The sequence below is a fragment of the Ovis aries genome, chromosome 1 (assembly GCF_016772045.2).
Source record: "Ovis aries strain OAR_USU_Benz2616 breed Rambouillet chromosome 1, ARS-UI_Ramb_v3.0, whole genome shotgun sequence".
Taxonomy (NCBI): domain Eukaryota; kingdom Metazoa; phylum Chordata; class Mammalia; order Artiodactyla; family Bovidae; genus Ovis; species Ovis aries.
Window position 1 is genome coordinate 33,353,007 of NC_056054.1, and position 119,980 is coordinate 33,472,986.

Consider the following 119,980-nt stretch of genomic DNA (forward strand, 5'->3'; position numbering starts at 1 on the left):
TAGCCCACCAGTCTCCTCTGTTCGTGGGGTTCTCCAGGCAAGAATACTGGAGTGAATTGCCATGCCCTCCTCCAGGGGATCTTCTCGACCCAGGGATCCTGCGTCTAACATGTCTCCTGCATTGACAAGCAGGTTCTTTACCACTATTGCCATCTGGGAAGCACCCATTTTACAGTATAGGGGACCTTAATTCATCTCATCTTTATTATGTTTCTGTAGGGTCATTTATCATCATTTTATCATTGCAATCATTACAGCCAACTTTCTGACAGAGATATTACTATCCTTTCTTGTACAGATGAAGGATGAAAACTCGGGCGAAAAATTTTTTGGCATCAGCCAATAAGAGACTTGATGGAAAATACCCACTGTCAAGGAGCAACACCCAGGACTCCAGAAAATGCCTCTCACTGGGCTTTGCCCTTGGCCACAGGGGGAGGCTTCAATTCCCCCTAGTGATAACAGGGGTCAATGCCTGGTGATGTGGAGACACAAAGACCCAGCTCCCTTTGCCTTGACTTAGACAACCCTGAGGAACTGCCACAATGGCAAGTTTTCTGTAGCATCTACTGAGAGCTCAGATGCAATCACATCTTGGCTCAGCTTCTCCCCCTGCCCAATCTGGCTGTCCTCATTCCCTTATAGGTACCTTTCCTGAGAGCACGTCCCAGTCAATCTTTTGCAGGGCAACTCAGGCTTGGAGTGTGTCTCTAGGGAACTTGAACTAAGTTCTGATAACATTACTGATTTGGAATTTAGCTGCATTCATTCATTTTTTTCTCTCACTTCCCCCCCCCCACACTTTTTATGTTTTGATTTGGGTCTTCCTTGCTATGCACGGGCTTTCTCTAGTTGTGGTAAGTGGGGGTTACTCTTCACTGCAATGTTCAGGCTTCTTATTTTGGTGATGTTTCTTGTTGTGGAACATGGGCTTTAGGGAGCATGGGCTTCAGTAGTTGTGGCTCACAGGCTTAGTTGCCCTGTGGCATGCAGGATCTTCTGGGACCATGGATCAAACCCTTGTCCCGTGCATTGGCAGGCAGATTCTTAACCACTGGTCCACCAGGAAGCCCTACATCCATTCTTTAAACAGTTCTCCCTACCCATTCTCTCTTTACCTTTTTACATAGCATTTACCAATATATAATATACTATACATTTATTTATTCATTATTTGCCTTCCTCTGTCCCTAGAGCATATGCTCCGTGTAACTATAGACTTTGTTTTGCTCCCTATTGTATATCTAGCACCTAAAACAAGACCTGCCACTGTTTAATGATAAAGAATTTCTAAATTAATTCAATAAAGGCATTATTTGGGAACTGCGGAGGCAGCATAGAGAAGTGGATAAGATCATGTTCTTTGGCAGCAAACTGCTAACCTCAAATTTCTCGTCTATAAAATAAGGCAAATAGGACCTACCCGATGGAGCTTTAGAGATAATCAAATGAGGCAATACATATAAAACTCTTAGTTCAGTTCAGTTCAGTTCAATTCAGTCACTCAGTCATGTCCGACTCTTTGTGACCCCATGGACTGCAGCACACCAGGCTTCCCTGTCCATCACCAACTCCTGGAGCTTGCTCAAACTCATGTCCACCAAATTAGTGATAGCCATCCAACCATCTCATCCTCTGTCATCCCTTTCTCCCCCTGCCTTCAATCTTTCCCAGCATCAGGTTCTTTTCCAATGAGTCAGTTCTTCACATCAGGTGGCCGAAGTATTGGAATTTCAGTTTCAGCATCAGTCCTTCCAATGAATATTTAGGACTGATTTCCTTTAAGATTGACTGATTTGATCTCCTTGCAGTCCAAGGGTCTCTAGAGTCTTCTGCAACACCACAGTTCAAAAGCATCAGTTCTTTGGTGCTCAGCTTTCTTTATAGTCCAACTCTCACATTCATACATGACTACTAGAAAAACCATAGCTTTAACTAGATGGGCCTTTAGTGCCTAAACCATAGCTAGCTCTCAAACCTGTTGGAAGCTAATTATAATTCTGGACAGACCTCTCAAAAAAGACAATTATAAAAATCATGATTCTAAATTATTTTTTCTAGACCATTGGGCTAAAATACTGGGGGAACATACAATTAGGCAGTAATTATCTCTCCAACCTGCTACAGGAATATTTTGCCTAATTACAATGTAGGTTTCATTAGCTGGTTCTTCAACATTCAGTCCAGTACATCAGAAGCTCATTGGACAAATTACCACCTTGTACTCACTGGGCACAGAGCCCTTCGTTTGAACAACTGAAGCTCTCAGGGCATATCATCATCATTTGTAGCAGACTGCAATGGAAGGTGTAATTTGGGAAAACTGGGAAGTTGATGAACAGGTTTTAAAGATAGGCAGTACAGAAATAAGAATATGAAAAGGTTTGGTTTGGGGCTTTATCATTTTATCTGCTGACTATGCCATCTTGAACAGGGGACCTATTCATACACCCATCCATCCATCCATCCACCCATCTACCCAACCACTCTACTAGACCCTAGAGATGGCGGTGAGCAATTTCAGCCACCAAGGAACAAACCCTCTAGGGGAAAACAGACAAAATCACAATTCATATCCAAGTAGTAAGCACTGGAACTCAGTCAAACGTGCTATGGGTCTTAGTCCTGTGCTGGGATCAGGGAAAACAAGTGAAACTTGGTGCAGAAGATGATGCTGAATCAGCCAGGTGGAAAGAGCAGGAACAAAATTTCAGGCAGAAAGAGCAAAATAGCAACAAGGCTGGAATCTTGAGAGATGGGGCACATTAGTGAGCCATGAATAGCTGAGTAAAATTGGGATCAAGCCTGCAAGTTAGGAGAGCTGAGTTGAAAACAGGAGTCAAGATAAGCTAAAGGAATTTGGAATTTGTCCTTATAATAAATGAGACATTGAATGGTTTAAAGGAGAACAGGGATACCATTAAACTGGTGTGTATAGAGACCAATGTGTAGTCTAGAAGGGAGGAGAACTATAGCTGGGACAGGGTAGGAGTGTGATTGAGAAAACACAAGGTTGAAATAGGATCCATGCTAACAGATTAGCTCAGGAGATGTGATGAGGGCCTGACTTAACACAGCAAAAAGAGGTTTGGAGAAGAGGATCTGAGTGATACGGCATTGTAAGGAAACTATATAGACAGAAGGTATGTGGGAAGGAGGGAGAGGAGTGCAGCCTGCCATGCAAGTTTCTGCCTAGCTGATGAGGTAGGTGGTGGTGCCATGAACTAAGATGGGCAATTCTGGAGGATGAGCAGGTCCTGATTTGGAACAATGGGGAATGGGAGCTCACTAAGTTCCTTTCTGGAGACAGGAAGGCTTGAGGGTCATGTCAGATGTCTGGAACAGGGCCTAGAGTGCAGAAGAGCAGTTTGGACTGGAAAAAATTATATATGTGAAAAGGTCTAAGAAATTAATGGAGAATCTAAAGAGGGAGGTAACTTTGTCATGCATTTGACCAACAAACGGTCCCTATTTAGCCTAAGTATTCAACAACTCAAAGAATCAGTAAGAAAACCAAACAACTTCATATGAAAACAGGTCAAAGGTATGAACAAGTAATTCCTAGAGAGGAATATGCCACCACCCTCCACAAAAAGATGCTCCAGCTCACTAGTCACAAGGAAATTATCATTCAAGCAACAATGAAATGCCCTTTCCCTCCCAGTTGACCAGCAACCATGTAAAAGTCTGACAACATCTGGGTAGGTATGGAGAATTAGGAGCTCTGATGCAAGGCTGGTAGGAGTGTCAGTGGATATCACAACTTTGCAGAGAACTTGGTAATATCTCTAAACTTGGAACTTCATATATCTCTGATTTTACAGCCGCACCTCTCCAGCTGTGCATCCCAGAGACACTTGCAATTGATCATGGAGATATGTAAAAAGATATTATCAGAAGCACTGCTTGTATGGCAAAAAAATGGAAATGAACTACATATCCATAAAAAGAGGAGAATAACTAAGCTGTGGTATGTTTGTACAATAAAATGCTGTTAAGATGGATTGAAGTAAATCAACACGTATCACTATGAAAAAATCCATAAGCCATCAATAAGAGATTGTCATAGTTCAGATTCCCAGGAAAACAGATCCCAATACTCTAAGATTTGTGTGCGAGAGGTTTATTGGGAAGTGCTCTCTGGACCAGTATTTGTGAGGGGTGAGGGAGGCAGAGTTGGCTGGACACAAGAAATAGGAACAGAAACTTTAGCTTTCCCTGTGGGCATCTCTGGAGCTCATCTGGCTCTACTGCTTGTCTTAGCTGTCCAAGGGCTCTGGATATGTGCACTCTTGTATCCACCGTCTTGGATACAGGCTGCCCCCAGGCAAGTGATGCGGACTTGGGAGGGCAACTTTTCTTCGCCAAGAGCAATTCCTGTCCAAGACTCAGCTATCCTGTAGCTGAGGACTACGATGCCTCCATTCTGAAGGGAATCTGGCTATGCACCATGGTATCCACTACAGAGGGGAAGTCAGGTAATAAGTCAAGGAGAGGGGATATTATTAGTGTCTGAATATTAATAGAGACTCTTCCAGGTGGGTAGGGGGAAAAGGCACTCTTGACAGAGGACACAGCCTACACAACCCACCAAACTATGAAAAGCTTTTTGGTGACCTGCTCCAGTCAAACTTTTGAATCCTATTGTCTTATTGGAGCTCTTGATATAGTGTGGATATTAACTGATTATTTGAATTGTAAATACTTCCCCTCAAACTTTCACTTGTCTTTCTATTTTAGGTTTTTGCTTTGGTTGAATAGGTCAATCTTTTTTCTTGTGGCTTCTGAATTTTGTGCTTTGCCTGAAAGGCAAGTGTTCCAAGAACATTCTCCTGTGTTTTCTTGAATGATAATATTTATACTCATGACAGACCCAACTTCATGGTAAAGGCCAGGAGACTGAGATCCCCTCTGTTCATACCTACACACTTTCTCTATCCTCATCTGTTTTGTTTTTTAATGTAGGTGTCTTTTTTTAAATTTATTTTAATTGAAGACTAATTACTTTACAATATTGTGGTGGTTTTTGCTATATATTGACATGAATCAGCCATGGGTGTACATGTGTTCCCCATCCTGACTCTCCCTTCCAACTCCATCCCCATCCCACCTCAGGGTCATCCCAGTGCACCAGCCCTGAGCACCCTGTTTTATGCATCAAACCTGGACTGGTGATCTATTTCACATATGGTAATATACATGTTTCAATGCTATTCTCTCAAATCATCCCACGCTTGCCTTCTCCCACAGAGTCCAAAAGTCTGTTCTTTATATCTGTGTCTCTTTTGCTGTCTCGCATATAGGGTCATCATTACCATCTTTCTAAATTCCATATATATGCATTAATATACTGTATTGGGGTTTTTCTTTCTGACTTACTTCACTCTGTATAATAGGCTCCAGTTTCATCCACCTCATTAGAACTGATTCAAATGCATTCTTTTTGATGGCTGAGTAACATTCCATTGTGTATATGTACCACAGCTTTCTTATCCATCCATCTGCTGATGGACATGTAGGTTGCTTCCATGTCCTAGCTATTGTAAACAGTGCTGGAATGAACATTGGGGTACACGTGTCTCTTTCAGTTCTGGTTTCCTCGTTGTGTATGCCTAGCAGTGGGATTGCTGGGTCATATGGCAGTTCTATTTCCAGTTTTTTTAAGGAATCTCCACACTGTTCTCCATAGTGGCTGTACTAGTTTGCATTCCTACCAACAGTGTAAGAGAGTTCCCTTTTAATTTTTTTTTAAATTTTGGCCATGCTGCATGGCATATGGGATCTCAGTTCCCCAACCAGGGATCGAACCTGTGCCCGCTACAGTGGAAGTGGGGAGTCTTGACCACTGGACTGTGGCAGGACTCCCTCCTCATCTGGTTTGATGCACCAGTGCTAGGAATGGCCTCCCCCTTCAGGTGAGGCCCACTTTCTGGACAGAGGGGTGCCTTCAGCTTAGGACATTCTTCTCATTTGGCTGCCTGACTGGATGTCTCTCCCTGCATCTGTTCCTATTCCTTCTCATCGGAACAACTGGAAAACAAACAACCTCACTTCCAGATCCTTAGAGTTCCACATGCTAGTTAGGTCGTGTCATTTGGATGTTCTTTCAGGAGACCTGGCAGGTAGGCGTGAGGGGAAAGCCATCTTCCTGCGTCTTTGGCATGTTATTGCTGCAAGTGTGGAGATGAGAATTCTCTGTGCATCTGCCATCTGTCTGTCCATCAGTTGCTGACAAGGGCTCCTTCACCAGCATCCTATCCTCTGGGTGACTGACATAACCCCCCAGCACTCAGAGACAGCGGAAGCAGCAGTGGTGGGATTTCAATTCCAGCAGGGTCCAGGGGCAACCTCAGAGATTCTAGCAACCTTGACCTCTCACCTGGCAGTCATTCCTGGAGGCCTTGACTGTAGCCCACACCTTCAGCTCTTTTCCAGTAGTTTTGTAAGCATCTAATTTCCTGTGTTAAATCCCCTCTTGCATAAAACACCTACAGTGGTTTCTGTTTCCCACACTGAAACTTGAGTGATTTAAATAATAGTAATGGTGGGCTTCCCTGGTAGCTCAAATGGTAAAGCATCTGCCTGCAATGTGGGAGACCCAGGTTCAATCCCTGGATTGGGAAGATCCCCTGGAGAAGGAAATGGCAACCCATTCCAGTACTCTTGCCTGGAGAATTCCATGGATTGAGAAGCCTGGTAGGCTACCGTCCATGGGGTCACAAAGAGTCGGACACGACTGAGCGACTTCGCTTTCACAATGGTGGCACTAGTGGTAAAGAACCCACCTGCCACTGCAGGAGACATAAAAGAGGCAAGTTCGATCCCTGGATCAAGAAGATCCCCTGGAGAAGGGCATGGCAACCCACTCCAGTATTCTTGCCTGGAGAATCCCATGGACAGAGAGGCCAGGTGGGCTACAGTCCATGGGGTTGCAAAGAGACACACGTGACTGAAGTGATTTAACAAACACAGTAAAGAAATAATTGTATTTAAGTAATACCAACATCATTTATAATCATAATATGAATGATAAAATCAATAATGGTGATCACTAATATTTATGGAGCTCCTGCCTCATCCTGGGAATTGTTCTAAGTGTTTTGCATGTATTAATTCATTTCTTCCTTGCAACAACCAAATGAGCCAGGCAGTATGGGTGACTGAGATGCAGAATCATTGCCCAAGGTCACACACATAGTGAGTGATGGCGTGGATTTAAACCTGTGCACTGCCGCAAAAATGCCAATGGCCAGGAAGATGTCTTAGATATCTTGTCTATTTCTTCCACTTGATCCCAGGGCTCCCTGACCCCTCACTGGCTTTAACCATTTAAAAAGCACTTATTGTAATTACTAGTGGAGGACCAGTAAGATCCGATTACAATAGAAAATGCAATCTTATTATTATGGTTCCTGTGTAGTCTTTCCTCTGAATTTATGTTGCAAAACTGGCTGAGCAGGCTCTAGATGGGACCTTCCCGGGTCTAATCTGGGCAACAGGAAAATGTATCTATTGTCACTGGGAAGAAATCATGAAGCTTTTTTTTTTAATCTATTGAATCATTTTTTTTTTAAATTGGAATACAATTGCTTTACTCTGTTGTGTCAGTTGCTGCTGTACTACATCGTGAATCAGCTGTGTGTACCCAAGTCCCCTCCTTGAGCCTTCCTCATGCAGCCCCAGCCCCGCCTCTAGGCCATCACAGAGCACTGAGCTGAGCTTCCGTGCTGTGCAGCGGCTTCCCACCGGCCATCTACTTCACACTTGGCGGTGTATATATGTCAATGCCACTCTCTCAACTCGTCCCACCCTCTCACTCCCCCTCTGTGTCCCTAAGTCCCTTCTCTCTACGTCTGCACCTCTCTTCCTGCCCTGCAAATAGGTTCATCAATACCAGTTTTCTAGATCCCGTATGTATGCATTAATATATGATACTTGTTTTTCTCTTTCTGACTCACTTCATCTGTATAACAGGCTCTAGGTTCATCTACCTCACTAGAACTGACTCAAATTCACTCTTTCTTATGGTGGAGTAATATTCCGTTCTATGTATGTATCACAGCTGCTTCCTTCATCCATTTGTCTGTCAGTGCATGTCTAGGTTGCTTCCATGTCCTAGCTATTGTAAACAGCGCTGCAAGGAACATTGGGGATACATGTGTCTTTTTCAGTGATGGTTTTCTCAGGGTGTGTGACCAGCAGTGGGATTGCTGTGTCTTATGGTAGTTTTATTTTTAGGTTTTAAGGAACCTCCACACTGTTCTCCAGAGTTGAATCAATTTGCATTTTCACCAACAATGTAGGAGGGTTCCCTTTTCTCCACACCCTCTCTAGCACTTATTGTTTGTAGAGTTTTTAGCTGATGACCATTCTGACTGGTGTGAGGTGACACTTCCTTGTTGTTTTGATTTGTTTCTCTAATAATGAGCTTCTTTTCATCATGAAGCTTTTGAGTGCTCCAGAAAGCTCTGGAAAGACAGGCCAGGTCTGGACTTAGCCCAGGGGTTGAGATCCACTTGAGGGTAAGCCTGGAGCAGCTAACTGAAATGAGACTTGCTTCTTTCTCTTATTCCTGAGTCTTGACCTCAAGGCTCCAGGGATGAAGATGATGTTGGCTGCGTTAACTGCCTTACTGACCATGAACGTGCCTGGGTGAAGCAGCATTTGGCTCTGGATGGAGCTGGGTCGGAGGTCTTGAGAATCATCAAAGAGCGTGCCAAAGACTATTGACCGTAGGTTAACAAGGATCTAGCTACAGGGTGTGTGTTCTGGCTTTGATTTTAGGCTTTGGTAGCAGGCCCAGATCATATGGATTTGGAAATATGTTTGGGTAGGCTGGTGCTAGAACTGGGCTGTAAGCTGGGGCCTTTTCCACTGGATGGTTATTAGAGTTGAGGTATGAGTTGGAGGGGAATTTGTGGTTGGGCTTCCCGGATGCTAAACGCTCCAGAGCCCAGGATGGCCTGTATCTCACCCACCCTCACTAGAGTTAGAACTAGTTCCAGAATATGGGGAAGGGACAAGCCTGGGTTCAGGGTTATAGGGTGTCACATGGCTCCAACTTCCAAGGTCAGGGGCAGCTGGGGCATTGGGTCAGATCCTGGGACACTGCACACCCAAGTGCTCATTCTGGAAAGCTGGTCTTTCCCCATGTGTCCTGTGGTCATAGCTCAAAATTGGATCCCTCCCTGAAGAACAGAGAAGCATAACTCTGACTCATCGCATCGAACCTGCTTCTGGAGTCTGACTCCACATCTCTGCCAATGGCACCTCTGCCCTCCTGTCTCTCTGGACTCCTGCCTCACTCTCAAATCTGTTTGCAGTTTCCGAGTGCTTTCAAATTGACCTCCAAAATGTTCACCTTTCTCCTTCTGTCTTTTTTCTCAACTATAAAATTGTGTGCTAATTGAAGGGAATTTAAGAAATATGGAAAGCCATGGCTTTACCTCTGGGTTAAAGATGAAAGATTGACTGTGGACAGTTAACCTCTGATCTCTCCTGGAACATCAGAAAAACACAGCAGAGTGGTGGTGTTTGCTTTGTACTGACAGGTGTGATGTAGAAGAGAAACAGGAGAGGCCTGACTTAGCAGACCAGGGAAAGTCAGAGAAAGGCAAGAAGTAACCCATTTACCTGTAGAACTTCTCTAACCCCTCAAGGGTCAGGAATCTACAGCATTAGTGAAGCTTGAATTGGGGATGGAGCTGGGGCTAAAAGGGTGAGGGCTGGTAAGAAGAGAAGGGAGGAAGTACCAGATAAGTAAGCAGTTTAAGGGGGCTTCCCAGGTGGCTCAGTGGTAAAGAATCTGCCTGCCAATGCAGGAGATGCCGGAGACGGGGATTTGTTCCCTGGGTCAGGAAGATCCCCTGGAGGAGGAAACGGCAATCCACTCCAGCTTTAAAAAAAAAAAAACAAAAACAAAACCCAGCAACTTAAGATAAGTTGCCCCTTGATGCTTTCCTGCTCCCACCTCAGTGAGCACCTGACCCTCCCCAACCCTACTAGGTCACCGCCTGTGCGGCATCTGGAGAAAACACACTAGGAATGCAGAACTTTTCTGGATTGGGGGAAAACAGGAAAATTAAGTGAAAGTTTACTTTCTCAATTTTACAAGCCCCACTTTCCCCCCTACTTTGCTCCCCAGGGTGCTGAAAGCCAGGCTAGAAAGCTCTGGATGGAAGATGGGCAGAGACACAAAATGGTCAAAGCAGTTGTGAAGGCTACAGGCTCTCCTCCTTCTCCCACATCAGTCCTGCTTTATCTGGTTTTCGTTTGTTTTGGTTTTGAGACAAAAATCCACGTACCATACAATTCACCATTCTAAAGTAACGGTTTTAGCACATTCAGTGGTTCTTAGGAATTCACAAGGTTGTTCAACCATCATCATCCTGGTCATCACCACCACTAATTCCAGACCATTTTCATTACTCCAGAAAGAAACCCTGTATCCATTACAGCTCCTCCCCATTCCCTCCTCCCTGGAGCCCCTAGCAACCTTCAGTCTACTTTCTCTTTCTGTTATTGACCTTTTCTGGACATTTCACATGCATGAATGTGACGGGCTTCTTCCACTGAACACAATGTTCTCAAGGCTTATCTCTGTTGTACTGTCTATTGGTATCTTGTTCCTTTTGATGGCTGAATATCATTTCATTGTATGGACTGACCACATTTTGTTTATCCATTTTCCAGTTGATGGCCAATTGATTATTTCTACTTTTGAGCTGTTGTCTGTTTTACATATAATACTTGTTTCACCATTTGTCACAAGAGCTTGATTTTATGTAAGCTTTCAAATGTGCATGTGCTCACTGCCTCAGTTGTGTCCAACTTTGCAGCCCCATGGACTGTAGCCCTCCAGGCTCCTCTGTCCATGGAATTCTCCAGGCAAGAATACTGGAGTGGGTTGCTGTTTCATTCTCCAGAGGATCTTCCTGGCCTGGGAATCAAACCTGCATCTCCTGCATTGGCAGGTGGATTCTTTACCACTGAGTCACCTGAAAAGCCTTAAAATTTTAAGATCTCCACCTAAAAAAAAAAAAAAAGCCTGCACACTACTGACTTAGCAGAATCCCTTCATTTTGGGATTTGAAGATGGTGACTGTTGACAGCCTGAATCTTCTCTCACGCGGCTCACAGACACACCTCTCTCTAGGATGGCAGCTGACAACCTCAAGGCATGACCCCGTTTCCACATTTTAGGTCATGGCCCTACACACTGTGTGTACCAACTGCGTGGAACCATCACGTCACCCCACATGGCACTGTCTTCTCTTATCACCACGTCACTGCTGCCCCAGTACCTTCTGCCCAGAATGGCTTTCTCTGACTGTGCTCCGCTTTACAGAGAAATCTCATTGGAATTCCAGGGCTCCCTCCATGTGGCCCTGCCTATCTGCAAAACCAAAAAAAAAAGCCTGCTACGTGGAGCCTTGCAAGACTCACAGCTGGGTCCTGTGTCTGAGGGCCAGGAGGAAGTGCTGTTGCATACCTAAACCTTGGGGAGAGGAGTTGGGCTTGGCAGGATCCTTTTCTTCTTCTTTTAAAAAATCTTTTGGCCACACCACACAGCACATGGACTGTTAGTTGCCTGACCAGGGATTGAACCGATGCCCCCTGCAGCGGCAGCATGGAGTCTTAACCACTGGACCACCAGCAAAGTTCAGCAGGATGCTTTTCTTTTCCTTCTACAGCCATAAAAAGAGCCCTCCAGTTCCACAAAGGCCTGGTTAGTGTTTTTGTTTTTCTGGGTTTTGTTGTCACTCTTCTCTCTCCAGCAGAGAGATCAGTCCACTCTGGGTCTGCCCAGAGCACACTCCACCCTCCATTTGTTGCCAGGGCTGTGCTGAGTCCCTGGATGAGAAGATGGTGCAGTTCAAGGGCTTGCGTCAGGGCGGAGAAAGGGCGTGGATGTCAGCGGGCACTGCCCCTCCTGCTCCACTCAGACGGCCTGAGATGACGTCCTTATGGTCCCCATTTGCCCAACAGAGAAACACCAGTTGCCCCCAGAACATGGAGCCCACTTCACTGCCTGGCCTCAAGTTACTCAGGAGCTTTTGTTACCTTGAGGTGGCTGCCACCTCATCGCTTGCTCCTCCACTGCGAGTTGTTTCCTCCGTGGAGATGCTGCAGAAAAGAGCACAAAGCAACGGCTCCAAATGCTTGAGCACTATCCCACCTCCCCCACCCCACTCCAGCAGCTCTCAGTGATGAAAATACCCGGAATGTAAAATGGTTAAGTTACTGAAGGTTCATAATTACCCGAGTTCTGTTGCACTTTTGATTAGAAAATGCAATTATGTTTATAGCGTTATAATCTCACCTGTCTTTGTGTTTCTGAGGAAATTGCAGGAGGATACATCTTCTGGAGCAAGCGGCCCTCGCTAATCAGTTGATTCTTGTCTCCAGAAGCTCTCAACACCACTTAGGCTAATGAAGACATGCTGCTTCTCCCGGTCCCTCAGCTCCTCCCCCCACCCCCACCTCAACTCCATTCTGGGGCTCATTTTTCAGAACAGTCCTGCCTGTTCTTTTCCCCTCCTTATAGTGGGAAACAAAAACACCTGGTATCTGAGTGCAAGAGAACTGATTCCCCTCCACCCCCGACCAAGAGATCTGCCTTCCTTTTTTGCTTTCTGCTTTCTTTCATTCATTCACTCGTTTATTCATTCATCAGACTGCCTCTCAGTGCCTTGTTAATCCGTGTTAGGCATCATAATAGGCACTGGGATAAAATGTTTTAAAAGTTAAGGTCCATGCTATTCAGAGGCTCACAGGCCAGCGAAGGTGGCAGAAAAGTACAGAGACAAGTGAGATCCAACGTGCCTGGGTAAGAACAGGATGTCAGAGGGGCTCAGGGAATGGGATCAGCCCAGTCTGGAGGGAAGAGTAGAAGAGTGAAGAACAGGAGTCTAGGCAGGAGTGGTGTCTGAGTTTGAAGTTTTCACAGAAGTAAGACAACAGTGGGACCAGGGGCAGGTGTCCCATGCAGGGGGAGCAGCATGGACAGGCTGCAGGGGAAGCTGGCGCATGCACGGATTTATCCAGTAGTTCAGTGTGACTAGAGCAGAGAGTGCAAGTGTGTGTGTGTGTGTGTGTGTCTGTGTGTCTGTGTTTGTGTCTATGTCTGTGTGTTGGACTGGAAGGGCAGGAAGACCGGTAAGAGGTGAGATGGATAAGGGTCTTCTGAGCTGGACTTGGTGCAGAAAGCTTGGTAAGCTATTGGGGAATTTTCAGCAGAGAAAGGACATGCTTCAGATCCATGCTTCATAAAAAAGAAAATCCTTCTGGAGTGCGGATGAGGTAGGGGGACCTATTGGAGGCAGAGAGATTAATTACTTTTGAAAATGCAAGGTATTTTTATGAATTTGCTTCTTTCAGATTTGGCTATAATAGGAAAGACAGGGAACCACGCTAGAGCAAATTTCTGTCTATGAGGTCCATTTCTTTTGTCTAGGTTGTTTTTAGTTACTAAGTTATGTCTGACTCTTTTGCAACCCCATGGACTATAGCGTGCCAGGCTCCTCTGCCCACAGGATTCTCTCTAGGCAAGAATATTGGAGGGGGTTGCTTTTTCCTTCTCCAGGGGAGCTTCTCAACCCAGCGATCAAACTCGAGTCTCCTGCATTGCAGGTGGATTCTTTAGCCACCTGGGAAGCCCTATTGTCTAGGCAACAGACAGTTGTATGTATAATCCAATGACTTCATCTGCCATATTAGGGTGCAGCATGCTGCAGCGTCTGTGAGCACAGGATTTCTTTGACTGCCCTAGAGAGGGCGGGGATTCCCTTGCAATGTGATCCAGGAACCCTGACAATGGGAAGACCTTGATTTCTCAATCTGGCCTTGACTGAATCTGTGACTTGAACAAGTCACTCCTCGTCTTCGGGTATTATTTCTCTCATCTAAAAGCAAAGAACTAAATTCAGTTTTTCATTAAGAACTAAATTGTTTCTTAGGTTTCTTGCAGCTCTGAAACCAGTAACATGATAGTTTGGTGAGCTGATTTTGAACAGTTTGAATTCTGTTTTTGCTACTTCTTACTGCAAGACCTTGTGTAAGTTACTTAAACATTCTAAAGCTAAGTTTATTACTTATTTATTTTTGGCTGTGCTATGTAGCTTTTGGGATTTTAGTTCCCGGCCCAGGGATTGAACCACTGGCATGGGTGTGTGCTCAGTCATGTCTGACTCTTTGTGACCGCGTAGACTGTAGTAGCCCACCAGGCTCCTCTGTCTATGGGATTTTTCAGGCAAGAATACTGGAGTGGGTCACCATTTCCTTCTCCATCTAACCACTGGACCGCCAGAGAATTTTCTAAAGTTAAGTTTAAAATGGGATAATAAAACATCTTGCAGGGATGTTGTGGGGAACAAATGTGATATCATATGTACAGCATTTAGAAGGATGCATGCTATTACTGTAATACCTTCAAAATGAAAACTTCAAAAATGAAAATGGCTACTTGGAGCCATGAAACAAGGACACTCAACCCAAAATCACACAAGCTCAAGGTACTAGCCAAGTGAATGTTTTACAGTGTTCATAAATTTAGCCAGATGAGCAACTTTCCCTGACGTTGCAAAGCCAATGAACACTACCGGATGGAGATCGTCGAGTTCATAGACTGTGATGGAGCGCCCTCTAGTGGCTTTAGATATTAACATTTTCATTAAAATGATGGAACAAATGTAGCTTTGTGGATTATAAGCAAACAGCCAAGATTTGGTGTTCTTTAATGAAAGTGAAAGACGAGAGTGAAAAAGTTAGCTTAAAGCTCAACATTCAGAAAACGAAGATCATGGCATCTGGTCCCATCACTTCACGGGAAATAGATGGGGAAACAGTAGAAACAGTGTCAGATTTTCTGTTTTGGGGCTCCAAAATCACTGCAGATGATGACTGCAGCCATGAAATTAAAAGACGCTTACTCCTTGGAAGAAAAGTTATGACCAACCTAGATAGCATATTCAAAAGCAGAGACATTACTTTGCCAACGAAGGTCCGTCTAGTCAAGGCTATGGTTTTTCCTGTGGTCATGTATGGATATGAGTGTTGGACTGTGAAGAAGGCTGAGCACCAAAGAATTGATGCTTTTGAACTGTGGTGTTGGAGAAGACTCTTGAGAGTCCCTTGGACTGCAAGGAGATCCAACCAGTCCATTCTAAAGGAGATCAGCCCTGGGATTTCTTTGGAAGAATGATGCTGAAGCTGAAGCTCCAGTACTTTGGCCACCTCATGCGAAGAGTTGACTCACTGGAAAAGACTCTGGTGCTGGGGGGGATTGGGGGCAGGAGGAGAAGGGGACGACTGAGGATGAGATGGATAGCATCACGGACTTGATGGACATGAGTCTGAGTGAACTCCGGGAGATGGAGATGGACAGGGAGGCCTGGCGTGCTGCGATTCATGGGGTCACAAAGAGTCGGACACGACTGAGCGACTGAAATGAACTGAACTGAACTGAACTGAATCTTAAAGTTAATAAATCTAATCTTATATAAAGCCAACAAAGTGCCATTAATTTTATCACTTCTAATAGTAATTCTTTAGTCAACTTTTCCATAAAATTCACATTCTGGGCGTTTATTAGACCTTGCAGTTCTAAAAGACAAAATTATATTTTAAATTAAAACAAATTATATTTAACATTTGAATTGCACGTAAAATATTCAGAATAGTACTTTCTGCTGTGAAATTAAAAATAATTTGGAATCACTCAAAAGGATAGTGCAATAGCAAAACTGGAGTTTTTCTAGAAATAACCTTGCTACGAACTTGACCTATGTGACTGGACAGGTTGCTTCATTTCTGTGAACTTTGGTTTATTCATATTAGAAGATAGAAATCTAAGCCCAAACATTTCCAAGGTCCTTTCTAACTTTTAAGACTCTTTGATTTGAGGGGAGTAAGTCATCCATTTCTTTTCTTCCTTCCTCCTTCCCTATTTTTGGGCCATGTCACACAGCTTGTGGGATCATAGTTGCCTGACTAGGCATCAAACCCGCGGTCCCTGCAGTGGAAACCCAGAACCCTAACCATTGGACCACCAGGTAATGCCCTCTACTTTAATATTAGGGCTCTGGCACGGTAATTTAGGGCCCATTTGAAGATGGATTCATAATGTTTTAAAAAACCAACCCTAGCCACGTGCAACAGAAATGGCTAGTCACTAATGAGATTTCATGCTCTCCTTCCACAGTGTAGAATTTTGGGAAGCGGCTGCACAGTCACGACTCTACTGAGCAGCCCCTCTTAGTGTCAGGGTGGGACCATATGACTAGTTTTTATCAAAAACAGAAAGCAAAAATGATGTGGATACTCCAAGCCAAGGTAAATTATCATGTGTGATTCTCTTTCTTATCCACTTGTCCCCAGTGGAAGACACCTGGGCTACTTACAGTCACAGGACAGAGCCACATGTGAAAGAACCTGGTTACCTGAATTACCCACGGGAGGGGAGCTGCCCAGGGGAGCTGCCCAGGGGAGCCAGGCAGAGACCCTGCAGTGTGAGAAATAAACCTACTGTGTTAAGACATTGAAAATTAGGCGGGAGGGTGCTAACAACAGCTAGTTTTAATTTTCCTAACATACCCTCCAACTCTGTGGTGTTAGAATCGAATTAGATTTTGCACAAAAGGAAACTCTCTCTCAGGAAGGGTGTGTGTTTGAGGAGAGGCAGGGAAGATTAGCCCACTCATTTTTTGTGATTAGGAAGATAATTCTGCTCTGAAAACTATCTTATCAAGATTTCCTTTAAACTATTTTGTTACACAAAGGGAGCCTGGTGTGGACAATATCCTAGTTATTGATGGTTCCAAGCTCAGTCTTTGTGACCCCATGGACTGTAGCCTCTGTCCATAGAAGTCTCCAGGCAAGAGGACTAGAGTGGGCTGCCACTTCCTTCTCCAGGGGATCTTCTCAACCCAGGGATTGAACCCATCTCCCACACTGCAGGCAGATTCTTTACCATCTGAGCCACCAGGGAAGCCTATTGATAGTTAAAGATACCATAATTACTGTTGAATTCTAACAGATGTTTTGGAACACAAGAAAGTTCAGTCATCACTAATCTGGGTAAAATAATCTAAGCAGTTAACTTGCTTTCAGAACTATCCAATTCCACATTTTGAGGTTAACTTGTTAATGGAGGAGGTGGGCAAGGAATCCTTGATTATACCTGGTAACAAGTTATCAGAATTATTAACTGATAAAGCTTGTTTTTGATAGAAAAAATACAGAAGACAAAAGCAGATTTTTTAATTTAGCTATAACTCTGCAAATACTAGAAGGCAATGGCAACCCACTCCCAGTTACTCTTGCCTGGAAAATTCCATGGACAGAGGAGCCTGGTAGGCTGCAGTCCATGGGGTCGCTAGGAGCCGGACACGACTGAGTGACTTACTTTCACTTTTTGCTTTCATGCATTGGAGAAGGAAATGGCAACCCACTCCAGTGTTCTTGCCTGGAGAATCCCAGAGACAGGAGAGCCTGGTGGGCTGCCATCTATGAGGCTGCATAGTCGGACACGACTGAAGCAACTTAGCAGCAGCAGCTGCGGCAAATACTATTTTCTTTTAAGCTAGCATTCTATGGGAAGATAATTGGGAATCAGTGATGTAGAAACACATCAGCCACAGTGAGAAAAACCATTATTACAGTACAAATAGGTCTGTGGACAATCCTGGTCTGGAGCCATACACAGACTGAGTATGATGCTGGCCATCAAAATTATAGCAAATGCTTGATTAGCAGGAATCCATTAACAGCTATACACAGGAATGAATGTCCTATGAAATAAATGCCTCATGGAATTAGAACTCCTAAGATTATACTTTGCCACCTAAATTATTTTCATTTAGGAGCCTGAATTCAAATTGGTTCTGTAAACAAGATAATGAACTGTACTACTAAGAGTTCACTTGTAGAAATGGAAATTTTTCTATTACTAACAAAATATAAATCTATTTTTATTTATACCCAGATCTTCATCTAGCAGTGAAGTATCTAGGAATCTATTCAGAGTTTTAGAAGTGTGCAAACAAAAATAACTTTTCACAGAAAAATGGGAACATCTGAAATCTGAAGTTCATCAGTTCAAAGTTGATAATGGCAAACTTGTACTATAGAGTGCTATCCACTGTTTGCAAAGAATAAGTAGATGTTTATGTGCTGAATGGAAAGAAGTCCTCAATAAAAGGACAGACATTGAAGATACGTATGTACTGAATATACACAAGTCTGACCTTGTTCCGTTTTTCAAATTGATAGGTTTTGCAGAAAGTAAGAACTGAGAAGTTAAGGACTAGTTAATGAGTTAATTCCGCAGTAAGACTTTTCTCTTAAAGCCAAGACTCAGCATTCTCTAACTCTCCTTCTTTACCTCCATGTCTATGCTCCAAGGTCACTTATCTCTGAAACACCTTCTACCTGGAACATCTTCCCCAAATATCATTAAGGTTTAAAGGTGATCTCTTCCAGGCAATCAACTCACTGCTTACATTCTAAAGAATTCTCATTTACCTACACACCTCTTACCCTTGAAGTCTTACAGGCATTTATAATCAGTTCCAGTTTTTATCTTAGTGTCTTACCTACCTATGTCAGGTTCTATATGCTTGTCATTTATCAGGTGGTAAGATTAGGTAGTAGGATTCTTGTGGAAAGGAACCAAGACCTTATTCACCTTTGTGTCCCTAAAATGCTCAACAAATACTTGCTGAATTAATGGGGGCATTGTTTGTAATTAGCGTGTATACTGCTAATAATTTAGACAGAGACCAAATGATTCACCACTTTATTTTCAAAATTTTATTTATATACAATCTTTAGAATGTTTCCCTTAAATTTTTATAAGATAAAACCCCAAAGTTTAAAACCAGTTATTTTATGTCACAGTTTAAGTACAAGGAGAATTCACTTATTTTGAGGAAAAGCTTTTCATAATTGTATAAACATTAATATTTACAATATTCTTTAATACAGATATACACAACATGGCATCATATTTAATTGTACAAAATGGTTTAAATTATATTTTAGTACAGAACATTCCAAGATTCAAACTAATAAAAGAAATTCCATAAACACTGATATTAATAACATTTGGGGAAAACAACAGCAACAGGCTTATTAATAATCATGGCAAACTTGTACATAGTACACAATTTACACATCAGATCCACAAATTTAAAGATATATATGACCCATCTATTTAAATCATGCTAGAATCTAAATATTATTTTATAATTCATATGAAACAAATGTTCTGTGGTAACCTATGAAACAGGAATACAAACTATAAGATCATAGTTAACATATTTCTTAATTCCTAAGAGAGTACTCCAGGAAACCTCAAAGATGGCAGATCATGCATTTTTTTTTTTTTGGCAGAAATTAAGAGTTCTTATGAATATATTCATAAATATAGTCAAAGGAATAAAACAACCCACATATCATGAATTAATTTTACCTTCTCAAATTTAGTTTGGTATAGAGCCCCTGGCATAATCACAGCTTCTCTGGGATATTTGACTTTCTCTTGACTTAGCTGGGATAACATACTCTTTGCCTTGCTCTAGAAAGGATTTAACGAAGCTTAAAAGAAAAGATTTAGAAAATACCAGAAAGCCCAAATTACAGGTTAAATGAAAAAACAAGAGTTTGAGGGAACAGCATGCTTAAAGCCATTTAAGAAAAGGTAAGGAATTATGCTAAAGCATATTACATGATTCTCCACAGTGGTTTTCTGGAAATATTGCAAAATATGATATTAATTTGTAAGAAAGCTATTAAACTACTGTAAACTGGAAATAATCACATTTCTTTGTTAAATGCTGTAGTAACTCTGATGGAACAGATGATGACACAAATGTATGTCTTTTTATCTCTGTGCTTGTGTGAAGTAAGTCTTCCTAAATGTCATAATGTGTGACTAGACTGAGCCTCTAGCTCTGGGTAGAGAAGAGTATAGCTAACACCAGCTGGATGTCCCCTGAGATGGTAGCTACCTTTCAGGTGGTGCAGGGACGGGTCAGAGCATCAGTCCTAGGGCCTCCTGCCTGTACCCGCTTCTCCAGGTCCTCCCCGCTCAGCTCATGAGGACCCGGTAAGGTAAACAGGAAGAAGGTAAACTGGAGGTAAACAGGAGGCCCACTGAGGGTGGCATGCCGAGGCCACCGTCTCCTCGCTGCCCAAAGAATCTGCACGTCACAGCCCTTGCCCCACTCCTATGGGGTAGGAAAGTTACGGAGAGAAGGCTGGGAAAGCATTAGTCAGCTTCTGGGTAACAAGAATGCTTCTGTTCAACTCTATTCTTCACGCCTTGCTTTCAACACATGACAATGAGGGATCTCATATCTACACACCGACAGGTGCCGAGTGAGGGAGTGGGGATGAAAACAAAAGAGCTTGAGGGAAATGCAGGAAGAAAAGGTGGCAGGAGCTGTGGCTTGTATTAAGAATCAGAACAAAATATCCACCTGAAAACTAAAATTAGCCACTGCAGCCCATCTTTCTTTGGGGGATGAATGGTTCCAACTAAGTCCTGAATGTTGGTGGAGTCAGTAAAGATCAAAGTTCATGTCTATGGATTTAAAGCCACAGGAACTGCAGTGTTTGTGGTTGTGTGGCAAAGCTCCGCTAGGGTTTGTGAGGTCGGTTTATAGGGGAGGGGTAACAGAATATAGGCAGGGCCCACTGAGCTATTAGACACCAGGTCTCATGTTTATAATACATTTAGAGGCCCTCCCAAATGTTTTCTTTTAAATTTATAACACAAGAAACACTTTCAGATGGAAGGATGTATGCATATACAATATTAAATTCATTTTATACTAATGCAGTTGTAACATTAATTTTTAGTAGTTTTTTTGTGGAAGAAGAGGGTCAAAGAGGTCAAAGTGTCTAAGGCCCACGGAAGTTACAGTGCAGCACTAAGGGCCGATGGGCCAAGGCTGAAATTACCCAGGGGCAGCCTCTGGTCTTGAGGATCTTATTCCACTGATTTTTCTTTTTTTGAATATTACTTTGGGATGAGACTGTAAAAGAGAGCTAATACTAGTGAAGTAACTGTAATGTCAATTTCCAGTAGGCAAGCTGGAAAAAGAAAAAAAATAAAACAAAACTAAGCTCATTATTTTATTGTCACTGCACAAAAGTAAGGACCAAATCAGGATGAGGAGACTGATGTTTTCAAGTCCTATCTCCACTCTGTAAACATTGCTAAAGGTAGGTTTCCCTCTAAGACCCTGCCTCTCAAACTTCCACACTGCCACTCATTTCAAGACTTCCTGCGCTTCTCAAGGCTTGAGTCCTACTGCCCTCGGCAGGCCAAGGTTGGCAGTGATAGGAATGTGGGCACCGAGAGCTGCAAAAATGTTTTAAGACTATCACAAAAAAATATAAAGGAATGAATGAGGGAGGAGGGGAGGAAAATATCACAGACTGTCATCAAAATTACATGATGTTAAAAAAAAATGAAAGGTTTACACTACAATGTTAACTATGGTTTCTGTTTTTTAAAAATTATCTTCTAAAAAGATAAATGTGCTCTATCATCAGAAAAAAAGTCAGGAAGTATTACTTAAAAAAACTGTGCTCCCAAAGCACTAAACTCTGAACAGTACCATGTTTGAGTTCCTCATAGTATGGCTTAGGTTACTAAATGTAGTAACCCACAAGCACGCAGAGGACCCAGACTTAGAACAGAATTCTCAATTTTCACTATTTTCCAACCCCAATTCATCAATATAACAGGGAAATGTCAATTAAGAAAGCTAATTAATACCACTTTCTAGGGTCTGTTCCTGAGGTATAATGAAGAAAACACGTCAGAAGGAAGAGCACAGAGGAGTGAGCCACTTCCTTTCACAGAAGCACACTTTCTGCGCTTGAACTATGGGTGAGGAGCCTGCAGCACAGAAGATTATGTGACTGTCACACAACAAAGCTGCTGAGAGAACTCGGGTAAGAACTCAGGGTTCCTATTTTTGGCCTACAGTTCTAATATCCCTGGTCCCCAAAGTAACTGCTTTGTAAGTTATGTTTCACTGTTGATCCTAAATGCATATAGAAAAATGGAAAATACTACCACTTTCCTTAAAAAACATTTAAAATTAACATTGGAACTGTACCATCTCAAAATATAAGCTCCAGGTGAATAGGTCCAATGATTAGAATGAATCACAAGATTTTAGACCTCATAGGATGCAGGGAAGATGATTTAGACCTCAGTTATACGTGAATTTAGGCCCAGAGAAGGTAGACTGTATTTCCCCAATTCACAACACTGAGTCAAGACCTAGATCATCTAAAACTGGCTCACTGCTCCTTCCAACACTGACTTATTTTCCTTGGATATTCATTAAACCAAAAAAAAGGTAAAACTACAGAATCATACCCAGATTAGATGCAATAAAACTGATGAAGATGATGCAAGACCTTTCCGTGGCTCAGGCTCATGCACTTGAAAATAAATTCTAAATATCTGCAATCCTCTGGAGCAGGGTTTGGAAGACAACAGCCAGCAACCTGTCTTTTGTGAGGCTCATGAATTAAAAATGGTTTTACATTTTGAAAGAGTTGTTAAAAATATAAAGAATGACCGACAGAGATGGTATGTAGTCTGCCAGGCCTAAGTTATTAACTGCCCCTTTCCATAAAAGGCCCACTGACCCTTGTTCTGGATTCAGCAAGTATACAAAACTGGGCTGAATACATATGTCCTGGAAGGATTTTTTGTTTTTAAAATCAAATCTGATTTATTTAAGCTTTATTGTAATTTGCCTCTTTCTCCTCATAGCAGGGAGTAGGAGGAAAAATCAAAAATCTACTTTAAGGGTTATGATTACCTGTGTCCTAGTTAACTGAGTTTTATCACAAACACTAATCTAAGTGGCACCTATAGTTGAAGCTACTTATATTATGTATCTGAAAGCCTCACAAAATGTTACAGCTGATAAAATGGCATATCCTATAGCAGTGTGGTTATAAAGTAAAATGGAAGCAAATATCTGTAATTAAAAAGCTGGTAATTTGATTTTCTCCTTTAGGTCTCTTCTCTAGGCCTCCCCTGGCCTCACATAGCATGTTAGATTCATTAAACCAGCAGTTCTCAACCATGTTCATTACTTCAGTGACCACCCGTCCGTATCTCATCTGCAACCATAAACAAGCATCAAAAAACCACATGAAGAGAACGGAGCTGCTCCTAATGAGACACGAGATAGCAAAACTGGAATGACTAGTTCAGGGGAAGTACAAATTCGAGACGCAACCCATCCATCAGCCTGAGACAGCAGGGAGGCCGCCCTCCAGCTCACGCCGCTTGGCCGTGGAGGACTGAGCCTGCAGGCCGACCCCACTGCGCACAACACTGAGTACCACATGCGAAACAAGTCCACCTCTCTTTCCTGCCAGATGGTGTATGTGGCGAAGTTTGGATTTCAGGAGCTAGCAACAAAAAAATCAAAGCTGTACCACAGTTAAACAATAATTTCAAGGTTATAACTCTCAAAGTAGGATCTACTGTATCAAGATTAAAATATCTTACTTTAAGATAATTACATTAACAATTCCTTTTGCCCCACAGTATAGTTCTCTTCAGCCACTCCATTCTCTGGCTTGCTTTGGTAACTGGAAAGGAATAAATTTTCTACTTGAGTCAAGAATTCTTCAGCAATGAAGCAATTGGTCACTTTGCTCAGAGTTTTCCTCAGACACTCCAAAAGCTAGTTGAAAAGAAAAGTTTTATAGTTAAATACATAAAAGTATAAGAAGAGGGTTTGCATTACTATCATTTTATCCCTTTCCAAATCTATTTTATAGTGCTTAACTTAGAAAAATTCTAGTGCTTAAATTAGAAACACTCTCCTTAAAGAAGGTTGAAGATAAATTTGTGTTTAATAATTGTACAGCTGAAGTGTAGGAAACCATTGTTGAGGAATGCTTTAGTTCCCTCTGATTTTATATAAGGAGATAAACTTGAGACTGTATGTATCACGCTTTCTATGAACTTGTGGATTTGCTTTAAGTAGTATTATTTACAAAGCAAAGAATCCTATGGGATAAAAATCTACGTACATTAAAATACAAGACTGTACCATTTCAAATATAGGATGCTAGAGTCTAGTTCCCGGGCGGGAAGTGTGTATATTAATCTTCCAATAGAACAAAGAGAAAGTGACTACAATAGGAGAGGGCAAAAAGTATTAAAGAAGAAACTTAATAAGTTAAAATTTTCTATTTCCAAATTGTTACCAAAAGAAAAAAAGAAAGACAAATCTTGCCAATCTCTCAATACACTCATAGAAACAAAACTAGAAATAATTCAAGACTCTTATTTTCTATCAGAAGTGAAATGACCGTTTAAATTTGTTAGATTTATACTACCACTTCTAAAAATGATCAATTGTTAAAGCTAAATGGAAACATGGTGCTTTTGAATTTAATAAAATAAGAAAAATGCTCTCCATTGTGTACAATAATAATCAGCCAACACTGGCAAATTTTGTTCTAAAACAATATTATTTCTATATGCAAGCGTGGGCAACAAAACACATTACTAATTATCTCCTAGAAATTAATTTTAGAAAGGAAAAAGCAATAAAAGAAACACAGAAAATGTATCCACAAAGCATCAGGCATCATGGGAAAACACATCAAGATGAATAGCTTTAGAATCTATGAACAATGAAGCCAATTAAACTGAAGGAAGCTTACTTTCTGCAAACAAGTCAGGTCAGAATCTCGGCGAAAGATTTTATCCATGGGGACACTACTGTTGGAAGAGATACGAAAACAAACCAATGAAACAAATACTATAAACGCATTAGTTTTGTAATAAACTATCACTGATGCCATACATCACAATTTTATATTTACCTGGGTTTTCCCTAAAACAGTTTAATGAGAACAGTGCAGATGTGCAACCCTCTCAAACCACAGCACATACCTCTGGGATAGCCTGTATTTTTCTATTATCCATCTTGTCTTTTCAAACACTAACTCCCACCGAGGTTCTTCTAACATCTGTTGTACTTCAAATTTATAAGGTAAACCTAGAAAAGCATAAAGAAGCACATTTTCACCAACTATTTCTTGAATCTCCAGTCTCCTTTTAATTACTTACAATTCCCATCAATGTTTTCACAATCGCAACTTGGCAGACCAGCTAAGCAGCACTTTAAACATAGGAGGCATTCATTAATTATGCATTGCCTGGATGAACTTGCTCCATCAAGCCTATTAATGCCAAGCAATTAACAAAGAAAAGTAACAGTGCCATTTGCATGACAATTTTATGCAAAGAACTGTGACAGGTAAGATGATCATATAAATCATCATCCAAACTAAGAGGCTTCTGGAGTGAAAGCGGGCACTTAGATATACTTGCCAGAACCATAGGCTTAAACAGGGATCGACTTAGGCAAACCAAGCTATGTTCCATCCCAATGACTTTTCTTAAAACACAGGTTATCAACACAGTGCTATAAGACAGGTAGCATTATTCCTACTTAACACATAAAACTGAGGCTGAGACGTGTTGAACAAGCTGTTTCCGCTAGTAAAGCAAAGAGCTTGGATTTCACACCCAGCAGTCTTGTCTGACTTCTGAGTCTACATTCATTCCACCTCCCTCTGTGTGCTGACCTAAGACTAGGCAGGGAGGGACTGGATTTAATTCTGGAGAGGCAGTAACTACATTTGAGTCACTCTGGAGGAAACAAGTGCAAAGGGTAGATAGATATCCCTTACATAAGTTAGAAAGGCAAAAATACCAAAAGATGAGCCTACTTAGAAATTTCTCATAGATTCTTCAAAATCCCCATGTAGTTATGTTTGTGATATATTTTAAAAGCTCAGGTGATTCATTACCAAAGGCCAATACAATAATAATAATAGTAACACTAGTATAATGCTTACTATGTGCCAGGCTTTATATAAAGGTATTTTTCTTTAATTAATTTGGCTGTACCAGGTCTTAGCTATGGCATCCAGGATACAGTTCCCTGACAAGGGATTGGAACTGAGCCCCCCGCATTGGGAGCATGGAGTCCTAGCCACTGGACCACCAGAAAAGTCCCTAGAGGGGACTTTCGTATGGATTTTGTATGGATGTAAGGCCACTTACACAGCAGTGGCTACAGGACTAGAAAAGGTCAGTTTTCATTCCAATCCCAAAGAAAGGCAATGCCAAAGAATGTTTAAACAACTGTACAATTGTGCCCATTTCACATGCTAGCAAGGTTATGCTCAAAATCCTTCAAGCTAGACTTTAGCAGTACACAAGCCGAGAATTTCCAGATATATAAACGGGTTTCAAAGAGGCAGAGAACGAGAGATCAAATTGCCAACATGCACTGGATCATGGAGAAAGCAAGGGAGTTCCAGAAAAACATCTGCTTCAATGACTACACTAAAGTCTTTGACTGTGTGGATCACAACAAATTGTGGAAAATTCTTAAAGAGATGGGAGTACCAGACCACCCTACCTGCCTCCAGAGAAACTTCTATGTGGGTCAAGAAGGAACAGTTAGAACTGGACATGGAACAATGGACTGGTTCCAAACTGGAAAAGGAGTATGACAAAGCTGAATACTGTCACCCTGCTTATTTTACTTATATGCAGAGTATATCATGCGAAATGCTGGGCAGGATAAATCACAAGCTGGAATCAAGACTGCCGGGAGAAATTTCAACAACCTCAGATATGCAGATGGTACCATACTAATGGCAGAAAGTGAAGAGGAACTAAAGAGCCTCTTGATGAAGGTGAAAGAGGAGAGTGAAAAAGCTGGCTTTAAACTTGACATTCAAACAAAAATCATGGCATCTGGTCCCATTACTTCATGGCAAACAGAAGGAGTGAAAGCAGTAACAGATTTATTACTGTAATAATAATAATAATAATAATAATAATTTATTATTATTATTTGGGCTCCCAAATCACTGCAAATGGTGACTGCAGCCATGAAATCAGAAGATGCCTGCTCCTTGGAAAGAAAGCTATGACAAACCTAGACAGCATATTTAAAAACAGAGACATCACTTTGCCAACAAAGGTCTGTCCAGTCAAAGCTATGGTTTTTCCAGTAGTCATGTATGGATATGAGAGCTGGACCATAAAGAAGGTTGAGCACCACAGAACTGATGCTTTCGAATTGTGGTGCTGGAGGAGGAGTCTCAAGAGGAGACTCTTGAGAGTCCCTTGGACTGCAAGAAGATCCAACCAGTCAATCGTAAAGGAAATAGGTCCTGAATATTCACTGGAAGGACTGAGCTGAAGTTGAAGCTCCAATACTTTGGCCACCTGATGTGAAGAACTGACTCATTGGAAAAGACTCTGATGCTGGGAAGGACTGAAGACAGTAGGAGAAGGGGGTCGCAGCATATGAGAAGGTTAGATAGCATTACTGACTCAATGGACGGGAATTTGAGCAAACTCTGAGAGACAATGGAGGACAGAGGAGCCTAGTGTACTACAGTCCATAGGGTCCCAAAGAGCCAGACTTGACTCAGCGACTGAATAACAACAATAAAGGCCACTGACATGAACTAGCTTGGAGAAGGGAATGGCACCCTACTCCAGTATTCTTGTCTGGAGAATCCATGGACAGAGGAGCTACAGTCAATAGGACTGCAAAGAGTCGGACATGACTGAGCAACTAACACCAACACCACATGAACTAGCAACCAGGATTATTCCCTTTCTTTTTTTTGATGACACTGAGCCACAGAAAGCCTATATTAAATAATCTGTTCTTGGACTTATTAATACATAACTAGCAAGAGATAGAGCCAGGATTTGAAGTCAGGCAGTTGGGCTCAAGCTTATGTTCTTAACCTTTACATCATACTGCCTCTCAACTTGCATTTTTGCCATCATAAAGCTTCTCAAGTAAATAAAATTCCAGCAAATCAGAAGGTACTAGGGGAAAAAAAACAAATCATAACTATACTTCCATACAATGCAAACATAATTTGTCAATATGCTCTAAAAAGGCTTTTTCTCCCCATTTTTTTTTCAGGTGTATGGAAGGAGAGAAGGGAACAAAGAGCATGATGATAGCTGATTTTTTTCATTTCTCAATTCTCTTCCATTTTGTTTTCCGCCTCCAAGAACTTAAGAAGAGTGACACATTACAGTACATAAGCTACCACACAAACTCCTTTTGTGATAACAATCATTTACTTGATATGTTTTGATTACCGAGTAAGCACAGGCTATAACTGTAATTGTAACTACCTACTTTAGACCTATTATTTACTAAGCACTTACATGCATTACTGACAGTCTACAATGCCCCGTAAGCAAGGTAATAATTTTTTCTCATTTTACAGAGGTGGCAAAGAATGAGTGATATTAAGTAACCTGCCCTAGGTAAAATAACAAAAGCATATCAGAGCTGGGCTCCGAATCCAGGTAAGCAACTCCTATTCTTAATGGAAGTAAAAAATGAGACTAAAATAGAGGTAAACAAATGAATGCATTTTCAGTCTATGCTCATAAAAAAGAAAATACACACACACACATTATACATCTCTATTTGGTAATGAGTATTTTATAAGTTTAAAAAAGGTACTAAACCAGTAAAAATTTCCTTTTGTACTGATTACTTTTGATAGGCTTATTATTTTTTTAATTGAGGTATAATTAATTTAAAATATGCTATTTTCAAGTATACAGCAAAATAATTCAATTACATACATATGCACTGATTATTTTTATCCACAAGTCTCAGAATAAAACTAATCACTAAGTATATTTGCTGCCTATTACACGTAGAGAAATGATTAGCCATTAGACATAAATTAATGAACAAACAAATCAATATGTCAAGCACCCAGTTCAAAGTACTGTAATACAAGGTATCGCATGGCTTGTGAGAAATTTTAATCAATTCTTGAACCAGAAGGTTTCCAAGAGGAGCAAAGGACCAAGGATTAAGACCTAACAAGCAGTGTTAACAATGGGAGAGGCAGCTCTACTCCAGAGAACTTCTTGCACTCATGTTCACATGGACACTCGTGTGCTGTCTGACAGTAACTTACATGAGCCTCCAGCACTGGGCCTGCTCATCTTTGGGGGGATTCCTTCTCATTTGGGGTAGTTTCTTCACACACAGGCATTGGTCTATATCTTGCTAAATACTACATCTGAACCTTCTATACATCTCTGGAGTTTCTCCAGGTAGCATTCTGCTCTCTGGTACTCTGTCCTGCAAATTTAGTTGCCCTGGTCTCCTTGGTCTTATCTCCACCATGTCAACTCAGAATCAGCTAGATTCTGGGTGGGTTTCTCCTCATTATGCCATACCTGGAAGTTTTTTTAAGTTAATAAGCCAGGGTAACTTGGGCTCGCTTTATGCTTCCCATCTCTCAGCAATCATATCCTTCACTGCTTGATATTTTAAATACCACTGTTTTCTATCTTTTGTCCAGTTTTTTGGTTGTATCAGTCAGGTCCTTGTTATTTCATTTTGACCAGAAGTAGGATTCTAGGAACTAAATTTTAAATTTCATTTAATTCTAATTAATGTAAGCCACATATGTAGCCACAGGTGAATGTACAGACAGCACAGTAGAGGTTCACTCCCCAAATCTAGCAGTATGTGATATTAAGACATGATTTAAACTGAGAACAAAAATAAATAAGTAAACAAACTGAGAACAACTTTACTGTTGTAAATTCTTCCTTTTGTAACTTTTTGTAAAATTATACTGGAGTAAAGAATGATATATATACACACACACACGTATATATGTATGTGTGTGTGCTGTGTTAAAAATGGGCATTTTGGACAAAGTTAACGTCACTATTACTCATTCAATAAAACTACATGTAAGGCAAGTGATTAGGTGCTACAGGAGATACAAAGATGTAGTTCCCGCTCTTTGGGGCTCACAGTTTAGTGAGACAAGCTAAATAAATTATACTAAAAGATGAAAATAACCATGAAGGCAGGAAACAAGTGCTGCAGGTGCACAAAGAACAGAAACTAATGATAAATGAGATGGAGGGTAGTGGTGCTGGGGTCTTTACCAGAGACAGGGCATCTGAGTGACATCACTAAGAATGAAGAAATTAATTTGTTAAATCTACATTACACCATGCGCTGGGCTAGAAACTGAGAGTGGAAAATGAGTACAATATAGTACCTACATTCAAGCGGCTCACGAGCGAATGGGAAAGAATATAATGTAGAGTGACAGCACCCAGAGAGTACAGTCAGTCAACCAGAGCAGTGGCATCAGGACAAAAAGAAAATATCCTAGAGATGTTAACTGTCTCCTCCGATCTTTCACTTCTATCTGCATTTCCATCTTAAACATCCCTGCTTTTCTTAGTCTAATTCCCTATCCAGCCAGAGCTGACTGGAACAGCAGTGGACATAAGTCCCAAAGGAACTGAGTCATGATGGGCTAAACCAACCCAAATTCTTTCTTGAGATAGATATAAAAATAAGCACTGTTGAGCCTAAACTGGGAAGTCATGGAGAGTGTGTGGTAGGGTGGTCACTGTTCTTTTTATCTTTTTATTTATTTGATGCCATTGCAGAGAAAAACTGTATTTATCAAAAAATGTTCAAGAAAACAGAAGAGGTTTTGTCTGTTCTGCTTCCTGCAGTGTCTCCAGGACCTCATATACACACTAGCTAGCTATAAGTTATCACTGCATTGTAATGTTTTTGCCCAGTGGCCGTGGTAACCAGGGGGGCTTTACTGTAGGAGGAAATCATAAAAGGAAAGAGGGTGGCTGTACTACATGGTATGTGAACAGTGATTCCCTAGTTGAGGACACAGACTTTTCCATCAAATTGCTCTGCCTAGGTATAAATTCTGTGATTTTTAAGATTCAAAAAAAATGAAAGTACAAGTAGAACTGTTTTTGTTGAAAACTTACGATAAGAGCCATCTGGGCTAATTTCATCACTTATAACCAGGCAGGTAATCTGAGAATAAGGTAAAGGATTATTTCGATTATAAGGACTAACAATCATCCCAATGAACTTTGCACCGCCTCTGGAGAAGTAACTCTATAATTAAAAAAAAAAAAGTATAATTAGTTCAACTACATAAGCTTAAAAGTCAGTATTTATCCATACCAACATCTTATACACCTAAGAGAGGACAAGGGAATGCAAAGGTGTGTTAGAAACTTCACTTCCAAACAGCAACTAGATTAAATTTATTCCATACCCTAAAATTTTCAGGCTAAGAGTCATCCAACCCAACCTGAAAAGATCACCTGGCCTATATAATCTACATTTTCCATGAATACATATATAAATTTTATTCACTACCCTTCAGCTGTAATCTTTACCAATATGGTAATAAGTTACAATCAGTTGCCAACAGTGAAAACATCCAGATATCAAATATAAAACTGAAGAATAAAATAAAACTTTTTTCCAGAGATGCAAAATACATGATATTTCCAATTATTTCAGTTGTACCTAGTCTCTGTCCTAGTCAGCCCATCATTTTTAAAGGCTCTGGGAAGAATTACCACCGTACTGTAATGGCTCGTCTGTATTAAACAAAATACATAGATTACTCTTGTAATTACTTTGCTAGAAATGTTATTTCTAAGCATATTTAATTAATAGAAAACAATGAGAGGGGAGAGAATGTGCAATTATTTTCAGACTATATACACAAAGACCTATAAACACACCTGGTATTTGGCTTGAGTGTCAATATCTCGTAAGGAAGGATTAGGGTCAAAGGCAGGGTGAGAATGATACCATCCAATAACACTATAGCCCCTGACAGCCAAGGTTTCCGAGGCTTGTGTTTGTGAGACAGGATCCATCTCACACTGTAGTCCTGTACTCAGACTGTTACATGGTTCTGCTGCACAGACCTATAAAGGATTAATCCTTAAATGATTATACTGAAATCCTGATAATTCTATACAGAATTCATACACAGGAACAGAAACTTTTTAAAGCCAAATCTTTTACTTGTCTCTATCACAGGCACCCTTTAACTTGCAAATGAAGTACTCTCCAAAAGTGTGACTGTATGCTACGAACTCAAAATCTGTTTTTCTGCTCAGAGAAGTGAAGTGTTGGTCAGCCCATATTAATGTTTATAAAAAGTCATTCAATGACCCCTATTATTTATGGTAATTTCTAGCAAATAATGTATACCGAGTTTCTATTATAAGGTGACCTCTTAGGAGTTGAAGCTTTTACTGGTGAAGGCAATATGCAACCAAGGCCTGGCAATGTTCCCTCCTTCTCGGTAGAAATGGGAAACAGGTGCTCAATACATGGAATGTTCAGTAACCTCCAGGAACACAAAACTTTCTTCCTCCTTTAAAAAAAATATTTACTTATTTGGCTGCATCGGGTCTTAGCTGTGGCATGCAGGCTCTTTCGTGGCTGTGCATGGCACAACGCATAGGCTTAGTTGCCCCGCGCCATGCAGGATCTCAATTTCCAGGCCAGGGATCAAACCTGCATCCCCTGCATTGCAAGGCAGATTCTTAACCACTGGGTCACCAGGGAAGTCCCAGGGAACAAATAACTTTCTACATTCGCATATTCTCATTTATATCATAAAGTTTATATGTTAATTATATGCACCGAAATCTATAAAAACACTTGGTATAGCAGCAAGACTAAATAATTTTTAAGATTTTAAGAGAAAACTTACCTCAACTATTTTATCAGCTTCTGAATATCTTCCTCCTAACAGACCAATCACTTCTGCCATAGAAACATGAGCATGCTAAAAGAAATACAAGATAGACTTAGTCCAAACATACAAACCAAATCCATCTGACAAAATACCAGAACAAATCTCACTTATCATAGGAGAGTCATTTACAAGTATGATAATTATACTCTTCTAAAATGAATTAACACAGTAGAGGAACCAGATGCTAGGCTCAGCATACACAGACTTAGGATTTAAGACCTATCTTTACTGCTGGCTGAGAAACTGAACCAAACATTTAAACATTCCAAGATGCCATTTTTTACATTTACAAAATGAAGATACTGTTTTGCTCTCCCGACACAGGAAAGGTATCATAAGGATACAAAGTAAAACTACTCTGGGTCCTCCTTTAGAAAAATACCATGAACACACACACAACTATTGGAGATCTCAGTAGTTTAGTGCAAAACAAGGAGCCTCCAAATTATAACAGTTGTGCTTTGTTGCAGTTATCTAGAAGGCAGCAGACAAGGATACTAGGAAATTAAAATAGGGTTAATGATGAGAAACAGTCTGCAAAAACTCACATTAATTTATTTTCTCTAAAATATGGAAACATGCAATTGTTTGGCTTTTCTCCAAAAGAAAAGACTTATTTTTAGATTCCTTGTAAAAGAGGATAGTTAAGATCCAAAATACACGTCTTCCATACTCTCTCTTATGCCTGCAATAAAAATACACAAGAATGGAAATCAGAATAACTAAGTAAACACAATATAATATCCTTACCAAATCCATTATTAAAAGTGCTTCTGAAGCTACTTTCACCTGAAATGGCTCCTGAAATATAAAAAAAAAGGGGGGGGAGCATAAAAATAGAGATTTTATTCCTCCTAACTGGAATGTCCACCCTTTTCTCCTTTATCTATCACACCAAGTTCTCACTACCAACCAAGGCTCAGCACCAATCAGACTTTTAAAGAAATATTTGTATAATTCAAAGCCCTAGCATGGAGAAATCCTTTCTCATTTTCCATCTGTATCACTCATCTGACCCTTAGTGTACCCTGCCTTACCCAACCTTTCGTATACACATGCCTTGCACACATAGAAAAAGAATATTTCATGTCAGAGAGGAGGGCATTATTTATGGTCATTCTGTGATGAATGAATAGTACCTGCTTTTCTTCGCTGAAAAAATTACAAGGTATCAGTTGGAAGGGATCAAATGAGCTGGAAAAGGAAAAAGAAAAGAAAATCATTCCTAATATAATTTCAATAACATAATTTATTCACAAATTTGAAAATATATACCAATAATCTAAACCTAAATTCTTTCCAAGTGTAAAAATAATAAACTAGGAGAATTTATGATATAAACCTTTGGAAAGAAGCATGGTTCTTTTGGACTTGACTAAAAATTTGAGAAACAACAGGACCTTTGAGAAAGTAATTTTGTCTTAATTTCTTTTAACACCTAAAGAGAACATTATAAATGGCCAGACATGTCCTACACTGAAAGCAGGTTTCAATGGAAACCTAACTCTGACATAAGATAGGAAAGGAAGTTCAAGAAAGACAGACGTTTCTCAGAAACATTTATGTCAGTACAATGTGTTCAGGATAAAGGAAGCACTCAGTAAGTCTTTGCTGAATGAATAAATGACAAATAATTCTGTTAAAGAAATTAATGTATATACAAAGTTCTATGGTAAACTCATCTTTTAAAATGAATTATAAAAGATGGAAAGAGGGCCACCTAACCAAAGCTAGATACAAAAACATGTATAAATATGAGAGAAATATTAGAAAGGCTTTGACCAATAAAGAACTGAGGTTTCAGAAAAATAAAAACTGTTAGGCTACATCCAGAGAAAGCAAATAAACAAAGAATATGTTCATGTTAACAACTGGGAAAGAGCAGAACTATTTAGTTCCTATTCTACCAGAGACTTAGTGCTAAGAGATGAGACACTTTGTTTTGCTGAATACTGTATTCCAAATACTGAGAACAGTAGGCATTTAAAAAGCGTTTGCTGAATGAGGAAGATGTTCAAATTAGAAAGTGCTTAATCAACGCAAATAAAATGAAAAAAAAAAAAAAAAGAAAAAGTCAAGAGAGTTAAGAAAACAGAAACAAAGCAATTACATCCCAGAGCACTCTGAAGAACCATCATCGAAACCACCATCAACACTTTTTGCGGCACTGCAGAGAATGGAAAACGACGGGAGGACTAGGGATAGTCCTGTTTTCAGGCCTGTTTTCATCAAAAAAGCAGCAGAGGAAAATTCTAGAAGAGGTTATTTAACAACTGCTTTGCAAGCCTTTAGCAAGTGAAGAGGTGACTAAGAATAATGGGCTCATGAAACTATAAGTCATGATAGATACACCTAAATTTCACTTTTGATAACAATGATATGCTAGAAACTAGCAGACTCATAAAGACTCAAATATAGTTATTAAATGTAAGCAAGATATCTGCTATGATTATTCTTCTGCATAAGATGAAAAATGGGTTAATTGGGTTAACTGTGGTAATATACAGCTGATTCAACAATGATGTCTGAGGTTCACATTATTTCAGTTTAACATTTTAATCAGTGATCAATGGTGGAAAAGGCAAGCTTACTGAAATGTTGATGATTCAAAGCTATGAAGACTAATATGAAAAAAGTGAATCCGGATTCAAAAAGATCCTACTTGGAAGAATGACTTGAAAATTACAGTATGTTTCACATTTAGATTCAGGAAATCAAATGTCTGGATATGAGATGAGGAGTCCTAGTTTATGGATGACTGTAGCTTATCTATTTAATTTATTCTCACAACAATTCTAAAGTTTGATTTTAATTTTTAGAGAGGTGATATATAATGTAATGGTTAGGAGCATGGATTCTTAAGCTTTAATGCCTGGGTTAAACGACACCAGCACCATTAACAAGCATGGGCAAGTTATATAACCTCTTTGTGCCTCTCAGTCTCCTCATTTATAAAATGGGAATGATTATATTAACTACTTCATAGGGTTGTTATGAGGATTAAATGAGTTAATATATGTGATATGCTTAAAACATAGCTAATAGTGCTGTTAAAGTTATTATTTTATAAATGAGGACCTAAGGCTTATAAAGGCATTATGTAACCTACCCAGGAACATCTAACTGCTGAGCATTAGGGCTCTTTCCACTGAAAATAACCAAGAGGTGTTCCTGGATATCTTGTTTTAAAAGGGACACTTGACAAAACTACAGTCTATTTCATGGGTCATCTGCAGGAAGTGAGGGTCTAGAAAATCAAGGCATTTAATTTATACAGTGACCCCTTAATCTTACAAGCTACATATTTTATATTATTAAAAAAAAAAAAAAAAAAAAAAGAGCCTCACTAACATTCAGCACCAACCAAAAGAGGGAATTAGTCATTTCATGAGGTTACTGGTTTATAATGTCTAAGGAGTTAAATAACCACCTGTCATAAACAAGGCCTCACAACATATGTTGGATCCTATATTTATTGAACAAGAACAAATTAAAACTTTTGCTATGGTCTCCCAAATTAACAATCAGTGAAATAAAAAAAAATTTAACTTTCAGCAGTATTTTTAAACTTCATAAGTGAACAATATAATGCTGCAACATCAGATATTCCTTCCATACGTTTTCTAATCATTTATGATTATTAACAAAATCACACTTGCATAATGTCAAATTATACCTTTTTGTTGGTCTTGGTACTTTTGAAGGTTTACCAAGTTTGCATTTTTCCTCTTCTCTTCTTCTTGCCAACTCCTCAGCAGAGAGATGCTAAGAAAAAAACAACCCCACCATTTGATCAAAGTGGTTTGATCCATCAACCACTGAAGGGAGAATTAATACAGCAACATCACAGCATAAAGCTAACGTGCACAGATTCTGCAGAGACAATGCCTGGCTCTGCCTCACACTAACTGGGTGACTCTGGCCAAGTTACTGAAGCTTTCTGTGTTTGTTTTCCTCATCTTTAAAATGGGAATGATAATAATAACAACGCTATGATGTTACTGTGAAGACTAAATGAATTAATGTTTGTGAAATACTGACAGTAGTGTCTAACACAGTAAATCCTACATAAATATAAAATAAAATAACTCTCATTTCTTATCTACTACCAGTCTTATTGGGTTTCCCAGGTCGCACTAGTGGTACAGAACCCGCCCGCCAATGCAGGAGACGAGAGTCATCGGTTTGATCCCTGGGTTGGGAAGATCCCCTGGAGCAGGTCATGGCAACCCATGGACAGAGGAGCCTGGTAGGCTACAGTCCATGGGGTCGCAAAGTCAGACATGACTGAAGCGACTGAAGTGCACACACTCACGTATCAGTCTTATTCTCCAGCCCATATGAACTACATACCTTTTCCAGACTATACCTGGTATTTTCCCATATCTGGAACATGTCTGTACCTTTACTTATATGTCTCTTTCAGCCAAGAGTCCCTCATCTACATTTCCACATTGTGAGATTCTCTTGCTCATCCTTTAAGTCACAGATGAAACATCACATCTTCTTTGAAACCTACCCTGATCATACCTGTTAAGTCAATCTTTTATTTCTTGGAACCAATTTGATGGAACTCACCAAAGGTTTTATCTTTCCTACTAGAAATGTAAATTCCTTCAAGGCAGGGACCATGTGTCACTAATTGCTGTGCCTAGAATAATACTCATGTGTGAGGCTGGGGGCAGGGAATGGGGAAGAGAGAAAGAGAACTAACGCTTCTTGAACACCTGGTATATGCAAGACTTACTGAGTACCGAGTATTAGGACCTTCATACATTTTATTCAACCTTTGAGGGGATTATAAATAAAACCCTGAGATTTGATACAGTTACCCAGTGTAACAAAGCCAGTAGTACACATTCATACATTCTTCCCATTTAACTGCACTGGTTGTTCACAGATTATATAGTCATAGAAGGGGTGTGTGTGTGTGCATGCATGTACATACATAATTCACTGCCTATGTTTCTTTATAGAACCATAACTTTTGTTAGTAGAAATAATACTTCAATATTCGTAATTCAATTTATGTCTAATGCTCAGAACAACATTTTAATTGGTATATCAGAACATCATTCAGGAACTGTTTACTGAAATGAACAGGGCACACCTCCCTGGCACGCTGACAGATATTCCGGAGCTAAAGACCAGAATATTGGGACAGATCATAACGGTTTTGAAAACCAGTCACACTTCTAGTTAACTGCATCCTCAGTACTTTTTCTTTGTTGTTTATTGGTGACTTTTAGACAAATAAATTAACATGGGAAAGAGACCTATACATCTAGACATATAAAACAAGTATAATATATGTGACATTAAAGATACACAAATGTATACTGACAAAATAATTTTTACTTCTGAGTCATCTGAAGGGATCAAAGTTACCTCAAATGTTTGCCCTTCCAAATCTTTTGCATCACACCAATTTCCCCAAGGGTCTCGGACTCTGCGTCTCCTTGTGCGCTGTTAGGAAATTAAAAATAAAGCAAAAGGTAACAAGATTAGCTTGGAGAAATCATAGCACATTAACATATAAAACCAAAATGATAATTTCCTAAACATCAATTTCTCCATTAAATTACTGTAATCCCTGATCAGCAATGCCTGACTATTTTTTATTAATTTATGTTCAACAGTTAGCATTTGGCTCAAAAATAAGTAAGTAATGATTTTTGAAATTTTATTCTGATTTCTCCTTTAATTTTCATTTCCTTTCATCATATGGGAGTTACAACTGTAGGAAAATAATACTTTTTAGCGCCAAGAAGAACCACCACAAAAATAACTTCATGGTAGAAAACTAGAAACAATACATACCCAGAGGTATAATAATGAAAACTAGAAGCAAAATAATTGTATCTCAGACTTACGAATATGTACGACTAGCACCAACTCCAGCAACTGTACATGAAAACATTCTTTCTTTAAAACAAAAACAAAAACAAAAAAACTAGGGTAGACATGTTTTATAGCCTAAATACTGAGGAAAAAAACCTGCTCTTTCATCTTCTATTCTTTTCTATTTACCTTGCTGCTGCTACGTCACTTCAGTCGTATCTGACTCTGTGCGACCCCATAGACGGCAGCCCACCAGGCTCCCCCATCCCTGGGATTCTCCAGGCAAGAACACCGGAGTGGCTTGCCATTTCCTTCTCCAATGCATGAAAGTGAAAAGTGAAAGTGAAGTCGCTCAGTCATGTCCAACCCTTAGCGACCCCATGGACTGCAGCCTACCAGGCTCCTCTCTCCATGGGATTTTCCAGGCAAGAGAACTGGAGTGGGGTGTCATTGCCTTCTCCTCTATTTACCTTACCTATTACCAATTTCACCTGTTTTATTAGTAAAGCCCTGGAGAAGGAAATGGCAACCCACTCCAGGATTTCTCCCTGGGAAATCTCTAGCCTGGTGGGTTAGAGTCCATGGGGTCACAGAAGAGTCAGACACGACTTACCAACTAAACAACAGCAACAGTTAGTAAAAGTCAACAAGACCACAGCATGACTCTGCCTTTTGGGAGACTTGCTAGATCACCTATTTTTAAAATAAGATGCATGCATTGTAAGACACTGTAAAACTCGTTGCTGTTTAGTTGCTCAGTCATGTCTGACTTTTCTGCGACCTCACAGACAGCCCGCCAGGCTTCTCTGTCCGTGGGATTTCCCAGGCAAGAATGCTGGAGTGGGCTGCCATTTGCTTCTCCAGGAGATCTTCCTGACCCAGGGATTGAATCCACGGCTCCTGCAATGGCAGGTGAATTCTTTACCACTGAGCCATGTAAGACCATGGAAGCCTGTAAAACTCATTAACCTCAAGAATTAAAAAAGACTAAAATATTTCAAACAGCTCTTCCGAAAAGCTAAATCTTATGGCAAGAATTTTAAGCAAACAAAAAGAAAATGGAAACAAAAAAAGAGCTTAAATGTATGGTTTTTAAAAGATATGTTAGATATGGATATCAAAATGAAGCAGTCTAAGACCACTTTAAGCAAAACACCATGCTTCTGTGTAAAGTCTGTGAATGATTTTTAGATTTGGGAGGTTTTGTTTTTCGCCTATAAATTAACATTAAATTGAATGGAAACAGAAAAGTGAACGGCTTGGGTGAAAGAAACACCTTCTTCTACTAGATGGTCATTTGTCAAACAGGTGAAGAGAAGCAGGCACAGCCTATTCAACAGAGCCAAGAACACCCCATCATTCAGTGAGCCGCGGGGCTGCTCACCATAGACTGCAGGCGCTGGGCAAGCTGGTATGCTTCTACCGTGTCTTTTCTGTCTCTGATTCGTACTTTGTCAACTGGTTGTGGCCTGTTATATACAGCCTGTTCTATTGGAATCCAGAAAAAAAGAAAACAGCCTATTATTTTGCAGAATTATTTGTCCAATAGGAAGACACATCTACAATTCTAACCCAATTTCTAAGTTTTTAAGCCTCTGTGTCTCTAGCTTATTCCACAATGCACATCTGATGTGCCACCTGGTAGTTCTCACATGAAAGCAACGCTCTTTTCATAAGGAAATCTCCATAAAATGAAACATTTAGGAAATGGGCCACTTGTTTAATTTTTGATTAAATGAGTGCTAAGCCTACTTTGCTAATGTTGGTATTCTAATACAGTGAACATGATTTCACTTTTTTTTTGCGTGGCTAGGGAAGCTATGGCATCTTAGCTTTCCTATAAAGCCATCCCTGGTACCTTGCTTTGGGCAAGAAAAGACACTAAAATGAAGGATAGGGCCCACGGAAGACTGTAAATTCTATCTATCTCTACATGAAATGAAATAATCTCTGGTAGGAAGTTTTCAGGTTGTCTTTTCATAGACAAAGAACACAGAATATACTCCACTGGAACCATGGGTTACAACATTCTAATTAACTTATCACTTTCCAACTATTATAACTATTATCTTTCTTCAAAATTATGTATGATTAGCACCAACTCCAGCAACTTGTACATGAAAACATTCATGTACAGCAGCAGCAGCAATTCAATAAAAGGGCAGAATACATTAAAAATATGCATGACTTTACATTTGAGAAAAACTAGGGTGAAAGAAACTTTCTACCACAAAAAATATTTGGGCACTTTTATTACATTTAAGTATAAAGGCTCAAAAATTATTTTATTTAAATACTGCTAGACAATATGTTTAGCATTAATACAGTATTTCCAAATTAAATGGGCTTTGACTGGACTTTTCATAAAATTTACTTTTACTTGACAAAGAACTGCATCCTTAAATCATTTCTACTACTTAATATTTTTCCTTTAAAAGCATCAATTTTGACTGCAGGTTCAAAGGAAATATAGTTTATCAACAGAAATCTGTTTTAAAACAAAATCTCAATACATTTATTCTATAACATTAGAGCACCTTTCTGTATTCTCTATCAACACTAAATCTACTTGAATTCTGACCATCAAAGAAATTAATGGGTGCTGTAAGGATAAAAAACGTTGAGTAAAAGATGTTGTTGGGTTTTTATTTTTACCACATCCAAAATTGATTGCTCCTATCAACTCGAGGTATGTATGAATCCGTCCAATACAATTAACATCCCCACAGTTCTTCAGGCCAGGACGTACTGAGGTCTTATTTAAGTATTTCGGTTTGCATATCTCCCTAAGAGACGGAAGTACAATTATTTTGGATAAATAAAAACATAAAAGAAGACTTCTGGGGGAAACTTTTAATACTTGAAATATTTTTAAAATGTACCCCCTTCTCAATATGTAAATGTGTAGTAAATACAATGCTAATACATAATACCCAAGTGTACTTTTTTCTGAAATGAAATATTTTTCAATGATACACTCATTAACAAGTACAGTGTGACTTTTACAAGTATCATTTCTTCCCAAACATTAAACTCCATAGATTCCCAGGACTTTGAAGTTAGAAGCATATTTATCTACAGACCCAAATGCAAGCCTCAATCTTTGAATAAAAAGGGCATATTCATAATATGTTGAAAATGCTTAGTATCAGACATTCCACTTTTTAATACATTGCTTAGGTTCATCTACTTTAACTTTGCTGGACAGCATCTTTTAATTACAAGCTACATTATAAATGCTTAAAAGTTATATATTACTTTTAACCTTTATGCCAGTAACATTAAGTGCTCTCAGTGGAAAACAGATACTATATTCCATACTAAAGAATCAAGAAATACCCAAAGACTGAAAGAAAGAAGAGGTTTACAAAATAAAACAATTACTAAATACTTTGGTCACTAAACTAATATAGTCAACCTGAAGAGGTGACTTATTAGAAAAGACCCTGATGCTGGGAGGGCTTCCTTGATAGCTCAGCTGGTAAAGAATCCGCCTGCAATGCATGAGACCCTGGTTCGATTCCTGGGTTGGGAAGATCCGCTGCAGAAGGGATAGGCTACCCACTCCAGTATTCTTGGGCTTCCCTTGCGGCTCAGCTGGTAAAGAATCTGCCTGCAATGCAGGAGACCTGGGTTCGATCCCTGGGCTGGGAAGATGCCCTGGAGAAGAGAAAGGCTATCCACTCCAGTATCCTGGCCTGTATACAGTATACAGTCCATGGGGTCACAAAGAGTTGGATTCAACTGAGTGATTTTCACTTTCACTTTTCTCACTGATGCTGGGAAAGATGGAAGGCAGGAGAAGGGGACAAAGGACGAGATGGTTGGATGGCATGACCAACTCAATGGACATGAGTTTGAGCAAGCTCTGGGAGATGGTGAAGGACAGGGAAGCCTGGCATGCTGCAGTCCAAGGGGTTGCAAAGAATTAGACATGACTGAGTGACTGAACAACAACTAAATATACTTAATATACCATGCTAGATGGTATAACATGAAGTCTTAGTAATGGAACTTAGTAAGAGTAGCAAACAGTTACTGAGCACTTAGAACAGATGCCATACTACGGGTTATATACAACTCTACAAAGTAGATTTTATTATTCTTATTTTTGAGATAAAGCAACAAGAAGGTAAGAGAAATTAAAGCACTTTGTTAAGGAAGTGACAGGATTCAAACATAGACTTTATGAACTGAGTGTTCAGATATATTACATAACATAGGAATTCCTTAATCAATCTTTGTACTACAAATATATATTTTGTGTCCTACATATCAGGCACTGTTCTAGGCACAGATACAGAGATGAATCTGAAGTTCCTGAACTTCCAGACCTTACATTCTAGTAAGTCAATAAATGAATGAATAAATACTGTATTGTCAGGTAGCAATAGCGCTAGGAAGACAGAATAAGGATAAGGGGATACAGCAGGGCAGAGAGGTATAGACTATTTTAGATAGGGTGTTCAGGGAAGACCTAAGCAGAAACCAAATTTAAAATCATAAATTCTGAAGGTCAGTGAGGGTAAAAAGTATTGATAATATGGGATGTGGGACGATATCAGAAGTTCCATTAAAAAGGCGGGATTTCAGTGTGTCTTGGGTGAAGAGTACACACTCTACACAAATGAAGGCAGGACAGCTGGAACGGGCAGGGTATACCCAGCTACCAAAAACTATGCAACTATAAACTGTACTGGTCTAATTAAAATTACACAAATCAAAAGGCTTTAAACAAAGAGCTTAGTATTAGTACAGCACTGAACAAATGGTAAGGCCTCTAGAAACATCTGTTTATGATATAATGATGATTCATTCTTTCAATCTGTCTCTGTATTCCAAGCATTGTTCTAAGCAGGAGGGACAAAACAATTAACAATGAACATGGAGCCTATATTTACCATTGGGGTGGAGAGAGGGGAGACAAAACACAAATAAAAATACAGTATTTTCAGTGGTAAGAAGTTTTATAAGATATATACAATACAGGGTAAGAGAATGAGAGGCAGGAGATATGTGAGCTATTGTAGACACAGGGTAGAGAAAGAAGGCATCTAATCTCCCTTGAGCAGAACTGAAAGAGAAGAGGAAGTGAGATTCACCAAAATCCAGTGGGGAAAAGCATTCGAGGCAGTGTGAAAAGTCAGTCAAGGGCCAGAGTGGTAAGTGTGAAAATAATGGGTCAAGACTGCATTCTCTGGAATCACCTCCACCTAATGTGACCTGGAACAAGCTGTTCCCTCTCTCAACCTCATTTCTCTCATCTGTAAAATGAGGACAAGGCTGTCAAAGAGGACTAGAGATAAATACAATGTTGGGCATTTATAAGTATTCAATGATTACTGGTTACTATTTTAATAAAATAGCCCCCGAAACAGGGAGTCAACTGCATGTGCTTTTATGGAAAAGATCTTCTAGCTACAAACAAATCTAGCAGGACTTTTTTTATCTTAAAACTTGAACTCTTCATTTTTTTTTTTAACACCGCCTCCAGTCTCTAAATACTCTGTTCTATTTCTGAAGAGAATAGGTTTGAATTCCTGTTCAAAACATTTATTTTTGCTTTCATACTGTTCGGCTAAATCATCATACTGAAACAGCAATATTTAACTGGTTTCATGAACTAAGGCAATGACATTAGGAAACTATTGCCATATAATTCATGCTACCCATATAAATTACTCTGCCTGTAAATCCAAAATTCAAAGTAACAAATGAAATTTGATTAAAGTAACATTAAATTGTCTTTGATAATTTATATAGACACTTTTGATTTAGTCATTATTTTGAAGTACTTCAATTTTGGCCATTCATGCTCTTATTTCCAAAAACAAAATTAGATGCCAAGGGAGATTTAATTTTTCTGTTTTAAGTGTGAACTAGGCAATGTAGAATAATGGAAAGAGTGATTTACAGAGTCGATACTTGCGTTGAAGTCCTTCTTTTGTCAACAACCGGTCTGTATAATCCAAGGCAGCTCCCTAAGCCCCTCCTGACCTCAAGCTCATTCTTTCAAAGAGAGAAAACACCACCTGCCTAGTTTACAGGATTGTTCTGAACAATCAGATAGAGAAAAGCTCTCTGTAAACTATAAAACCCTATGTAAATATCAGGAGTGGTTCCTTATAGGTATTCTTTTACTTTGATACCACCCTCACTTAGCATTTTCCCAACCTCAATCATTTGCAGAATAACCAAGATTTAAGAGAGAGAAAAAAAAAAAATTTGTTTTTCTTTTAGAATAGGGCTTTCTTTAGATGTAAAAATGATTAATATTATGTGAGTAAAATGAAAGTTACTGATTTAACAAGCCTGGTTTTTTCCTTTGGTAATCTTCCTAGGTCAGAACAGAAGCCCTCTGTAAAGATGGCTCTACACAATTTTATAGCTCCTGAAGCAGTAACAATCATGAATGTTTGATGATGTCTTAATTAAACTATTATGAAAAATGCAAATCACTTTCACAGCATTTAAGCTAATAAAGTGGGAAGTTTTTTGGCTTGTTCCCTATCCCTCACTAAGTAATTCAAATAAAAGGTACTGACAATTTAGAGGGTAAACTGAATATATTAAAAAAATTCTTATATTCTGATAAAGGAATTATTGACACATTATGTCAGAAGTTCAAAGTCAAAAGCACTTAAGGCAGACTTTTAGAATAGTTTCTGAAATCAAGCCACATTAAATGATACTATCCTTGTCACCAAAGTTTTCTCTTTGTACTTCAAAGTACACCATAAACTAAGTAAGATAGACATTCTTCCCCTCTTCCAGTTCAGTAGTGTTTTTTATATCTTCCTAACAGTGTCCTACAAAACTGCTTTTTCAGGTAATAATTTATCCCTTTTCTTTTAGGACCACAGACTCTAATAAAATAACAGACAGATGGGTTAAGACAGCTACAGATGACAACATTTCCCAAAACTTTCAAACGGTTTCACTATGAGAAACCAAGTCTTGCCTACTGAAATGTATTAATGTTAAAGCTCTCTGGAACACTAGGACTGTAAAATACTAAATTCTGCACAGGCACATGTACATACTTTAGAGTTTCATAAGCTTTAAAATAGCATCTAAAATACAATTTTTCCTTACCACTGATCCAAAATATAATTCCTAATTTTCAAATAGCGTTCTGGTGTTTTAGCTTGGCGCCCCTCAAAAAACTCAGGAATTGCTTGTTTTTCTTCTTCTTGAATGATATTTCTATCAACTTCTATTTCTTGTTCTGGTGGCTTAAGCTCTTCTTCCTCTTGGCTCTCCTCCTCCATTTGGCAGGAGGAATGAAAAAGCAATTCATTATCACTCAAGTCTTTCTGAGCTTCACAAGGCTCTGGAGAAGGCAACTGTCTGGCATCATTTGTTATTCCATTCCCATCATGTTTATCACAGTTCTTCATCAGCTTATCACATTTCTGATCATTTAATTCAACTAATTTTTGGTCACTGGTGGTGTAATTTTCAGTCCAAAGTCTAACTCCTGAGCTTGAAAGTGTTTCCATCTCACCTTGCTTTATAGTCAGAAGGTATTCCTTGGAAGATTTGGAAATGGGATTTTCTTGGCTGTCAGAAACCAGTGCTTTACTGGTTTCAGGTCTTTCATTATTAGACATGTCTAACAAGAGAACACTGCTAAGATCCTTTTGGGGAACTGAAGAAGTCAACTCATCAGTTTCATCTGTGATGTCTACTTCTTCATCATCAGATAACTTTTCAATTTTTACAGCGTTCAAGTTGGGATCAGCACGTCCCCTTAAACCTGATGCTGTCCATGCCTTTGTCGCTTCATCTTCATTTTTCATCTGGAAGCCACTGCTATTCTTCTGATTTGGTGTTTCCTTTTCTGGACCATCTAATTTTACCTTATTAAAAATCAAGATAAAATATCCATAATGTTAACATGTTTAAAATGTAATCACTGGCACACACAAAAAAATAAGATACAAAGTTATTAAACTGAGTACATGTCAAAGGTGTATCTTTACTGTGCTTTTTCTGAAGGGGTTACAACTACATTTTAAGTGTAAAAGATCATCACTTCAAATTTCCATAAATATATTTGACTCATTCATGGTCAAATGGTGACTTTTATTAATCAAATAATTATGACCTACTATTAATACTTAGTTTTCAGTATGAAGCTTAAAATGGGAATCTGGCTCAGATCAACCATAGAAAATTAACCAAAAACCATCATACAAGGTATTTTTAAGATATTGCGAAGGCTTATTTCTCAGAATATCTGATACCTCAGCAGATCATTTTTATAATGCTAAAAACTCCTTTTAGTTAAAGGAGTCTATCTCACATATATTTACTGAGTAAATTAAAATCATCTTTCATTTAAATACAAAGACAATAGAAACAAACTGGCTTATGCAAGTTCATTTAATGTAGCTCTAATATCATAGAGCTTATAATTTAAGGCATGAAACTATCATACCTGCTGTTATAAACATAAATATGTTGTAATGCAATAAGAAAAAGAAAAAGAATGCTAACGAGTATATGTGATTTGAAATAAAATCTTTGTTATATATAATTTTGAAAAATCTTGCAAATAACTAATATACCCAAGACGTAACAGCTCCTAAAAAGAGATTATGTATAGATCCTTTATCATAACAGACTCCGAGGATACTGTATTATAGTTAACTGGCTTACTATGTAAAGGAAAAGGAAAGGCTAGCAGGAGGGAAAATGAAATTCGGACATTTAGCCTGAAATAGCCTTTAACAACCTATTTATTTGAAGTTTCTCATTTTTAGCTTAAAATTGCTGACAAAATTTTGCATTGTATTAATTATAAATTAATTTTATAAATATTAAAATGTACCCTTTCATCTCAAGCCTCTGAGTAAAACTGACACTGCAAGAAGTCCCGCACATACCAGCCAGAGAAGCATGGGTAAGAACAACTAAATTAGGCTTGTTCTGGCTCCCAATACCTTGACCTTAGTAGGCTGTCTGGAAAATGCTTTTGCTGATTAAGAGGGAGCAGACTGACTGATTTACAATGAATTCATTCCATTACTTACCTCCTATGACCAAATGACACTAAATTAGGTTAAGTCTTGTATACGGGGTAAAACCCAATACAGCTGACCCTTGAACAACAGGAGGTCAGGAGCACCATACAGTTGAAAATCTGCATATAACTTAAAGTTGGCCTCCCCTTTATGTGGCCCCTTAGCATCTGCAGTTCCACACCTGCAGTTCCACCTCAGGGGATGGTGCAGTGCTGTATTACTGACTATTGAAAAAAAATCCACATATAAGTTGATCAGCTCAGTTCAGCCTGTTTTGTTCAAGGGTCAACCCAATTTACATGAAAAGAAAGCACCAAATTTCATTTAAGACACTTTCAAATTCTATATAATTATGCTTCTAGTACTCAAGCAGAACATATTAGAAAAATTCTAAATATCAGAACTACATGGTTGAATACAGCACAAATTACTTTCGAGACTAAGGAACTAGACCGTAACTGTACATTTTTGAACACTGCAATTTATTAGAGTTTTCAGACAGTTCTTTATAATAATTGTACAAGTTTCATTGCTATTAAAAAGATTTTAGAATCATGTTAGTATTTTTGGCCCCTAAGCTCTAATAATTCTTAAAAGTTTAATGCAAATATTTAAAAAGGAAAAAGATTTTCCAGGAAGCAATGACCTCTAAGGTTTTCTCTTTGGAATACTATTTGCTTTATAGGATGTTTTTGAGCAACTAATAATTTGCCCTATTTAACTGCACGAAATTAAGTGGAGTAACATAATAATACTAATTTAACAGCAATACTCAATACATTGAAGATATGCTTTGAGATTTTTGAAGACAAACATTTATAGGGTACTTTATGGGTATAAAATATTTTCACTATAAACACTCTGAACATTAAGACTTTAATGCCAGGTGGCACCAGTGGAAAAGAACTCGCCTGCCAATGCAGGAGATGTAAGAGACATGGGTTCAACCCCTGGGTTGGGAAGATCTTCTGGAGGAACCCACTCGAATCCCCACAGACAGAGGAGCCTGGCAGACTATAGTTTATAGGGTCACAAAGAGTTAGACGTGACTGAAACGACTTAGCATGTATGCAAGCATGCCTGAGTTAAAGAACTATTTACGCTTATTAATTTTATTTATTTTAAATATGATCACTAGGATATTTATATCCTGCTTACCTTATTTTTAAAGTACTGTCTCGCATAACTCTTCACTTGTAAAACAGTGCGACTTTCAATTAGCTTTGCAATTTTGGTCCACCTTCGGCCAAATTTAGCCTATGTTATCAAAATGGAAAAGAAATTGTTTTTGATTAGCTTAATTAACATGCCAAATTACTGCCAAATTAAAAAAAAGTAAAATGATCTATTTTTGTTTTCTAAAACACACAAGTCTCATATATAGTTAAGACTCTTAAAATCAAAGCCCACAATCTCCTCTTTGAATCTTGACTTATGAAAGCAGACCAAGATGATTTAGAAATTTCTTTCTATAGCTACCTAAATGAAGATCCATCACTTCTATGTACTCCTACAGTATGTATTAGTATTATACATTATGATGTTCCAAAATTAAGGATAACTCAACAAAAAAGTGCATTGAAAGGGAGGTGGGTTGTATGTTCTATTTTCCAATTATAGAATCAACTGACTATGTTCCAACATTAATTTCAAAAAAATTTTCTTAGTCAGATTCCATATTAAAACACACATTACAAAAACTTTTACACTGTTCAGATATCACAGTAAACTGAATTAAAAGATTGAATCACAAATAAAGTGACCTCCAACCAACGCCTCCCTACATCCCTTCATTGTCAAAGGCTGTGTACCTACTAACATCGAGGCTGTGAAGGGAAAAACTGAGAACTTGAGGGAGCTCTGGTGTGTTTTCAAGTACAGACATGAATGCAGTATAATTTTAAAGCTAGACAGTATTTTTAATTATCAAGTCTATCATTTGATACATAAATCTCCTTTACATTATCTCTAACACAAGATACTCTCCATTTCCCAAAGAAGCTCAACAATCTTTTTACATTTCCTAAAACTATTTAAAGGAAAAAAAAAAAAAAACAACAACTCAGAGAAGCTGATCTCAGGGCCAGATTTACATGCCAGAGAGTCATGACTAATGGCAATAAATTATCCTGACCTAAATGATAAATCTTAACTTACATACTTATTTCTGGTATTCAATAGAAAATCTGACATATGGACAATTTCTTAAAACTGAAAGTACTTCTGAGAAAATCAGTAAGTATAAATTAATAACTTATGATAGTTCTTAACTAATACCTGAGATCAACTTTCTGAAGATTTAATTATCTGTAGTATGTGCTAAGGGCTTCCCAAGGTGGTACAGTGGTAAACAATCTGCTTGCCAATGCAGGAGGTACAAGAGAAGCCGATTTGATTCCTGGGTCAGGAAGATCTCCTGGAGTAGGAAATGGCAACCTGCTTCTGTACTGTTGCCTGAAAAATCCCATGGACAGAGAAGCCTGGCTGGCTACAGTCCATAGGGTCGCAAAGAGTCAGACACAGCCGAGTGACTGAGGACACACATTGTGTAATGAAGGCAAATATGTAATTTGGTAGCATAGAGCACTCTTTTGGAAATAGGAAAGATCTGGATAAAGTGTGACTAGTTAGGATTCTAGGGGCTTGGGCACTATGAAAATTGGAGAGGGAACACTAGCAAGAGAAGCAAAGAAAACATTCACCAATTTAAAAAGAGAGCAAAGGGACAAGAGGGAAAAAAATCTTCTTTCATCATTCAGTACCACATAATTTCCTACTCTCAAGCTGGAGAGAATTCAGATTATAAGCAAATGATACTGAGTTACACAGGCTGAGAATACAATCAATGGTTCCATGTATTTTTGTGGGAAAATATTTTAGGTTTAAAATATCTCTTTATATATACACAGATAGATATAGATATCTACATATGTACCTAAATAAAGACACTTGCTTTTATAGGGACAAATTATCTCTGGAAGGATTCACAAGAACAGGTGACAGGCAAAGAAAACTAAAGGTTGAGACAGAAGTCAGAAGGAGACTTAACACTCTACAACTTAAGGTGCCATTTGAGTTCTGAACCATGGAGCTAAGCCTCTATAACTACCACCAATGTCAACAAGAACAACCCCAAAATTCACAATCCATTTGTGTGTATATTCTGATCTTTGGTAATGGACAAAACACTAAAGTTGTCAGCAATCTTAAATATACGACTGGTTAATTAGATTATATAAATGACAATCACACGACAGACTAAAATATCAGTATAAAAAGCATCAGAAGTATAGGAGAAAAATCTCAGGAGGAGATATAACCCTCAAAATAGTTTCTGTAGTTATGTTAACCATGTTTCAATTTGCATTCATGAATCCTACATAATATTACATATTCTACATATATAATATATAAATATATATAATTTCAAAATTAATTGAGTAATATGTACCTTAAAGAAAAAAAATAATCTACTATAGACAGTTAAAAAAATTCCTGCATATTTTGTTAAGTTTCATTATATTAAGGCACTTTCTCATAATTAGAAACTTGTGTACATTTTTTTTTCCATTATGCAACTGTGAATATTTAAATAGATCTCAGTGAAACACTGATGCAAAAGGAATGTTTCTGGTCTTTAACTATATCCATTAAAGTATTTAGATTATGTGCACAAATGCCAAAATTGGAATTGAAAAAAACTGAGCTGATCACCCAGACTGTTCCAAATACAAGTTTTTCCCCAAGAGAAAAGATCAGGTAATTATAAATAAGTTTGCCTTTCAGTACAGGTGGTTGGTAAAACGTATATAGTACAATTTCTTGGGTTTTATTAGTACCAAAAAAGGGGTGAAAAACTACCTAAAATATTGAGTCAAATCTATCAATATTTTAATATTTTAGTAACTTAAGTATGAGTTAAAAGGAATTCTCTCCTACTACACTACAAACATAATCATTCTAACTACATCATTTAACTACAGAAAAACTATAAATGTGATTACTATAATTAAAATGAAATTTTCAGTCTCTATAAATTAACCTTATAATTCTATCAATATTTGCTTCTAGAATTATTTCACTATAAATTAAAAATTGCTCTATTTACCAGCCCTTGTTCAAACAGCTCTTTTTCTTCTATCGTCCACTTTACTGAGTAACTGGCTGGTTTTGTAGGAGAGTGTACCCTGAGGGGAAAAAGAGGAATTGCAAAAAAATTTCTGAAATGGAACATTCCATATTTATGCAGCTAAAGGTTATAGATAGCCATGGGCTAAACTTAATACTTTTTGAGTCTAAGAATTAAAAAGAAGAGAAGAAAAAGCAGGCTGCAGCCTCTACCTGGGGGACCAGATTTACCCTGTCTTATATATTTCTCTAGCTCAGGACAGGAGCCCCCAAAGACATAATCCTTGGGTCTGAGTGAAGATAACACTAAAAGACATCAAAGGAAATAACAAATAGGCTTCCTTAGATTGGACACAAAGCAGCAAATGTTAATACATCTCCAAAACTTGAGAGGCTTGTCGGAGATAAACCGGGCTCCAGAAATACCATCTGATTCTTCTATGTAAATCTACGTAAATATCAAGCCGGAAAAGAGGTGAAAGTACTATGACACTATCATTATTGCTGTTGAAATGCAGGACATTAAGAAATTAAAAATAAAATTGAGATGAAGCCAACTAATTTAATTGATGTGAACCATTAATCTTTTCTTTAACTTCATTTTTTAGTTGTTGTTGCTTGTTCACCAAAATGCAAAAGCCAGTCTGTTCAGTGCTCAAACTCTTGGTAATTACAAGTCTACCCTCTAAGGGATTATCAACATGCAAGCTTAGAAACACTGAATAATATCAAACCTTCTTCAATTATAGGGAAAGGATGTTTATAAAACAGTTAATACTTAACTTCTCTAGATAATTTTTAAAAACTACAAATTCAAATTAAAGTTTTATTTGAAACAAATGAAAATTAACTGACAGGGCAACAGAAATCAAGTCAATTCATAATATACTAGAGGGCAGCTTAAAAAAATTTTCCCCACAAATCCCTAGAAAACCACCTTTCCCATAGTTTAATAAAATTGCCTATGTAGGGCCATAAAGGTTCTGACAAATAAATAATACAATAAAATTATCTTGTAACATTCCAACATTTGTACAAGAAATTTTTGATTTTATAATCGTGTAAACCCAAGGTCAAGAGGATTTTTCCACAGGCCAACTATAACTTGTTTAATTTTCCCCTAATTTTAAACTAATCAAAAAATGTTAAAGTATAAAATGTAAGTACATACATGATTTTTGCTGTTTTCTGCAGACTGCACCACATGAAAAAAGAAAATAAGGAAACCCGTGAAGTTTTTAAAAATACAATTCAGACTTTTAAAAGCATTATAAATTGATTTTACCTCTTCAAGTATTTTTTATCATCTTCCTTTTGATCAAGCCAGAATTTTCCTGGAAGTGACTTATTGGATAAGTAATACCTGTGTAATTATTAAAGAAACTTTTAAAACAATAATAAAGTCCTATAATTATTATGCAATTTGTATAAAGCAGGCACTCACATATCCTGAAAATCACACTTAAATTCAAGTGAAACCAATTCTTCTCAAAAAATTTTCCAGGTGTGTAATAATTATAACAAAAATGTTTGTATCTTATAGGGTTTTTATCTGGATTAAATATTACATGTGAAGTCATACATACACAGTATCTGCACAAAATGTGTACTACCTAAATGCCAGTTTCTCTTTCTTCCCTATTAGAAGTGGCTAAGAAAAGAGATATCCTCAATGTTTTATTTAAATCTTTTTTCCTAACACATATGGAGAATTAACAGATGCTGACTGGTCGTCCAGGATAATTCAGGAGTATCTGCTTTCACATTTCTGAAGGTAACAGAGAAGACTTTAGGGTTGTTCTCTACCCTAACAAATATAACGAACGCTTGGGTCAAATCTACCTCTCAGATTGATTAAACCTAGCCTATACTGTTATATTTTTAGATTCTTCACTTAGCAAATACTGACTGTGTGTCATGTGCACGAGGCATCATGGCAGATATCAGGTGCTGAAGACAAGGATAGAAGAAAGCATTATCCTTGTTCATCCAAGAGCTCGCACAGCTTTTACTATCATTATTTTGTTCCCAAGTCTGGAAGTGAACCACTGACTTCCTAAATATTCATTAATCTAGAATGACACTGTTCAACACATTGGCTAATAGCCACATGTGTAGCTACTGAATACCTGAAATGTGGTTAGCACAAACTGAGATGTACTGTTAAGTATATAAAATGCACACTGGGTTTCAAAGAGTATAAAACAAAGAATGTAAAACATTTCAATGTTTACATATTAAATGTTGAAATATATTTTAAATATACTGGGTCAAATAAAATGTTATTATAATTGATTTCCCCTGTTTTAAACATGGCTACTAGAAAACTATAAAGGACATATGTGACTTGCACTATTTTTCTACTGAAAAGCGATGATCCAGGCTATAGCTGTAATGTTTGGGGAGGGCTGGAGAGTAAGAAAGCCTAAAAGGGGGTTACCCATGAGAATTAAAGGTACACAGACACCCTGAAAACAACACAGCAATAACTGGGAGTAAAAGGAACAGAAATTCTGGCTTAAAAAGGAGATAAAAATCCATGAAACACAGAAGAGTTGAAAACAAACCACTCACTACTTTAATTAGAGTTATATTAACAATCTTTATAAATCAGAAAATCAGAAAACTTTTTATTCAATCCTTTTATTTTACATGTAAAAAAATATATGAGTTCCCCAAAATTTAAGTTGCAAATATCACAAACAGATGAAAGAAACAGGGCAAGAAGCCAGTGGCTGAACTGTGAATAAGGACCTACAACTTCTGGGAGAAAAAAATCTTCATTCTATAGTTTTGTCTTTTTTACTTAGATTGCCCCCAGTAACACCTATAAATTAGTAGAATAAGAAGTGAGAACTTTTACATATTCTCATTCTGTGTCTTTGGACGAATTAATATCTCATACAACTGAAAATGGGAGGTCTGGACTAGAAAATCTGGACTTAAACTAAGGATTCTAGCTGATTTAAAACACTCTATAGGAAATTCCCTGCTGGTCCACGGTTAGGACTTCACACTTTCCCTAAAGAGGGAATGGGTTCAATCCCTGGCCTGGGAACTAAGATCCCACATGCCATGTGGCATGGCAAAGATAAAAAATAAAAACAAAACAACAACAACCAAAAAATCTCTATAATTTCTGTCCAATATTAAGGTAACTGAAAGAGTTGGTTGACAACAGAAACTCAAAAGTATTGGGTCAGATCTCAGACTTAGTGGTAAAACAGAATAGGTAGGTAACATTATACCCTAGCATTACATCTAGCAACTAACAGTGGTCTCTTTTGTAAGTTTTGCATTAATGAATTTTTAACCCTGAAATCTTTACTTTCCTCATAGTGAATAAAGGATACTCTTCTTCCAACAACATTTTCTCAATGACAGCTCTGTTCTCTTCACTGATGGTGCTATCCAGAGTCCAAGGCTATTAAAAAAAAGGAAGAATAATTTTTTTTATTTACTGCTTTTTGAAACCAATTACTATTTTGTTAAATGAAAATACACAATAATATGATTACAAATAATAAAGCTACCATTTACCGAGAACACAGACATATCTTTGGACTCCTACGATAATGCTGAGACAGGCATCACTACTTCAGATGCATTCATAGAAGCAGTAACTAACGTTTTAAGTGGGAAAGAAGAGACTTGAGCCTTAGATTCCTAGGCTCTGGCTCCTACTCATGATAAAGTAATAATGGTTATCCTGCATGAGGAACAATTAAGATACTACTAAGCTTTTGCTAGATACCTCACCTATTAATATTTCCAAAACTCACCACAATTCCTTTCTTCCCCTTAAGCCACAATCTCTCCATACTTCTTTTTAACTCTCAAAACGTAAACATTTTCAGCCAAGTCTCTTTTCCAAGCTCTATTTAGACGGTTATAACTAACTACCCACTCAAAATTTCCACTTGGATACCTAACAGGCTTCTTAAAACTTCACATGTTCAAAACAAAATTTACCAAAGCATAACCTTCACCAGCTTTTCTCCTGCCTTCCCAATTTTGTAAGCAGCATTACTAGTCACCAAGCTATTCCAGCCTGAAACCCAGAAATCATTCTGGATTCTTTCCTTTTCCTTCAATCCCCAAACCCAATATAACAAGCATTTCTACCACGCAAACATAATTCAAATCTGTCAACTTCTGCCACAAGCTGAGGCCAAGCCATCACCGAATCTTGCTTAGGTCCCTAGAAATGTTTCCTAACTAGTCTTTTTCATTTTCTTCCTGCCTCCTGCTAGTGTGACAGGGCCATCATTTGCCTCCCCAACCTGTCACCTCTCCCCCTTTCCTACTATATTCTAGATACTGGATTTCAACAACAGCCTTTGTGCTGCTGTTCTTTCTGCATATAGTTTTCCTCTACTCTTCACATCCCTACTTCTACTTTCAACTTAAATGTCACCTTCTCAGTTTCCCTCACCATGTCCGTCTTGATTATGGTTGTAATCCCCCAAACCTGGCCTGGTGTCTGGCACATAGTAAGTATTCAATAGTTGTTGTTCAGTTGCTAAGTTGTGTGTGACTCTTTTGTGAACCCATGGACTGTAGCCCGCCGGGCTCCTCTGTCCATGGGCTTCCCCAAGCAAGAATACTGGAGTGGGTCACCATTTCCTCCTCCAGGGGATCTTCCTGCCCAGGGATCAAACCCGCATCTCCCACAATGGCAGGGGGTCCTTTACTGAGTCACCAGGGAAGCCCAAGGACTCGATAAATAACTGTTAAATGAAGAAATGAATCATGCAACAATCCCCATATTTTAGATGAAAAAACTGTGGTTCATAAATCTGATAAGTGGTAGAGCACCAATTTGTGCCTAAATCTAGCTGGCTCCAAAGTTGTTTCCCAGAAGGCCATTTTTTCAAAGGAAAAAAGAATAAATTCCTTCTATTTTTAATTTAAGAAAAAGGTTTCACTGTCTTACCTCTGTGACCACTGAGAACTAGCACCAAGTTAAAAAAAGAGAGAGAGAGAGAGAGATACTCTGCGCACTGAGTAATAGCTTAATATACCTGATATTTCCACAAAATACTTACAATAAGACCATTCTCAGTTCTCCATGATGAATCAAGATAATGATCTTGTAAAACTGATGCTGTATTTTCATCACTTCTGCAATAATTGAGAAAATAGGTATAAAAGTGAAATTATACCAATTAATGAATATAATTTACACAGCACAGTGACTGACAGGTTTCGTACGTAAACAAATATTTAGTTCCTTTCTCCATCCTATTTCAACTGCCAAATATCAAGTTTGTTTACTTCTCTGTCTCCCAAGAATAAACAACTCCATGAGGAAAAAACTATGTCCAAACAGCAACCACACACAACATATTCTGTGGCTATGAACCAACATTTCAGATTTCTTTTGATGAATATGCACATCTATACAGGAATTCAACTTTATGACTCTCCTGGTTATATCTAAAGCATAAAAGCCACCCATTAACAGTACCACTCTCAAAATGGAAGAAAAAGCAAGACGAAATAGAAGAAACAAAAGAAAATACTTGAAGGAGGACAGTACAGTGAAGAGATCTAACAAATCTGTTGTTTTAACTCACATAACAAAAATTAACTTGAGTTATCTGGGGGCTTTTCTATGTCTATGAGGGATTCAACTTTGTTAATTCTCAGCCTTTTAACTAATTAGAACTCTCTAAAGTCACACTTAAGAGAGTCATAGTTACTTCCACCATTTAAATGGGGAAACAATGGAAACAGTTAGAGACTTAATTTCGGGGGGCTCCAAAATCACTGCAGATTGTGACTGCACCCATGAAATTAAAAGATCTTGCTCCTTGGAAGAAAAGCTATGACCAACTCAGACAGCATATTAAAACACAGAGACATTACTTTGCCAACAAAGGTTTGTCTAGTCAAAGCTATGGTTTTTCCAGTAGTCATGTATGGATGTGAGATTGGACTATAGAGAAAGCAGAGCGCCAAAGAATTGATGCTTTTGAACTGCAGTACTGGAAAAAACTCTTCAGAGTCCCTTGGACTGCAAGGAGATCCAACCAGTCCATCCTAAAGAAATCAGTCCTGAATATTCATTGGAAGGACAGATGCTGAAGCTGAAGCTCAAGCTCCAATACCTTGGCCACCTGATGCAAAGAGCTGACTTATTGGAAAAGACCCTGATGCTGGGAAAGACTGAAGTCGGGAGAAGGGGATGACAGAGGATGAGATGGTTGGATGGCATCACTGACTCGATGGACATGAGTTTGAGTAAGCTCTGGGAGTTGGTGACAGGGAATCCTGGCATGCTACAGTCCATGGGGTCACAAAGAGTCAGACTCGACTGAGCGACTGAACTGAACTGAAAGTCACATTGTTCACTTCATATGAATAGTTAAGTTTGAGGAGGCCCAATCTGTGATATAATTAAATTTAAAATTTGCTTCTATATGTTTTGAAGTTATAAAAGTTTCCTAGTTAGTGACTTTTCCCAGTCTATACTTAGAAACTGCTATACCTCTTAGAAACTGCTATAATATAAAGTTTATTCTCTGTCTCATCCAATAAGAATGTGAGTTCCATAAAAGCAAGGACTTAGTTTGGATGAGTACTATAAACCCAGAGCTAGGCATATAAATGCTAATCAATATTTGTTGAATGACTGAATGAACAGGTAGGTGGGGTATGGATCACACAGGTCTCTAGGGAGTTGGGAGTACCATCATCAGATCTGGATGTAAGAAAAGACTACTCTAACTTCAGAAAAGACTAGAAGAGGGTCAAAGAGACAAGAAGCAGTTAAGAGGGAGTGATTACATAGATACTAGAGAGAAGTGACAGTAACTTAGACCTAAAGCACAAGCAATGTGAACAGGAAGAAGTGAACACATCTGAGAGGATACTCAGAATCTACAGACTCTCTAATAGGAGAGAGGTAAGGAAGAAGGTTAAAATCTAGGTCTCTTCCCTGCATGAGTGGGTGGATGGTGCCATTTATTGAACTAGGGAACTTGAAGAGGCAGGTTGGGTAAGGAAAGTTTCTATAAAGTGAGATTGAGGAGCTTGTGGCTCACCCAAGGGCAAATAGATTCAGGAAAATGGATAAATGGATCTGAAGATCATGAGAGAGATTTGAGTTGGTGACAGATTTGGGCAATATCAGCCTGTTATTAGATGGAATTTAAGATTAAATGTCATTTGTGTGGGTCAAAATTGGTAGAACATTGGGAAAATTTCATATGGTCCAACTTAAACAGAAATTTAAGCCTTGAGAGATGGACTGTATGGTTAATAAGAAGTCTTATGACAAAAATTCCTTGGAAATACTATGATTTAAAGAACAAGTAGAAGAAACAGAGGATAAGAAAGAATGGTAGAAGGGAAACAAAACACTTCAATGCATCTTCTAACCTTGGTAACCAGCACTTAGCAAGGACTTAAAAGTGTGTTTTCAATTAACCCTCAAGATGTCATGATCAGCTATAACTGAAAAATTCAGAGGGGCATCTAAGTGTTTACTCACACCAAATTCCACATGATTAGAGTACCAACACTAGGGAACAACTGTCACTAGACTGTAATGTTCATGATGCTCTACAGAATTGTGTGAGACAATGACGATGACCATCAGGAACCAACAACCAGTTACTGGTTTCATGAGACTAATGTGACTGTAAGTGCCATCAGCAGACTTTGGGCTCAAACAGAACAATAAGAAAAGGAAAGAAAAAAGAAAAAGAGAAATAAAACACGATCATAAAAATAAAGAAAAACCCATGGAAAAAGGGGAAGAGTCAGTGCTCTCAGATAATCTTTAGTGTTTCCAAGGGCAGCTCATCTGCCTTGAACTTCAGATAAGAATCCCTCACACCTATTTCATACACTTATTGTGGAAAGTAAATCAAACCACGCATGCAAAAGCACTCGGTCAAGATTAACTTGATCTACACAAATGTGAAAGACTGTTATCAAAGGCTTTCTGTTCATTTGTAGAGACTTGTACTGTTTTGTCTAAACAGCTGAAGGAGACTTAGTTACTTCTCATTTTTATAGTGTTTTAAGTTCAGGAAAACTTTAAACGGCTCTGTTTCAGTCCCTCATGGACAGGGGTTGGTACTCTTCTTCACAATTTACAAAGGTGCTATTATTAGGCTGGATCATGTGAAATTGCTATTCTATAGGTCAAAAATGGTCTAAGCCTCACAATTTTACCTGGCTTAATGTAGAGACTTCTAATGAACTTGTTCATAGTTATAAGCAACACAGCTGGCTGAGTTGAGAACTGAGGTCTTCTGATCCTGACCAGTCTAAGCCTCTTCTATTACTAAAAGAGAATTCTGAAAGCACATCTTTAAAACCGCATGTATCAATTTCTTTCTCTGCAAGCAAGGAGTCAAACAGCTAGATATCTCAAGCTGGAGGCTGCTTTTTAAAAGTCACACTGGCCTGCTCTGCAGGAACTGGTACTAAATGGTGACCTCTCACTGGGTCCTCAAAATACTATCCGTGGTGGGAAGGTAAAGAACACAACACTTACAGAGCACCTCTCTTATACTAGAGCACATCCCCAAATCATTTCATTTGATCTTCACAGTAACCGTACGAAGCACATAACATGACAGTCAGCTTACACACGAGTTGTCTGAGGCCCAAAGTCACACTGCTAGTAACTGCTGCTGCTGCTAAGTCACTTCAGTCGTGTCCGACTCTGTGTGACCCCACAGACGGCAGTCCACCAGGCTCCCCCGTCCCTGGGATTCTCCAGGCAAGAACACTGGAGTGGGTTGCCATTTCCTTCTCCAGTGTATGAACGTGAAAAGTGAAAGGGAAGTCGCTCAGTCGTGTCCGACTCTTCGCGACCCCATGGGCTGCAGCCTACCAGGCTCCTCCGTCCCTGGGATTTTCCAGGCAAGAGTACCGGAGTGGGGTGCCATCTAGCTGGGTCAATACACAGCTGTCAAACTCTTAAGTCCCACCCCTTTCTTTTAGATCACGCTGCATGTCGGGAAGTTTTTCATAACTACCCCTACGTGGAAGAGGAAACCAGAGGCTAGTAGGGATAAAACGACACGCCCAAGGTCACACGGCCTGCAAGCGAGGGAACAAGAATTCCTAAGTTGGGTTCTGTCCAGGGACCGCCCCTGTTCTAATTATTTTTTGGGCGGTGGCAAGGAGGCGGGTTCTGGAGTGGCAGTAAGGGAAGAAGCAATCTAATTGCTTAAGAGTATGCAATGTGCTAGGCGCGGTCAGCGCCCTCACAGGATCCCGGTAAATGGGCTGTCCCACGCTAGTCTACGGTACCCGCCCTCTGAGCTCAGGAGGAGCCCACAGACGGGATGGGCGAGGCGCGCCTCTCAGGCCGGCAGGAGACCCTGGCCCAGGGGATAGTTTTCCACTCCCCCGGCCCTTGCCGGAACCGCGGCCTTTAGAGGGTACCTCCTCACTGCCGTGCCCCTCCTCGTCTCTGCAAGCCCAGTCTCAACTGCTCACCCAGACTGTGCCGCCGCTGGCACTAGGTCCCCTTCGATATCCACATCTGCCTCTTCAGCCGCCATGATGGGACCTGACCCCAGCCGTCCTCCCGAGAGATCCCGCGAGAAGTGGAGGGCCTGAAGGCGGGGCCATGTACGTCATGGGGCGGAGTCGACGGCTCTGCCAGTTCTTTCCAGGCTGGGGAAGCGGGGTTTCGGAGAAAAGATGCTAAGGAGTTCTGGGGTTCTGGGGTTTTGTTGAGGAGCAGCTCAGTGCTAAAGAATCCGGTTGCGATAGGCCAGTTCGATCCCTACATTGGATCCTCTGGAGTAGGAACTGGCAACCCACTTCGGTATTCTTGCTGAGAAATCCCGAAATAGTCATGCACATCTTAAAGACTAAGCTTCAACAAAAGCCTTGGCAAGCAGCGCAGGCTTGGGTTTTGAAGAGACTGTGCTCTTGCATAAATTCTTTGGCGCCTCACTCCTCTGATTTGTAAAATGGGGATAATAATAATAATCTGCTGCTGCTTAGTCCCTCAGTTATGTCCCACTCTTTGCGACCCCATGGACACAGCCTGGTGGGCTACAGTCCATGAGAATTCTCCAGGCAAGAATACTGGAGTGGGTTGCCCTGTCCTCCTCCAGGGGATCTTTACCGTCTGAGCCACCAGGGAAGAGCTAATATTTTTATCTAGAGTGCTGAAAATATCAGATTAGACCTGCTTTGAACTGTGAAGGTGGCAACAGTGATCCTTACCTGCTGGTTTTCTTTCGTTTCCTTTTTTTCTTTTTTAAGGAATTATTCAGTACTTATTGAAGTGCTGAACATCTGTTTTATCAAAAAAATTAAGGGTATAACTTATGATTACATATTTTACTTTGTAGAGATCTTTACAATTAATTAAAATATCATTCTCATGACCACTAATTTTCACAATTGCACAGTGAATTAATCCGGACTGATATTATCTACAGATGAGTTCTACAGATGAGGAAACAGGCTCTGAAAACTGAAATAACTAATGGAAAGGAAAGATAGCTGGTCAAAGACAGCTGGGACCAGAATCTAGGCCTCTTGACTCTTTACTGAGTGCTTACCCTCTACACATCATGTAGTTGGGAACTGTGAAAGACAAATGCCATTTCTCTCAAATAATTTATGGTTTCTCAAGAAATTAGATGTTGGCCTTATGGATTATTCTCCCTTGGATCACTGCCGTTATTGTAGCTGTTCATTCACTTGTCTGCCTCCACTGTTGGTTGATGAATTCACTAAGAATAAGCACTGTATCTGCTAGTCTTTTCACTAGTCCTTATACTATCATCATTCAGCAAAGTGTCTGACACACAGTAGGTGCTTGGTAAATATACTGATGAATGAGTCAATCGATTCATGGAATGAGTCCTCTTCCGACACTGTTGTGAGTTTTTTCCATCTCATTTTTGTTTATGCTCAAGCCATAGATGAGCTGTATTATGAATGTGATGGCAGAAGATGGAGGCAAAGTTTATCACAGAGGAAGATCCGGTGTCCAGTGCTCAGAAACTGTATAGTGCCCCATCCTTAGGTCAACCTGCAGATGCTTTGTTGTTGTTGTTGTTGTTGTTGTTCAGTCGCTCAGACATGTCCAACTCTTTGTGACCTCATGGAATTTTGCATGCCAGGCTTCCCTGTCCTTCACCACATCCTGGAGCTTGCGTGAACTCATGTCCATTGAGTTAGTGATGCCATCCAACCATCTTGTCCTCTGTTGTCCCCTTCTCCTCCTGCTTTCAATCTTTCCCGTCATCAGGGTCTTTTCTAGTGAGTTGACTCTTCACTTCAGGTGGCCAAAGTATTGGAGCTTCAGCTTCAGCATCAGTCCTTCCTATGAATATTCAGGGTTGATTTCCTTTAGAATTGACTGGTTTGATCTCCTTGCAGTCCAAGGGACTCTCAAGAGTCTTCTCCAACACCACAGTTCAAAAGCATCAATTTTTTGGCGCTCAGCCTTCTATGTTCAACTTTCACATCCATACATGACTACTGGAAAAACCACAGCTTTGACTAGATGGACCTTTGTCAGCAAAATAATGTCTCTGCTTTTTAATATGCTGTCTAGATTTGTCATGGCTTTTCTTCCAAAGAGCAAGCGTCTTTTAATTTCATGGCTGCTGTCACCATCTCCAGTGACTTTGGAGCCCAAGAAAATAAACTCTCTCACTGTTTCCATTATTTCCCCATCTATTTGCTATGAAGTGATGGAACCAGATGCCATGATCATCGTTTTTTGAATGTTGAGTTTTAGGCCAACTTTTTCCACTCTCCTCTTTCACCTTCATCAAGAGGTTCTTTAGTTCCTCTTTGCTTTCTGCCATAAGGGTGGTGTCACGTGCATGTGAGGATGCTTTACCTGTTGCCAAAGGACTTATCCAATGACCAGTTCTAGTGGTAGCTGGCTTGCTTGTAACAGAGTAGGCATTCTGAGGTATTTGTTGGATGTGATTTACAGTAAGATAGAAAGATGGGCATACCCAGATAATCAAAAGAATATAGATGCCTTTTATTGACCTTTACATAGCAGGCCAGATGGGAACCTTGGACACCCGTGATATCAAATGACACTAGACCATGACAGAGAACACCATGAGAACAGCATCTCTTGCACCAAGGAACTGAAGGCTTTCCGGCCCAGTGCCACCATCATTAGGCATTAAAATATATGTGGAAAGAAGGAAAGGAAGTCCTGCACAGAACTCAAGTATGCCCGCAAGGCCTCTAAATGTAAAGGCCTCTTAAATAGGGGGACTAGCCTGAAGCCTCCCCACACATAACCCACACTATGCTCCTGCTTTGCTGACTTATGTGAAACAGGCTCTGTGAAGTTTTAGCCCAACCCCTAAGAATCCACCTGCAATTCAGGAGCTGCAGGAGACACGAGTTTGGTCCATGTGTCCAGAAGATCCCCTGGAGAAGGGCATGGCAACCCACTCCAGTATTCTTGCCTGGAGAATCCCACTGAAAGAGGAGCCTGGTGGGCTACAGTCCATAGTGTCACAAAAAGTCAGACACAACTAAAGCAACTTAGCACTCATGCATGCACCTACAGAGATACAGCTATAACCCCATATATAACCTGAGTGGATTCCTGAAGCCCAGTCTATTATTTAAAATTCTTTGTTCTAGAGTTCTGCAAAAAAAAAAAAAAAACACTCTGCAATTTGTTTAAAGACTCATTTTCTCACCCATTTGAATCTAGAATAAAAAATTCAGAGTTCATAAATACTTATATTCCTACTGTACTCAGAGAAATGGCATTGAAAAAGATGGACTCGTTCGTTGCTCTCATAAAATCTATCAAACATGCAATTTCAAGATGATATAATAAGTTCTATTAATACATTCCCCATCCTTCTAGGATCACAGGGGGAGGCACTTATCCCAGAATGAATACTCTCTTATACCACATTTTTGAAGATATTGATTAGTTAAAATTTGAAAGTAGTGTTCTAGATTCTAGGGACTACAAAATAGAAGGCCCTGTGCTAATATGGAGAAAAAAAATGGGAAAAATTAGAAGAAATTGATATTCACACAGAGCATAAAGATAGGATCTGAAAGGATGAAACTGCTTCTGGTAAATTTAACTATACCTTCCTTCCCCCTGACAAAAAAAGCTCAAGAGTACTTATAAGAATACAAAAATAAGTAAGACAGACAAAGACAAATATCATATGATATCGCTTATACGTGGAATTTAAAAAAAGATATAAATGAACCTATTTAAAAAATAGAAAAAGACACACACAGAAAACAAACTATGGTTACCAATCAGAATGGTGGGGGAGGGATAAATTAGGAGGTTGGCATATACACACTCAGTTTAGTTCAGTTCAGTCACTCAGTCGTGTCCGACTCTTTGTGACCCCATGAATCGCAGCACGCCAGTCCTCGCTGTCCATCACCAACTCCCAGAGTTCACCCAAACCCATGTCCATCAAGTCGGTGATGCCATCCAACCATCTTATCCTCTGTTGTCCCCTTCTCCTCCTGCCCTCAATCTTTCCCAGCATCAGGGTCTTTTCAAACGAGTCAGTTCTTTGCATCAGGTGGCCAAAGTATTGGAGTTTTAGCTTCAACATCAGCCCTTCCAATGAATATTCTGGGTTGATATCCTTTAGCATGGACTGGTTGAATCTCCTTGCAGTCCAAGGGACTCTCAAGAGTCTTCTCCAACACCACAGTTCAAACGCATCAATTCGACGCTAAGCTTTCTTTATAGTCCAACTCTGACCTCCATACATGACCACTGAAAAAACCATAGCCTTGACTAGATGGACCTTTGTTGGCAAAGTAATGTCTCTGCTTTTTAATATGCTATCTAGGTTGGTCATAACTTTTCTTCCAAGGAGTAAGCGTCTTTTAATTTCATGGCTGCAATCACCATCTGCAGTGATTTTGGAGCCCAGAAAAATAAAGTCTGACACTGTTTCCACTTGACATACTCCTTTTCCTATTTGAAACCAGTCTGTTGTTCCATGTCCAGTTCTAACTGTTGCTTCCTGACCTGCATACAGGTTTCTGAAGAGGCAGGCCAAGTGGTCTGGTATTCCCATCTTTTTCAGAACTTCCCACAGTTGATTGTGATCCACACAGTCAAAGGCTTTGGCATAGTCAATAAAGCAGAAATAGATATTTTTCTGGAACTCTCTTGCTTTTTCGATGATCCAGCAGATGTTGGCAATTTGATCTCTGGGTCCTCTGCCTTTTCTCAAACCAGCTTGAACATCTGGAATTTCACAGTTCATGTATTGCTGAAGCCTGGCTTGGAGAATTTTGAGCGTTACTTTACTAGCGTGTGAGATGAGTGCAATTGTGCCGTGGTTTGTGCATTCTTTGACATTGCCTTTCTTTGGGATTGGGATGAAACTGACCTTTTCCAGTCTTCTGGCCACTGCTGAGTTTTTCAAATTTGCTGGCATAATGAGTGCAACACTTTCACAGTGTCATCTTTCAAGATTTGAAATAGCTTAACTGGTATTCTATTACCTCCACTAGCTTTGTTCATAGTGATGCTTCCTAAGGCCCACTTGACTTCACATTCCAGGATGTCTGGCTCTAGATGAGTGATCACACCACCGTGATTATCTGGGTCGTGAAGAAATTTTTTGTACAGTTCTTCTGTGTATTCTTGCCACCTCTTCTTAATATCTTCTGCTTCTGTTAGGTCCATACCATTTCTGTCCTTTATTGAGCCCATCTTTGCATGAAATGTTCCCTTGGTATCTCTAATTTTCTTGAAGAGATCTCTAGTCTTTCCCATTCTGTTATTTTCCTCTATATCTTTGCATTGATTGCTGATTTCTTTGCATTATCTCTCCTTGCTATTCTTTGGAACTCTGCATTCAGATGCTTATATCTTTCCTTTTCTCCTTTGCTTTTCGCTTCTCTTCTTTCTACAGCTATTTGTAAGGCCTCCTCAAACAGCCACTTTGCTTTTTTGCATTTCTTTTTCTTGGGGATGGTCTTGATTCCTGTCTCCTGTACAATGTCACAAACCTCTATCCGTAGTTCATCAGGCACTCTGTCTATCAGATCTAGTACCTTAAATCTATTTCTCACTTCCACTGTATAGTCATAAGGGATTTGATTTAGGTCATACCTGAATGGTCTAGTTGTTTTCTCCACTTTCTTCAACTTCAGTCTACTAGATATCAAACAGGTAACAATTAAACATTACAAAATAAAAGATTAGTGAACTTGAGCATATAATCAAAGAACTATCCAAAATGAAACATACAGAGAAATGAAAACACTTTTAAATAAGCAGAAAAGTCAATGAGCTGTAGGATAACGTCACGCTCAGTTGGGGGCTCTGAAAAATGGATGGTAGGGATCAGGAAAAGTATTTGAAGGAGAAAAGGAAAATTTTTCCAAATTTCAGGAAAACTATAAACTCACATATCCAAGAAAATCAAAGAATTCTAGGCGTTAGAAAACATAAAGAAACTATACTAAGGCCCATTGTAATCAAATTTCTCAAAACTAGTGATAGAAAAGCAAGCTTTTCAGACAATAAAGGCACATTCCCTACAAAGGAAAAAACATAAGAATGACAATAAATTTCTTGTCAGAAACAATGGAAGCAGGAAGACAGTAAGCCAACATTTTAAAATTACTGAAAGGAAAAAGGCAGCTTAGAGAACTGTATATCTAGTATAAATATCTTTCGAAAATGAAGGCAATGTTAAGCCTTTTCGAGATACAAAATCTGAAAGAACACATCATCAACCTATCTACTACAAAAAATGTTAAAGAAAGAAATTATAGAAAGAAATGAAATGATATGGCAGAAAGAAATGATAGATGTAAATCTGAATCCCTGTAAAAGAAGGCAGAGTACAGGGATGGTAATGACATGGTAAATGTAAAAGATTTGTTTTCTTAGTATCGAAACCATTAAGTGTCATTTCAGGGGTCTCTGAAGAACTCTGATACTATAGTCTTTATATCTCAGCACAGAGAAGAATTCAGTGAGAGCAAAGTGGTAGATAAAAAGTGATTTACTAGAACAGGAGGCTTGTGAGGCTTACACATGGGTGGCTAGAAATGCCACACCCTGAGAACTTACTGGGCAATAGTTTTACAATCAAAGAAAAAGTAAAGAGAGGCAGAGGACCTTCTTTGTCTTTCTTTGCTTTTTTATCTTTCTTGGGGGGGCTCCAAAATCATTGCAGATGGTGACTGTAGCCATGAAATTAAAAGACGCTTACTCCTTGGAAGAAAAGTTATGACCAACTTAGACAGCATATTAAAAAGCAGAGACATTACTTTGCCAAGAGAGGTCCATCTAGTCAAGGCTATGGTTTTTCCAGTGGTCATGTATGGAGGTGAGAGCTGGACTATAAAGAAAGCTGAGCGTCGAATTGATGCTTTTGAACTGTGGTATCGGAGAAGACTCTTGAGAGTCCCTTGGACTGCAAGGAGATTCAACCAGTCCATGCTAAAGGATATCAACCCAGAATATTCATTGGAAGGGCTGATGTTGAAGCTGAAACTCCAATACTTTGGCCACTTGATGCAAAGAACTGACTCGTTTGAAAAGACCCTGATGCAGGAAAGATTGAAGGTTGGAGGAGAAGGGGACAACAGAGGATGAGATGGTTGGATGGCATCACCAACTCAATGGACATGAGTTTGAGTAAACTTCAGGAGTTGGTAATAAACAGGGAGGCCTGGCATGCTGCAGTCCATGGGGTCGCAAAGAGTTGGACATGACTGAGCGACTGAACTGAACTGAATGTTTTCATCATCAGCTCCTCTTCCAGGTTGAAAAAGGAAGTTTTCTTGTCCCTTTGTGGTCAAGCTAGGTCCAAAAATTACTGTTTTTTAGGTGTGTGGAGAGCATGTTCTAGAAATCATTAATGTACTGAGCTCACTGGACAGTATGGGGGTCTCATGCATCCATTGTTTTATTGTTTGGGGGCATGTCCTGTGCTTCTGTTGCAAGGTTTTGTTGCTACGCAAGCCTGCTTGCTTTTGTGGTTAAGCAAATCTGCTTTCTTGAGTAATTATTAACTTACAGAGATCTCCTGTATTTTCCTACTTATAATCCCCTAGTGGGATTAACTATTTAATTGTCTCTTTTGTCCCTTCAATCTGTTCCTATCAGTATTTAAATCTCTTTAAATGAGAATTGACTGTTTAAACAAAAGTAATTACAATGTAATGTGAGATTAACAGCATATATATGAGTGAAATATATGAGAACAATAATACAAAGTCTCGAAAGGGAGGGATACAAGTGCAGGCATACCTCAAAGATACTGCATGTTCTGTACCAGACCACCACAATAAAGAGAATATTACATGAAGCAAGTACAAAAATTTTTTGGTTTTCCAGTGCACAAAAGTTATGTTTATACCATATGGTAGCCTATTAAGTGTGCAATAGCTTTATGTCTAAAAATACATCATTTAAAAAATACCAAAAAAGAACCTATTACAATAGTAACATCAAAAATCACTGATCACAGATCACCATAATAAATATATAGTACTTGAAAGTTTGAAATATTGTGAGAATTATGAAAATGTGACAGAGAGAAATGAAGTGAGCAAATGTTATTGGAAAAATGGTACAGATAGATTTGCTTGACACAGCCTTGACCCAAACCCTCAATTTGCAAAAAACACAGTGCCTGCGAAGTACAATAGAATGAAGTCTGTCTGTATATTTTTGTGAAGTTATTATATAAAGTGATATAATACCACTTGACTATTTCATCATTGTTACATATTAAGGTTGTATAGCATAAACCCTAAAATAATCACTACAATAAGAAAACAAAGTTTGAACCTTAACAATGAGAATTTATTTGTTATTTGTCTCATTTTTTTAAGCAATAAAAGGCAAAGGTGTACAGGCATTTGTTTTCTGTTGAGTAAATGGTCACACAAGGCCATGACTAATAGTACAGAACCATTACATTGAAAACATATTTAACTCTCCTCTCAGATAGCAACCTTCAGATTTTGTGAATGATCTTCGCATAGAAACAAGAGATTGGATTGATTATGCTGATGTGAGATTTATAGACGTGCAGCAGTCTATAAATTGCTCAGTGGAAGGAACGATAACCCAGACTGGTGGCCACATCAGTCTTGCAAGCCTTCCTAGTAGTGTGAGTCGGCTTCTCGGGCCTGACCACTCTGCACGTGGAGAAGGTAAGTCAGACGTTGAAGTTGGCCCAAGGAAGCCTTGACAGGTAAAACCGTCCCAAGCAACCTTCCCACTGTCACACCTCTTTGCATCACTTGTTACTAATTTCATACAAAGAACACACTCTGGGGGAATACCCTGGTGGCCCAGTGGTTAGGACTCTGCTCTTTCACTGCGGAGGGTCTAGGTTTGATCCTTGGTCAGGGAATTAATGTCCTAGAGGCCTCATAGCATGCCCCCCCCCCCCCCGCCTCAAAAAAAAGAGAGAGAGAGAAAGAGAGAGAAAACAGCACAGGATGAAATGATCAAATATAACTGAGATATCTCTACATTTTCATAGTATGTAAAAGACAAGCTTTCAAGTAATCATGTTTAGATTTCTCCCATTAAAATGAACTCATATTTATTCCTGGTCCCTTTAAAATTTAATTATTTGTTTAAAAATATGTAACATGAATATAGGAAAGAACATTTTAATTTATCACGACTCTCTGCTTTCCTATAAACTGAATGAATGTCAGAGTAATTTTAGATGGGGAAAGGGAGGAGGAAGATGAGTTGCAGACAGAGTGAGCCAAAGCTAACATGACAACCCATTAAACCCCTAAGAGTGTGTAAGGCAAGATCATTTTTAGACCTCATAGGAATCCTGCAAAATAAGTATGATCGCTTTCACTTTAGAGGTGAGGAAACCAAGATTCAGATACAGTTACATAGCTGAGTACCAGAGCTGGGATTCCAAGCCAAGTCTTTCTCACTCTACACTTACTTTGTTACATTCCCATTTACAACAGAAAGAATAGGGTATTTTGCAATATTATGTGAATTGACATTTTCCTCATTTGGTTTAAGAATAAATCACAATCAGGTTCTTCTTTTAGGTGTTTTGGCCTAGAAATAAGTAGAAAGTGTATTCTGAAGGCTGGAAACCTGTCTTGGGTTTACAAATTTTCTGCCCTCCATTAATACACTCTATTCCCTTTGTTGATCCTAAAACAGAATTAGCAGAAGGTACCATACCTGTAAATCCTCCTGAACTTTCAGTTAATGAAGTGTCTATCTCATATCTCTGCTACATTGTGTCTGAGTCCATTGGAGAGGCAGCTTATTCATTTCCTTTTCCCTCATTTCTGGTGAAAAAAGATCACTGCATTTTTTATTGAAACAGCAGAGTATAATGGCAATATTAATCCACAAAAAAAGCTGGCATGTTAATATCCATGCTAATTAGCTCAGATTTGTAAAGTGCTTTAAAAGCGGGAAGTGTCATACAACTGTTCACTAATGTTATTATTACATTATGATCCAAACTGTCAGCTGAATGATTGCCATGGATTCAAAAGAGCTCTCATTTTAAAAATAAAATGGGCAGTTAGTGGGGAGGAAAACCACTTTATCTAAATAGAGGTGAGATAATAGATGAATGCAGACATAGAATTATAGGCTACACTTGGCAAGCGTTAGATATGGCTTGAATTATTCCAGGAAAGCAGGCTGCATTTTATTTTATTTCCCCTCCCCAATTCCCTGAAATCACATAAGGTAGCTACTGAAAAAGCTGTTCCCAATATGTTGTAAGGAAAGTCTGCCAACGCACTTCTTACACTTTAATTACAGCAGTGTTACATCCATCTGACATTATTCGGAAGGAAAAGAAAAGATGCCAGCACTAATGAGCTCCTACTGTGTGCCAGGCTTTTTACATGCGTTCTTTCTTCACAGCCCTTTGAGGTAAGGAAATGGTTATTTCCATTTACAGATGTGGTAACGAAGGTTTAAAATAATGAAGCAATTTATCCAGGAAATATAGCTTATCATCTTTTCATTGTATCATGCTATCGCAAAATGTTAGTTGCTGAGTCGTGACAAACTCTTTGTGACCCCATGGACTGAAGCCCATCAGGCTCCTCTGTCCAAGGGATTTCCTGGGCAAAGATACTGGAGTGGGTGGCCTTTTCCTCCTCCAGGGGATCTTTCTGACCCAGGGATCGAACCCAGGTCTCCTGCATTGCAGGCAGATTCTTTATCATCTGGGCCACCAAGGAAGCTATCTCAGGTTCGGTACTAATAGCATCATTCAGAACTGCATCTTTTCTTCTCAACAGTCCCCTGTGGAAAAACTATGCCTTTTTCTCAGCAACTCCAGTGTGGCTGGCCAGGCTTGGGTCACATGCCATTCCAGAAGCCAGACAGACTCAGTTTCACCAGCCTCACATGGAATAGGAGAAATGGTGGCTCCCCAACCAAAATAAGGGTCCCATATCCAGAGAGAGGAGAAGTGGACGCTGGGTAGGTAAAACAGCAGATGCCCTCTGTCCGTTCCATGCTGCACTTCCCCTCTGTTTCCTCCAGCCTTTGATACAATCTGGGAACCACTACAGGCAAATGATTCAGCCTCTCCAGACTCCTGGTTCTTCTTTTGTAAAATGACCTATGAATTAATCTCTTATAGGATAAAATTCTTTGATCATGTTCTTACTCATCTCACAGACATTTATTAAACATTGTCATGGGCAGTGTTAGAGTTCATATAGGTTTACACATAGTTCACTGGACCACTGACAAAACATGACCTCCATTTTTTAAAATCTGCATCTCTTCCCCCATTCCCAGCCCATCCACATTCTCAGGGGCACTCTGCTTCTCTCCCTCCTTCCCTTGCTTCACCACTCCCTCTGAAGGGGCTGGCCCTGCCTGAACTCTGGCCTTCTGTTGCCCTTTTGAAGCTCTGGCTTGGAATTGTCAGATCTGATTTTTCTTTTAAGGCCAGCCAGAAATCAAGATTAATTTGTGAAAAGCAATTCAGGTTTTGTTTTGTTTTTGTTTTTTCAAAGAAAGAAAAAAACCCAACACTGTTGAACCAAACAAACACTTGGGTGGGCTACACCTGACCTGCAGTCTGTGATCATTGCCCTAAATCCTTCTCTCACACAACATATGAGGCTTCAGTGTTCTTTCTCTTTTCTTCACATTTGCCGGTCCTGCTATTAAAATCTTCTTAAGGGAAGGGAAAATGCTTCTGGTCTTCTTCTCCCTGACATCTAGCACAATGCCTGTACATAGCAAGCACTTAAAAATTGTTGAATGGCTGGGTGAATTAAGTGGAAAGAATAAGGCCAAAGTTTTGTTTTAATTGGAAACAAAAAACTTTGTAAACACATAATCAATGGATATTTTAAATGAGAAATACATATAGTAATTGAATTATGATCCTGACCAAAAGCACAAAACCCAATCGAGAAGGGGAAAATTATAAGCCTAAACAGATTCCCAAAGTCCCTTTTCCTTACTGAGGGAGAGATACACGAAGTTCTACAGTCTGACTATTTATTTATAGTCTATACTTTTAGGGGGAAATGAGGGGAGGCAGAAGATAAACTGAGGAAAATAGTTTACCCTGCGTTGATCCTAAAGGACTGTTGAAGATCGACATCCACACTGACTGTCATTTCTATAACTCACGTGTGGTAGAATTCCTGTGCACAAAGTCCAGTCCAATGTCCGTCCCTTAATCATCATGGTAGCTCCATTTCTATGTGAAAAGTCAGCTTTAGTGTTGTCTCCTCACTTGACATCTTCCTGACCACTCATATACAAACATCCCCTTCTCTGCAACCCTACAGCCAATGTGCATACTTGTGTCAGGGTGCCATCTCTCTGGCCTGTGATCGTCTGTGACTGTACCTGTGTCCACAGTAGCCTGGGACCTTTTTTAGGATAGGGATCATGTCTAGGTTATCCACGCCTAGCACTTAGTGAGTGTACAGTCAAAGTTTGGAGAATTTCATCAATGACTTTTTTTCTGCATGAGGAAGCATATTATCTCCAGAACTTCAAGATATTCAGTTCAAGCCAATAAAGTGTTTATTGAGCACCTATTATACGTCTGGCACTGTTCAGACTGCTTGGGATATGACAATGAGTAGCAAAGACAAAGTTCCCTATCTTGGGGGAACTCACATCCTAGCAGAGAGGGAAAGGAAATAAACAATAAACAATTAATTGTATATTTGTTAGACGTGATTGAATGCTATGAAAAAAGGAAAAATGGAGAGCAGGATAAGAGGCTCAAAAGTTCAGAGTGGCAGAGTACGGCAGGATTAGAGGGGGCTGTGGGTAGGCTTTATTAGAAAGGTGGCATTTGAGCAGAGTCTTGCAAAGCTGAGGGAGGTGCCCCCTTGATGTCAGGAGAAAGGCTTCAGGTGAAAGAAACAACCAGTGCAAAGACTCCAGGTGGGAGTGTGCCTCGTAGAGGCCAGCATGCAGGAAACTGAGCAAAAGGGAGAGTATTTGGAGAAGCCAAACTAGAAATACGACCACGTTTTGTAGAGTTTTAGGTGTCATTATAAGAACATTAGTTCTTATGCTTAGTGAGTCTGGGGGTCATGGCAGTGAGCTAATGAGATTAAAGCTAGATTTCAGCAGGATGAATTCACTGAAATTTATTAAAGATTATTTATTGAGTGGTTGAAAATGCGTTTTGTTTCTTAAGAATCACATGACACATGTCATATTTCTTCAGAAAAGAAAAATCCCATGAAATGTAACTGATACTTCTGTCAAAATGATTCCTTTTCCCAGGATCATGTGTCATCAGTTTTGCCTCTGCTGACTTTGTTTTCAGTCCACCTGACTTTTTTCCCACTACATCATAACGTCTTTTCTGAGCAGTCATGTCAACTGCTTGAGAGACCAACCACCATAACATTTCCCATTAATTTCAAATGTGTGTTTTACATCACTCATTATTGGAGAAATGCAAATCAAAACCACAATGAGCTATCATCTCACACTGGTCAGAATGGCCATCATAAAAAGTCTACAAACAATAAATGCTGGAGAGGGTGTGGAGAAAAGGGAACCCTCTTACACTGTTGGTGGGAATGCAAATTGGTACAGGCACTATGGAGAACAGTGTGGAGATTCCTTTAAAAGCTGGGAATAGAATTGCCATACAACCCAGCAATGCCATTGCTGGGCATGTTCCCTGAGGAGACCAGAACTAAAAGAGACACATATATCCCAAATTTCATTGCAGCACTGTTTTCAATAGCTAGGTCATGGAAGCAACCTAAATGTTCACTGGCTGAAGAATGGATAGGGAAGTTGTGGTACATATACATAATGGACTATTACTCACCTATAAAAAGGAATGCATGTGGGTCAGTTCTGATGAGGTGGATGAAACTGAAGCTTATTTATTATACAGAGTGAAGTAAGTCAGAAAGAGAAAGACAAATACTGTATATTAATGCATATATATGGAATTTAGAAAGATGGCACCGATGATCCTACATGCAAGGCAGCAAAGGAGACACAGACGTAAAGAACAGACTTTCGGACTCAGTGGGAGAAGGTAAGGGTGGGATGATTTAAAAGAATAGCATTGAAACATGTACATTATCATGTGTAAAATAGATGAACAATGCAAGTTCGATGCATGAAGCAGGACACCCAGAGCTGGTGCTCTGGGACAACCCAGAGGAATGGGATGGGGAGGGAGGCGGGAAGGGGGTTCAGGATGGGGGGGACACATGTATACCTGTGGCCGATTCATGTTGACGTATGGCAAAAACCACCACAATATTGTAAAGTAATTATCCTCCAATTAAAATAAGTTAACTAATTAAAAAATAAAAGAAAATGTGTGTTTTAAACTCATAGAAGAGATCAGATTCATGGTTACCAGAGGCAGGGAGGTGGTGAGGGAGTGGGGGATTTGAATAAAGATAGTGAAGGGGTATAAACTTGCAGTTGTAAGATGAATAGTACTAGGGATGTAATGGACAACATGACACGTATAAGCAACACTCCTGTGTTAATGTTCTGTTAATATATGAAAGTTAAGAGAGTAAATCCTGTGAGTTCTCATCACAAGGAAACATTTTTCATGTCTTTTTCTAATTTTGTATCTCTATGAGATGATGGTTGTTCTCTAAACTTACTCTGGTAATTTTATGATGTATGTGAGTCAGATCTTGAGTAGGAAATGACAACCTTGTCCAATATTCTTGCCTGAAAGATCACATGGACAGAGGAGCCTGGCTGGCTACAGTCTATAGGGATGCAAAGAGAGACAAGACTGAGCGACTACGTATACGAGTCAAATCATGAAGTTATACATCTTTAACAGGGTTGTATGTCAATTATATCTCAATAAAACTAGAAGATAAAATACCCAAGAGAAAAAAATTTAAGTAAAACAAATAACATGTGTGCTTTGACTCAATCAGGGGCAGAGGGCTAAGTCTGTATGGTTTATGCTGGTTAGTGTCTGTATTCATCTTGTCAGCACTGATAAGAAGTTCATACCCAATATAGAAACTGTTCATTAGAAAATAACAGAACAAATGCCACGAGACAGATGCCTGTGCCTGGTACTCTGGAAGTCTGATGGGGAAAGACATATTCTGTACATGTTGGGAAAGCAAGACCTCTTCTTCATGGCCTCATTCTCTTTGCCCACCTTTTTCTCCAGCTGTTACCAAGGTAACGAGCATCATTCAGGTATAATCTGATAGCACTACAGATTATTTAGTATCTCATTTTCTGTACCAGGACTTCTCTGATGCATGCACAGTCTGAGAAAGCAAGGATGTTAACATCCTATAAGGATGGGGAACAGGATTTGATGCCCCTCTGTTCCATCCCACAAGTAATAATTCTGAAGTATATCTTATGCAGAGTCTCAAATGATCCCTGCAGGATGGAGCCCAACTTGCCCACAGAAAGGATCAAAGCAATAACAAACTTTTCTACTATCTTTGACTTCTTCATCATTAAACTCTTTCCAGTCCTCATTTATAACCTTTGGCGCTCGGTTAAATTACCCTCTTTAAGTTCTGGTCTCATGTCTTTTTTTCCCGGAGAAGTCCAGGCTAAGACAGCACTGTTAGACCTGGGTTTTGAAAGTCGAGCATGAGTTTTCCAAGTAGAGAGACAGGAAGAGTGTATTTCAGGCAAAAGGAAAAAGCAGGAGCAAAGACAAGAAGGCACAAACAGGGCAAGGCACTTCTGGGGATTTGCAATAACCTGCTGTGGCTGAAGCCCTGGGTGTATGCAGGGCATGAGGGAGAGGAAATTACCAATTGGAAGGTTTGTTGATTGAGATATACGTATCAGATATACTCAGCTGAGAATACTGAAAACATGTCCTCCCCAGAAAAGTTTTATTTGTTGTTCATTTTTTTATCATAAGCACATACATTGCACTTCATCTCTGGGAAACCATGCTGAAAGTTGAAGACAAAACTGAATATGTGGATGGAAGACCAAATTCTGGAAAATACAACTGTTCTTAGTGTGAATATTATCTACAGGTGTGTAAAGCAATTTACACCCATCTTATTGTGACCAGAAGAGGGGATCCTGAAAAATGTCAGGGAGGTGAAGTAAATGGAAATGAATTGTGTATATACATTATTATTAATTAGTAAATAGCAGTGAGTTTTCATTGCTTTATTATTATGAACAAAAATGATTTACAAGTGCTTTTGTGTAATTATTCCTACCTTACTTATTTTTATGTACCCATTAGGACTTAAATTCCTCAACTATAAATACTCTTCTGGATGGAGGAGCCTGGAAGGCTGCAGTCCATGGGGTCACCATAGGGTTGGACACAACTGGGAGACTTCACTTTTCACTTTCATGCATTGGAGAAGGAAATGGCAACCCACTCCAGTGCTGTTGCCTGGAGAATCCCAGGGACGGGGGAACCTGGTGGGCTGCTATCTATGGGGTCGCACAGAGTCGGACACGACTGAAGTGACTTAGCAGCAGCAGGGAAGGGTGGTATATTTACATTTGAAAAGGAAGTTTAGACCTCTTTATTTTAGCATTATGTTCTGATTTATACAGTAATGACCACATTTCATCAAACCTTAACTTCATTATAACGGATAGTGAGTTATTTCCTTATTTTATGTGCTATTAAGAATGAAAAAGCATTGCCAATTACATTGTGGAGTGGAGTGGAGTCGCTTAGTCATGTCCGACTCTTTGCGACCCCATGGACTGTAGCTTACCAGGCTCCTCCGTCCATGGGATTTTCCAGGCAATAGTACTGGAGTGGGCTGCCATTTCCTTCTCCAAATTACATGTTGTCAATTGTAAGATGCAACCTGATTTCAGAGATTTGAGAAAATGGGCAACTTGAATTAGATGCCTGCCACTTCATTTCCTTTGCCTGACTGTGAGCTCTGGGGGAGGTGGGAATTTGACTTGTTCCACTTTGACATTTTGTCCCACTGGTACAATTCCTCGTGTGTGTATAGTTGATATATGTTCAACAAATGTTTTCTGAATTAATCTGAGCAGATCTCTATCTATATTTACCCTGGTTGACATAGCTTTTAATGTCCTGCCTCAGACTAGGGCATTTCTTAGGATGAGAATTTGATTATCCATCTCAGAACTCTGCATAATATAATAAAATAGACCTGCTACTAGTCAGTACCAGCAAAAATATTATGTTACCATCTTTTTATGCATACTGAGTTGAGAAGTCAAAGTGTTTGACGATTTTCCACAGTGTGTTTTGTGTATGTCTCTGTGTCACAGATCATATTCTATCCTGTTTGTAAGAAAACCAAGGTCCTCTTTTAAAAAATCAGTTATACACGATTTTTTTAAAGCTGCTCAGTCATGTCTGACTCTTTGCAACACCATGGACTGTAGCCTGCCAGGCTTCTCCATCCATGGGATTTTCCAGGCAAGAATATTGGAGTGGTTTGCCATTTCCTTCTCCAGGGGATCCTCTCGACCCAGGTGATAGTAAAAATTAATTTGAAAGTACAGATATTGTGTTAATTGTTTATATGGGAGGATGTGTTCAGAAGGCCACATGCTGTCCTTAACTATTCTAACCCTTTGAAAGGATTTACTTAGAAAAAAAACTGGACATCAAGGAGTTATTCCTATACATTTTCTGTGGTTTTCATTTGAGGCAGGAAGGGTTTTCCACGCTTTTATTTGATTTAATTTCATGCTCACCGAAGCTCATTTCCATCACAGTCACAGACACCTTGAACTTGCTGTGATTTTCCTCTGTTAAGCAGCCCAGATGATATTTAGTAAGATTCTTGGCATCTAAGCCCCATGTCTTGGAAACAGACCTCACCACATTAGTGAAGATTCTGGAGCATTCTTCTGACTGATCTGACTAAGCCTTTGAAAATAGACTATGACCACTAGGATTTTTCAGCCTTAATTTGGACCTGGCGTAAAAGGAGCTGGGGATGTTGGAAGACTCTGATGCCTGGGGTGCAATGGTTACACCTCACTAGTCCCAGAACAGGGGCTCCTTTTCCCCCTTGCCCTTGTGGTCTACACCTTCCCTCCTGGCCCAGAGAGTAGATTGCCCACGCCCTGGGAAGACAGCACTGTCATCTGAAGTGCTTCCCAGGAGAGTACAAACAGACACACACTCGCCCTCATACTCCTGCTGCAGGGATTTCATCTTTATTTTTATTTTGTCTGCTCACAGCTTGTCCTAACTTCAGAGCTTAGGTAGATTCTCTGAATGGAAAAGGTGATGTTTGCCAGAATGAACAGTGAATGAGGGAGTGAAAAGTGAACAGGAGGGAATTCTGGCTTTGCATTTACTGGTGTAGTATATTTGAAAAGTCCTTGTCCTCTCTGGGTGTCTGTTTCATCATCTGTAATGGTGGGTAAGGATCCCTACCTTGGAGGGCTACTGGAAGGATGAAATAATATGAAACAAAATGAAATAAAGATAATGGAAGAGGAAAGGCTTAGCCCAGACACATGGTAGGTACTTAACAAATGTTATGCTGCCTCAGGCAACGGTTGTTCTTGGCTATGGCTGTGCTGCAAACACACGGTGTCTGGTTTTGACCATAACATCTGCTGTAGGTCTGTGTTCAAAAGAGTTGCTCCTTCACATGGACACTAGTTTGCTTGTGAGGTGCAGCTGAGAAAGTAACCAGGGACCAGGGCTTTGGTGCCTGCCCGAGGAGGAGATCTGTGTGATTTCTGGTCATCATGGCCCTTTGCTATCAGTTGCAGCTTGAGATGACTATCACAATCTATATTATATCTGAGATCATATCGCCCTGCCCATGTCCTCCTGGCTAAATGAGTAGGACAGACAGCCTCTAAAGCTGTCTCTAAAGCTATCGAAGGCTTTAAACACAAAATCTGGGGTCTGATGATTCCCCTTCAGATTGTGCAAGCAAGAAGGCTTAAAATCACACAAGAATGACTTAAGGGAAAAAACACACTCATTCCTGTTCTTGGCAAACACAAGCAGTTAATGCTTTGCTAGTCTGGTTTTCTTAAATGATCTTTACTTACAGAAGTATCTGTTGCCCAGAGAGAGTATCTGGGTCAGGAATGCGCCAGAGGGAAAGTGACTGGCAGATGCTCTGGAGTTCAGACAGCTGGGAGCTCAAAGGCCTGCCCTGTACGCTGGCCTCAGAGAGGCTGGGCTTTTAATGTGATTTTACTGTATTGCAGTGCTCCATCCCATGACCTGGAAATGAAGAAATTCCTTTGAACATTAGTCTTCTACCCATCAGACAATATATCCCAGCAAAGAAGAGGGTCTCTGCTTAGTACCCTTTATCTTCCCTCTTTCTTTATTATCTCTCCACTTTCTTTCCTCTTTTCACCATCTTTCTCCTGCTTCCCCTCTTTGAGTAAAATCTGAAGCCAAGTGTCAGCTCAGAGGGCATAGCTCTCTGTCTTCACTTGTTATGAACTGTGTGACCTAGAGCAAATCAGTTAACAGCTTTGAATCTTTTTTAAAGTATCTTGAAATTACAGGAACTGTATTTCTCATGTATTCAACCATTTATAAATTAACTTAATCAGGTATCTACTAAATACCTTTGGATGCCAGGCCCTGAACTGAAGATACAGGGGATGTGGATACAAAGATGATTAAAATACGATCCACACTCGCTGGTGATCACACTAGAGAATGATACTCAACTCATAGTGCTATCTCAAGAATTAAATAAATTAATGCTAAGTATTTTATGAACTGAATAGTTCATGATGAAAAGTAAGATATGAACACTTGGGACTTCTTTTTAGATACTTCTAAAAGACATAATTTCTGCCATCAAAATATCTCCTTGGGTTGACCTAGACTTATTGCAGGATAAAATCACATTGGAACTTGTGGGATGAAGAACGTATGGCCATTATGTTAGGTATGATAGACATTTGACATCTCCCACAGAGACATAGAGTAAAAAGCCTTAAATACTGCAGAAGTATCTTTCTTTCTCATGTACCAAGCCATGCATTGGCAGACCATGGCTGATGCGGCCACTCCTCCGCTGTTCACTCAGTGGCTTCCTAAGATATTTCCCTTCTTGGGGTAATCCAACATGGTAGCACCCAAGGCAGCTACCAGCTTATAGTGGAATGTCAGCCAGCAAGGCAGAGGGAAGGGGCAAATTGGAGAGCGCACCTCTTCCCTTTGATAAGTTGCCCACCTCCTTCTGCTTATGTTCCATGAGCCAAAATTTAGAATTAAATGACTTTGCCTAATTTCAAGGGAGGCTGGGAAATGAAGTCTTTATCCTGGGCCTCTGTCCCACCTCATATTGGAGGTGTCCAGAATTCAGCCTCTTCTCACCATTTTCCCTACTTTTACTATGGACCAAGCCACCATCATTCTCCTTTGAATGACTGTAACAGTATCTAACCAGCTTCCTTGCTTCTATTCTTGCTCTCCTCTTTGAAATCTACACTCAACACAGACTGATTCTTTTAGAAGTAAGATTTTTAGCTTCTTTACTCAAAACTCTCCAGTGGCTGGTGAAACTCCCCAGGATGAGATTCCTGTTAGCTGTGACCTGCTCCCCTCTTCCCTAACCCACTCCAGCCTCACTTGCTCCCTTGCTGGTCCTCTAGGTAGCAGACACACTGTTGTAGGGTGCTTTTTTACTGGCCATTCCTTCAGCCTGGAGGTTCTTCTAACTCAGATATTTATGTGGTTTCTTTCCTCACTTTCTTTAAAACTATGCTCAAAAGTCACTTTCTCATAAGGGTTTGCTGTGCTTGCATGCTAAGCCGCCTCAGTCGTGTCTGACTCTTTTCGACGCTATGGACCCTAGCCTGTCAGGCTCTTCTGTCCATGGGATTCTCCAGGCAAGAATGCTGGGGTGGATTTCCATGCCCTCCTCTGGGGGAATCTTTCCTACCCAGGGATTGAACCCATGTTTTTTACATCTCCTGCATTGGCAGGCAGGTTTCTTCACCACTAGCCCCACCTGGGAAACCCAGGGATTTACCATGACTACCCTATTTAAAATTGCAAGTCCGATTTCCTTCCTCTGTACTATTACTTTGCCTTATGTATATTTTTCATATTAGCTACATTTTCTAATATTTGGTAAACTTTACTTATTTAGTATCTTTATTGTTCTTGTGTATCTTGCTTTGCTACAAAGACAGCTCCATGAACACAAGGATTTTTATAATTGATACATTCCAGCACCTAGTACAGTGCCTGGTACTTATAAGGCAATAAATATTTGTTGAATATAAGATTGAATGAAGAGATGGAATTGAACCCAGTTCTGATATTTGAGCGCTGGATCCACTGTGCCTGAAAGAAGACCAATGCTAGACTTCTATGTTACAGAGGTCAACAGACTCATTTAAAATTTTTATCTGAGAAAAACTGCTTATTTAACTGAATCAATTAGAGTTAGATTTTTTTTTTTTTGTAAAAAAATATCCTTGGCCTCCAGAGAGAGCTGATATATATTGGGAAATCATGGAAGACTTCTCTGAAAATGTGATATTTAAGCTGGCACTTGAAGGATGAATAGGAACGGGCCAAACTAGGATCAGGGAAGAGGGTGGGCAGTGCAGGGAGAACATTCTAGGTTAGTAGCTGATGGAAGCCCTGGAACTGTCAGACATGGGAAGCTGTCTGTTGAGGTTGAAATGTGATGAATAACATGGAGAATGGTGTGAGATGGAGCCAAGAGGTAGCTAGAGGCCAGATCACAGGAGGGCTGTGGAAGTGTCAGGGAAGATTTTTAATAATATTCTGAGGACAATAGAAAAACCATTTGTGGGTTTTAAGTAGGAAAGTGATATGATCTTGCATATTTTTCTAAAAGACCACTTTGGGTAATGGGTGGTTAATGGATTGTGTGTGTGTGTGTGTGTGTGTGTGTGTGTGTGTGTGTGTATTTTGGGGAGAGTATCGTGAAAGTGGGGGAGATCAGGGGTCCAGATGAGATCTAATAGTTGTTTGGACATGAGCAGTGGCAACAGAGAGAAGCAGATGAAACTGAGAATATTTTGGAAGTATAATCAACAGGATTTGGTGACAGATGGGCTGTGGGTGAGATGAAGAGGGAGGCAACAAGAATAACTCCTAAGTTTTCTGCTTGAGCAATGCAAGGGATGCAGGTGCTAGCTGCTGAGACGTGAAGATGAGCTGGAGCAGGTTGAGGAAGAAGCCCTCAGTCAGAGGCAACCTGATGCAAGATGCTTCTTGAATAAATTGGACAATCCATTTATTGCAACACCTTAAAATTCCTTTTTCATGAGGGAGAAGGAAAGATAGCACTATGCTGTGTGTGTTAAGTCACTTCAGTCTTGTCTGACTCTTTGCAACCGTATGGACTGTAGCCTGTCAGGCTCCTCTGTCCGTGGGATTCTCCAGGCAAGAATACTGGAGTGGGTTGCCTTGCCCTCCTCCAGGGGATCTTCCTAACCCAGGGATCGAACCTGGGTCTCCCACCCTGCAGGCAGATTCTTTACAGTCTGAGCCACCCGGGAAGCCCAGAATTTATGTATATCCTCCAGTATGGTTTAAATGATCTCTAAATGACTTATAATGCCTAATACAAAGAATGTAAACAATTGCAAATGCAATGTAAATGTTATGTAAATAGTTGTGAGTGCAGCAAATTCAAGTTTTGCATTTTAGAAATTTCTGAAAACTTTTTCAGTTATTTTTTATTTGAGGTTGGTTGAATCTGCATATGTGAAACACATGGATAGAGAGGGTCAACTGTGGAGGAATTTATAGTTCCTGCCTCATAAGATTGTTATAAAGACCGACTAAAATCATGGATCCTGGCATGGAGTAAATGCTCAATAAACGTTGGCCTGTGAGCACTTGGAGCTCAAATGAGTTTTTTTTAACAAAACATCCTAGAAAAGATAGAAAAATGTGAAAAAAGTATCACTTAGAATAGAGCAAACATATCTTTTCCCCATGCGTTTTCTGTTCTGTACATTTGTCTTATATAGTTACGGTTGTATTGAATTTTGTATTCTGCTGTTTTAGTCTGCTTGGGATGCTATAACAAAATACGAGAAACTGGATAGTTAAACAACAGACATTTATTTCTCACAGTTCTGGAGGCTGAGAAATCCAAGATCGAGGTGCCTAGTAAGGGTTGCTATCTGGCTTGCAGAGAGCCATTTTGTCACTGTGTCCTTACATGGCCTTTCCTCAGTGCATGCTCCTGGAGAGGGAGATGGAGCTTCTTCCTCTTCTTATAAAGGTGTGCATGTGTGCTAAGTTGCATCAGACTCTTTGCGACCTAGCCCGCGAGGCTCCTCTGTCTGTGGGATTCTCCAGACAAGAATACTGGAATGAGTTGCTATGCCCTCCTCCAGCGGATCTTCCTGAACCAGAGACCAAACCCCCATCTCCTGCATTAGCAGATGGATTCTTTACCACTAGCGCCACTTGGGAAACCCCTTTTATAAAGACACTAATCCCATGATGGCTTCCCTGATGGCTCAGAGGATAAAGAGTCTGCCCGCAATGCAGGAGACCTGGGTTTGATCCCTGGGTCGGGAAGATCCCCTGGAGAAGGAAATAGCAACCCACTCCAGTATTCTTGCCTGGAGAATCCTCATGGACAGAAGAGCCTGGTGGGCTACAGCCCACAGGTTCCTGAAGAGTTGGACATGACTGAGTGACTTCACTTTCACTTCAGTTTTCAATCCCATAATGAAGGTTCCACCCTCAGGACCCAATATAAACCTAATCACCTCCCACAGGCTCCACTCAAATGCCATCACATTGAAAGCTAGGGCTTCAGGAAGAAATGGGAAGGGAGACACTAGCATCACCTGCTTTTGTCTCAGTGTTATTAGACCATTAACATTCTTCCCGTTATTTTTTGTCATTGTTTCTCCAATAAGAGTTTTACTATATTTTAAAGATAATCTTACTGAGACATATTTTGTATACAATAAAATTCACTCTTTAAGGTGTTTTTGTCAAAGCCATAGAATGTGTAACCATCATCACTGATTTTATTTATGTATATTTAGCTTTTAAGATCCAGTAAGGATTCTTACTTTTTTATTTTTTCCACTTCATTGAGATATAATTGATAAACAATATTGGACAAGGTGTACAACTTGATGTTTTGATACATCATGGCAAAATAATTATCACCACAGTAACCCTTCTACTCCATCAAAAAGCTGCTATTTCTTTTTTTGTGGTAGGAAAAATACAATACAGTATTATTAGCTGTAATCATAGGTCCCCAGAACTTGTTAATCTTATAAATTTTTATTTTGTTGATCATTTCTTTTATTGGGCAGAGACTTTTCATTTGATATAGTCCAGCTTATCTATTTTTGCCTTTGTTATTTGCGCTTTCAGTGTCATGTCAGGAAATTGCTGCCAGGAATTTTCTCTCTGTTTTCCTCTAGGAGTTCTGCAGTTTGAGGTCTTATGCTTAACTCTTTAATCCATTTTGAGTTAATTTTTGTGAGTGGTGTAAAATAAGGGACAAATTTCATTCTTTTGCTTGTGGTTATACCACTATCTAATTTTAGGGCATTTTCTTCATCTCAAAAAGAAACCCCACATCCAGCAGCAATTACTTACCATTTGCCTCCTCTTCCCAACCCTGCGTGTGTGTGTGTGTGTGTGTGTGTGTGTGTGTGTGTGAGTGTGTGTGTGTGTGTGTGTTCTCAGCTGTGTCCAGCTCTTTGCGATCCTATGGACTGTAGCCCACAAGGCTCCTCTGTCCAAGGGATTCTCCAAGCAAGAATATTGGGAGTGGGCTGCCATTTCTTATTCTAGGGGATCTTCCTGACCCAGGGAATGAACCCACGTCTCCTGTGTCTCCTGCATTGCAGATGGATTCTTTACTCCTGCACCACCTGGGAAGCAGCCCTTGACTACCACGAACCTACTTTCTGTTTCTACACATTTGTCTATTCCTGGTATTTCATATATATGGATTCACATATATGGGATGGTGCAACATGTGGTGCTTTGTAACTGACTTCTTTCATTTAGCATAATGTTTTCTAGGTTCATTCTTGTTGTAGCATGAATCAGTACTTTCTTATTTTCTACTGTCAAATAGTATTTCATCACATGGGCTTCCTAGGTGGTGCTAGTGGTAAAGAACCCTCCTACGAATGCAAGAGACAGGAGAAGTGGGTTCGACCTCTGGGTTGGGAGGATCCCTGGAAGAGGACATGGCATTGCACTCCAGGGTTCTTGCCTAGCACACAGGCACATTCCATTGTATTCATTTGTTTACTCATTCTTCAGTTGATGGGCATTTGAATTGTTTCCATTTTTGGGGTCTTATAAAAAATGGCTCTCTCAACATTTGTGTATAGGTTTGTCTCTATTATTCAAAATTCTGTGTAAACATATTTTTGCATAACCTCAACAGACAATATAAACTAGAGTTTACCTAAAGGCTTTCATATTGTTGGACATTTTAGGTCATTTTCAAGGCTTTTTTTTCCTGCTATTCTAAATATTTAAAGTCTGAAGTCTACTTTAATGGCTATGTCCTTGTGGTTATGTTTGTATTTATGGTGCTCTCATGATTAATTTAATTGTTTCCATTTCACTTGCTTTGTCCCTGAAGCTGATAACCAAATAGCATTTAATTTTTCTTCCTTGCTATTATCTTGGTTCCTGGTGACCGGTCCTAGAGCTCCTTGTAAAAGTGATTTGCACTCTATAAATGAACTTTTTTTCTTGATCTAGCTCATCAATGACTATCCATGTCAGTTACAAGCAGAACCAATCTACATATTCCATCCTCTTGGTCAGAACAACCCAAACTGAATCAGTAGGAGTCCTTATCTGGAGCTTTTTCAAACATGCTCTTGGGAAGTAGCCCTTCAACCTCTGGCCATGGAGCTACTAGAATGTGAATGCACCACCTAGAATGCTGATCAGAAAACATGATGTCATCCCATGGGGGTGAGGGACAGAGAGAGACAGCACTGATGAGGTTTGAATCTGTGGCTGCAGTCAGTATTGTGGTCAGACTCATTCCCCTCGTTTCTGTGGTTTAGCCAATAATCCCCACCCCTAGATTTTTGGTTTAATCCGCTTCAAGTAGGATTTCTGAACAGAATCTTGATTTACAAATTAATATACAGATACAACCTCATTTCTCAGAAACATTCAGATCAAATATCAAAGGAAGATGTCCGCAATTAACAACAACATATTAAGGGTGAGTGTGATTTCTCTAGATGTTTTCCTATTGTGCAATATGGTAGTGAGAGGATGAAACTGGACTTACACAGACCTATCCTTATACCTTGTCTCTACCTCTTACCAGCTGTGTGACCTTAAGCAAATTATTTAACCTGTCAAAGTCTCAGCCTCCTCTTCTATAAAACAGAGACAATAGGCCCCTTCACAGGAAGGTGGTGGGGCTTAACTAAGATAATGTATATTGCAATTCAACACTAGCACATATTACTAGAGATTCATTTTCTAGCCTCAGCAATTCTTTTGCTTAAGATTTTATTACTAACGCAATGGAGGAATACCAAATGCAATGGCAAAATTCACCCATAAGCTAAGACATAAAGTTTTTTCAAATTTTGCGTTTGAATGTTCAATGAAGACAGTTATCAGAAAATTATGTCCTTGGAACCTCTGCTTTCCTTCCTCAGAACCCTATGTATTTCTTCTTTGGATCGCCTACAATAGCATTCCAGTTGCCTGCTCCTTTGCTCCATTGCTCAATGTACTGCTTATGAGGCAAGGGTCTGAAAGTGCTTTATTTATAGTTGTATGTCCAAGACCTAGAACAGGTCCTGATTCAGAGGCTCCCAATAAAGGCATGCTGAATGAATGACTTGAGGGATGAGGTATAAATGAGTTAAAATAATCATGGTGAAGAGGTGGGAAACACTGTATTTGTCACCTTAATAGAATGTCCTCTCCATGTCTTGAGCTGCAAGGATAACTGGAATCAACACAACAGTAACCAAAATTAAAACAACAACAACAACAAAGGCCCAACAAATGCTATAAGGCAGATACACACTGTCAGCTTCCCAGGGGTCAAGGAAATTAGAAGTCATGGTTGAGTCATATACAGGATATGATGGCATTCTCCAGGGTTTTGTTATTAGCTTGGCTTTGGCTGAAATTTGTCTTGATCTTTGAGAGAAGTAATGTAAGCAAACCATCAAATGTGTCAAGAGAAAACCAGCAACTTGCCAACAATGATTATAAGTGCTTTAGCTTGTTTCTAACTTTGAGGATATTAAATACATTATTAGCAACATGAGCAAGAATTCCATATCAGTAAAAGTATAGGGCAAGTTGGGAACCTGCTTAGTACCTATTCATTTACTCTTCTGAATGTCAGTACTGTTAAAGAGCATGGGGCCCCTCTGCAATGCCAGGCCCAACACTCCCCACTATTGGTTTTGAACCAGTTGAGTCAAAAAGAAGGCAATGAAAATATCAGATCTGGACTGGAGAAAATAGACTCAATTATTAGGTTGGCCAAAAAAGTTTGTTTGGAACCCAAACAAACTTTTTTGGCCAACCAAATAGACTCCTCTTTACTTACCAGCAAAATCACAGGTAAGATAAGCAAGGCAAGCAGCCCTCCCCACCAAGGAACAGCCACTCACCTCACAGAGGAGAAGGAGGCGAAAGCTCACAGATCACTATAAAAAGAAACAGGGCTGCCCATGTGTGAACAGCAATCTTGAATACCTTAACCTTGGCCAGTAGAGGATTGTAGACTGACTAATGAAAGCTAAACTATTGACAAACCACCAATCACTGACTGATAAGTTAGTAAAGTGCAAAAAGACCAGAAATTATACTCTAGCAGAATGTTCTGGCTATCTACTGCTGCTTAACGCACCACCCTGAAATGTAGTGGCTAAAACAATAATACAGGATTTTCTCATAGAAGCCTGCATTTGATAGCCTTAGCTGGGTGGTTCTCACACAGCCTTTCACGTGGTTATCATCAGAAATGGCGGTTGGCGTTGGGGTCATCTGAAGACCTCTTCACTCATTCTTCACTTCACCTGGGATGGGATGAGTGGTCCGGCGGGAGAATGATGGGGCATCTCTCCTCCACTGCCGCCTCTGCTTTTCTGGCTTGGGCTTCCTCACAGCATGGAGAACATAGAGCAGTCAGATACCAGCATAGCAGACGGCTTCCCTGACAGCTCAGTTGATAAAGAATCTGCCTGTAATGCAGGAGATCCCAGTTTAATTCCTGGGTTGGGAAGGTCCTCTGGAGAAGGGATAGGCTACCTATTCCAGTATTCTTGGGCTTCCCTTGTGGCTTGGCTGGTAAAGAATCCACCTGCAATGCAGGATACCTGGGTTGGGAAGATCCCCTGAACAAGGAAAAGTTTACCCACTCCAGTATTCTGGCCTGGAGAATTCCATGGACTGTATAGTCCATGGGGGTTGCGAAGAGTTGGAGATGACTGAGCGACGTTCACTTTACATAGCAGATGGCACTGAAAATTTTTTAAGAGGCCCAGGTGAAAACTGCAATATTTCTTACAACCTCGTTTTATAAGTCCTAGAACATGACTCTGCTACATTCTATAGTCAAGCAAGAAATGAGCCCAGCTCTGATTGAGGGGAGGCAAATTAAACTCCGCCTCTCATTGAGAGGAATAGTACAAAATTTGTGGCCATCTCTGAAGCTCCAATACTTTGGCCACCTGATGTGATGAGCCAACTGACTAGAAAAGACCCCGATGCTGAGAAAGACAGAAGGCAGCAGGAGAAGCGGACGATGCAGGACGAGATGGTTGGATGGCATCACTGACTCAGTGGACATGAGTCTGAGCAAGCTTCGGGAGATGGTGGACAGGGAAACCTGCATGCTGCAGTCCATGGGGTCACAAAGAGTTGAACATGACTGAGCGACTGAACTGAACTGAAATTAACTTATTCACGGAAGTTTTTTCATGGAAAAACGGGGGCGATAGACCCTAACAATTATTGAAATATTCTATGTCAGGAGCATACTGCAAATACCATTGCTGATTCTCACAAAGACCCTACATAGTTAGGATTATAATCCCCATTTTACTAGTGAGGCAGCTGAGGTCCAGAGATTAGGTAACTTGCTGGTCACTAGGTGGCAGAGTTAAAAATCAAACCCAGTTAAGCCTGATTCCAAAGCTTTTGTTCTTTCTGCTACATTTTGCTGTCATTGGAAAAGACCCTGATGCTGAGAAAGACTGAAGGCAAAAAAGAAGGGGAAGGCAGAGGATGAGATGGTTAGATAGCATAACTGACTCAATGGACATGAATTCGAGCAAACTCTGGGAAATAGTGAAGGACAGAGGAGCCTGGTGTGCTGTAGTCCATGGGGTCACAGAGAGTCAGATAAGATTTAGTGTCTGAACAACAACAATGGTGTCATTCGTCTCTCTTTTTATGAAGACCATCAAGAGCACCTTAAATGCCTGTGAACTGGCAGATTTCAAAAGAATCACTTTTATGACAGTTATAGTGGCCCGATATTTGTTCTTGTCCAATATTAAATGAGTTGATATTAAGCAAAACTCATCCTCTACCTTGTGGAATGCACTATAAGGTGGGAAGGACTGCTGTCAATCAAGAGCTTATCAAGAAGGCTTTTCCAACAGCAGAACCAAGGAGGAGAGTCTACCGTGAACCACACTGTTGAAGAACGGGATTTCACAGAAGCCCCCCCTCACCATGCTCCCAGGTTTCCCACTTAGAACCCCAACTCTCTTGCACCATCTTAGAATCAAATCCAAAATCGTTATGTTTACTAAGTTCTTTAACTAGTGTTCTTAAGTCTATGACACCCATTTTTAATAATAAATATTTAAAATCTCTTTAAAATCCCTGAAATTGAAACCATACTACCCACCCATAAAGCTCAAAAACAACCACAAAGAAAAAATAAAAGGAGGATACTTATAATAAAACAATATGTATTTTAAAAAGGAGATGCTTAAATATATCTACATTTAACTATTTAACTGTTAATAGCTCTCATTGTGATGAAGGACCAGTTTGCTTTTCAAACTTTTATCTACTATGAGCTGATACTGTCGCTGAATATAACAAAACTATAGCTGTAACGTGTAATTGCTGTAGTGGTTCCCAAAAAATTATGTTCACTTTTTGCAAGTACCTGACCAAGGACTGGTAGCAGTTGATAGAGGAGTTCTGGTCCGTGGATCCCATTTTGAGAAGAACTGTATTAGATCAATGAATGTTCTTAACAGCTCTACCAGGTTGGTATTATTCTGAGTCTCCATATTACAGAGAAGGCCCTGGGAAGAAGAAACCTGGGGAGAAGAAAACCTGAGGCCCTGGGAAGTTAAGTAACTTGTCTAGAACTTGTCTCAGAATCAGATTCAGGTTTATTGCCACATGGCCAACACAGGACTCCCAGGCCCGAATCTAAGATCAGGACCCCTGGGGTGCGCACAGTCTATTGGAAGAAACTGACAGATAAGTAATGGGTTAATTGGTTTTTTTTTTAAAGTTTTTATTATCAAGTATAAAAACTAGGGGCAAAACTCTCACCCCACTGAAATTGCCTTCAGCTTCGAAGTCCTTCTCCGGTCGGTTTCTCAGGAATTCACCCGTCTTACCTCAAAATGAATAACATAAATCTTGGAACGATCCAAATCTCTCATTCCTCATTCTGACTCTTTAACCAGCCCTCATTTTGTAAAGGACTGCGAGGTGGGGGAATGACTGTTCTCATGTCCAAGTTTGACATCTTTCTGAGCAACATTTGTGCCCCTCCTGAAGGAGTGTGGAGAGGACATGACAAGAAATTAATTGGTGCATCTGTTTTCATGTCTGCTCATGAGCAGCCTGTGATCACAAACAACTCATTTGGGGGCACGTCAATCTCTCCCCCAGAGGTACCACCCCCACACCATTTGTGGACCGCACACTCTGGCGTGTGAATCACCTCCCAGGATGAGCGACTGTTGACTCACGGCTTCAAGAGAGTTTCCTATTGAAACAGCAGTTGCCCTAAAGCCTTGGAAAGAGAGCCAAAAAACTTTTGAAGGAAATGAACACCATCCCTTTGTCAACTGTGAGGCTGTTACAGCTGGAAATGGGCCCTGCTTCCTAACAGCAACACTATCCAAGTGTCTGCAGGCTCCCAAGGCCCAGACCTACCACAGCTTGATGGGTGGCTTCTTGAGTCATTCCGGCAGTGCTACTCAAAGGGCTCTGAGACCTATCTATTTGGGAGAGGCATTAAATGAGAATTTATTATGCGCTGGGCACTATGCAAAATAATCTACAAACACTACTGCATTTATTCTCAAAAAACACTAATATAAGGCAGATGCTATTGTGATTTCCATTTTGCAATTGATTGAAACTGAGGCACAGAGTGGTTAAGAATGTATCCAAAGTTAGAGTGAGCGAAAGAGCCAAGGTAATTTGGCCCCAGGATGCTCCCAAGTGCTGAACTTTAGTGAACATTTGGCCTCAGAGGAGGGGTCTCATCATCTGTGGGAGCCTTCTTTGACACTTACGGAACATCTGCTTTGGCCTCAGTTATGCTGCAGAATGATGCAAAGAACATGGCATCACACCTGGCGAGTTCCTCAGCTTTTCACTAGCATCTATATTCTCATCTTGTGATGGGGATTCAATTTCTCCTTATAGAGTCTGGGGGTAGATCCAAGGAGATAATGTATCAAAAGTGCATTATACATGCCTGGGCTGTGGTAGGCACCCAAAACATGTTATTCACCCATCCTTCCCAAAGACATACATGAAACACTCAAAGACTCTGGTGGAAGCATGTTCAATTTTAGGATAATGCAAATTAGAATTGTGATGAGATTGTAAATCTTATGTGTCTTATCTACTTAAGCCCTAACAGTCCTGTGACTTTGGTATTATTTTACCCAGTCAGTAGGTGAGGAAATTCTATATTCATGGTACTGAGAAAGGAAACACATCCCATGAATGAAAGAGTTTTGGGAGACATAATTACAGACACTGTTGACTAAACATCTCCTGTGTGCTAGGTTTGTTACTATACTGTACTGAGGTCTCACAATGGAAATTATTACTCACAATTTACAATGAGAAAACTGAAACTAAGAGAGGTTAGGAAACTTGCCTAAGGGTGGAAATCTAGCAAGTCTCAAAGCTTATTTTGTTGTGAAGGATGATAATGATGCTAGGTTTGCAATGTGAAAGTCAAGTTGCATATTAATGGGTTTGGTATCACTTTGAAGTTTATTCCCAGCTGCCAATGATTTCCTGCCTTCTAAATACTTTTCATTTTGTTTAGGCCTCTGGATGTGTAATGACAAAAGTACAACTTAAGTACTTCAGGGTTTTTTATGGAAAACAAGCTTGAGAGTAAAGGTTACAGCTAGGCATACCTGTGAGCCCAAAAACCCAGAGGCTGACTGGTTAAAACATACCATGAGCCCTGTTTGCTGGGTCATTCAGGTGGACTCAGATGTAACGCGAAGGTGTGGATTTGGTGGAAGAAGAAAGAGTTCTACATTTTCAATTGATTCCCTATGGTCTTGTCATGAATTCTACATGGATCCCTGAATGATCACATATGAATAATGGCAGTTTTCAAGTTTTCTGAGGAGCACTGACCAGCCTCGGTCAACCCAAAGCACGCGATCCTCCAGGCGTAGTGGCACAGAAGCATCAGGAACATGTTTGACCGAAGTCAAATTGAAGATGGAGTTGAAGATCTGGTGCTTTTAGTATATGGCTGAGATTTAGTGTCATCAGATATATTTGCTATCCAGCCTATGGCCATGTTTCCACATGGGCAGAAGTTTGAGACATTCAGCAAAAGTAGACATGAGGCTTGGTACTGTTACCAGGTTGGGCTGCCTGTAGAACTATGGTTCACAGCCATGGAAACTGATGGCTGGATCTGGCAAAATGATTTTTCTTTCTCATTTTACTTATAATTTAAGAAACCAAAAGTTTATGAGAAACGATTTTTGGGACACTCTCTCACTATATATATCTTAAAGCCTGGATTTGAACCAAGGTCTGTATGACTCTAAATGTGTGTGTTCAACTTACATATCTATTCTCTTCTTTGGCAATGTGATATTTAAGCTGAGTTGTGACAAGTGAGCAAACATTTTCCAGATGGATTAAGAGGCAAAAGACATTGTAAGCAGAGGGAACAACATATATATGAACAAGGCCTTAAACTGTAGGATGAAGTGCCAAGATAACGTAAGGTACACAAATAGCATAAGGGAAGACTTGTTATAAGATGCGTGTGAATGCATTGGAACTTGTCATTTATTCATTCACTTGGTAATTCAACAGGTACTTATTGAGCACCTCCTATATGCTAGGTATGTATGGCATATTCTATATGTCAAATTAGAATTGGAAATTACTAGACACCTCTATCAAAAGATCAATTTTTCTTAGATCTAGAACTTCCTCTTCAGCTTGAAAACAAACAAGTCAACAGATTTTCGTCTCATTAGCAAACTAGCAGCAAAAGTCCTCTTTAAGTGAGGCTGACCTTTGCATGAAATAAACTATGCAAATTAATAATGGATTAAGAAGTGAGCACGAGGTAAAGAGAAGCAGGAAGAAATCCCAATACCTTTGGATTGGGAAGGACCTTGGCTGTCACATGTTTTGACCTGCTTGTAAGTTTTCTGCTGAAGTCAGAGGTGACAGTGACCTGCACAAGCTCTCTTAGGTACCTTGGCTCCAGAGCCTTATTTTGGTGTCTTATCATATTTACTTGGATTGTTACAACAGCTTCTAACATATCTCCCTTCTCCCATGCTTGCCTCCTCCCAGCCTCCACACAGCAGCACGGAGGTCATTCAAAAGCAATTGCTTTATTTTACTTTGTTCCTTAGAACCACTCAGTGATTCCATATTGCCTTGGGCTGTGCTCTCAAGCTGTGTGTGGTTAGTGACCAGGTCTGGACAGTATTCAAAACACAGGATAAATGTAGCATCACTCTAGAATGTTCCTTTTATTTGATGGTTGATAATTAAAAATGTTATTTTACATTAAAACAAATGAACATATTATAATACACATGAAAAATTGGGGTGAGTTTTAAAGATTTCAAAGAATTTTCTTACTTGTAGCAATTGCTGTCAGAATCCATGGGGGCTTATGCTTTCTGCTATTAGGGATGTTTCAGTGAGAAAAATCTATAATGTCCTAGACCATAGAATGAATTCCAAATATCCTGTCTTCAATTTCTCCATGATCTATTCATGTCTGACTTGGCACTGTCTTCTTTTTAATGGTTTCCTTGAAACTCTACTCACCAACCATCCCACCCCATTTAAAATAATAGTTACTGTAGCCTTCAAGATTCAGTCAATAAATCAAAGATCACTGTAGGCATCTCAAATAGAAATGAATTTGTATGGGAAATTAGATGCCTCTAAAGCTATTAGAAGATGTAGAGGAATAAAGGTTAGAGAAACCACTGCCAGTGTTCAAGATAGCAGTGGTGCAGAAACTGTAGGAACCTACTGCTAATGATCTGGGCTGTCTGCAGCAGAAAATGGGTGATTTTCAAGAAGATTCTTGGACTCTGCAGACATTGGAGAAATCTTATGCCAACCAAAGGCATTTGCTTCTCCAAAATGTCATTTGCTTCTCTTCTGTCTTTCAAATACTACTTGTGTTTCTAACCCACATTCTGGGTTAGAGGCTGAACTGTGAATCCCCTGCCTCCAATTCATATATTGCAGTCCTAACCCTCAGTAGAATGTGAGTGATAGCAGATAAGGTCACTAAAGAGATATTTAAGGTATGGGTGGAACTTAAACAATGTGACTGATGTCTTTTCATAGGAAAAAATTAAGACACACACTGAAGGAAGATCATGTGAAGACACGGGGAGAAGGTGGCCAACTGCAAGCCAAGGAGAGAGGGTTATCCCTTTTCTTTATTGAAGTATGGTTGATTTACAATAGGCAAATATTGTGTTAGTTTCAGATGTACAGCACTCAGTCATGTGTGTATATATATATATATATATTCTTTTTCTCAATTCTTTTCCATTATAGGTTATTATAAGATATTGAATATAGTTCCCTGTGCTATACAGCAAATCCTCATTGTTTATCTGTTTTATATATGGTGATGCGTACTTGTTAATCCTGTACTCCTAATTTATACCCCACCCCCCCCAACCCCTTCCCCTTCGGTAGTCATAAGTGTGGTTTCTATTTCTGTGAGCCTGTTTCTGGTTTGCAAATAAGTTCATTTGTACTATTTTTTAGATTCCACATGTAAGTGATATCATATATTTGTTTTTCTCTGATTTACTTCACTTGGTAAAATCATCTCTAGGTCCACCCATATTTCCACAAATGGCATTATTTCATTCTTTTTATGGCTGAGTAATATTCCATTGTGTGTGTGAATATATTTCTATGTCATAGTTTCCGTATCCATTCATCTATTTATGAACATTTGTGTTGCTGCCACGTCTTGGCTATCATAAATAGTGCTACAGTGAATATTGGGGCACTAGTATCTTTTCAAATTAGAGTCTTCATCTTTTCTGGATATATGTCCAGGAGTGGGATTCCTAGATCACATGAAAATTCTACTTTAAGTTTTTAAAAGGACCACCATAGTGTTTTCCATAGTGACTGCACCAGTTTACATTCACGCCAACAGTGTAGGAGGGGATCCCTTTTCTTCACACTCTGAGACAGGCCTCTCTTAATCTCAGGCCTCCAGCCTCCAGGACTGTGAGAAGATATACCTCTTTTTTTACGTCTGCAATTCTCTGTTATGGCAGCCCTGGCAAACTAACACACTCGGGGATCAGGTGCTCTATAAAAGCACAGTTGTCGGGCTTCCGGCCCCCATGTTATAAGGGAGAACTTACAAGGACTAGTGGCTCTGAGTCTCCAAGAGACTCTCTGGCACAACTGGCCTCTGTTGGGCAGATGCTGAGAATGAGGCATGGCACTGAGCCCTTTGCACATTATCTCATTTTATATAACCCTCGTATCTACCAGTTCATTATGATTCTTACAGCCATACTGTGAGGCTAGGAGGCGTTACCGAGGTCCCTAGCTGGTCATTAGTGTGGGACTCATCTCCAAGGAGGATGTCTTATCATTGTATGCCTGACTGCACATTCACTTCCCTCACTGGGAACAGCTACACAGGGGAACAGCTGCAGATCTTTAAGTCTATGTCACTTCCTCCATTTCTTTTGATCAGCTCTCTTACTCTCCACCCAACGCCAACCTCCTTCCTTTCCTCTGAGCATACTATTTCTTCCTTTATTCCCCCAAATCTGTGTCCTGTATGGACTTCTACCATAGTACCAGAACAGTGTCAAAAATTGGAAGTGGCCAATGATAAGAGAATGAATAGGTAAGTGATGGCATATGTATTCTGTATAATATAGACTAATAAAAATAATAGAATAATAATTACACAATTCAATATATGATTATAATGAAGAACTTATACAAATGTTAAAGAAATAGTTCTTTTGAATATTGGTAAGTGAAAAAGCAGGATTTGGTGTGATTTTATGTACCTAAAGAAAGATAGAATACTAAACAGAAGGAAAAAATAGAAGTCTTCTTAGTTGTGGTTATCTTTGGGTGATTTTTTCCCTCTTACTCTTATTGCTTACATTTTACATCATAATAAACAACAAAAATGAATTTGCCCCAGTATGGGCTTTTGAGAAACATCTTTGTCCTGCACTAAGGATTTTTGTTGCCAATTCCCTTGTGTTTGGGCTTTCCCAGTGGCTCAGTGGTAAAAAGAATCTGCCTGCGATGAAGGAAATACAGGTTTGATCCATGGGTTGGGAAGATCCCCAGGAGGAGGGAATGGCAACCCACCCCAGCGCTCTTGCCTGGAGAATCCCATGGACAGAGGAGCCTTGTAGACTGCAGTCCATGGGGTCACAAAGAATTAGACACATACCCCTTGTGCTCTGCTTAGGGACACACTTCAGAAGATTTCTCTATGACCGGGAAAGATCTAAAGCATCAGGAAGATGGAGGTTCAGGAGAGAAAGCCAAAGTCTAAGGACTCAGGGCCTTGTTTTTCTCCTCCACTATGGAGGCAGCTCCTGGGAACTTTTCCAGAACACACTGGTCAATGTTGACATCTCCATGGTATCATCCAACATGATAATGGGCTTTCCCTCTGGCTCAGCTGGTAAAGAATCCACCTGCAATGTGGGAGACCTGGGTTCAATCCCTGGGTTGGGAAGATCCCCTGGAGAAGGGAAAGGCTACCCATTCCAGCATTCTGACCTGGAAAATTCCATGGACAGTCCATGGGATCGCAAAGAGTCGGACACAACTGAGCGATGTTCATCATTTTAACATAATAATGTGCTTCAATCGTGTCTGAGTCTCTGCAACCCCATGGACTGTAGCCCTCTAGGCTCCTTTGTCAATGGGATTTTCCAGACAAGAATACTTGAATGGGTTGCCATGCCCTCCTCCAGGGGATCTTCCTGACCCAGGGATCAAACCGGCATCTCTTCTGTCTCCTGCATTGGCAGGTTGGTTCTTAATCGCTAGCACCATCTAGGAAGTCCAACATAATAATATTCCTATTCAAATGTAGAGCTCAGGAATCTACCAGACCAGTCGTTGGACATAGGAGAACAATTCACAGGAAACGTAACACCCTTCACTTAGAATATTCTGTCTTTATAATGCAAATAAAGATCTTCATAGCTGTTGACAAAGCCATTTATGTTAAAAAAAAATCTGGGCTATGTTTTTAGGGTTTGGGGCCAGTGTTATAGATCCCAGCAGCACTGTGGCCACTATTTTGGCCATACAAGACAGTACCTAGTGGGAAACGTAGTGGGAAAGTCATAGGACTAGCAGTTAAAAGATCTGGGTCTTCCCTGGTGATCCAGTGATTAAGAATCCATCTGCCACAATTCCATTTTCTACAACTGTGTAAAATAGATAGCTCTTGGGAAACTGCTATATAACACAGGGAGCCCAGCCTGGTACTCTGTAACGATTGAGAAGGGTGGGGTGGGGGGAGGGGAGAGAGGCTCAGGAGGGAGGGGATATATATATATATATATATATATATATATATATATATAAAATTATGATTGTTTTGCATTGCTGTACAGCAGAAACAACACAACATTATAAAGCAAATTTCCTCCAATTAAAAAAACTCAAAAAAAGCTTAAAAAAGACTACTTGAATTATCTTAAAAACAAAAAGAATCTGCTTGTCAGTGTCGAGGGACACAGGTTCAATCCCTGGTCTAGGAAGATCCCACCTGCCACAGAGCAACTAAGCCTGTGTGCCACAACTGCTGAGCCTAAGCTCTAGAGCCGGTGCTCCACGACAGGAGAAGCCACTACAATGAGAAGTCTGGGCACCACAACTAGAGAGGAGCCCCTGCTCACTGAAACTAGAGAAAGCCTGCAGGCAGCAATGCAGAGAAGGCAATGGCACCCCACTCCAGTACTCTTGCCTGGAAAATCCCATGGACGGAGGAGCCTGGTAGGCTGCAGTCCATGGGGTCGCTAAGAGTCAGACACGACTGAAGTGACTTAGCAGCAGCAAGACCTAGCACAGCCAAAAACAAATAAATACGTGATCTCGCCTCTGATCACTGCAGTGAGTTGCTAGCGCTGGGCACCAGGCTAACTCTGGGACAAGCACTGTGTTCAGTGCCTTGCCGTGTTTTGCATTTAATCTTTGTTGCAAATATGGATGGTATTTTTATCCATGTTTTACAAATAGGGCAATTGAAGCTTAGAGGGGCTAATCAACTAACCTAAGCTTGTTTCTATCCTTTAATTGATAAAAAAGTTTCCAGCTGGTCACTCAGAATCTCTGTGCTTCATTTTCCTTATCTATCAAATGAGGACAATAATACTGGCCTTGGAGAGTTATTGGGAGGATTTATTAAACGGCTGCGGTGAGAGTAACTATGAAAACCCATAAATTTGCAATACATTATTGTAAAGGCTCTGATTTTCCAGAACATAGTCTGGAGACCTAGACTCCAATTTCCTCTCCTTGTCTGTGCATTCCAGATTGCTGTCAGTTGATGTAACAAATGTTTTCTTCCTTTCTCTAATCCTGGACTTTTTTTTTTTTTTAATAGATTAAGAGTAATTACTCCCAAATGGATACATGAAAGCTCAATTTCTGCCTAACATACATCAAACCATCCATAAATATGCATTTAGATTTTTATTTATTATTCTTCATTAAATCTGTCTCAAGTGAAAACAAACAAATCTTTCAAGTTATTAGATGACCTCAGAGCCAAAGACGGCCTTCTGCTTTACTCTTCCAGCAGAGGGCGCTGTTTCTCTATAAAGCAGGTGGTCCTCTTTCAAACACAGTTGTCAGATTTTGGAGGGAGAACAATTTCCCAAGGGTCACAAACATAAATGCATGCCGAAGTATTAGGAATTAATAATAAGGAGGATGCCTTTTGGGTTTACTTCCTAGACAGAACTTTCAACTAGTGCAGAAATGCCAATTTTTGTGTTCTGTAATATTGGGTCAGGTCCCCTTGTTAAGAAATCACAGAACGTGACAGTCTTTCAGACTATCTAACCCTCAGGTCACAAAGAAGCAGTCTGTGGGCTAAATTCAATCCACATTCATGTTCTGTTTTCTATGCATTACTACTACTACTACTACTACTATTAGACTAACATTAGATTAAGCAGGAGATTGCACATAAATAAAGATTTCCTAGCATTTCCTGGAGAATCCCATGGATGTAGGAGCCTGATAGGCTGCAGTCCATGGGGTCGCTAAGAGGTGGACATGACTGAGCGACTTCACTTTCACTTTTCACTTCCATGCATTGGAGAAGGAAATGGCAACCCACTCCAGTATTCTTGCCTGGAGAATCCCAGGGACGGGGGAGCCTGGTGGGCTGCCGTCTATGGGGTCGCACAGAGTCGGACACGACTGAAGCGACTTAGCAGCAGTAGCAGCATTTCTTTAGTAACAAATCAGACCTCACACCTCTGAGCCTACATGCCTATGTGGTGACAACTGGCTGGAGTTCAATAAATCCTGACCCCTTCAGACAAGGCATATGCTTGCTGCTTCCCCATGGTCCCCATCAAGCCTGCCCCATGGGTGTACATCTTCTACCTAGACCCCAAAGTACTTTAGTTTTTGACCTGCAGATTCTGGTCCACCTTCTTCGTGTTACAGCAGAGAAGAAAAGGCCCTATAAGAAGTGATTTACTCAAATTCACAGTACAGTGAGGCTCTGAGACCAAGCTAGAATCCCAATTTACAGGGTTATAGGTTTCTCAAAAATGGCAATTGGTCCTGACTCCTGCCCACACTTCAGTCAGGAAGCTTCAGCTTCCTTTTCTCCTCCCTCTTGGGAGGCTGATGTTCCCCAGTAGGTGGAGGGGCTACAGAAGGGCTAAAACAGTAAGAGGCAAGGCAATGCTTTGGAGGGAGGAAGGAGAGAGGAAAGGCCCCGTTTTTATTTCTCAGACTCCTGATTATTTTGGCAGGTAGACAGAACTTGAAAGTACAAAGCCAGAGACATTTAGCTCCTGAAAATTTCTGGGCCTTTCTTTCCCCATCTGTCTAATGGAAGCACTATTACCTGGTGGGGGTTTATGCAAGTTATTCATTCTCTGAGTAGAGTATCCCATTCCACTGAGACTGCCTATTAGATGTCAGTGCTGAGGGCACAGTTATGCCTGGAACATGAAGCATCCTGCAAAGATGATGGCATGATTGAGGAAAAACAGGACATACAGGGTCTTTGCTACCTATGCCTGGAGTGGCCTCAATCCCTCCACATTCCAATAGCTCTTGTCCTAAATCAGTTGTTCTTACATTGGCTAAACATTAAAATATCCTGGAGTGCTTTTGTGAATCCTGATGCCCAGACTGCCTATTAGACTGAGTGAACAGAATTTTGAGGGGTGGGATCCAGTCATCAGTGCTGTTTAAAGTGACCTTCAGCAGTCCAACGTGCAGCGCAGGTGAAAAACCATGCTCTAGAATCTTCTCCCACCCTGCCACAGTCCTGAGCATTTTCTTTCCTCGAGATCCACCCCGTATTTGCATTTTCCTTTCTACTGCCCTACCCCTGTCCTCAAACTCTGGAGAGACTAATTAAACCCCTCTGAGCCTTGGTTTTCTATAACAGATCCTCTAATAAGTTCAGTATGATATGTGCTATTTTATGTCATTCTGACAACTGTGGGCTGGCATTACAAAGTACTCAGCCTACAGAGTTAGACCTGTTGATTTTCATTTTAGCTCCAACATTTAAGAAAAGGTTTTACACACTCTAAACCTCAGTTTTCTCATCTGGGAAGTAAGAATAATGAACTCTACACATCATGGGACTGCTGGAAGGATTAAAGAAAACAATGTATCCAAATAATCTAGTACAACATTCAGTTCAGTTCAGTTGCTCAGTCGTGTCCCACTCTTTGCGATCCCATGAACCGCAGCATGCCAGGCCTCCCTGTCCATCACCAGCTCCCGGAGTTCACTCAGACTCACGTCCATCGAGTCAGTGATGCCATCCAGCCATCTCATCCTCTATGTCCCCTTCTCCTCCTGCCTCCAATCCCTCCCAGCACCAGAGTCTTTTCCAATGAGTCAACTCTTCACATGAGGTGTCCAAAGTACTGGAGCTTCAGCTTTAGCATCATTCCTTCCAAAGAAATCCCAGGACTGATCTCCTTCAGAATGGATTGGTTGGATCTCCTTGCAGTCCAAGGGACTCTCAAGAGTCTTCTCCAACACCATAGTTCAAAAGCATCAATTCTTCGGTGCTCAGCCTTCTTCACAGTCCAACTCTCACATCCGTATATGACCACAGGAAAAACCATAGCCTTGATTAGACGGACTTTTGTTGGCAAAGTAATGTCTCTGCTTTTAAATATGCTATCTAGGTTGGTCATAACTTTTCTTCCAAGGAGTAAACGTCTTTTAATTTCATTTTAAATCAGCTCTGTAAGGCAGGCTATTATTATTGTTGTTGTATCATCATCCACTTTTTACATATGAATAAAATGAGTCACAAAGCCCAGTGATTTACCCAAGATCCCACAATATATGAGTGGTAGAGCTGAAACTGAAATCTAAGAGTTACTTCTAAGTTACCATTTGTGCTTTTCCTTTCCTCTCCTGCTTGCCATGCCCAGTTGAGAATCCCAACATTCTCCACAATGAGTCATGCGTGGGGAATTCTTCCACAAACACAGGTTTGCAAAAAAACTGACTGAAAAGGAGAAGCAAGGCCCACCTGAGGCATGGATATAACTGAGTAGCTGTGAAAGGTGAGGAAGCCTTTCAGAAGGACTTACTAGGTTTGCAAATAACAAAGGATCATAGAGTCTTAGGGTTCAAAGAATCCTTTAGAAATCGTACAACCTGACCCCAGCCAGGGCTGGACTTCCTCCTTGCCTACTTCTTGAGATAATGGGCTTCCTACCTTCCAGAGAGGGGCAGTTCTAGTTCCTAAAAGTTAAAACCACTTGTTGAGATGACATCTGCCTCCCCTGAACTTCTGCCCCTTGGTTCTAACTGTGGTCTTCAGGAAAAGAGAGAATAGCCCTCACTCTTTTGCTTCATGGCAGCCAGCCCTTTGGCAGCATAGTGATGGCAGCTCATTTCACCCGTGTCTTCCTGTTGCCTCCAAACTCCCCCTCTCCCCTCAGCTTTCTCGACTGATCCTCAAACAAGACAGTTTTCAGTTTTACCACCATCCTGACTCCTCTCTGATATGGGAAAACAGCAGTGGAGTCAACACCTCAGAAGGATTTTCTAATAATCAGAGCTATTCAGCAATGGGGCAGTGCTCGGTTTGAACTATCATTGTTTTTTATGTAGATTAGACCTTGAAAAATTGGGATGGGGAGAGGGGACTATTACAAATGTGATGGGCATCTGTTTTTGTTTGTCCAATACCCATGCCATTTCCTTTGGGTCTAGGATTATGATTCACTTTGGAGCGTGATCAAAGTCCTTTGAATACAGGCTGGCTAGGACAGTTAGCAAAGTGCCCTACTCTCCTCTAGCCACAGGCAGAAGCATGGCCTTTGCTGAGCTGACCAGGCCTTCCCTTGCTAATTGGTCACATGAGTGGTTTTGAGCTATCTGATTGTCACAGGTGTTCCTGGAAGAGCCTGTGCGTAGTTCCTGACAAACTCCCGGAACTGCTTGCTTCCTCTTCCGGTCTTTCTAAGCCTGGTTCCTCGTTTTCCTTTTGAAATGTTGAGTTCCCTCACATTCTTCCCTCCAGTGCCTTTTGGTATGTATCCATCAAATGCAGTTTCTGTTGCATATGAGTAAAGACCCCTGGCTTATCTAAACAAAGTAAACATAATAAAGGACCAAATCACACTGTGGAGTGTTAACTTCAAAAAGTCTGAAAGCATATATAAAGAGAAAAGCAAATGTAGAATTTACTCTATATTACTTTTCTTATTGCATATGAGATATGTATTCTATATGCTATATATGTATGATGAATGTTTTTATTTTAATGTTTTTTAATTAAGCCTGTATTGTAAAATGACATATGCACATTGCAAAAAATTTAGAAAATACTGAAAATCATGTATTACATATTACATATGTAAAATTATTTCTTGGCTGCTTCAAGTGTGAGTCTATGCCTCAGGGCAGAATTGATGCCATTCCACACTAGCCCAGCTTCTTGGTTACCTTTCGGTCTGTTTTTATTTCACTGGGAATGTGGGCCAGTGCTTACTTTCACAGCCAAATTAATTAATGAGAAAATCCTCAGACTTTCCATTTATCACTTCCAAACACCCACTTTTGATGAGTCAGTTGCCATTTGAACAATATAGGATAATTTTCAAATTAATTAAAACAAGACAACAATATGCTCCATTTCTTACTCGAGTATCTCTAAGGGATTCTGACTTCATTAATCTTCAGACCACCACTCTCCAACAGAGAAAGGACATTAATCATGTGTCCCCAGTGGGGGAGGGACAGGACCCAGAGAGCCAGTGGTTTATCAATTATGGAGAAGTGCTGGGGTAATTGAGACTATATTCAGCTTGAGGTCGCTCTCATTTTTATTTTTTTCTGTTTGTTTTCCCTGCTAGACAATCAATCAGCCATACTTATGCATTTAGTGGATACCTATGATGTGCTAGTTGTTTTACAAATACTTAGGTGAATGTGAGATACAAACAGCTCTGGGACCTCGCTGCCCTTCCCTTTCTGTCCAAGTGGCAAGGAAGTAAGAACAGAGATCATATTGTGATGTTCATTAAGCGTAAAGCAGCTGTTGCTTTGTTCTCTGAACACAGTATAAAATCTAATTTCTCAGCATTTGTACCTTTTTTTCTTCTTTTGCAAATATATTTAGTCTCTGCTCTGCCCAAGGCACTTTCACATATATCTCCCTTATCAATGTCACAACAACCCAGCGAAGGAGGCATGCTCATTTTCATCCCATAGATGAGAGTGGGAGGTCATCTAGCCTGTGAGCCCTCTCCTTTCTATCTCTCCATGCTCTCCAGGTTCTTCCTGTGTATGTCTGTGGCCTAATCAGCACAGTGCTCACATGGCTCTGTCTCTCCTTGGGCCCGGCCCTCTCCCTCCCCTGAACTTGAGTCACCTTGGGCTTCTCCACCTAGGTGTCCTGCAGGCACGTGAAACAGTATGTCTTAGACCAAAGCCATCTTGTTGCCTCCCCCAAACCTGTTCTGCTTTTGTTTAACCCAAGTAAACATGCCATCCACTTATACCGAGAGTCAGTCTTTATGCCTCTCTTTGCTGCATAGACTTCTCCCATTCAACCAACCATCACTTCTACTTCCTCATTTATTTCAAAACTATCCCCTTCTCTCTGTCTCCATGAGCTTGGTGTTGGTCCGGGCTGTCAGCCCTTTGTTGTTGTTGTTGCTCAGTTGTCTCTGACTCTTTGCATCCCCATGGACTGCGGCATACCAGGCTTCCCTGTCTTTCACCATCTCCCGGAGCTTGCTGAAACTCATGTCCATCGAGCCGGTGATGCCATCCAACCATCTCATCCTCTGTTACCCCCTTCTCCTCCTGCCCCAATGTCTCCCAGCATCAGGGTCTTTTCCAATGAGTCAGCTCTTCGCATCAGGAGGCCAGAGTATTGGAGCTTTAGCTTCAGCATTAGTCCTTCTGATGAATATTCAGGGTAGATTTCCTTTAGGATTGAGTGGTTTGATCTCCTTGCCATCCAAGGGACTCTCAAGAGTCTTCTCCAACAGCACAGTTCAAAAGGATCGATTCTTTGGCACTCAGCCTTCTTTATGACCCAACTCTCGCATCCATATGTGACTACTGTCTTAGTTCCCCGACCAGGGATCGAACTCATATCCTCTGCATTGGATGTCAGCTTCTTAACCGCTGGACCACCAGGGAAGTCTCTTACCTTTTATCTGCTGTTTACTGTACCAGCCTGTCTCTTGTCCAATATTTACCCTTCTGCAATCCATCTTCCATGCTACAGCCAAGGGAATTTTTAAATAAATGCAAATATGATCATGGTTTGAAATTATTCAATTGCTCTCCAATGCTCTGGGTACAAAAGTCAAACTTCTGCCCATAAAATAAAGGTCTCTCTCAGGATGTGGTTTCAGACTACCTCCCAACTTTTTACTTTTACTCTGACTATATTTTCTGACTTGAGATTTTTTTTCACTCTGCTCATCACATGCCGAATTCTCATTCACCTGTCAAGAGCCAGCTCAAGTGCTATCTCCACTACAAGAAGCCTTCCCTGACCTGTAAGACTGAAAAAAGTCTTGGGATGGAGGAGAATGAGATTAGGTGTTTATTTCCCTGACACTTTCCCTGTTCGGTCGCCTTAGTCTAGATTTGACTCTCAACTGTCAGTCACTATTCCTCTCAAGGTCATCTTCTCTACACAACTCTTTCCCTTCCAGGTCCCTGTAGTCAATTCCCTCCCTTATTCTTTTAGACCTGGGGTGGTACCAGGAGCTGGGGTGATACCAACTGCTAGCCCTGGTAGTACCTGCATAGCCCCTATGGGTCTCCTACATCCCACTCACTCCTAACTTCCTCAAATTATACTGTTCTCACCCACCAGTATTTCACACACAGAATCACGTTTCCTTCTGTTACCATTTCAAACCTATATTATCTTCATTTCTGATTGATCATTCATTGGCCTTGGTTTGTAACTCTTTCACATGAAGCTGGAGGCAAAACAGCTTCTTTACCTTATTTGTCAAGAGACAGAAAAAAAAAACTATAAAAATCCACGATTTTTATTTCCAGTATGTAGATCTTATCACTAGAATCCTAGCAATGATCATCTCTCTTTTCATTAGACTGTGAACTCCTTGAGGGCAGGAACTGGATTTTCTTTACCTTTCTTCCCTTTAAGCACAGCACTGTGCCTGGGCATAGTAGACATTCAGTAAATATTCAGTTATTGAATAAAATACTGGGAAGCACTTCATAAAAATTCAGTAGAATAAATGAATGAGGAAAGAGTTGGTTCCCCACATTTCAAAGCCTTAGAGACTATAGTTGTTAACAACTGAGACCCCCTTTTCCCCTTTGTTCCCCATGCCATTATTTTGCCAGGCTTGGGAATTTCCTGAAAGAAGTTAAAAGTATCTTTCCTACTCAAGGTACCTTTGGAACATGTACTCAAAGAAAGCACACTAACCAAGCGTTCCCCCATCTTCTTCCTCCCCCCTTATCACATCCCTTCAGGTTTGACAACTCTGTAGGAAACCAATTTGCTGTTAATCACAAGGGAGTTTTATTTACTCTGTTGAAAGAATTGAAAAGCAGTCATTTTTATTAGTGCCACAGCTGCTTCTTCCATCAGGGAAGAAATACAATTATGCGTCTTCCTTTGGCTGAATGCAGACAGCTACAGCCTCATTATTCATTCTGGTAGGAAGCAGGCCTTTATAATGAGCAGGGGAAAAAAACACACTGACCCCTTATTTGTAAAGAGAACAAATCTTCGTTTCTGGAATGACATGGCCACTGCCACTGTAGCAAAAAAGGCTTTTATTTATTTATTTATTTTTGGTTACATAATAGGGTGCAATAGCTTTAGAAGTCTCTTTTCTTATGGTGTAGGGGAAAGAGTGTGGGGTTTGCTTCAGGCTGGCCTGATTCAAACCCTGGCCCTGGTTCTTATCAGTCATGGACAGAGGGCATTTTCTTATCTGAAGTTGGAAGTAGGAATAGACAAGCTTCCCAGGGTGGTAGTAAGAATTAGAGATTAAATTCCTATACGTGGTATACAGTACCTATTGTGACGTGATCTAGCTCCTGCCTACCTCTTCAGCTACATCTTACACCCTCCCTGCCCCCAAAGCTGGTATCTCTGCCGAAGCCATACTTCACCCTTCCAAGCTTCTAGAATTTGCATCCTTCTCCCTGCATCCGTGACTGTGTATACGTGCCCCCTCAGCCTGAGTCCCAAGCCCTCACTTCCCTTGTTCATCCGGCAAACTTTTTTTTTCTTAATAGTGATGGCTTCTTTGTGAAGCCTGTCTCTTACTCCCTCCCCTGGACAAACAGAGTATTACCCCTTTCCAGCACCCTTTGCACAAAGCTTACTATAGGATGCTGCCACAGGATGAGATGGACGAGTCTACTCACGGATCCACTCTAAGTATCAGTTTGAGAGTCTTTAAGATCCTTAAAAAGCAAGAACCAGGAGCTCCCCCTTCTGTATGCCCAGTTCTGGCACAGTGCTGCGCAGAATTTATGGTTAATCAATGATTTACTGAATGAATGAATGAAGCCTTATGTAAAACACCTATCTCCCTGCATGGTTGTGGCAGACATTGGCTTGGTTAAAGGTATGCCAGTTTCAACCTTCCCCACTCGTCTGCTGCCACCACAGAGACAGCCCCAGCTATGAGGGAATTTGAAAGATTCTTATCACCCAGTTTTGGCCAATGAGAAATTGGGGGAAGTCTGATGGAGGCACTTGTGTGTCTTCTAGTTGTCCTCAGGAGTCCTAATTGGCTCTCAATACAGAACATTCAATTCTAAAGGCTGATTTCTGGCAATCCAGTGGTTAGGCCTCTGTGTTTTCAATGCCAGGAGCATGGATTCAATCAATGCCTGGTCAGGAAACTAAGACCTTGCAAGCCACACATTATGGCCAAACTGGAAAAAAAAAGAAGAAGAAGGCGGCTGATTGCCCTTTACTTAGCCTCATGTATTGACATAATGAGAAAAGTATGGCCTTGGGAGCCAGACAAAAGAGGGTTTGAGTTTAATCCCCATTTCTGTGTGTCCCATAATCAACATGGTCCAGACTACTGACCTGGAAGGCGGATGGACTGGGTTCAGTGCTTTTTAAAGTTGTTTGACTTAGGGCAAAACACCCCCTCATCTTCCAGTGTCTTAACTTATTCATCTATAAATCAGGATAGTAATAGTAACTACTTCATAGGATTAAATAGGTTAATGAATATAAAAGACTTAGAAAGGAGTGTAACACATATCTAGGACTGTATTGGTATCAGCAGTATTAAAAAAAAATATTTGTCTACTTTAGGCTGTGCTGGGTCTTCATCGCTGCAGGGCTTTTTTTTTCTAGTTGGGGAGAGCGGGGGCTATGCTCTAGCTGCGGTGCATGAGCTTCTCATTGTGGTGGCTTGTCTTGTCGCAGAGCATGGGCTCTAGGCATGCAGTCAGCCTTCAGTAGTTGTGTCTCCCGGGCTCTAGGACACAGGCTCAGTAGTTGTGGTACATGGGCTCCGTTGTTCCATGGCACGTGGGATCTTCCCAGATCAGGGATCGAACCCACGTCTCCTGCATTGGCAGGATTCTTTACCACTGAGCCACTAGGGAAGCCCCTCAGCACTGCTTTCATTAAGAATATTGGCTGTGTAACTTTAGGCAATTTCATGTGCTCTCTGAGACTTGACGTGTACATTTATACAACGGGGGTTAGAAGTGCCTACTTTGCAGATTGTGCTGAGGGCAATTCAGGCACTCAGAGCACCAGAGGTGGCATCTGGCAGGAGGCCGCAGCTGTGCAAGGGGAGAAGGAAGACTGTGCTGAACCCTGGACCGTGTGTGTCTGCGCATGTCTGGACGGAGGGTGCCTCACCTTTACTCCCTATTTCCCTCCTCCCTTCCTATTGCCACGGAAGAGAGCTCTCTCCTTGGTGGCTGCCCCTAAGCTCTGAACCTCTTCCCCTTTTTTCAGGGACCTTGTGCTATTGATTTAGCCCCTGTCCCTTCAGCCTTTTCCTCTTCACTGGCTCCCCTCTAAAAACATTTAAATGGGCTCCTGTCTCTTTCACTTGAGAAAAAAACACCACTTCATTAAAAATGAACACAGCTCTAATCCAACTCTCCCCAAGAGCCATTCATTTTCTTTCCCTCTTTCCACAGTCAAACTCTTCAGTGTATTTGTCTACACAACCTATCACTACTTCTCTATTTCCCATTCACTCCTCCAGATGGCGTAGTCTTTAAAAAATAGGTTGAATATTGGGAACCCGGAAGAAGCCAGGTAAAAGGCACAGGGTAGGCAGGGGTGATCCTGAAAGAGTGCTTAGACAGAAGGTATAGAAAGGGGAGGAGATGATAGAGACTATGGTGGCCGGGCGCCTGCTGTCCTTCACTGCAATCCAAGCTCACATGGTGGGCAAAACCGATAGTTCTCTAGGCTCATGACTCACTTGCATACAGCTCCCTCTTGCATCATGAGCCCTTTACGTGGCAGCACCTGACTTCTTTATCAGGCCATCTGGCACTTTTATCAAAGTTTTATCAAGCTTTCATCAAACTATCTGGTGCTAGCCAGACAACGCCAATCCCTCTGTGCCTTTCCAGTTCAGAGCCTTCCTTGCAACCACTGGGGTTTTGCTGAAATCCAAGCAATGCCAAGAAGAGAAGAGTGAGAAGGTAAAACTTATATGGGGATACAAATTTTTAAGGCTTTTCCTGTCTTTCCTTTCTCCAGTGTCATAATCATCCATAATCATCAGAGGCTGGGGCAGATGCTGTCAACTTGACTTTGATGTTATCCACCCGGGACATCATCTAGAAACACGTGAAAGCGTTTACCTGACAGCCCTGGAAGATTGAAGCTAGCATTTACGAAGCAAATACAGCAAAGTTCTGCTACATCCAAGAGCTCACTAGATTTCCTTAACTAATATATGAGTTAGGGGCCCTCACCAGACCCAGTTACAGACAAAGAGTCCCAGGTTCAGAGAGGATCATGGTCAGTGGCATCTACCATTTGCCGGACTTACCAAGGGCCAGGCCCCAACCTCACTAAGCACTTTGTTTTTAGTCACTAAGTTATGCCTGACTCTTTTGTGACTCCATTGACTGAAGCCCACCAGGTTCCACTGTCCATGGGACTTCCCAGGCAAGAATACTGGAGTTGGCAATATTCCTGGCAGAAATGGGCCATTTCTTCTTCCAGGGGACCTTCCTGACCCAGGGGTCAAACCCGTGTCTCCTGATTGGCAGGTGGATTCTTTCCTGCTGAGCCACCAGGCTGAGCACTCTGAAGACATTATCTCACTTGGCCTTCATAGTCACAGCTTAATATACATGTGTTATTGCCCCCTTTCAGATAAAAAGCTTAGGATTTGGTAGAAACAAGGCTGACTCTGCCTAATTAAATGGGTGATCTTCTTAAGCTTGCTGGGCTACAGTTTAAAATGTTGCGGCTAGACTGAATGGGCTAAAAGTTTCATTCCAAGTTGAACTCTCTTGAGACTAACTCCCAACTGTTAGTGTCAGCTCTGGATACTGGAGTGACAGAAAACAAGTTATTTCAGCTTTAGGAGTGGAACTAAAGTGGGTGGAGAAAGAGCTGGATGGTCTGTAAATGCCATTCTGTTCTTTTTTTCACTGGGTTGTTCTTGTGAGCCTTTTAGAACGCTTTCCAGATTCTTCTAAACCAGATTTTTAAACCTAGAAGGTTGGAATCACACAGAAGACTGAGGTCCCATATTGGTGACAGCCTTTGCTCTCTGTATGATCTTGAGAAGTACATTGACATTTCTGAGCCTCCATTCTCTCATTGTAAGACGGGGTGCTTCCAGGCTTGTGGAGAAGATTAAGCAGGAAGGAGTACGTGAATCTGCTTGACACATGGTGGGTACTAGAAAAATGGTTGTGATGATTAGTTGCTTTAAAAAATGTTTAATCTGGTGTGCAATCAACTGACACATGGAAGACGCAAGGAAAGACTTGCAGTTTCAAATTTGGGATTTGCACCCTGCACTGAATGGGTGGTTTTGAGCAGGAGGCCTGGGGAGTGACAGCAGAGGGGGAGTGATGCCAATATGATAATATGAGTTCAGGGATTAACTCCCAGCTGCCAGGTCACACAACTTGAGAACTGCTTCAGAACCAGCAACTCTTTCCTGTTGTTGCTAAGAGACTGGGTTGGGGTGAGAGAGGAAAAAAAAAAAAAAAAGATGAACTTTAGATTTTGGAAGTGATTTTATGGATTCCTGTTTACCAAAAGCTAGAGACTTTGAGGATAGTCCATGTGTTAAAGAAGTACGTGTTGAGTCCCTACCATATGCCTGGGATGGCTCTGGACCCTGGAGAGACAATAAAATGGACCAAGTCCCTAACCTCATGGAGCTTCCATTTGGTTCAGGTTTCTCCTAAACTGCTGGAGATTCTGGGAGCTGAGTGATGTGCCTCCGGCCTTGGGCCACCTCCTGGCAGAGCTGACCTTAGAATCTGGGCTTCCCAAATCCTGGATCAGGACTTATTCCATCTACTACATTTTACAAATAAGATTCATCTGAGGCAGATTTTAATGTTAACCGAGTCTTTGGCACTTCAGCTAGATAAATAAAGATCCTTGCTGGAGAGATTTCTGGAAATAAGTCCAAAAAATAATGTTTATTTAATTTCAAGTATCCCACTGAGAAATGTTAGATGTATTCAGTCCCTGTCCTGCATGATCACACCCAGTTGAATGAGGTTGGAGAGTATGAATGGAGGAGGAAGGATAAACGAGAGGAAGATTGGGGCATCTCATAACTGCTGAAACTTAGCAAGATAGGCAAGTTGAGAGGTCTGGGTCGGAACCAGATCCTGTCCCTTCCTACTTATGACTTTCACCTCTCTGGGCCTCAGTTTTCTCATCTGTGAAGTGAAAGATTGGATTAGAATGGTCTCAAAATTCTCTTGCTCTAAATTCTATAATAAATCACCCAACAATGTCATGTAAGCCCAACGGACCCATGTAATTCCAGAAGGCAGCTGTGGTCCAAGGATGGAGTCTTGAGTGTTAAACAGCCCTTCCTCTGCATCCATGTCTGCATCCAGGTCCCATGTGCCTGGTGAATGGCTGTTTCCGTGTTCACACCTGAGCATGCTTGTGTTCTTGGAGGGCAAGAATTCTGTCCCATTCACTTGCGCATCTCTCCCTAGGGCCCAGGGACATACCCAACATTGGTGGGCATTTCATGCGTGTTTGTAGACTTGCCTTTAGCTGAGAAGAGGCAGATTTGGAAAGGGACTTCAAACAAAAACTGTAGTAAAGTTGAAGTGCTTCCAAAGTTTGCTGCAACAGAGACTCGGACTTTGGTCATAGCTAGTAAGTAACAGGGCTGACGTTCAAACCCCAGGACTGCGTGCCTTCTAAGCCCGTGTATTACCCTTCCCCCGTCCTTCCCCACATTCACTTGTTTATTCATAAGCAGCTCAGTGTCTTTGGAGGCTAGGTGGACAAGCCTGGGAGTCAGGCTCTTTGGGTTTGAATCTCAACTATGCCACCAGATGCTGTGTAACTCTGAGCAGGTATTTTCACCTTTTTATACCTCTATTCCTTCATCTGTAAAGCAGGGATGATAATGGTACCTCCCTCCAAGAGCTGTTGAAGGAAAATATGTGAGATGATGCGTATAAAGCAAGTAGCATAAAGGCTGGCATTTAACATGTAATTGCATGCTGGTGGTCGTGTGTGCGTGCTAAGTCTGACTCTTTGTGATCCTAGGGACTGTAACCCTCCAGGCTTTTCTGTCCATGGAATTCTCCAGGCAAGAATACTGGAGTGGATTGCCATGGCCTCCTCCAGGGGATCTTCCCAACCCCGGGATTGAACTTGTGTTTCTTATGTCTCCTGCATTAGGAGGTGGGTTCTTTACCACGATCTCCACCCAGGGAAGCCCTAAAATGTGCTTACTGAACTCTAAATCTGTTGTTGCTGATGCTGTTGTTATTGTTATTATTATTACTATTAGTAGTAGCAGTATTTGCCATACACTGGGTCAACAGCAGCAGTAGTAACAGCAGTAGAAGTTAATAGCAGTCGTCCTTGCCATGCGCTGAACCAGTATTCCTAGTGGTGGCAGCAGCAGCAGTAGTTACAGGAGTAATAGCAGCAGTAGTATTAGTAGCAGATCTGCCGTGCATTGGGGCAGTAATAGTAGTATTACTACTACTATTAGTAGTAGTAGCAGCAGCAGCAGTAGTAGCATTTGCTACACACAAGCTAGGAGCTGGATAACAGACAGACACAGACTTTATTCCCATAGAATTCCTTGTGTATATTGCTGTAATTCCTTAAAGATCAGAGATGGGCCTTGATTCACAAATGGAAGCAATCAGAGAGGTCTTGGTGAGAGTTGCTTTGTGTGTTAACCCAGTTGGAGGAAACACAACCCAGGACTTCATGAAATTACAAAGCAGAAAAGGAGGGAGAGGTGGCAATCCTGCCCAGCTGTGAAGTGTTAGGTGCTAAAGGGGCAATCTCTTATATAATGGTAAAATCTTTAGTCATCACCACATCTATGAAGAAAATCAGAGATGATGGGGCTCTTACAACAATAATTAGATTTTTACAATAATCTAATTTCAACCTCTCAATCATAAAATAAAACCATGTCAGCGGTGCAAGAGTCCTTATGGATAAGTCCACTGTTTTACAAATGAATAACTGGAAGCCAGAGGGGCCTGGTGACCCCCTGGATGTCCCTCCCCATTCTGGTTGCTGATGGAGTCAGATCAAGATCTGGCTCCACCCTCCCTGTGGTTCCCTGTGCGTCACAGGATACCCGAGAGTGGCCGCAGGTTATTTGCAGCTGCTCAAGATCTTTCCTGATCGCTCAGTTGGTAAAGAATCCGCCTGCAATGCGGGAGACCTGGGTTCAATCCCTGGATTGGGAAGATCCCCTGGAGAAGGGAAAGGCATGGAGTAGGTCACTCCAATATTCTGGCCTGGAGAATTCCATGGACTGTATAGTCCATGGGGTTGCAAAGAGTCAGACACGACTGAGTGACTTTCACTTTCAAGGTCACACACTTGGAAAGCAAAAACGGTGGAACATCTTGTTCTCTCCCTTTCTTTTTTCCTCTCATTCAACATCTCATAAGGATGTCTGCTCCAAGCTCGGGTACTGCATACAGATGGTTGTCAATAAAAATCTATCAGAACAAAATGAGTTTTGAAGTAACTCAGAGCCCAGGAGTCTGAGAGATGGGGATTCCTGTGCCGCCAGACCACTGACTACTGGTGTGATCTTTGAAGCTCAGGCTGTGTAAAATGGAGGGGACGAAACTGCTCTCCCAGGCTGTTTCTGTGGGGTCATTTGAAGGTTTTATGACTAACCTAAATTAGAGGTAGAATGGGAGTTTAACACATCAAGTCTCCCATTGTCCTGCTTCATCTACTGTTCCGAGCAATGGATTCCTTTCCTTCCTTATCTCTGTGGAAATGCCGTGCTTGACCCAGATAACATACAGCCTTCTGTGTGCGTGGCATGCGATTGCATTCTCCACCAGATGTGTGGTATGTGTTTTCCAGCTTACTGAATAGACTGACCCATTCATCACATGAATCAGTTTGTGTCGGTTTATATTTTTGGCCTTAAGTGCTACTGCGGCCCAAGCTAAGGTTGGGTCCTTGCAGCTCTCCTTTGCTCACGATTGCTGCCTGCCAGCATCACAGAGCTTTCCTGGGGCTGGCATGAATTTCAGCCAACAGACCCTGCACAGAGACACAGGGCAATGGCTTCCGGTGGGAACTTGCTTTCAGTCACAGACACCACGATGCACTGGATGGAGAGCTGGCAGACACCACCAGCAGATGCCCCTCGGAAACTGGCTGTTTTGAAGCCTGGAAAAAAGCCAGGAGCAATGGGGTCCTGGCGGCAGCACCTCTGCTTTCCGAAAAGGAAGCTGGAGTGCCGTGGGCTCCCCCACGTGCACAGCGGCTGTTTCCAGACCTGAATGCCCCTCTCATTACTCACCGGAAGTGAGTAGAACACTTCACGCAGGAAGATGACTCGCTTCTCTGACAACATACAGAGAGCTTTTCCAAGGAAATGATTTGCAGGGTTTAAATATTCTATTTCTTAGTCTGCTTTTCTTCTGTTGAATCTGTTGCAAATTGATCCGGTGGTAGCATCCTTTGAACACCTTGGAGGAGTTTTAATTAGTACTTACGTAGGTTATAAAATTTCAAGTGTAACTCCTCCCTTGATACTTCTGCGGCATTTGCGGTGGAGAGGAATGGTTTGTCATGAGAGTGGGAAATGGCACAATGAGCATGTTGCTTCTATAGTTGGAGATGAGCGACATAATGAAAAACAACAGCTCATAGTTGTCATGGGTCTGGCTGGAGTCCAAGGCACTATGGATACCTAGCATGACTGAGTGAACAGGAGGATGAACCTGGGCGAAGGCAAGATGGGGGGATTGACCTCTCGGCCCCACTCAAGCCAGCTTAGGAGCAAGGCAACCTAGGAGACCAAACAGAGAAGCTAAGGGAGTGGGTTAGTTTGCTTCTAACCCATTTACATTCATTCTCAAAGGTGGATGTGTCTGAAGAGGGAACTCCAGTTTGCATTCTCTGGAACCAGGTAGGAATTTGCCACCTTTGGGGAAGATCTGTCCACATGCAGGAGATATCAACCAGCAAGGACAGACTCCAGAACCCAGTCCCCAGGGAAAGGAGCTGAGGAAAGTTAGGCTGGTTCCAGGCCACCAACCAACTGGCAGGGACAGCAATAGGCTCTGGGCTCAGAGAAGAGGCACTTAGATAGAAGCTAGTCTTTATAGGATTGGGGAACGCAGCATGGTGTCATGGGAGCACGTGACTTTGCACTTGGAAAATCGTCAGTTCTAGTCTCAGTATTGGTACCTACTAGCTGTGTGATCTGGAGAAGGAAATGGCAACCCACTCCAGTATTCTTGCCTGGAGAATCCCAGGGACAGAGGAGCCTGGTGGGCTGCTGTCTGTGGGCACACAGAGTTGGACACAACTGAAGTGACTTAGCAGCAGCAGCAGCAGCTGTGTGATCCTGGGTAGGTCACTTCACTTCTTGGGCTGTTGTTTAGTCACTAAGTCATGTCCAACTCTTTGCGACCGTGGGATTTCTGCCCATGGGATTTCCCAGGCAAGAATATTGGAGTGGGTGCCGTTACCACCTCCAAGGACCTTCCTGCTGCCAGGATCAAACCCGCTTCTCCTGCATTGGCAGGTGGATTCTTTACCACTGAGCCACCTGGGAAGCCCTCACTTCTTGAGACACATCAGTAAAATCATTCCAAGAGAGGCAACATGGTAACCAAGATCCTAGTTAGACAGACTTGGGTTCCAGGCTCTAGACCATTATTTATAAACCATAAATTCCTTAACTTCTGTAGTTACCTTTTGTACTCTTCAGTCTCCCCTCATCTCTCATAAATCCCCTGTGAGGATTAATGGAAACAATGCAGGTAAAATACTTAGCATTATTCTCAGAACACAGAAAGCACTCCATGAATCAGTTCAGTTGCTCAGTCATGTCCAGCTCTTTATGACCCCATGGACTACAGCATGCCAGGCTTCCCTGTCCATCACCAACTCCCAGAGTTTGCTCAAACTCATGTCCATCGAGATGGTGATGCCATCCAACCATCTCATCCTCTGTCATCCCCAAACCAGCCCCCAACTCAGCCATCACGGGACTCGCTCTGTGCTCAGTACAATAGGGGAGGTGAAAAGCATGGGCCCTCTTTCTGCCCTCCTGCAGTTTAATCACTAAGTCATGTCTGACTCTTTGCAACCCCCTGGACTGTAGCCTACTAGCCTCCTCTGTCCATGGGATGGATTCTCTGGGCAAGAATACTGGGGTGGGTTGCCATTTCCTTCTTCCGGGGATCTTCCCAGCCCAGGGATCAAACCTGTGTTTCCTGCTTGGCAGGTGTCTATTACTTGGCAGGTGAATTCTTTACCACTGAGCCACCTGGGACATGGGTGCTAATAATAACCCTGGTGATGTAAAAACAGTTACTACTATATTCAGTGCTCACTGAGGGTGCTAAGTGCTTTACATATGTGAAATAGATTTATTGTATCCATTTTATAGAGATGATGAAAGGAAGGTTTAATGAGGTTGTTCCAGGATACTCACAGCTAGAGGAAGAGCTGGGATTGTAGTCCTTTATCAGTCCTTTTTTCATTCCTCATGCCATCTCCCTTCCCTTATTGCTATGTTTTATTATGAAGTCAGTATAAGCCTAATTATATACAACAGACTATGAATCGTGCACAGTAGGAGCTGGGTATTCATTTCCTATCCCTCTGTCACTAAGCTACTGATGAAGCCCTTAGTGTTCAGATGTGACTAATGGGATTGTTCTTGTTCTGGTTTGATTTGAATTCCTACCTTGATTATTATGTAAGAACTTTAATCAACGGGGTGAACAATGGCATGAACAGTGCCCTTTTATAAATGCTGCAACTGGCATTCATTCTCACACTCTTTTCTTTCTTTTTTGAATAGTTGTTCATGTTTTTTGCCAATTTTTCACTTCAGTTAGAAGAACATTTTATCTATCAGTGCTCTAATAGATACATTATTAAATTTATCTAAAGAAAATTATTTGAAGAAAATTAGCCTTATTTACTTGTCATATGTGTTAGAGATATGTTTCTCTGTGTTAGAGATATTTTTCCTATCCTGTCAATGATCTATTGACTGCATATATCATATCTGAGGGGGCATAACATAGTTCTGTATTAGGTTTAGGAAAGTGGTCTCACTACAAGAGAAAAAATAAATTATTTTGCATGCAAATCTTTTACTTTGTTTTCTATTGTCTTCCACTGATTTATTATTCTACTATTTCCCAATTCCAAATTGTTTTAATATTTATAACTTTAAAATATATTTTAACATATAAAATAAATGTTTTAATATATAAAAATAATATATTTTAGTGTATAACTACCTTTGTTATCCTTTTTCAGCCTTTTCCTGTCTTGTATATTTACTTTTTTCTTAAAAAAAATACATATGCTATACCATTTTATAGAAAAATGAGAAGTACAGATTAAGTATAAAAATAAAAAAAATTTGAATATTAACACTATCCAAAGGTTACTGATACTAGTTTCTTGGAATATGTCATTTCAATCTTTTCCTATGTATAAACATAAACACACATCTTTTTTCCAACAAAATTCAGGTCATGCTGTGGTAACAAATGTATTATCTTCAATCTGTATACCCATTGCCTGATTAGCAAGCTCATTACCTAATATACTGTTTTATTTAACCATTCCTCTTTGTTGAGCATGCAAGATATTTTTAATTTTTCATTCAAGCTACTTATGCTTATTTCTGCCTGTCTGTGAATGAATCCTTTGCACATTTCTCTAGCAAGTTGACTAACATCTGGTCTAAGAGACTCTTTGGCACCTTGGGGTTGGGTTTGTGATGTCCACATCAGCTCACTAATATCTACTCAAAGACTCCTTCCTCCCTGAAAGAGCCACTCAGATTTGCTCCAGGTGTAAAGGCAACGCTCACTGTGGAGGATATTTGCACTGTGGTTGAGAGCATGAGCTGTTAAATCAGACAGAACCATGTGAATTTGGAGAAGTTGCTTAAACTCTAAGTCTGCTTC

The 119,980-nt window shown here is 40.4% G+C and overlaps 1 protein-coding gene across 6 annotated transcripts; it reads right to left on the reverse strand.

Moving 5' to 3' along the window:
• Positions 1-18,779: 18,779 nt before the first annotated feature.
• Positions 18,780-61,247, reverse strand: MYSM1 (Myb like, SWIRM and MPN domains 1). Of its 6 annotated transcripts, XM_012156222.5 has the most exons (21): positions 61,173-61,247; positions 56,756-56,831; positions 55,061-55,131; positions 52,993-53,070; positions 52,879-52,902; positions 51,688-51,766; positions 48,738-48,836; positions 45,646-46,412; positions 41,206-41,336; positions 39,935-40,038; positions 38,098-38,175; positions 36,386-36,474; positions 33,849-33,903; positions 33,460-33,510; positions 32,665-32,739; positions 31,679-31,867; positions 30,905-31,037; positions 24,953-25,058; positions 24,721-24,778; positions 23,552-23,729; positions 18,780-23,451 (listed from the first exon to the last, which is right to left on the reverse strand). In XM_012156222.5, the coding sequence occupies exons 1-20, from the start codon at positions 61,235-61,237 to the stop codon at positions 23,562-23,564; spliced, it is 2,496 nt and encodes an 831-aa protein (XP_012011612.1). In that variant the 5' UTR covers positions 61,238-61,247; the 3' UTR covers positions 18,780-23,451; positions 23,552-23,561. The 6 variants fall into 6 exon arrangements, with proteins under 6 accessions (XP_012011612.1, XP_060256182.1, XP_004002068.1 ...); XM_060400199.1 differs by lacking the exon at positions 52,879-52,902; XM_004002019.6 differs by having other exon boundaries at positions 18,780-23,729.
• Positions 61,248-119,980: the final 58,733 nt, after the last annotated feature.

Bases quoted from the DNA above. Each gene is read 5' to 3' on its own strand.
- MYSM1 (XM_012156222.5), bottom strand. From the start codon at position 61,237: ATGGCGGCTGAAGAGGCAGATGTGGATATCGAAGGGGACCTAGTGCCA. The intron at 33,511-33,848 runs GTACTATTCATT...TTTATATTTCAG, and splicing joins TTTTCAGCGAAGAAAAGCAG to GAGCCATTTCAGGTGAAAGT. The intron at 24,779-24,952 runs GTATGTGCTGTG...CTCTTCCAACAG, and splicing joins AAATACAGGCTATCCCAGAG to TAGTGTCCCCATGGATAAAA.